General features: G+C 38.3%; 1 long non-coding RNA gene across 1 annotated transcript; it reads left to right on the forward strand.

Moving 5' to 3' along the window:
* The first annotated feature begins 19,918 nt into the window (after positions 1 to 19,918).
* On the forward strand, positions 19,919 to 116,144 carry LOC103226573 (uncharacterized). The gene is made up of 5 exons (XR_012090368.1): positions 19,919 to 20,829; positions 21,209 to 21,325; positions 22,249 to 47,586; positions 106,183 to 106,253; positions 111,174 to 116,144. It is a non-coding gene; the product is annotated as an uncharacterized lncRNA (long non-coding RNA).
* The last annotated feature ends 28,035 nt before the right edge of the window (positions 116,145 to 144,179 follow it).

Consider the following 144,179-nt stretch of genomic DNA (forward strand, 5'->3'; position numbering starts at 1 on the left):
GCTATGGGAGTGGACTGAGAAGACCCAATCACCCCCTTTGTTCAGATTTTATGGCTGCCCATCATCATCATGAGGCTAATTTAGAGTCATTTAATTTCTGTAGAGGAGAGAATAGACAACACAGGACAAAAAGGCCCCAGTGAATTTGTTGGAACTTGTCATGCTCTAACTTTGTGACTTAGTTAAAGATTTAATGTGTATTGTTATGGGAGGAAAGTCAACAAACCAGAATTAAGGAAATTTGCAGGATCATCCACTAGTGGTTCTTAAACTTTGCTGCATATTAGAAGCACCTGGGGAAGTATAAAATACACAAGTACTCAGGCCTCTCCCCATACCAAGGAAGTCAAAATTCTGGGGGGTGTGATCCAGGCCACACTTTTTTTTTAAGTTTCCAAGGTAATTCCAACGTATCACCCAATTGGAGAATCGTTGATTTTCTAGACTGATCATATACTCTGGATCTTTTCTAGTTGTATGTTATTCCTTTTACCTGAAATGTTCCTTCATCCTTTCTTCAGGCAAAGACCTGCTAATCTTTAAAAAATTCACCACAAAGATACCTTCCATTGATAGAGTTAGTTCATTCATTCAATAAATATTTGCTGAAAGTTGGTGTTGCTTCCTTCTCCATGGCACTAGCACTTAGTAACAACACTTCATTAATTTTAGTTATTTGTTATTATTACTTTTTCTTCTACAACCTCTGACTTATTTGAAGCCAGGATTGTAAATTATTCATCTTTGACTTTTGTAGTACATTTCCTTTCTTTTCCCCCATTTTCCCACATTCCCGGCTTGGGAATCCTAGTCTTACAAACATTCATTGTTGATTAATTATGAGTTTTAAAATTTTATTATTTTTATTTGTACAACTTTATGGGGTATATGTGAAATTTTGTTGCATGTATATAATACATACTGATCAAGTCAGGGTATTTAGGGTGTTCATCACCCAAGAACAAAACATTTTTATTAAGTAGAATCACCCTACTCAGCTATCAAACATTGCTTTTATTCCTACAATCTTACTGTATTCCTACAATCTTACCCTGTACCCTTTAACCCACTTCTCTTCATCCTTCCCCTTTAGCCCCAATCACTCTTCCTAGCACCTGTTATCTATTTTTCCACTCTCTATCCCCATGTGATCAAATTTTTTAGATCCCACATATAAGCGAGAACGTGTGATATATATCTTTTTGGATAAGTATTTATGTGTATAAATATATGTGATATTTATCTATTTCATTTAAGATAATTACCATCAGTTCCATTCTTGTTACTGCAAATGACATGATTTCATTTTTTTAATGACTGAATAGTACTCCATGGTGTACCACATTTTGTTTATTCATTCACGCACTGAGGGACATTTAAATTGATTCCAGGCCTTTCTATTATGAATAGTGCTATAATAAACATGTGAGTGCAAATACCCTTTGATACCCTTTTCCTCTGTGTAGATACCTAGTAGTGGGATTGTTGGATGTAGTGGTAATTCTATTTTCGGTATTTTGAGAACTCTCCATATTGTTCTTCATAGTGGCTGGACTAGTTCACATTCCCACCAACTGTGTATAAGAGTTCCCTTTTCTCTGCATCCTCACTAACATCTGTTATTTTTTGTCTTTTTAGTAATAGCCATTCTGACTGGGATAGGATGATATCTCCTTGTAGTGTTGACTTACATTTCCCTAATGATTACTGATGTTGAGCATTTTTTCATATACCTATTGGCCATGTGGTATGTCTTCTTTTGAGAGATGTCTATTCATGTCCTTTGCCCACTTTTTAATGGGATTGTTTGTTTTTTCCTGTTGTTTGAGTTCCTTGTATATTTTGGGTATTAGTCTCCTGTCTGATAGTTTGCAAATATTTTCTCTCATTCAACAGGTTGTCTGTTCACTCTGTTGATTATTTCTTTATCTGTGCAGAAGCATTTTAGTTTAATTAAGTCCCATTTGTCATTTTTGTTTTTGTTGCCTGTGCTTTAATGTCTTAGTCATAAATTTTTTGCCTAGATCAATGTCCAGGAGAGTTTTCCCCTAGGTTTTTCTGCTAGCAGTTTTATAGTTTGGGGTCTTATATTTAAGCCTAAAGGCTTAAACAATCCATTTTGAGTTTTTTTTTTTTTTTTTTTTTGTATGTAGTGAGAGATATAGTGGTTCAGTTTTATTCTTCTGCATGTGGCTATCAAACTTTCTCAACACCATTTATTGAACAAGATTTCTTTTCCCCAGTGTAATTTCTTGTCAGCTTTGTCAAAGATCAGTTGTTTATAAATATGTGGCTTTATTTCTAAGTTCTTTATTCTGCTCCATTTGTTCATATGTCTAATTTTATACCAATACCAGGCTGTTTTAGTTACCATAGTCTTATAATATATTTTGAAGTCAGGTAATGTGATGCCTTCAGATTTATTCTTTTTGCTTAGGATTGCTTTGGCTATTCAGGCTTTTTTTTTCCTTTGGTTCCACATGAATCTTAGGAGTCTAGTCACATTCTAATTCTGTGAAGAATGGCATTGGTATTTTGTTAGGGATTGCACTGAATCTGTAGATTGCTTTGGGCAATATGGTTATTTTAAATAATATTAATTCTTTCAATTCATGAACATGGGATATTTTTTGTTTGTTTTTTGGTGTCCTTTTTTATTTCTTTTTTTTTTTCTCCTTTTTCTTCTTTTTTTTTAACTCCTGCTTTGTCACCCAGGCTGGAGTGCAGTGGCACAATCACAGCTCACTGCAGCTTTGACTTCCTGGGTTTAGGCAATCTTTCTGCCCAAGCCTCCCAAGTAGCTTGTATGCCACCATGCTCAGCTGATTAAGAATTTTTTTTGTAGAGGCAGGGTCTTACTATGTTGCCCAGGCTAGTCTTGAACTCCTGGGCTCAAATGATCCTCCTTCCTCAGCCTCTCAAACTGCTGGGATTACAGGCATGAGCCACTGTGCCTCGTCTTCAATTTCTTTCATCATTGTTTTGTAGTTTTCCTTGTAGAGATCAGTCACCGCCTTGGTTAAATTTATTACTAGGTTTTTTTTTTTTTTGTAGCTATTGTAAATGGAATTGCCTTCTTGATTTTCTTCTCAGCTAGATCACTATTGCTGTATAGAAATGCTACTGATTTTTGTACATTAATCTTGTATACTGCAACTTAATGAATTCATTTACCAAATCTGAGTTTTTTTGTGGAGTTTTAAGGTTTTTCTAAGTATAAGATCATATCATCAGCACAGAGGGATAATTTGATTTCCTATTTTCTAATTTGGATGCCTTTTATTCACTTATCTTGCCTGATTGCTCTGGCTATGGCTTCCAATACTATCATGAATAAGAATAATGAAAGTGGACATCCTTGTCTTGTTCCTTTCTCTCTCTCTCTTGCCTGTCTTTCTTTCTTCTCTTTCTTTCCCTCCCTTCCTTCCCTCCCTCCCTCCCTCCCTCCCTCCCTCCCTCCCTCCCTCCCTCCCTCCTTCCTTCCTTCCTTCCTTCCTTCCTTCCTTCCTTCCTTCCTTCCTTCCTTCCTTCTTTCCTTCCTTCTTTCCTTTTTTTTTCTCTCTCTTTTCTTTTTTCCTTTTGTTGCTTTTTTCTCCTTGTCCATTTTAGGTATTAGTGTGATGCTAGCCTCATAGAATAAATTAGGGAGAATTCCCTCCTCTTTGGCTTTTCGGAATAGATTCAGGGGGATTGGTATTAGTTCTTCTTTGCACATTTGGGTGAATTTGACTGGGGATCCATCCTGTCTTGGGATTTTCTCTATTGGGAGCCTTTTGTTACTGATTCAATAATAATACTCATTATTGGTCTGTTTAGATTTTACATGTCTTCCTGATTCAATCTTGGTAGATTGTATGTTTCTAGGAATTTATTCATTTTTTTTCTAGGTTTTTCAGTTTGTCAGTGGATAGTTGTTTTTCATAGTTGGTGATGATTTTTTAAAATTTCTGTCACATCAATTGTACTGCCCCTTTTTTCGTGTCTTATTTTATTTATTTGGGTCTTCTTTCACTTTTCTTGATTAATCTAGCTAGTGGTTTATCGATTGTTTTTATCTTTTTGAAGAATCAATTTTTCATTTCATTGATCTTTTATTTTTAAGTCTCTATTTCATTTAGTTCTTCTCTGGTCTTAATTATTTTGAGTTTGGTTTGGTTTTACTTTTCCAGTTTCTTGAGGTGTCTTGTTAGATTGTTAATTTGTCATCTTTCTACTCTTTTGATGTAGGCATTTATTACTATAAACTTTCCTTTTAGCACTGCTTTTGCTGTATTCTTCAGGTTTCAGTATGTTGTATTTGTATTTTCATTTGTTTCAAGAATTTTTTAAAATTTGCATCTTAATTTATTCTTTGACCCAGTGGTTATTCAGAAGCATGTTGTTTAATTTCCATGTATTCATATAGTTTCAAAAGTTCCTCTTGGGGTTAATTTCTAGTTTTACTCCATTGTGACCTGGGAAGATACTTGATATGAGTTTGATTTTTAAAAATATGTTGAGACTTGTTTTGTGGCCTAACATATGGTCTATTTTGGTAAAGTTCCATGTGCTGATGAGAAGAATGTGTATTCTGCAGTTGTTGGATAGAATGCTCTGAAAATGTCTGTTAGGTTCACTTGTTCTAAAGTCTAGTTTAAATTCAATTTTTTTTTTTATTGATTTTCTGTCTAGATGATCTGTCTAATGCTGAAAATGGGGTGTTGAAGTCCCTCACTATTATATTGCAGTCTATCTCTGTGTATAGATCTAGTAATATTTGTTTTATGAATCTAATTCTCCAGTGTTGAGCACATATATATTTAGAATTGTTATATATTCTTGCTGCATTGATTCTTTTATCTTCATATAATTCCCTTCTTTTTTGTTTTCTCCTGTTCTTGACTTAAAGTCAGCTTTGCTTGATATAAGTACAGATATCCCTGCTTGCTTTTGGTTTTTGTTTGCGTGGAACATCTTTTCCCATTCCTTTACTTTCTCAGTCTATATGTGTCTTTACTGGTAAGGTGGGCTTTTTCAGTCTGTATGCTGATAGGTGTATATGCTGCTAAGCAGAATATGGTTGCATCATTTAAAAAAGTCTATTCTATGTCTTTTATGTGGATACTTTAATCTGCTTATGTTCAAGGATATGTGCGGCTTTGTTCCTGTCATATTGTTAGCTGTTTTCTGGTTGTTTTTTGTATTCTTTGCTCTTTTGTTTTTCTCTTATTGTTTGTCATTGTGGTTTGGTGAATTTCTATAGTGATACCATTCGAGTCCTTTCTCTTTCCCTTCTTTGTGTGATTGCTTTACTAGTGAGTTTTATAATTTTGTGTATTTTCATGATGGTAAATGTCATCCTTTCACTTCCAGGTTTAGGATTCCCTTGAGCATTTCTCATAGAACCAGTTTAGTGATAATGAATTCCCTCAGCATTTGCTTGTCTGATAAATATTTTATTTCTCCTTCACTTATGAAGGATTACTTGGTGGATATGGTATTCTTGGCTGCCAGTTTTTCTTCTCTTTCAGCACTTTGAATATACTATCCCATTCTCTTCTGGTCTGTAAGGTTTCTGCTGAGAAATTTGCTGTTAGTCTCATAGGGATTCTCTTATAACTGTCTAGGTGTTTTCTCTTCCTGTTTTAAGATTTGCTCTTTATTTTGACAGTCTGATTATAATATGCATTGGAGAAGGCCTTTTTGCATTGTATCTTCCTTGGGATCATTTAGCCTCCTTTATCTGAATGTCTAAATTTCTTTCTAGACTTGGAAAGTTTTCATCTATTCTTTTGGTAAATGTATTTTCTAATCCTTTCATTGTGCCTATTTATTCTTGGGATACTAATAATTCATATATTTGGTCACTTTATGTTGTACCGAATGTCATAAAGGCCTTGCTCAGTTTTTCAATGTTTGTTTCTTTATTTTTGTCCAACTGGGTTATTTTAAAAAAAACCTGTGCTCAAGTTCTAAGATTCTTTCTTCTGCCTAATCTAGTCTGTTGTTTAAGCTTTCAAATGTATTTTATATTTCTTCTTGAATTTCTATTAGGTTCTGTTTAAAAACAGTCAATACCTATCTTTTTGATAATTTTTTGTATACAGTGAGAGATAACAATCCTGAATTGTTTTCCTGATTTGTTTGTATTGTTTTTCCAAATTATCTTTCATTTCACTGACTTCTTGAAAATTAATATTTTGAATTCTTTATCTAGAATTTTGAAGTTTTATTTTTAATTAAAATCAATTTCTGGACAATTATTATGTTCCTTTTCAGGTATCATATTTCCTTGCTTTTTCATGTTTCCTGTATCCTTACATTGATATTTGCACATCTGCTGTAACAGTCACTTCTTTCTGTTTTTCTATTTGCTTTCATAGTGGAAGGCTTTTTCCTGAAGATGAATCTGTGGTGTTGGTTAGGCAAGGTGCATTGGCTTTGATTCTGGGTATGTGCAATACTGTATTCTCTGTATGATTTCTTTGACTATAAACAGTGTTAGTGCTTTCTTGCATTTACACAGAGGGTTAGGGTACATTTATTAGTGGAGGCTTTGATGAAGTTGTGCTGGAGACTGGTAAGCCATGTGGGCCAGGCTTTAGGCTTCAGTAATAGTAGTAGTAGGCTGAACATGCCTGTCTTTTTGCCCAGGGTGGTGCATGCTGGCATCTGTGTTGGCAGTTCCCAGTAGTCCTATGGTGGGCCTTCAGGTGGCTTGCATGGATTCCAGTAGTGGCAGTGGCGGGCTGGGGGGGTTAACAGATTCTTTGGTGCCTGGGAAACCAGGGTGTCATGCGCTATCATGGTGGCAGTGGTGGGCTGACCCTCTGTGTCCTGAGCAGTGCAAGCTGATGTTGGTGCTGGCTACAGTGCAGGGCTGCTCCCAACATCCCCAGACATGCCACTCTCAAGCTCTTCTCTTTGTTGCAGCAGTTGTGTAGTGCCACACAGAGGGAGGGAGGGGCACTGCCTCATGCACAAGCCCAGGCATGAGAGCCAAGCTGCCATGGGGGGTTGGGGTGAGAGTCACCACTCACCATCCTAGAGAGGTAACCTTCCAGCTCTCCCTTGGACAAGCCTCCAGCAGCAGTAGGAGTGGGTGTGTGGAGGGAGAGGAGCATTCCTGTTCTCTGTGCAAGAGCCTGAGCCCAGAGGCTACTCCACTGGTAAAGAGGATGTCACTTTTTGGAGATGTGACTACTAGATGTCACAGCTAGCAGTTTGTGCCACTGCTAGGGGCAGGGTCTCTTCACACAGCCCAAGGTAGGGAGTTTTCAGGCTCTGGAAAGTACATTCTTTGGTTTCCTTTGTCCCAGGGGCTGCCTTTTGCTACATGACACCGTCTTTTTCCCTGGGGAGCACTACTCCTTGTGAGCTAGAGTACTAGAGACCCTGCAGTACCTTTGGGTCCAGCCAGTGCTGTGCTGTTATAGCCTTCTGAGTGGATCCTGGGGAATGTCGGTGGGAGCTCCCAGGATGTGGAGATATAGGGGCTGTCTTCCCAGAGCAAGATGCCGTTCTATGATAGCTACTCCCCAAATGGGTCCCTGCCACAGCTGATCATGTCTCAGCAGGGTTTGAATGACACAGGGTGAGTTCTCTGTTGGGTGCAATGCTCTTGCAGGGTCTCCAGATCACTGTTCATGCTAGTGTCAGGGTTCATGTGGGTAGAGAAACTCTCCTGTGGTTCAGATAACAACAGTCTGTGGCAGGGATGTGGACAACTGAAGCTTTCTCACTTACCTTTTCTCCACAATACCAATCCCCTTGCTTTTGGTTGATCTTGGTTGAGCAAGCTGCTTGCTTCCTTCCCCTTCTGTGCCTGAAGTATTTTCCTTGAGCTCTATGTTGGATTCTAGTGTTCTCTCTTAGATGTCCTATTTGAGATGTGATTATCTATTCACAATTTTTATTCTTTCTGAAGAGGACAGGTGTCTGATGTCTATAGTTAGCCATCTTGTGGCCTCTTGATTTTAGCCCGGTGAGATCCATATAGGACTTCTATCTACAGAGCTATTATTTTTTCTTAAAGTCTACCAAATTGTACAAGCTTCAGGCACCATAAAACTTAGATCTTCCTTGGATAGGCCAAAAACCTGAGTACCACTCCCAGCCCTGTGCCTCATTCCCCCAAACTCCTCTGAGATAAGGGGCTGCCCAGGCTGCCTGCTCACTCCTGTCCTCTTCCTGGATCAGCTGGACAACTGGGTCCTTGCCTCCTTCAGAAGCTGGCTAGGGATCTGGCATCTCTCCCTGGGAATGGGAGTGTCCATGGTGGGAACCTCAGATTGGTAGTGGCTGGAGGAAGGAGCAGGTCATATGATGGGCTGACAGGTAGCAGGGTCTGCAAAAATGACTTTTTTTAGAGGTGTAGTTACTACATTCAATGAATGCAACATTGCTATAATTTGATTTTTTAAAAACTTTTTACTTTAAGTTCCAGAGTACATGTGCAGAACATGCAGGTTTGTTACATAGGTATACATGTGCCATGGTGGTTTGCTGCATCTAACAACCTGTCACCTAGGTTTTGAGCCCTGCGTGCATTAGCTATTTGTCCTGATGGTCTCCCTCCCCTTGCCCCAGGCTGAAAGGTCTTGGTGTGTGCTGTTACCCTCCCTGTGTCCATATGTTCTCATTGTTCAACTCCCACTATGAGTGAAAATATGTGGTGTTTGGTTTTCTGTTTCCGTGTTAGTTTGCTAAGGATGATGGCTTTCAGCTTCACCCATGTCTCTGCAAAGGACATGATCACATTCCTTTTTATGGCTGCACAATATTCCATTGTGTGTATATGTACCACATTTTCTTTATTTAGTCTATCATTGATAGGCATTTGGGTTGCTTCCATGTCTTTGCTATTGTGAATAGTGCTACAATAAACGTGTGTGTGTGTATCTTCATAAGATAATGATTTATATTCCTTTGGGTATATACCTAGTAATGGGATTGCTGGGTCAAATGGTATTTCCAGGTCTAGATCCTCAAGGAATCACCACACTGTCTTCCACAATGGTTGAACTAATTTACATTCCCACCAACAGGGTAAAAGCATTCCTATTTCTCCACAGCCTCAACAGCATCTGTTGTTTCTTGACTTTTTAGTAATTGCCATTCTGACTGGCATGAGATGGTATCTCATTGTAGTTTTGATTTGCATTTTTTTTTTTTTTTATTATTATTAAACTTCAAGTTGTAGGGTACATGTGCACAACGTGCAGGTTTGCTACATATGTATACTTGTGCCATGTTGGTGTGCTGCACCCATCAACTCGTCATTTACATCAGGTATAACTCCCAATGCAATCCCTCCCCCCTCCCCCCTCCCCATGATAGGCCCCGGTGTGTGATGTTCCCCTTCCCGAGTCCAAGTGATCTCATTGTTCAGTTCCCACCTACGAGTGAGAACATGCGGTGTTTGGTTTTCTGTTCTTGTGATAGTTTGCTAAGAATGATGGTTTCCAGCTGCATCCATGTCCCTACAAAGGACACAAACTCATCCTTTTTTATGGCTGCATAGTATTCCATGGTGTATATGTGCCACATTTTCTTAATCCAATCTGTCACTGATGGACATTTGGGTTGATTCCAAGTCTTTGCTATTGTGAATAGTGCTGCAATAAACATACGTGTGCATGTGTCCTTATAGCAGCATAATTTATAATCCTTTGGGTAGATACCCAGTAATGTGATGGCTGGGTCATATGGTACATCTAGTTCTAGATCCTTGAGGAATCGCCATACTGTGTTCCATAATGGTTGAACTAGTTTACAATCCCACCAACAGTGTAAAAGTGTTCCTATTTCTCCACATCCTCTCCAGCACCTGTTGTTTCCTGACTTTTTAATGATCGCCATTCTAACTGGTGTGAGATGGTATCTCATTGTGGTTTTGATTTGCATTTCTCTGATGGCCAGTGATGATGAGCATTTTTTCATGTGTCTGTTGGCTGTATGAATGTCTTCTTTTGAGAAATGTCTGTTCATATCCTTTGCCCACTTTTGGATGGGGTTGTTTGTTTTTTTCTTGTAAATTTGTTTGAGTTCTTTGTAGGTTCTGGATATTAGCCCTTTGTCAGATGAGTAGATTGCAAAAATTTTCTCCCATTCTGTAGGTTGCCTGCTCACTCTGATGGTAGTTTCTTTTGCTGTGCAGAAGCTCTTTAGTTTGATGAGATCCCATTTGTCAATTTTGGCTTTTGTTGCCGTTGCTTTTGGTGTTTTAGACATGAAGTCTTTGCCCATGCCTATGTCCTGAATGGTACTACCTAGGTTTTCCTCTAGGATTTTTATGGTATTAGGTCTAACATTTAAGTCTCTAATCCATCTTGAATTAATTTTCGTATAAGGAGTAAGGAAAGGATCCAGTTTCAGCTTTCTACTTATGGCTAGCCAATTTTCCCAGCACCATTTATTCAATAGGGAATCCTTTCCCCATTTCTTGTTTCTCTCAGGTTTGTCAAAGATCAGATGGCTGTAGATGTGTGGTATTATTTCTGAGGACTCTGTTCTGTTCCATTGGTCTATATCTCTGTTTTGGTACCAGTACCATGCTGTTTTGGTTACTGTAGCCTTGTAGTATAGTTTGAAGTCAGGTAGCGTGATGCCTCCAGCTTTGTTCTTTTGACTTAGGATTGTCTTGGAGATGCGGGCTCTTTTTTGGTTCCATATGAACTTTAAAGCAGTTTTTTCCAATTCTGTGAAGAAGCTCATTGGTAGCTTGATGGGGATGGCATTGAATCTATAAATTACCTTGGGCAGTATGGCCATTTTCACGATATTGATTCTTCCTATCCATGAGCATGGTATGTTCTTCCATTTGTTTGTGTCCTCTTTGATTTCACTGAGCAGTGGTTTGTAGTTCTCCTTGAAGAGGTCCTTTACATCCCTTGTAAGTTGGATTCCTAGGTATTTTATTCTCTTTGAAGCAATTGTGAATGGAAGTTCATTCCTGATTTGGCTCTCTGTTTGACTGTCACTGGTGTATAAGAATGCTTGTGATTTTTGCACATTAATTTTGTATCCTGAGACTTTGCTGAAGTTGCTGATCAGCTTAAGGAGATTTTGGGCTGAGACAATGGGGTTTTCTAAATATACAATCATGTCATCTGCAAACAGGGACAATTTGACTTCTTCTTTTCCTAACTGAATCCCCTTGATTTCTTTCTCTTGCCTGATTGCCCTAGCCAGAACTTCCAACACTATGTTGAATAGGAGTGGTGAGAGAGGGCATCCCTGTCTTGTGCCAGTTTTCAAAGGGAATTTTTCCAGTTTTTGCCCATTCAGTATGATATTGGCTGTGGGTTTGTCATAAATAGCTCTTATGATTTTGAGGTACGTTCCATCAATACCGAATTTATTGAGCGTTTTTAGCATGAAGGGCTGTTGAATTTTGTCAAAAGCCTTTTCTGCATCTATTGAGATAATGATGTGGTTCTTGTCATTGGTTCTGTTTATATGCTGGATTATGTTTATTGATTTGCGAATGTTGAACCAGCCTTGCATCCCAGGGATGAAGCCCACTTGATCATGGTGGATAAGCTTTTTGATGTGCTGCTGAATCCGGTTTGCCAGTATTTTATTGAGGATTTTTGCATCGATGTTCATCAGGGATATTGGTCTAAAATTCTCTTTTTTTGTTGTGTCTCTGCCAGGCTTTGGTATCAGGATGATGTTGGCCTCATAAAATGAGTTAGGGAGGATTCCCTCTTTTTCTATTGATTGGAATAGTTTCAGAAGGAATGGTACCAGCTCCTCCTTGTACCTCTGGTAGAATTCAGCTGTGAGTCCATCTGGTCCTGGACTTTTTTTGGTTGGTAGGCTATTAATTATTGCCTCAATTTCAGAGCCTACTATTGGTCTATTCAGGGATTCCACTTCTTCCTGGTTTAGTCTTGGAAGAGTGTAAGTGTCCAGGAAATTATCCATTTCTTCTAGATTTTCCAGTTTATTTGCGTAGAGGTGTTTATAGTATTCTCTGATGGTAGTTTGTATTTCTGTGGGGTCGGTGGTGATATCCCCTTTATCATTTTTAATTGCGTCGATTTGATTCTTCTCTCTTTTCTTCTTTATTAGTCTTGCTAGTGGTCTGTCAATTTTGTTGATCTTTTCAAAAAACCAACTCCTGGATTCATTGATTTTTTGGAGGGTTTTTTGTGTCTCTATCTCCTTCAGTTCTGCTCTGATCTTAGTTATTTCTTGCCTTCTGCTAGCTTTGGAATGTGTTTGCTCTTGCTTCTCTAGTTCTTTTAATTGCGATGTTAGAGTGTCAATTTTAGATCTTTCCTGCTTTCTCTTGTGGGCATTTAGTGCTATAAATTTCCCTCTACACACTGCTTTAAATGTGTCCCAGAGATTCTGGTATGTTGTATCTTTGTTCTCATTGGTTTCAAAGAACATCTTTATTTCTGCCTTCATTTCGTTATGTACCCAGTAGTCATTCAGGAGCAGGTTGTTCAGTTTCCATGTAGTTGAGCGGTTTTGATTGAGTTTCTTAGTCCTGAGTTCTAATTTGATTGCACTGTGGTCTGAGAGACAGTTTGTTATAATTTCTGTTCTTGTACATTTGCTGAGGAGTGCTTTACTTCCAATTACGTGGTCAATTTTGGAGTAAGTACGATGTGGTGCTGAGAAGAATGTATATTCTGTTGATTTGGGGTGGAGAGTTCTATAGATGTCTATTAGGTCTGCTTGCTGCAGAGATGAGTTCAATTCCTGGATATCCTTGTTAACTTTCTGTCTCGTTGATCTGTCTAATGTTGACAGTGGAGTGTTGAAGTCTCCCATTATTATTGTATGGGAGTCTAAGTCTCTTTGTAAGTCTCTAAGGACTTGCTTTATGAATCTGGGTGCTCCTGTATTGGGTGCATATATATTTAGGATAGTTAGCTCTTCCTGTTGAATTGATCCCTTTACCATTATGTAATGGCCTTCTTTGTCTCTTTTGATCTTTGATGGTTTAAAGTCTGTTTTATCAGAGACTAGTATTGCAACCCCCGCTTTTTTGTGTTCTCCATTTGCTTGGTAAATCTTCCTCCATCCCTTTATTTTGAGCCTATGTATGTCTCTGCGTGTGAGATGGGTCTCCTGAATACAGCAGACTGATGGGTCTTGACTCTTTATCCAGTTTGCCAGTCTGTGTCTTTTAATTGGAGCATTTAGTCCATTTACATTTAAGGTTAAGATTGTTATGTGTGAACTTGATCCTGCCATTATGATATTAACTGGTTATTTTGCTCGTTAGTTGATGCAGTTTCTTCCTAGCCTTGATGGTCTTTACATTTTGGCATGTTTTTGCAATGGCTGGTACCGGTTGTTCCTTTCCATGTTTAGTGCTTCCTTCAGGGTCTCTTGTAAGGCAGGCCTAGTGGTGACAAAATCTCTAAGCATTTGCTTATCTGTAAAGGATTTTATTTCTCCTTCACTTATGAAACTTAGTTTGGCTGGATATAAAATTCTGGGTTTAAAATTCTTTTCTTGAAGAATGTTGACTATTGGCCCCCACTCTCTTCTGGCTTGAAGAGTTTCTGCCGAGAGATCTGCTGTTAGTCTGATGGGCTTCCCTTTGTGGGTAACACGACCTTTCTCTCTGGCTGCCCTTAAGATTTTTTCCTTCATTTCAACTTTGGTGAATCTGGCAATTATGTGTCTTGGAGTTGCTCTTCTCGAGGAGTATCTTTGTGGCGTTCTCTGTATTTCCTGGATTTGAATGTTGGCCTGCCCTACTAGGTTGGGGAAGTTCTCCTGGATGATATCCTGAAGAGTGTTTTCCAACTTGGTTCCATTTTCCCCGTCACTTTCAGGCACCCCAATCAGACGTAGATTTGGTCTTTTTACATAATCCCATACTTCTTGCAGGCTTTGTTCATTTCTTTTTCTTCTTTTTTCTTTTGGTTTCTCTTCTCGCTTCATTTCATTCATTTGATCCTCCATCGCTGACATTCTTTCTTCCAGTTGATCGAGACGGTTACTGAAGCTTGTGCATTTGTCACGTATTTCTCGTGCCATGGTTTTCGTCTCTTTCATTTCGTTTGTGAGCTTCTCTGCATTAATTACTCTAGCCATCAATTCTTCCACTTTTTTTTCAAGATTTTTAGTTTCTTTGCGCTGGGTACGTAATTCCTCCTTTAGCTCTGAGAAATTTGATGGACTGAAGCCTTCTTCTCTCATCTCGTCGAAGTCATTCTCCGTCCAGCTTTGATCCGTTGCTGGCGATGAGCTGCGCTCCTTTGCCGGGGGAGATGCGCTCTTATTTTTTGAATTTCCAGCTTTTCTGCCCTGCTTTTTCCCCATCTTTGTGGTTTTATCTGCCTCTGGTCTTTGATGATGGTGATGTACTGATGGGGTTTTGGTGTAGGTGTCCTTCCTGTTTGATAGCTTTCCTTCTAACAGTCAGGATCCTCAGCTGTAGGTTGTAGCTGTAGGAGATTGCTTGAGGTCCACTCCAGACCCTGTTTGCCTTGGTATCAGCAGCAGAGGCTCAGTTGAAAATGCAGAAATCGCCGGTCTTCTGTGTCGCTCGCGCTGGGAGTTGGAGACTGGAGCTGTTCCTATTCGGCCATCTTGCTCCGCCCTCTGATTTGCATTTTTCTAATGATCAGTGATGTTGAGCTTTTTTTCATGTTTGTTAGCCACATTAATGTCTTTTTCTGAGAAGTGTCTGTTCATGTCATTTGCCCACTTTTTGATGAGGTTGTTTGTTTATTTCTTGTAAACTTGTTTAAGTTCCTTGTAAATTCTGGATATTAGCCCTTTGTCAGACGAGTAGATTGCAAAAATTTTCTCCCAATCTGTAGGTTGTCTGTTCACTCTGATGATAGTTTATTTTGCTGTGCAGAAGCTCTTTAGTTTAGTTAGATCCTACTTGTCAGTTTTCGCCTTCGTTGCAATTGTTTTTGGTGTTTTCGTCATGAAGTCTTTGCCCATACCTATGTCATGAATGGTATTGCCTAGTTTTCTTGTAGGGTTTTTATGGTTTTAGGTTTTATATTTAAGTCTTTAATTCATCTTGAGTTAATTTTTATATAAAGTGTAAGGAAGGGTTCCAACTTCAGTTTTCTGCATATAGCTAGCTAGTTTTCCTAGCACCATTTATTAAATAGGGAATCCTTTCCCCATTCCTTGTTTTGGTCAGGTTTGTCAAAGACAAGATAATTGTAGGTATGTGGTCTTATTTCTGAGGACTCTATTCTGTTCCATTGATCTATATGTCTGTTTTGGTATCAGTCCCATGCTGTTTTGGTTACTGGAGCCTTGTAGTATAGTCTGAAGTCAGGTAGTGTGATGCCTCCAGCTTTGTTCTTTTTACTTAGGATTTTCTGGGCTATACAGGCTCTTTTTTGGTTTCATATGAATTTTTAAGTAATTTTTTCTAATTCTCTGAAGAATGTCAATGGTAGTTTGATGGGAGTAGCATTGAATCTATAAATTACCTTGGGCAGTAGGGCCATTTTCATGATACTGATTCTTCCTATCCAAGAGCATGGATTGCTTTTCCATTTGTTTGTATCCTCTCTTATTTCTTTGAGCAATGGTTTGTAGTTCTTGAAGAGGTCCTTCATATTCCTTGTTAGCTGAATTCCTAGGTATTTTTATTCTTTGTAGCAATTGTGAATGGGAGTTCATTCATGATTTGGCTCTCTGTTTGTATATTATTGGTGTGTAGAAATGATTGTGACTTTTGCATATTGATTTTGTATCCTGAGACTTTGCTGATGCTGCTTATCAACTTAAGGAGCTTTTGAGTTGAGACGATGGGGTTTTCCAAACATAGGATCATCTTGTTTGCAAACAGAGACAGTCTGACATCCTCTCTTCTGATTTGAATATGCTTTATTTCTTTCTCTTGCCTGATTGCCCTGGCCAGAACTTTCAATACTATGTTGAATAGGAGTGGTGAGAGAGGGCATCCTTGTCTTGTGCTGGTTTTCAAAGGGAATGCTTCCAGCTTTTTCCCATTCTACATGATATTGGCTGTGGGTTTGTCATAAATATTTCTTATTATTTTGAGATATGTCCCATTAATACCTAGTTTATCGAGAGTTTTTAACCTGAAGAGATGTTAAATTTTATTGAAGACCTTTTCTGCTTCTATTGAGATAATCATGTGGCTTTTGTCATTGGTTCTGTTTATGTGATGGATTACTTTTATTGATTTACATATGTTGAACCAGCCTTGCATCCCAGGGATGAAGCTCAGTTGATCTTGGTAGATAAGCTTTTTGATGCACTGCTGGATTCAGTTTGCCAGTATTTTATTGGGGATTTTAGCATGATGCTTATCAGGGATATTGGCCTGAAGTTTTCTTTTTTGTTGTTGTGTCTCTGGTTTTGGTATCAGGATGATGCTGTCCTCATAAAATGAGTGACTCATAAAAGAGTCGCTCCTTTTCAATTGTTTGGAATAGTTTCAGACGAAATGGTACTAGCTCTTCTTTGTATCTCTGGTAGAATTCAGCTGTGAATCCATCTGGTCATGGGCTTTTTCTGGTTGGTAGGTTGTTTATTAGTGCCTCAACTTCAGAACTTGTTATTGGTCTACTCAGGGCTTTGACTTCTTCCTGGTTTAGTCTTGGGAGGGTGTATGTGTCCAGGAATTTATCCATTTCTTCTAGATTTTCTAGTTTATTTGCATAGAGGGGTTTTACAGTATTCTCTGATGGTAGTTTGTATTTCTCTGGGGTCAATGGTGATATCCCATTATCATATTTTATCGTGTCTATTTGATTCTTCTCTTTTCTTCTCTATTAGTCTAGCGAGTGGCCTATTTTATTAATTTTTTCAAGAAACAAGCTCCTGGATTTATTGATTTTTTGAAGCATTTTTCATGTCTCTATCTCCTTCAGTTCTGCTCTGATCTTAGTTATCTCTTGTCTTCTGCTACCTTTTGGATTTGTTTGCTTTTGCTTCTCTAGTTCTTTTAATTGTGATGTCAGGGTGTCAGTTTGTGATCTTTCTAGCTTTCTGATATGGGCATTTAGTGCTATAAATTTTCTTCTTTTCTTTTTTTTTTTTTTTTTTTTTTGAGACAGAGTCTTGCTTTGTCATCCAGGCTGGAGTGCAGTAGCACAATCTCAACTCACTGCACCTCTGCCTCCCAGGTTCATGGGATTCTCTTGCCTCAGCCTCCCGAGTAGCTGGGTTACAGGCACGTGCCACCATGCCTAGCTAATTTTTTTATTTTTAGTACAGACAAGGTTTCACTATCTTGGCCAGGCTGGTCTTGACCCCCTGACCTCCTGATCCACCCACCTCAGCCTCCCAAAGTGCTGGGATTATAGGTGCTAGGTGCGAGCCACTGTACCTGGCCTAAATTCCCCTCTTAACACTGCTTTAGCTGTATCCCAGAGATTCTGGCATGTTGTCTCTTTGTTCTTGTTGATTTTGAAGAAATTCTTGATTTCTGCCTTAATTTCATTATTTACCCGGGAGTCATTCAGGAGCAGGTTGTTCAATTTCCATGTAGTTGTGTGGTTTTGAGTGAGTTTCTTAATCTTGAGTTCTAATTGGATTGCACTGTGGCCTGAGAGACTGTTATGATTTCCATTCTCTTTTCATTTGCTGAGGAGTGTTTTACTTCCAATTATGCAGTCAATTTTAGAGTAAGTGCCATGTGGCACTGAGAAGAATGTATAGTCTTTTGTTTTGGGGTGGACAGTTCTGTAGATATTTGTTAGGTCCACTTGATCCTGAGCTGAGTTCAATTTCTGAATATCCTTGTTAATTTTCTGCCTCATTGATTTGTCTAATATTGACAGTGGGGTGTTAAAGTCTCCCCCTATTATTGTGTGGGAGTCTAAGTCTCTTTGTAGGTATCTATGAACTTGTTTTATTAATCTGGATGCTCCTGTATTGGGTGCATATATACTAAGGATAGTTAGCTCCTCTTGTTGAATTGATCCCTTTACTATTATGTAATGCTTTTGTCTTTTTTGGTCTTTGTTGGTTTAAAATCTGTTTTATCAGAAACTAGGATTGCAGCCCCTTCTTTTTTCTACTTTCCATTTGCTTAGTAAATTTTCCTCCATCTCTTTATTTTGAGCCTATTTGTGTCTTTGTATGGGTTATGGGTCTCTTGAATACAGTACACTGATGGGTCTTGACTCTTTATCCAATTTGCCATTCTGTGTCTTTTAATTGGGGCATTTAGCCCATTTTCATTTAAAGTTAATATTGTTACTTGTGAATTTGATCCTGTCATCATAATGCTAGCTGGTTATTTTTGCACACTAGTTGATGCAGTTTCTTCATAGTGTCATTGGCCTTTATATTTTGGTGTTTTTGCAGTGGTTGGTACAGGTTTTTCCTTTTCATATTTAGTGCTTCCTTCAGGAGCTCTACAAGGCAGGCCTAGTGGTGATGAATTCCCTCCGCATTTGCTTGTCTGAAAAGGATTTTATTTCTCCTTCACTTATGAAGTTTAGTTTGGCTGGATATGATATTCTGAGTTGAAAATTATTTTCTTTAAGAATCTTGTATATTGGCCCCCAATCTCCTCTGGCTTATAGAGTTTCTACTGAGAGGTCTGCGGTTAGTCTGATGGGCTTCCCTTTGTAGGTGACCTGGCCTTTTTCTCTAGCTGCTCTTAACATTTTCGCCTTCACCTCCACTTGGATAATCTGATGATTATGTGTCTTGGGGTTGATCTTCATAGAGTATCTTAGTAGGGTTCTCTGTATTTCCTGAATTTGAATGTTGGCCTGTCTTGCTAGGTTGAAGTTCTCCTGGATAATATTCTTAAGTGTGTTTTCCAACTTGCTTCCATTCTCCGCATCTCTTTCAGGTACTCCAGTCAGTCATAGGTTCAGTCTTTTTACATAGCCCCATAGTTCTCAGAAGTTTTGTTCATTCCTTTTCATTCTTTTTTCTCTAATCTTGTTTGCCTGCCTTATTTTAGCAAGATAATCTTCAATCTCTGATATTCTTTCTTCTGCTTGATTGATTCAGCTATCTTGTGTGTGCTTCATGAAGTTCTCATGCTGTGTTTTTTAGTTCCATTAAGTCATTTATGTGCCTTTCTAAACTAGTTTTTCTAGTTAGCAGCTCCTGTAACATTTTATCATGGTTCTTACCTTCTTTGCATTGGGTTAGAACATGCTCCTTTAGCTCAGTGAATTTTGTTATTTCCCACCTTCTGTAGCATGCTTCTGTCAATTTGTCCATCTCATCCTCTGTCTAGTTCTGTGTCCTTACTGGAAAGGTGTCACAATCATTTGGAGGAGAAGAGTCACTCTGGCCTTTGGGTTTTTCAGTGGTGGTTTTTTTTTTTTATTCTTTCTCATGTTCATGAGTTTTTCTAGTTTCAATCTTTGAGGCTGCCGACCCTTGGATGAGGTTTTTGTGGGGACGTTTTTTGTTGATGCTGTTGTGTTGCTCTCTGCTTTTTTGTTTTTCTTTCTATAGTTAGGCCCCTCTTCTGTAGGGCTACTGTGGTTTGCTGGGGGTTCACTTCAGGCCCTATTAATCTGCTCCCATGCCTAGAAATGTCATTTGAGGAGGTTGGAGAACAGCAAGGATGGATGTCTGCTCTTTCCTCTGGTATCTCTGACCTTGAGGGGCACCAACCTAATGCCAGTAGGAATGCTCCTGTATAGGGTGTCTGACCACCCTGTTTTGTAAGGGGAGGTCTCACCCAGTTGGCATGGGAAGCAGGACCCATTTAATGAAGTACTTTGGCTGTCCTTTGGTGGAGGGGGCGTGCTGCTCTCGGGGGAAACCCACTCATCTGGATGCCAAGATTCTCCAGAGCTAGGAGGAGGAAAGACTAAGTCTGTTGGTCCATGGATACTATGGCCACCCTCCCCATAGGGGCTCAGGCCCAGGGAGATCAGAGTTCTACCCCTGAGCCCCTGGCTGGAGTTCCTGCAGGGAGGCCCCACCTAGTCAGGAGGGATGGATCAGGGTCCGTACTGAAGAGGCAGTCTGACTGTGGTCTGCCACAGCTGGTGTGCTGGGCTTGGAGGAATACCTCTTGAGACCAAGCTATCCAGCCTCCCTGGCTCCAGCAGGGGAAAACACAGCCTGGAGCTATAGTGATGGGTACTGCCCTTACCGCTTCTGGAGCTTAGTGTGTTAGGTGGCTAGCAGCTGCAGTGATGGCTGCCATGCTTCCCCCATGGAGCTCAGGTGGCTTAGACAACAGGCAGCCGCAGCTGTGGTGATGTCTGCGCCTCCCTCCAGGAACTCGCCAGGCTTAGCCAGATTCCAGCCAAGTGGGTGCTGAGAATCTGTATGACTCCATGACTGGGATCCAAGGCCCTGGTGACGGGCTTACGAGTGGGATTTTCCAATATGTGGGTTGCACGGTTCCATGGAAAAAGCATGGTTTCCTAGGCTGGGTAACATGCTCACTCATTGCTTCCTTTGGCTGGGGATGGGGGCTCCCCTGCCCTGTGTGGCTCTAAGGTGGGCTACTGCACCACACTGCCCTTCCTTCCTCTCCGTGGGTCACGCCAGCTGCCTAGTCAGTTCTGATGACAGAACCTGGATACCTCAGTTGCTGTGCAGGATTCACATGCTGTTTTGGTTCTTTTTGATGGGAGCCTTGGATCACCACTGCTCCTAGTTGGCCATCTTGGCCCTGCCCTATAGTTTGATTTTGAAAAGTCAAATTATGTTCTCAGATTTGTTTGTAATGCTCTTCTCAGAGGTGACCTTTATTTTGTGTCTTTTGTTTGCACTGCATTGAAAGTGAGGATAAAATTGAGAAGAAGAGGTTTCTCTTTCTCTCCCTTTACCTGCCCTGACAAACTCAAGCTTTCTTCTCTGCAATGGGAACCTGCCTGGAAGCTTTTGTGTTTCGTTAGTCCTGAACTTCAGTCACTTTTAAAATGATGAAGTTGGGTACAGGTAAGGTTCTCAAGCTTCTAAAATTAGTTTTCCTTTCTTTAAAACTCTTTGTTTTATTGTGGAGAAGCACAGTGGGTTAATTCATATTTGAGATAATTCTTACTGAAAAAAGATGTCTTAGTTTGGATTCTCTCTGAATCAGATCCTGAAACAAGGATTTGGGGGCAAGTAGTTTATTTTTGAAGGGGTCCCTGGAAGCACCATGAAGGAGTAGGATTATGGGATGGAGACCTGTGAAAAGTCAAAAGAGAGTGCATTCAGGAGTGGTTACCACCGTGGGTACCTGGGACTCAATCCTGCTGGAGACCCTCTAAAACTGTAGTTGCTACAAGGGGTAAGGAAGCTGGGACATTTATTTACCGTTTTCCATCTTTTACAGGTTGAAGTTTATGTCTGGAGAAATTAACTCCCCACTATTTCTGGCCTACCTGGATATGGGCAGCACATGCTCTTCAGGCAGAGGAAGTCCAGAGTCAAAGAGAAACAAATGCTTGAGGTAGGAACTCATTGGTTTGTGAAGTGAACTGTCTGCCAAAGCAGTAGGCAACCAATGCTACAGGAGTGGGTCAGGGAATATGGGTGAGGCACCAACTGTCTGTGTCAGAAGACTGTTGTTTTCAGATATGAGGAAGTTAGACTTACACTCCCTAAACTTATACTCTGTTAGTGGCCATAAAAATAGATCGGTAATGCTTTGTGTTTTTTGTGGATAATTCCTGTTCATCCACCAAATCTCCATTTAGAGCCAATCTGCCTGAACTTAATTTATCTTTGTAATTCTACACAGGCTGTTCTTGTATTGACCCTAATCATTGTCTCTTGGTGGTCTACCTACCCAGAAAGTATGCTGTATCCTGACTGCCCACCAGAGCTCCCAAATAAGCCATATCAGAATGCAAGGATAATTTAATGTCATCTTTAGCACCCCCTTTCGCCCTCAAAGTGTTTGTTTCTTAGTAAGGGATATATGTGTTGGGGAGTGGGTGTTTGAACACAGCAATAAACCTACACAGTGGCTCCCACTGATGTTCAGCCATGTTCTGAACATGTTATAATTACTGGTGGGCACAGCCTGTCAGAAGTCTGTTTGTACAAGGATTTAAGATCATCCTGGGAGATAATTATTATAAGGGGTGAGGAAGTTAGGGGTGACAGCTTGATCCAGTAATAAGTCTTAGTCATCAGAGGAGGGGGGCTGTTCTGAGAATGGTGTGGTGTCTATGACTCAGATTTGTCTGCATTTCTGGCCTCCCTTTAGAGCATGTCTCAGTCTTTCAGAGAGTTGAGGGTAAAGTTATAAATGAATACTAAATGAGTTGTTTTGCTAAAACTGTTGGATACTGGAAGTACCAGTAAGATTACTTGAGATCTCTCTAACAGAATGTAGTACAATCTAAAGAGAAAGGGCTTATCTTCCAGTTTCAACAATGTCCTTGGAGAGGGCCAGAAAAGGGCAAGAGGAATTGGAAGCCACATGGTATCTGACAAGGCTTGTTCATTATCACAGGTGAGATGCACCCAGGGATTTACCAGAACTACTTGGGCAGTGCTTGATTGATGGCTGCATCCCAGGGAAAGCCATGAAATCTGGGTTAGCTGATTAATGCAACCTTATTTGTTCCCATAGGCTGATGAGAACTGGGCAAACTCAAGCTGCAGATGGAACATTCTGGTAGATATGGACAAATCCTTTCATTTCTTTTCCACAATCAAGTTTAGGATAGACATATACTGCCTGGTCCATAGTAGGTACTTATACTAGATATCCATTGAATGAATTAACTTTTCTCATATTTGATACACATCAGGAGTGAGCAAGAATTGAACTGATACCTGAAAAATTTCTAGTCCCCTTGAGGTAAGGGAACCATTACTTCTTTCTTATTTGCTATGCCTTACAGAAATAAAGTCACGTGTTTTTTTGTTTTTGTTTTTAAAAAACATTAACAGATATCTAAGTGACTGTGTCAGCCAGGTATGGTTGCTTACTCCTGCAATCCAAGCACTTTGGGAGGCTGAAGAGAGAGGATTGCTTGAGTCCAGGAGTTTGTGACCAGCTTGGGCAATACAGGGAGACATCATTTTTACAAAAAAAATAAAATATTTGCCAGGTACGGTGGTGTGCACCTGTTGTCCCAGCTACTAGGGACGCTGAGGTGGGAGGATTGCTTGTGTGGGAGTTTGAGGCTGCAATGAGCCGTGATTGTGCCAATACACTCCAGCCTGGATGACAGAGTGAGACCCTGTCTCATAGATAAGTAAATAAATGACTTCATCATTGTAAAAACTTCAGAAAAATGAATTCACTGGTGGATTAGTGTAATTGATTACTCTCAGTTTGGCATCACTTGCTAACAGTGTGTCTTTGGACAAGTTACCTAACATCTCAGAACCTCAGATTCTTCTGTAAAATTGAGATAACATTACCTACCTAATAATTATGTACATAAAGTGCTTGGTATAGCATATAGGACATGAAATAATTATAATAAGTAATTATAATGGTAACGACAATCATCGTTGTCATCTATTAGATAATCTATGGCGATGCTAAATAAGATCCACCTACGGAACTGCCTCTACTTTGTTCTTTGTTTTTTAGTTGGTTTTCTGCCTAAGAATAAATATGTAATGTAACCTTCATAACAACTTTTTAATTAAGCCTTTGGTAGAGAGGCTTATAAAAAGTTTCTGGAAATTTAGATATATTGACTATGTCCAGTGGTTTTGTTTTATCTGTTTTTGATCCCCTCAAAAAGTATCAACAGATTAGAGATTTCATTTCCTCTTATATCACCTGGGTTGGCTTTTCTGTATCAGCTTTTGCTTGTTTGCATCTTTTGGCTAAACCAGTACTTAAAACTTGGGCCTACTGTGTACTTCTCCTGATATATCCTTTGTAGGCTGCTTGAAGCAATGTTTGCTGGAGCCGTGTGAAAGTGTATATTGTCTAGAAGACAGAACTATTTTTAGCTTGAAAGTAGAGCTGTGTTTTTCCTTCTTGGCAAATTCCTTTTCTTTTGATGAAAGCCAAAACTTGAAGGTAGTGGTGACAGATTAGGGCCCTAATTGCTGTGTTGTTGGAAATAAAGAGAGATGTTTATTGCTAATCAGGTAAATAACAGACTAAATTTCATCAGTGTAGTAAGATGAGCCCACTCAGTGGGCTGGTCTTGTAGAATACTTTTTCTAGTGAGCCTGGGAAAACTTGTGAAGTGGCAATAATAAAAACAGCATATGGTCTTTGCTGGAACTTTGTCATATATTAGCAATGTGCTGTGGGTGTGGTAATGAACATCAGGTGTATTTGGCTCAAGACTTCTAAACTTGGGGAAGTGGAATTTTGCTTTTATCCACATACTGGAATGTGTTTTTACATTTCTGGTATTAAAAAAAAACCTTAAGAACTACGTTATTTTTTTATTCATTATTTGGAAGCTATACTGGTCAGCATAAGAAAATACTTAAGATCTTCAAAGGCATACTGTAGAGGTTTGGAAAGCATTTGGTTTGGCTTGAAGTGAGTTTGGCGAGTGAAGTGACAAGCACATAAGAAAGAACAACAGGTGAAAAAATGTGGAGTGTCTTTCATCTTTCAAAGGATTTTCTTGATGAATTGAAACAGCCATGAAAATAAGCACTGGCCTTCATGCCCAGTGGCCTAAAAGGACTTATAGTGGGCCAAATCAGAGTCAGGCAGGGGCCTAATGAAAATCAGGCAACAGGCCTAGGCCTAATTAAATATGTTCTGCCTCTCTCCACTTTTTATTCCTTTTGGGATTTGTGGTAGAGAGATATTTCTCTTCTTTGACTCAGATAGAGCTGGTAACGACTAGCAAAGGCAAACAGTGGCATTAGTAAGTACCTCAAGTAGAACCGGGAAAATTTTTGTTGGCTAAATAAATTTTCTTCAAGCCTATTTCTTTTAAAAACTGCTTATAAAAATTAACTAATATATTTCTGGACTAAAGTAAATATCTCTTGAAGTGGTTGAATGGGAGAGACAAAAACTTTTTATTTTGTTTGGGAAAATATACTGCGTTTCCTCGTAACTATGTTTTAGAACTGCTTTTAAAGATGTTGATTGAGCTACAGCAGCTTCCCAAACTTGTTTAAAGGAGTCTTTGGGATCTATGAGTCATAAATAATTTTCTGATTAAGATCACAAGAAAGATGTCTCCATAGAATTCTGCAAAACTCTAAAGCATATTTGAACAATGTGAATTTGACATAAGAGTAGAACATTTTCTCCAAGGTCCTAATTCATATTTTGTTCATACATGTTCAAACTATGGCAAAGTTTCCATACTTTCCCATAGTTTATAGAATGCGTACACAGAAGACCTGAGACTGCACCACATATTCCCAGGCCCTCAGTCGAGGACTTCTTTCTTGCCAGTACCCCCCATGAAGAATCTGTTGCTTAGTTTAGCATTTGAATACAACTAAAACTTCTGTGTAACTCAGGGAGATAACAAAGTTAATTTATTACAGCACATTTGTAAAGTCCTAGGAGTTGCCTGAATAATAATAATTGGTGAGTCTGTTTTGTGTTTTTCCAGCCTTTGCTTAGGGAGTGATTTTCAAAGTAAATGACGATGCCAGATTTGAAAGAATTTTAGAGGCACGTGTTTTGGGAGCAGCATGGATGAGAATCAGAGTGAATCTGCAGACTGCAGGACATTACAAGTATATATTGAGCACAAGAAATATAAAAGGTCAGAAAGACAGTCAAATCCTGTGACATATTCCTTTTTTAAAAGAGAAATATAAATACACGACTTAGCCACTGTCAAAGGGTAGTCATAAACAACAACAAACCATACATTTTCAAAAGAGGTCCATTCCCCTGTTTTCCTTTTGAAATGCTTAATGAAAAGCTGCACAAAAAAATTTCTGTGGATTAAGGATTCTGGAATAAGCAAGAGACAGGAACGAAGTCCACGTGCTCTGTCTTTACTGGCTTTAGTTGTTTTGGTTTCAAGCTAAGCAGCAAAATGTTCCTGCCAAGTAAATATGCATGTGCATGGGATGTTTTCTTTGTTTCACTCAGGCGTTTGAAGAAATTTCCTGGTTTGTATCAGTCATACATCATTTTAGTGTAAGAAAAAACACCCCTTGGAACAATTAAGAACTTGCAACTTATCATTAGAATGAGTAATAAGCTCTAATGTCTATTTAGAATTGGTTTTTAGAAATTAATTACTGGGGTAAGTCACAAAATGCTTCACTGTTTTCTAACAATTAAAAACTACAGTTCCACAATTCGTCAGTGAGAAACTTGTTAGGGCAATATATTTATCATTTATCACTTTAGAAAGGGTCTACAACTTTTTCTATAAAGAGCCAGATAGTAAATATTTTAGACTGTGAGCCTTTGTAGCGTGCAAGCAGCCAGAGACAATAAGTAAATGAATGAGTGTGTCTATGTTCCAATAAAACATTATGTATTACATGCATTATGTATTACATTTCATAGAATTTTAACATGTCTTAATATCTCATTCTTCCTTTGTTTTTTTGAAACCATGTAAAAATGCAAAAATCATGTTTAGCTTTGAGTTGCAAGCCAGATTTGGTGCAAGTTATAGTTTCCTGACTCTGTTTTAGAATATAAGGCGATTATTATTTTTACTAAGATGCCTGAGTATTATTTTAAAGAGCAATGCATTTTTTTTCTAACTCAAAATTATTGTATAATTCTGGTCCAATGATTCCTATTTTTCAAATGCATTGTTTGGGCTGTTGGAAGACTGCAGGATGTGGGCTAGCTGAGTGGCATGAGGTTGGACAAATTAAACTCTGACTGTGTTCCTCTCATTATGTTTTAATTCTGTTCATCAGTAAAAGAAACTCATGCCATTGCCTCACTTGTTGCAATGAATAAATTGGTATAATTTTACAATGGAACAACTGCGTGGATTCTTTTGCTGCTCGAAGACCAGAGGGTTGGGCTCCTCTTCATAAAAGTTTCCATGACAATCTGGCCTGAGAGAATGACAGGTTTGCCATCATGGGGAATTTCTCATTAAGGAAGCTTTTCTTTTACTAGGAAGCTTTATGGAGGCTTAATAGTGGGTCAAACAGAAAGGACCAAATGGGACCTTTTCATAAACCATACCTTATACCCACCATGGCCTGAAAGAGAGCTTGTTTCCTCCTGTGTGTGGTGATGGGATGATGTTCAGAAGCTGAGAGGTTAGGGAGGACCACCATGCTACCCTGGGGTCTTTGCTTCCTTGGGTAACTAAGAGACCCAGACACAGGCATGTGTTATTAATACATGGGCTAAGGCAAGAATTGTAGGTCCCTAGCTTTGCTTGTTGAAAGGCAGTGTGTGAAGTCATCAAGAAAGTGGGCTCTGAGCACAACTAACTGAGTCTTTAGCTGGTTCCGCTATTTACTAGCTGTGTGACCTTCACTTCTCTGTGCCTCAGTTTCCTCATCTGTAGAAGGGGTATGATCATAACGATTTTTCTTTCATAGGGTTGTTGTGGGGACAAAGTACTTTAATATATGTAATGCATCTTAGAAAAGCACCTGGCACATGGCAGTGATAAATGGTAGCTATTGGGATAATTTTTGTTCTTTTTGGCCTTGAAAGTAACACTTGAAAACTCTTATTTAAAAGAAGATTTTCTTTCAGGTATAATCACTATGATGATATCCTTTGATCTCTTCTTTCTCATCCATATCACTCCTTTATTCTACTGGTGTATATCTTCCAGTCACCTCAGCCACCCTGTCCTAATATTCATTTTGGATTCTGACCGTTGTTTTCTGCCCACTCACTACATTTTGTTATACACTCAGCAATCTCCTGGACCTAAATCGAGAAACACTTAGGTCGTATATAAAAGGGAATCCCTGTTCATTAGGTGTAACCTAATATGTTGTCATATAGCTATGGTATAACACAGCCTGGATTTGGTTACAAATCTATAGGTAATTCGAGGCAGATTTGTAGTAAGCTGCTCACCCACCTGCCCAGAGCTGAGAAGCCGAAAAGATAGAGCCCAGTGGGGAAAACTAGTAATGTTCTGAGCATAGGCTTTATGGCTCATCATGCTTTAATAGGGGTTTCCAGGGGCATAGTGGAATGTTCTGAGGACCTTCAATAAATACGTTTGTGCTTGACTATGTATGTTGGATTTGTTTCCCTTTCCTGCCAACTGGTTTCTGGCTGGAGAGAGAAAAAGCCTTAAATGTTGCTGCACACTATTTTAAATCCGGCTTAAGCTGTTTTTTCCTCTTGGGCCTGTTCTGCCTGTGCTCTCTAGAACAGGGCAGGGGTGTGAACAGCTGTTGAGGGAAGCTTTTGTTTTTGTTAATTACTAATCTGCATTTGTCTACTCCTATTTTCTTGGAATGAAAGTGAGATGCTATTTTTTGTCTACTCACTGTAGGATTTTTTTTTTTTTCTGAGAGGATATATTATATAAGTTATGGACAAAAGCAATTCTAAAACAGTTTAATATGCTTGAATAAAGTAAGGCCACGTTGAGGAAGACCACCTGCAGATAAAGGGGCATTGCATAATACTTATGTGAAGTCTTTGGGTTTTGCTCTTTGGGGTAACTATAAAACCCAGTTCTCAGCCCTGTAAGAAACAATGTATGCATGAAATACCTGCTAATTCTTTAAAACAAAACAAAACACACACAGGTCTAACATTTAATCTCATAATTCTTCACTCCTTAGGTATCCTATCCTATAAGACATCTGTATGAGGCACCCTCTTTGACTTCAAAAGGTATTTTGTGTAGGCAAGAAACACCCAGAGCATAAAGAAGAATGAGACTTTGCTCCAGATATATTTTTATTTGATTGAAACAATTCATCTGAACTACACTTGCTGTGTATTAATCACTTATGCTTTGGACTTATGTAGAGTGTACATTTCTTTAGTGATGCATTTTTGTCCAGCATGCGAGATTCCTATTGTGTGCAAAGGGCAAAACTAAGCCACATGCTTAGGCAACAAGGCATGCAAATGCCTGATTCTGTCATTCAGTCCAAAGGTGAAGTACTTCTATCTCTGCAGTTTTTTTTACTGTAGATTTTCTGGTGTATAACTAGTAATGCCCATCATAAATCTATGTTTATTTTTCTAAGTGAAAAATAAAAAAGAAAACTAGCATTTTTAGTCCTTTATGGATGCCAGGCATTGAATATACATAACTTTATTTATTCCTCACATTGGGCCTTGAGCATAGGTATTATTCCCATATTATAGAGTGAAAACTGAGGTTGGGAATAAAATAGTGTATTAGTTCATTCTCATGCTGCTAATAAAGACACACCCAAGACTGGGTAATTTAAAAAGAAAAAGAGGTTTAATGGACTCAGTTTCACATGGCTGGGGAGGCCTCACAATCATGATGGAAGGTAAAGGAGGAACAAAGCCACATCTTACATGGTGGTAGGCAAGAGAGCTTGTGTAAGGTAACTCCCGTTTATAAAACCATCAGATCTCATGAGACTTATTCACTCTCATAAGAACAGCACAGGAAAAACCTGCCCCCATGAGGTTACCTCCCACCTGGTCCCTCCCACAACATGTGGGAATTATGGGGGCTACAATTCAAGATGAGATTTGGGTGGGGACACAACCAAACCATATTAAATAGCTTGCCTAAAGACCACGCAGCTGGTAGGTTGCAAAGAGACAGGATTTGTAACAAGGTCTGTCTCTTTTCACTAACCCAAATCACCTCCCTTCAAGCAGAGATGATCTTTGTTGACCATCTAGCAGAAAATGCTCACTTGGGAAAAAGAAAAGTGTTTTCTAAATGAATTTAACTGTTTTTTGGTTATAGAAACAGGTAGAAAAAGTATGCTACATTTCAGATTTTAAAAAAGCAAGAATTTGAAGTTTAAATTACTGAGAAATAGGCACAATTACTTGATTAAACTGTGTATATAAGTCTACAGCCAGAGAATTAAACATTTAAAATGATTGCCCCACATAACTAATCAAATCCACAATCTGTGTCAAAGTAAGGTATAGTTTAATAAGCACAATGTGACTGAAAAATGAATAGCTAACTGTTCGGTTGCTAATATTAGTGTAATAATTAAAGTTTAAAGTGTATTGCCAGTGATGGAATAAGAACTCAGGTTTTTGCAAATGCTTAAGAGCAACCTCAAATTACTGCTTCAAAGCAGAGACAAAATAGTCTTCATTTTTTTGCCAGAATCTCCTTTCAGCTCAGATGACCAAATCTAGAAAGGAGAAAATGGGGAGATTTTGCTGTTCTAAAAAGGCTTCCTGATATCCTTGTGAGGAAAGTTGTAAAAGACATATAAATTCTTCTAAAATAGGTTATCTGTGGGCTATCTTAATATTGCACAAAAGTCATTTTTCTTAGTCTTGGCTTCTGTTTTTGTCTACAAATGGTAACAACTTTATATAGGTTTTTGAAAGAGTCAAATGGTACATAACGTGCTTTGGAAAGGTTAAAGTGTTATTCATATATGATATGATTTCAATCTATGTCCCCACCAAATCTCATGTTGACACATAATCCCCAGTGTTGCAGATGGGGCATGTGGGAGGTGATTGGATCATAGGGTGGTCCTTCATGAATGGTTTAGCACCATCTCCTGGTGCTGTCCTCATGATAGTGAGTGAGTTCTCATGAGATCTGGTTGTTTAAAAGTGTGCAGCACCTCCCCTTTGGCTCTCTCTCTTGCTCTTGCTTGGGCCATGTAAGATGTGCCTGCTTCCTCTTCACTTTCCACAATGATTGTATTTTCCTGAGGTCTCCTCAGAAGCAAAAGGTGCTATGCTTCCTTTATAGCCTGCAGAACTGTGAGCCAATTACACCTCTTTTCTTTATAAATTACCTAGTCTCAGATATTTCTTTATAGCAGTGTGAGAACAAACTAATACAATATCGAATGTTAAGTACATGCAGACAGTATTTTCCAGTATACTTTCCCCTTATAATTCAGTCTGCCCCTAACCTCCCACCTTTCTTTTGTTATTGCCCTAGGGAAAAACAGGAAGAATGCCACCTACCAGAGGGGAAGGATAAAGAAGGGAGACAGGTCTTGTCAATCAAAAGGGAGAAGTTGAAAAAACTTCAAATTTTAGGTGGCAAAGGGGAAGGAGAAAAAGGGAGGAAGGAAAGAAGAGAGAGAGGGAGGGAGAAGGGCAAGAACTCAGGACTAGTGTATTGACTCCATGCATTGTGATGAAAATTCCCATAGATTAAGTAGAAACATCCAGAAAGGTTTTAGGAGAACTTGGAATTCCCCTCTCATCTGAAATGGACAATGAAAGCCTATAAGACCACATGACTCTACACTAAATGGAAACACTAGGGCAGTTTTTGAGGGAAGAATCTTTGCAGATGGTTCTAAGATAACATTTCTAGTTGCCCAGGGCCTGTGCAAAGCATGCATAGAATCTAGAAATCTTTCTGAACAAAAGGGAGGAGTTTCAAACATTTCAGAGAACTGGTGAACTAGAATAGGACCAATAACACTCTAACACCCATTAGATGAACATCAGAAAGTCAGATAATACCAACTGTTGGTGAGGACGTTGGGAAGCTCTCTTGCACTGTTAGTGGAAGTCTGAGCTAGAACAGCAATTGTGGGGAGTAATCTGGCAGTCGTTAGAGAAATCAGGTCATATACATGGACACTCCATATTCCCACTGCTGGGGGTACACCCTAGAGCCACTCTGACACAAGACTATAAGAAACATGTATTAGTTTATTTATTGGTGCTCTATTTGGGAAGACAGAAAGTTGGAAGAAATTAAGTGTCCATCACTGGTGGAAAGGATTAGTTAATTGTGGGACATACACACACACACATACTGTCTCTATATCTATCTCTCTCCTCTCTCTACCTATCGATCAAACAATATATATCTCCAAAATCTAGCTATGTTGCTTTGTGTACATCTAGATAATTAATTCAGAATGGTACATAGGTATATATACATATATATAAAATAAATGTTTCATCTTGCAGGCATTTGAAATGAAAGAAATCTATGAATGGTACATAGATTTCTATATATCTACATAGTATATATATAATAGATATAAATATATATAAAATCTTTATACCATTCAGAATTAATTATCTAGATGTGCCTAAAGTGACATGGATAGATCTTCCTTAGTCCACTGATTCAAATCTCAATCACTTATGGAAAACCCTCACAGACATATCTAGAAATAATGCTTTACTACCTGTCTGAATTAATCCAGTCAAGCTGACACCTAAAATGAACAATCACTATACCTAAATACACTTATGTTTATAAACATTAGAGTGGATGCCTGGTAACGGTTAAGGGGAGGGGAGATGTGAGCAGGGGGAGGGGAGATGTGAGTGGGCAGTGGGAGTTAGGATGAGAAGAGGGGAAAGCAATAAAGTTAATAAAACATAGTATATCTTATGAAATTGGATGATAATGTACCATGAGCTAAGAGACATAATCCACTCAACTCTGAACCTTAGGTTAAAAAAAAGAGAAAGCAATGGTTTGTATATCTGAATCATGGCGAATGCATAGGTGTTGTATTGTGATGACTATCTTCAGGAGAGCCTCTACCTTATAAGGGTGACCCTTCAGGAGTGACAGTAAGCTACTAATCCGCATGACATAGACAGATTTCAGGACCAGGATGGAATTTAGTAAATTGCTTGTTATTTAGTTCTCCAATACCCTGAAAGATAAAACATTTACCCCTTGAGATTAACTTTTCACCGGCTGATCAAATTCAATGTACTGTTTGTGTTCTCCGTAACAGAAATTTTAAAGTACATAAATTTTTAAGCAAGAGTCTGATATCCAAAAAGATACATTACTTTGATCTGAAGTAATTTGAAGTTCAACTGGGTGAAATATTGCTACTATTTAACCTACTTATTTATAAAATATGAATCCTGTTAATCAAATTGATAGTGTGAAGTTGGAACTCTCTCGGATGATTAGAGATGGAAGGCAAATGTTCTTAAAATACTATTCTCCACGGTCTTCATTATTCACCAGCTGCTTGTTGACCAGCTACTTTACCTTTCTAAACTGGGTTTCCTCGTCTACGAAATGATTGGGTTAGGTTATCACTCCCTTCAAGCTCTAAAAATGATATGATTTTGCAGTAACAAAATCAAAAAGGGTGAGCATGTTCCAGTAAATAGAAAGTCCTCTCTGCTCTACAGTCTATCAACATTGTCTCAGAGCCAGGAGAGAAGTTGACTAGCACTGACTTCAAAGATATGGGTGAATCAAATTCTATTTCCATACTGTTATATTTGAGTAATCTAGTGCTTGTCAGAATTAGTCATTTTTTAAAATTCCAGTGTACAAAAATATCTACTTCTAATTATTTTTAAGGATAGAATTTGAGCAATGGATCTGATGCTGTTACCTCAGTATTATCCCATCATTAGAGTCAGTGATTCTGGGTAGCATTAGAAGTAAAATTAGTAGCACAAGTTTCTTTGGGTGCTTCCAGTACAAAAGTATCTTGGATGGTGTGCAAGATGGCCCTGTAATATAATGATAATAGCTAATAATTTACAACACTGGTACAGACACTGTGCTAGATGCTTTCCAAATATTAACTTGATTCATTTTCACAACCACCTCATGAAATAGGTATTATGATTATCCCCTTTTACAGAGGAGATAAATGAGGAATGGAGATGTTAGGCAACTTGCTTAAAGTTACATTGCCAGAAACTGGGAGAGATGGGATTTGAATCCACACTTTCTAACTCAAGAGTCCTTGCTTTTGACCACTAGGCCTATTATCTCTCTAATATGTGGTGAAGCTCAATTTTATATCAAAATTTTAATATTATACTACATATTTTTCTGGACTGTATGTTTTGAATAATGTTCTCATTACTCCACTCATAGCCGATTCTTGGAGAAAATAATCAAAAAAGAACCTACTGACTTTTCCCCCTTATTCTAGTTCTTCCTTCAACCCTGCCTCTTATAGTAATAGTGGAATCTAATATTTATTTGGCTTCTATTCTGTACCAGGCTTAGTGTTTTATGTTTGTTAGCTTGTTCATTCCTTATGACCCACGTGAGATGTGCATGATGATCGGCCCATCCTGCTGATGAGGAGGCCGAGGCTTACAGAGGTTCTGCATTTTGCTCATGGTCATATATGTCTAGTATATGTCTAGTACACCCAAAGGAGCAGCATCTGGCACCAGAGCCTGCTTCTCCCTTGCAGGATTGCTTCTAAGATGCTTTACATCTCCATCCCTAAAGCAAGAGGGTTGTTAGGATGTCTTCTTATGTAATGTCTAGTTCTAATTCTTTATGAGTCTATTATTCATATGAGTCATGGCTCTCCACTTAATACTGGCTGAAGTAGAATTGCAAACCAGGCTCAAAATTTGGTGCCTTTGTCTCTTGTTAGCTTTGGCAAATCCCAAATCTTGAGCATATTAAGGAATAAAATATAATACATAGGAAACTTGATTTTTATTAATTTTTCTGGAAACTATTTTAAATCAAGCATTGCTATTATTTATATTATGCAGGCTTTAATTTCGTTAATAAAGTATTTTTCTAAGTAAAATTTTCTTTTAAAAAGACACTGTTTTATGTTAGGGGAGGTTTTGTAGGGTTAAACCAGATGAAGTTTTGCTGGTATTCAAATTTTTTTAAAAAAAATTCTAAAAATTGACCCTGAATTTCTAAAGCCCTTAAAGCAAACTCTCTTAGTGTAAAGTATCAGGAGAGAGACTGAGGTAGAAGAAAAGGCATGACTAATTGTTGGGAAACATTTCTTCACCTCTGAAAAGAAGCAGAAGAGTGGGAGAGGAAGTAGGGCGATGTGACCCAGATGTATTGTTTATGTTTCCTTATCATGAGTCTTCTTGCTAAAAGTGAAGTGTTGGTAAAGTGGTTTTAGTCTGCCAGAGAGATTCCTGGCCTTGGTCCAAACTTAACTAAAATATTATCAGAAATACATTCTTTACTATGTATAGCACTGGCAAGTTCTTCTAATGAGATCCACACATTGTAGCCAATTAGGCAGGATAATCCTGTGCTCCCTTGGGTGGGGAGGAACATGCCCTTTCACTATCTGTCATGTAGGGGTTATCCACCAAATGTGACCTTGTGTGGCATGTCCAGAAGACTGATGCCAAAGTTTTATTTTGTGAGACAGAAAGAAGTACCATTATGTGTTGGTGAGCCTCAAAAAGACCATCTAGCTTTTGAACTCTTATTTGGGGAACAAAGAAAGAGATTTAAATCTCATTTATTCTGGTGCAAAACTATAATATATTTAAAATTATGTATCTAAATTATTTAAAATAACTGAGTGTTCAGCATGGCTACAGAAAAACCTTGATGGAATATGCCTCTGGAAGGAGGCTGTACAGGCAATTTTAGGAAAGATGAGACAATGGACGATTAATAGGACAAAAAGAAAACTTGATGGAAGTGTCTGTGTAGAGGAGGTAACAAGCTGATAACAAGTTCACAATGGGCACAAATTCATAGAATGTCTTGAATCGATGTGGTGAAATACTCAGAGTCCTAGGTATACTTTAAAATGTCAGGTGTGTGATGTCTTTTATTTATATAGTGCTTATTTCTAAGCAACCTTAAGAATTTATTAAGAATTAAGATTAGTCTTTACAAAAGTCAAATTGATTAGGAAAGCAACACTTCTGTTTAGAAGTGAGAAAGCTGGTACATGGAGTGTTTGCATAATTTCTCAAAATCACATTCTTGGAATATGCTAAAATAGGAAGAAAGAAACTGTTTTCTCCTACTTTCTCTTTTCTCACTATTCTCAATACTTCACTTTTGACCCTGGATGTGTGGCTTTTTCCCACACCAAGCAATTTTCTAACAGCAGCTGGTTGTCCTACAGTTCAATTTAATTCTATCACTAACTGAAGTTAGCACAGATCTCACAGGTTAAGGGCTCAGTCTCACAAGACTGCCCCCCACTTCAGACGTCAACTGAAAGTCTAGGTTGTTAACCTGTGCTTCTATTGAAAGTCTCACAACTACCTCCTTGGGTTCAATCATTTGCTAGAGTGGCTCACAGAACTCAGGAAAGTGTATTACTTACTATCTCTAATTTATTATAAAAGGCTACAACTCAGGAACAGCCTGATGGGAGAGATGCATAGAGCAACATATGGAGGAAGAGGCACAAAGCTTCCATGCCCTCCCCAGGCTTGCCACTCTCCATGTGCAAACTCTCCCTTTTTTTTAATGGAGGCTTCATTATGTAGGCCAATGATTAAATCATTGGCCATTAGTGATAAATTTATCTTGCAGCCCCTGAGGCAGAACTGAAAATTCCAATTCTCTAATCACAAGGTTGGTTCCTGTGGTAACCAGCTCCCATCCTGAGGCTATCCCAAAGTCCCAACCACTAGTCTTCTCATTAGCATACCAAACGATACTTTTGACATAAGAGATTCCAAGGGTTTTAAGAACTATGTGCCAGGAAACTGGAAGAAGATATATATATATATCTATATATATCTATATCTACACACACACACACACACACACACACACACAGAGATATATATATATATATACACCACAATTTCACAGACTATAATCCAGGACTTCTTCAGCTTACTGATTAAGAAGGTGATGTTTCTCGTCTTTACCACATTCCAGCTGCCCACTTCTTTTTGGCTGGAATCATAAAACTTTGTGTTCTGAAAGGATATCATCTTGTTGAGCCTTAATATGGTTGGGCTCTGTGTCCCCACCCAAATCCCACCTTGAATTGCAATCCCCATAATTGCCATATATCAAGGGAGAGACCAGGTGGAGGTAATTGGATCATGGGGGCAGTTTCCCACATACTGTACTTATGATAATGAGTGAGTCTCATGAGAGCTGATGGTTTCACAAGTGTCTGGCATTTCCCCTGCTTGCACTCACTCCATCCTGCTGCCTGTGAAGAAGGTGCCTGCTTTTCTTTTGCTTTCCACCATGATTCTAAGGTTCCTGAGTCCTCCCTAGTCATGCAGAACTGTGACTCAATTAAACCTCTTTCCTTCATAAATTACCCAGTCTCTGGCATTTCTTCATAGCAATGTGAGAATGGACTAATACAGTAAATTGGTACCAGAAGTGGGGTGCTGCTATACAGATACCAAAAAATGTGGAAGCAACTTTGCAGCTGGGTAACAGGCAGAGGTTGGTACAGTTTGGAGGGCTCAGAAGAAGGCAGGAAAATGTGGGAAAGTTTGGAACTTCCTAGAGACTTGCTGAATGGCTTTGACCAAAATGCTGATAGTGATATGGACAATGAAGTCCAACCTGAGGTGGTCTCAGATGGAGATGAGGAACTTGTTGGGAACTGGAGTAAAGGTGATTCTTGCTGTGTTTTAGCAAAGAGACTGGTAGCATTTTGCCTCTGTCCTAGATATCTGTGGTGAACTTGAGAGAAATAATTTAGGGTATCTGGTGGAAGAAATCTAAGCAGCAAAGCATTCAAGAAGTGACATGGGTGCTCTTAAGAGCATTCAGTTTTATGCATTCAAAAAGAGATGGTTTAGAATTGGAACCTATGTTTAAAAGGGATGCAGAACATAAAAGTTTAGAAAATTTGCAGGTTTACAATGGAATAGAAAAGAAAAATCAATTTTCTGAGAAGAAAGTCAAGTCAGCTGCAGAAATTTGCATAATGAGGAGTCAAATGTTAATCACTAAGATGATGGGGAAAATATCTCTAGGGCATGTCAGAGGTCTTCATTGCAGCCCCTCCCATCACAGGCCTGGAGGCCTAGGAAGAAAAAAATGGTTTTGTGGACGAGGCCCAGGGCCTTGCTGCTTTGTGTAGTCTCAGGACTTGGTGCCCTGCATCCCAGCCATGGCTACAAGTGGCCAGCGTACAATTCAGGCCGTTGCTTCAGAGGGTACAAACCCCAAGCTTTGACAGCTTACACATGGTGTTGTGCCTGCAGGTACAAAGAAGTCAAGAATTGAGGTTTGAGAACCTCTGCCTAGATTTCAGAGGATGTATGGACATGCCTGGATGTCCAGGTAGAAGTTTGCTTCAGGGGTGGAGCACTCATGGAGAACCTCTGATAGGGCACTACAGAAGGGAAATGTGGGGTCGGAGCCTCCACGTGGTGTCCCCACTGGGACACTGGCTAATGGAGCTGTGAGAAGAGGGCCATAGTCCCCCAGATGCCAGAATGGTAGATCCACCAACAGCTTGCACCATGCACCTGGAAAAGCTGCAGACACTCAATAACACCCTGTGAAAGCAGCCTGGAGTGGGGCTGTACCCTGCAAAGCAACAGGGGCAGAGATGTCCAAGACCATGGGAAACCACCTCTTGCATCAGCATGACCTGCATGTGAGACATAGAGTCAAAGGAGATCATTTGGAGCTTTTAAGATTTAATGACTGCCCCGCCTGGTTGCAGACTTGCATGGGGCCTGTAGCCCCTTTGTTTTGGCCAAATTCTCTGATTTGGAAAGGGAAAATTTATCCAATGCCTGTACTGTCATTGCATCTTGGAAGTAAATAACTTGTTTTTGATTTTACAGGCTCATGGGCAGAAGGGACTTGCCTTGTCTCAGATGGGACTTTGGACTGTGGACTTCTGAGTTAATACTGAAATGAGTTAAGGCTTTGGGGGACTATTGGGTAGGGCATGATTGTGTTCTGAAATGTGAGGACATAAGATCTTGGAGGGACCAGGGGAAGGATGATATGGTTTGGCTGTGTCTTCACCCAATCTCACCTTGAATTGTAATCCCCATAATCCCCACATGTCAAGGGTGGGACCAGGTAGAGGTAATTGGATCATAGGGGCAGTTTCCCCCATGTTGTTCTCATGACAATGAGTGAGTCTCATCAGATCTGATGGTTTTTTAAGTGTCTGGCATTTATTCCTGCTTATACTCACTCCATCCTTCCACCCTGTGAAGAAGGTGCCTACTTCCCCTTTGCTTTCAACCACGATTGTAGGTTTCCTGAGGCCTACTGAGCCATGTGGCACTGTGAGTCAATTAAACCTCTTTCCTTTATAAATTACCCAGTATCAGGTATTTTGTCATAGCAGTGTGAGAATGGACTAATACAAGCCTTTTGCTTGAATCCTCTCTATTTACCCTTTTCCATATTTTGAGTATCTCCAATGATGACACAATTGAGTAGTAGTGCTTTGTCTTAGTCTGTTTTGTGTTGTGATATGATTTGGATTTTTGTCCCCTCTGAATCTCGTGTTGAAATATCATCCTCAATGTTGGAGGTGGGGCCTGGGGGAGGTATTTGGGTCATGGGGCAGATCCCTCATGAATAGTTTGGTGCCCTCCCCACAGTAGTTAACACAAGAGCTAGTTGTTTAAAAGAGCCTGGCATCTCCCTTGCTTCCTCTCTCACTATGTGACACACTGACTCCCCTTCAACTTCTGCCATGAGTAAAAGCTTCCTGAGGCATCACCAGAAGCTGAGCAGATGCCAGTGCTGTGCTTATACAGCCTGCAGAACCATAAGACAAGTAAACCTCTTCTTAAAATAAATTACCTAGTCTCAGGTATTGCTTTATAGCCATGCAAAATGGACTAACACATGTTGCTATAAAGGAATACCTAAGACTGGATAATTTCTAAAGAAGAGGTTTATTTGGCTTACAGTTCTGCAGGCTACACTAGAAACATGGCAACATCTGCTTCTGGTGAGAGCGTCAGGCTGCTTCCACTAATGGTGGAAGGGGTGCGTGAACCTGTATGTGCAGTGATCACATGGCAAGAGAGAGGAAGCAAGATAGACAGGAAGGAGGTGTTGGGCTCTTTTTAAAAATTGACTCTCTTGGGAACTAATAAAGCAAGAACTCACTCATTACTCTGAGGAGGACACTGAGCTATTCATGAGGGATCTGCCCCTGTGACAGGAACCCCTCCCATGAAGCCCCTCCTCCAACACTGGGTATCAGATTTCAGCATGAGATTTGGAGGAGACTAACACCCAAACTATAGCACACTTCATTACCCACCCCCTGCAAAAAAAGGAACTGGGGAGAAAACCCAAGGATTGTCTCAAAGTAATTCTCCAAAAGATAATGGCAGCAAAATTCTTCCCTCACATTAGCCATATCTAATGTTCAGACAGTGTGACTTTTGACTAAGGCTAAGAGGCTCTTAGACACTTACAGCACTCATTTATTAAGTACTTTATATGCATATACTACCCCATTTGATAAAAGGCATGGCTAGGATGTCCTTCTTTACCTATTGTTATCCTTGTAGGTATCATGATCATCTTGTACCACTGGAAATGTACTTTGGTTTTCCTTTGGCCTCAAGCAGCTCAGTTTTTAAGAAGATTGAGATGGTGCCCTTGGAGTCTTGAAGGCTTTGGGCTCCTTTCAGACAGGAAATAACTGCTTCCATTCCTGGCATGATCTCATGTTAAGAAGCCCAGTTCACTTGACATTTTCTGAAGATTGTTTCTATCATGACAAATTTAGGTCTGTTCCACAATGTAAAAACAGTCAAACTTGAAGGGCATGTAGTAGAACCTGCCTTGACCCAGAACATTTTGAAATGCAGTGGGCAGTCACTGAGTCCAGAAAACTCACTGAGTTGCTTCTTTGTGAGTCTTTGGAGACACTGGAGCTGCACTGCTCGATGGTGCCCTTCCTGTGCTCTCTGGCATTCCTGGAATCCAGTACAGGAGAACATTGTAAAATGGCAGGAGGCTTGCATCTTACTCCTTGAAAAGGACCCAACACTAATTGACTGTCTGAAAAAACAGACCAGGTGGAGGATTTCCAAAGTGTCAGATGTAGGTGAAACTTACTTCCTGCAAGGATAAAATTGTGAACCCTGGTGATATCTTTCCAGAGTTGCTGGAGCTTTTGGGGGAGGAAAATAATATTTATCCTTTCAAAGTCACTCTCTATCACAGGAGAACCAATAGGAAATCTATCATTGGCATGGGACTTTTTAAAATGGATCTGCCAGGGATGCACATAAATGGAGTTCTAAAGTCTTATTTATTTTTGGAGATCACTCCACTTCCTACTTTTAGCTCTCCAAAGTACAGAAGATTCTGATACATTAACATGTTGCCCCTTGTGAGTCGTATGTTTGCATTTTAACATGGTTATCCTAGAGATAGTATCTTCACCCAAACAAGTGAATCCTGATGAGAATTTCAGCTAATGGGACAGATCAGTGGGGAAGACCTTTTGAGGGTGAGTGTGCTTTGTGGAAAGGCTCAAATCAATACAAATGGATGGGTAATTATAATTTATAGTGTGCCATCACTTGCCAAAGTTACTTCTGGGAGTCTCTCTGTTGTGGAGTCCATAGAGTCCTGTGAATCAGAAAAAATCAGCAAAAGGCCTTAGCTCCAGTGGGGATTGCCTACCTCCATCTATGCCAGGGTATGGATGACAGGGAGTACATGTAAACCCTGATCCGCAGGTGTCATTCCTTCCTGGGAGGCTGGCCTTCCATACAGGAGGAACCTAGGCCTAAAAAGACCCTCACACCATAAAGTATCACATGGGAAGGGGGATAGCAGATCTGTGAAAAGGGAGAAGGCCATCCACTCACCCCCCTCCCCAGAAAGAGCTTGTAGAGTATAGGAAAGAGTACTCATTTATCCTAGCCCTGGATATGCTGCAACTTGGCCAAGTGGCCTTGCTGAATCCCAGTCAGTAGCTGAAGGATCAAAGTGCTTCTTGGAGTCCTACTCAAGATCAGACATTTCCTCAGAACAATATTGGCAATTTCTTTTACTGTGGTGGGTAACTCCAGCTTTGAAAACAACTAAAACTAAATAATTTTGGAGATCATATAAGGTAAAGAACATTAAGGCTATTGTTTAAGGCTACTATTTATTCATGTCTAGTTTAGATCTAAGAACACTTGCAGAAAACCTAGGCTCTGAATGGCTGAGTTAAATGTGCTCTTCAGCACAAGTCAGTATTAGGATCTTAAATTTTATAATCTCAAACTGGTGATTCTTTAAAAAGAATTTTTTAAATTATAAAAGTAATTTGCACCAATTATTTAAAACATAAAAGAAAAAAACACTCAGTTCTAGGATTCAGAGATCCTCTTTCTTAATTCTGTGTATTAGTAACTTATTTATTTGATAATGGTAGAGATTATGCTCATGTTATATATACTTAGAAATTCTGTTTCTTTTACTTATTACTAAATCAGAAATGTTCTCTTATGTTATTAAACATGACTTGAGATTACACCATTTACAGATTGCATAGTATTTCATTGCATAGATATATTATAATTTATTTAAGCAATCCTTTATGGTGGCAGCTCAAATTACCTTGACTTCTCATGCAACTGCTTTCTGCTGGTGTGCCCTCAAATTTTATGAGATGCTGTTAGAAGCTATATAGGCCTATTGTGATAGTTAATTTTTTGTGTCAACTTGTCTAGCCTCTGGTGCCCCGTTGTTTGGTCAAATACTAGTGTAGCTGTTTCTGTGAAGGTATTTTGTAGATGTGATTAACATTGACAATCAGTTGAACGTAAGTACAGGAGATTACTCTGGATAATGTGGGTGGGCCTCTTTCAATCAGTTGAAGGCCTTAAAAGTAAAAAACTGAGATTTCCTGGAGAAAAAGGAAATCTTCCCCAAGACTATAACACAGAAATTCTGCCTGAGTTTCCAGCCTTCTGGTCTGCCTTACAAATTACAGCTACATCATCAACTCTTACTCGAATTTCCAGTCTGCAGTACTGCCTTGCAAATTTTGACTCCACAATGGCATGAACCAGTTCCTTGAAACATATCTCCCGATGGATTTATTTCTCTGGAGAACCATGATTGATATACGTATAAAATCTATCTATTGTCACATTTGCCTTGAGGATGTCATCAGAAACCTTTTCTATCACCTCAGAGTACTCACAAGAAGTCTCACATACAATTTTCTTAAAGATTAGTGGCAGGGAAATATTTGCTTCCACTGAAGTACAAGTATATTTCCTATTCACTGATATTGAGAATTACTTAACTATCTTACACCTCTTTTAATTCAGTTGGGAAGAAACATGGTACTTAGTCACAGTGGCTATGTGGGTTGAATTATATTCTTTATTCCTGGTACAACTTGTCACTTCATTAAAAATTTCCTCTACAGTTTTCTCTACTCTTATCTGTAAAATGTCTCAATTCTTTGTGGAAAAGGATAAGGTATAAAGGCTACATTCCACCTTCTGTTTTTCTTTCCTTGGTTTTAGGGTAAATGTTTCCCTTTCCTGTATGACTGAATAAAAACTATATTTACTTTTTGCCCTCTTCCTAAAAACTTGGGGAAAATTATTAAACAAAATCTGTTCTCTTTTCTTCTGCTTTTATGTGAAAATATTATATGCTGCTATAGTAATGGCTTCCTACTGAGTCATACCCAGCAAGGCCTAGTCTTGGCTTACATCCTGGGAATGGCCATCGGACTAGGCTTTTGAAGTTGGCTGGACCTGGTAGGGGGATAAACCTAGAGACTAAAAAGCAGGATATTGGGGGGGCTTAATTGACTCAAGTAACTGTATGTATTAGAAAGCTTTGCTCAATAATTTTTCCTGGTACTATCCCCATTTTTCTATGTGAATGCCTGTTTCAATAAAAGTCATTTCATTGTTAGCGTCAGAATTTTCTGCATAAAAATCTAGTCCTATGGTGGCCATTGGCAGTTTAGTAAGATTCAGATGACGTATAAGCCACCTTGAAGATGTAAAATTTTTAGACATGCAATAACGGTCCCCAAATCTAGCACCACAAAATATCAGCAAACCCCAGGTCCACTTTTTGCTTCCAGTAGATGCTTTTGATTTATAGATACATTAAAATTACATAGGAAATACAAATATCTAAGGTAAAAGGCATGCGACAGAGACTATTTTACCTCTCCAGGAATGTTTTATACTTTGATGAGAAGAAGATGCTGCAGCCTGGCACATTTGGAATTCCAGAAGGGAAAGAGCCAGGCAGTCCCTAAAGAAATATATAGTGAATAGAATAATCTCCAATGATTGATGAATTTGGCTAGTGTGGTATGTCAGGAAACAGAATGCTCTTATTTTCTTCTTCTGGGCGTACAAAGTGTAGAGAAATGTAATATCCTTTGTAAAAATATTTCTGTATTTATTGTTCATTCTCCCAAATGGCTATTCTCCCACAAGGTAAAGATAGTTTGAGTCCCAGAACTTGGATTTAGCTGTAGAGTTCCTCTAAATACTACTTGTCTGATGTTTCTTTAATATAGAGATTAAACACAAACATGAAATTAGCTTCCTTGGAACATTCACTTTGAACTTAGCTTTTCTGCGACCGAGGAGATGATCTTTTGAACTGATGATGCCTTGCCACATCGACAGTGCGTTCAGTGCTTTGAAACGGGCCAGCCTTGCTTAGCCCTTTTTCTTTATTTGGCTTGCTCAATATTATTGGCAGGTTGCTTCCACCAAAACCCGTATTTTTCTAAAGGAGTTTAGACAACTTCAAGTAGGTTCAGTATCTTTCATGGGAAGATGTGCTAACTGGGCGGAAAGACTAAAGAGCCAATTATAATAGCAGCAGCAGAAGCTGGGTTGTTTTTGTTTCATTGGGCGTATAAGGGAATCCTGTGCAGGCCAATATATAGAGCCTATGATGTAACTTTTAAAGTAAAATGTGACTGAGTAATTGTTCAAATAGTGTCCCTTTTCTGAATGTTCCTGGAGGACCTCTTTAGATCATTTCAAATCTTCTAATAAGTTTTATAAGCTGGTGACTAATGTTATCATCCTCCCCTTAAAAGGGAGAATTTAGTTTTAGGGTGAGCATGGCCCTTCCCCTGTGTTTGAGCAAGTATATAAAAATAATTGAATTTTCATAGTTTTTTTTATTATTTTGGGGAACTCAGGCTAATTGCTGGAATAGCCCTCTAAGTTAAACCACCTATTTGATGCATTTACTAAAATGTAAGGACTGAAAATTTCAAGGATCTTAACTTGTCATTTTAGTAGCATCACTCGCTGAAAAACAAAGAATTATTTGCTAATGAGGAACATTTATTTTGGTTGATTGTTTTTAGTGCAGACTTTTTTTAAGGGCTGGCAGAGATTGGGAATACCACTGACTAGACATAGGAAATGCTCTTTCATTTGCACATCACAAATACATTTTATGATGATCTGACTGTATAAGAAAAGATTTATGAATTCAAAAAGGGTTTTATACAACATTTTTGAGTGTTATATATAGTATGTATAGTCCTCTTTTTAAGTGACCACAGCATACAATACTGTAAGCCTGATAAATTATAGGAATACTTTATGTTAGCTATTCTCTATCCTCAAAATTAAAGTGCCATGTGTTAGACTGTGAGGAATCAAAGTGCTATCCAGCCTTATTAGGCAATGAAAGAGGGACAAAGCCACAAAGATAGAAGCAGTGGGTGTAAAGTTGGGGACTATGGGAAAAATTCCATGGCTCAGGAAGGGTAGAAGAAAACTAGGGTAACCAATAGCAGAGAAAAGTTGCTTGGTTGCTGCTACACGGAAAATGTGAACTGTTAAGAGATGCTGTGTCATCAGTTAGTGTTCAATTGTTTGATTTCAATGACTGGTATTTTAATTGACTTAGATAAAAAATGTACAGACTATCATTTAAAAATATTCATTCATTCGTTCATTCTTTAGAAACAAGGTCTTGCTCTGTCACCTAGGCTGGAGTAGAGTGGCACAATCATAACTCACTGTAGCCTCAAACTCTTAGATCCTCCAGCCCCAGCTGCCCAAGTAGCTTAGGACTACAGGCATGCACTACCACACCCAGCTAATCTTTAAATTTTTTGTAGAGATGGGTCTTACTCTGTTGCCCAGGCTGGTCTTCAACTCCTGGCCTCAAGCAGTTCTCCTGCCTCAGCCTCCCAAAGTGCTGGGATTACAAGTGTGAGCCACCATGCCTATCCCAGACTGGCATATTGTTTCTCCTATCCCCTGACATTTATGATAAAAACAATGGTAAATTAGCAAGAAAATAATTTTAGAGATAACTTTATGAAAAATTTAACTTTTTATAAGATTCACCTGCATAGTCTTTAGAATACTCATTTAAGCATCAGGTTTTATTTTGAATCTCTATATAATTTTATTACTCAAAATTTTTTTATGTTTGACTAATTTTCTTGAATAAATGCTTGATCAGTGAATCAAAATATCCTATTTTGGCAGATTGGGCAGAATAAATGATAACAAATCTTCATTTGGCAAGGATAACATTATATGGCTTGTGGACAAGACAGCTGTCTTCTAACAATCATTGTTTTATATTGATCGTCTTATGGGTAACTATCATTTATTAGGTGTTTGCTACATGCATAGCATACTATAAACATTATTTTATGAAATGATAATAACTCACAGAGGCTCACAGAGTTTAGGTAAATGCCACAGTTATATTGTAAGTAAGAGGTAGAGTGGATTGTGACCAGGTAGGCCTGGCACCATATTCTATGTTCATTATCACTATAGTACTCTCTGTCTACCAATTTTCATTGCAGACGTATTCTTGAAATCTTCTACTACTTTTCTTTATGATGCTTTGGCTACATGTCAGGTGCTAATGTTGAAACAAGCAGCACGTTTTCTTCTTGTCTTCCTTGAAAGTACCTTTGGCTGTTCTGTGTTTGGCAGGACCAACTGTTTGTTCTTGGAGTCCCTGAGGAGGCTGTGATCTGAGAACTCTGTTGGAAGGTCTTGGGTATATTCTCAGCCTCTGCCTTCTGACTTTGTAATAGTGTCTAGAAGGGGTAGTAACATCTCAGGGTCATCCCTGCTGGGGAGAGGTATTCTGAACGGAGTAGAATTGAAGAGCCTTCTCTCCCACATCCTGCACCTTGCTGCCTGGCATAGTTTTCTCTGAGCTTTAGAAATCCCAGAACAATTTTGTTTAGCTGGCTCCCAGAAGCATTCCAGATGAAGGAATATGCAGGATGTTTGAATTACGTAGTGGAGATGGGAGAAAGAGAGAAATCCCTGCTCTAACCTTGAATCATGGGGACAGTTACACACCATAAGAATTGCCCACAAAGTAAAGGAAGAGAAAAAAAAAAAACAAAACTTTGAGGGTTTTTCCATTTTGTGGAGACATACACCCTATCCCTTGTTTCTTTTTATAAGGAGATATTAAGTTTGGTTAGAGGCTTGTAAAAAAAATCCTTGGCAATGTGGCTGGCATATGCTTTGAAATCTGGAGAAATCTTGCATAACAAAGTTAATTTTTATGGCATAGTGAATTTTCTATTGGTCTGGATAGAGGCAAACAGTGGGAATCAGCAAAAGGGAAATTCTTCATGCAATACATTAGCAATAGTGTTTGACATAGTCCCTCCTCCCTTCCTTTCTCTCCTTCATTTCTCTCTGCCACCTTTCTTTTTCTTTTTCTTTTCTTTTTTTTTTTTTTTGAGACAGAGTCTCCCTTGCTGGAGTGCAGTGGCGCGATCTCGGCTCACTGCAAGCTCCGCCTCCCAGGTTTTCCCCATTCTCCTGCCTCAGCCTCCCGAGTAGCTGGGACTACAGGCGCCCGCCACCATGCCCGGCTAATTTTTTGTGTTGTTTAGTAGAGGCAGGATTTCACCGTGTTAGCCAGGATGGGCTCAAGCTCCTGACCTCGAGATCCACTTCCCTCGGCCTCCCAAAGTGCTGGGATTACAAGCGTGAGCCACCGCACCCAGCCTTGCCACCTTTCTTTTAAGTTAAGCACTATATATGAGTTAGTGCTGGTCACCAGAAATATAAAGGTAAGTCAGATATGGATCTTACCCTGATTAATATAATATGTTAATAATCTCTCTCTCTCTCTATACATACACCCTAGTTAATATAATAAGAGAAAATGAACATGAAGTATGTGCAATTATGATGCTAGAGGAATTAAACTTTATTTATTTATTCATTAATGGGCATGTATTTAGGGATGCTAGGGACTGATGCTTATTGGGCCAGTGCTGGAGGTACAGCTGTGTCTGACCTCACAGAGCTTAAAGTTCAGTCCAGGAGAAAGACCTGTAATCTGACATTTACCCTACAAAATGGTCAGTGCTAAATCATATTCTTTAACAAATCATTTTCATTGCCTATTAACATGCCAGGCATTGCTTAAGAGCAATTGAGATGAATTCATGGAAAAGGTCTCATTTCAGCTGGATTTTGAAGAGTGGATTTGAACACAGAGATAGGAGAAGAAAAACATTCACATTTGAGAGTGAAGGGGGAGTGAGGGTAAGCATTTGAGATTTTAGGAGGAAAACAGTAATAGCAGCAATGACAGCAAACCTCATATGTTTACACTCAGCCTATGCTTTATTAACTCAAGTGTTCCTCCTAACACTCCCATAAGATGGGTATGGTCACTGTTTTGCATATGAGAAAATTGATGCACAGAGAGTTTAAATGACTTGCCCAAAGCCACACAGCTACCAAGAAGTCAATCTGGGATTCAAACATGCCAGTCTAGCTCTCAGGTCTGTGCTCTATATCAACCTTACTGTCAGCAAAGTCATGAAAGGAAAAAGTTGTGAGGTGGCAAATAGCAAAGATTCAGTTTGACCTGCAATTAAGGTTTGCATGTAGAAACCAGGGGAAATAAATTGGAAAGGTAGTTGGGACCATATCATAAAAGGCCCTGAGAGTTAGATTGCATGAATTTCCTTTCGCAGATTAAGGGGAGCCACTGAAAGTTTTTGAGCAGGGGAGTACTGTGATCTGAGCTGTGCTTCAGAAGATTCAGCCTGAAACACTGTGTAAAATGAGGGGGGACAAGACAGGAAGAGAAGTTGGGAGCTGATTGCGACAGTATGCAGGAAGGAGGTTCAGTGATAGTATTGAGAGTTATTAAAAAGAGGGGGAGGGTGACAGGGCCTGGAAACTAAGAACACCAAGAACTTGTGTTAACCTTCGACCTATGACAGGCCGTGGTCATAAAGGGTTAAATGAATATGCCTGCAATGGAAATTTCTTGGGCATTAACATTTTCCACTTTTCTTTAGTTGCATCGAATGCCCTTGTGATGGGAGAAAAAGAACAAACATCAAAAGTACCTTTTAACTTCACAATTCTTTCTAAATTTCTTTAAACTTATAGGCTATACTGCTGATTTGCAGACTTCAAAGTATACAGAAGGATCAGGGTCAGATTGAAAAATTATTTCTTACAGTGTAATAAAATATGCATGTGAATCCTATGACTTGCCACTGAAATTATTTATGTGCTAATGTAACTTTGTAACATTAATTGCACAGTTTAGTGCCTTTTCTTTCCCTCTCTGTAGCGTTTTCACTGTAAGTTCTGGTAAATAATTTTGGCCTGTTATTTATGTTCTACTTTACAGATTCCATGTGTTATTTGTGGATTCAAAAATGTCAAGTTTTTTTTGGGGGAAATTATGGCAAGAAGACTAACTGGGGTGTGTTCCCATGGGCAGTGGTTGGGACTTCTGTATCCAACTTACTGTCAGTTTTATTATTATTATTTTTTTAGTCTTTATTACCTAATGAGAACACTATCTCAATGTATTATATTTGTAATAATTTTTCTTGGAAGTAACATTAGGTTTTAAAATTCTTTTTCAAATATGTGTGACTCCTTGCCTTCCTCCGATCTGGAGGGACAAAATTGAGATAGAGAATTGAGAATGGAAGTGTCTCACAAGAACTTGCTAGTTTTCCTGGTTTTCACATATTTGTGAGATTTCCATTAATAACAATACCAGAATCTTTATGTGTTTGTGGATTAAAGTTTTGCTCTTGTTGGAATTGATGTAAATATGACCTTTGGTAGTACTAAACATAAAACTATTCTGCAGTTTTGGGATATTGGTTGTTTGCAGTTTTCCTTCTAGAGTTGAATGTTGATCTTTAAAAGTTCTTAAGGCAGTGGGCTGTATTTAATTCTTAGTTAATAGAATTTAATAGTATCTTTGACTTTTTAATAGTATCTTTGACTTTTCCAGAAGTTACAGCAGTACTGTGAAATGGTTAAAAAACAAACAAACAAAAAAAACAGGCTTTGGGTTTTCCAGTGCTGCTCAAATTTGAATGTGTGTGTGAATCACTGGGGAATCTTTTTAAAGGGAAGACTGTGATCATTAGGTCTGGGATGGGGCCTGAAATTTGGCATTTCTAATCAGGTAGTCTATGGACTTTGAGTAGCACAGTCTAGGTCCCAGTCCTTGTGTATATTACTTCCTGTGTGACCTTGAGCAAGTCACCTAATGATCGCTGTCCTCTGTTGCCACATGCTATGAGGAAGCTGTAAAGACAAAGTGGGAATGCCTATGCAAAGAGCCTGGCACATTGAAAGTGTTTATATTAATAAAGTAAATGATACCAACTGTTATTTACTATTTGCCTTTATAGGTAGACTATCATTTTAAGAGCTTGCTGAGAAGTCAAAATTGATGCATGGTGACTAAATCTGACTGTGGAGCAAAAGCCCTTGGTTGATATTCTTTCTCTTCCATATGTTACTGTGGGGCATATCATCTCCTTTTTATGGATTTTATTTGCAAAATAAGAAGGTTGGGCTAGAAATTTGTGAGGCTTCTTTTAACTTGAATCTTTGATTCTATAACAATTTAATAGAGTGCAGTATACTATATGTCATAGTGTGTACTTGCATATATATTTCATTCTTACCAGAAAAATGGAAATACTACATAAAAAATAAATAAGTAAAAACTCAAAAAAAAAAGGTTGAGGTAGGATGAGTCATTATCTTGTATTTGTTTCTTCTGCCTGAGTCATTATCTTGTATTTGTTTCTTCTGCCTATACATTTGTTTGATGTGAGTCCAACTTAAAATATCATTAATAATTTCTCTCCCTGCCCCCCATAAGTAGGTTATTGTTTTGATAAAGAGTCCTGGAGGTCTGCTGGGGCGGTGGAGTGAAGCTATAGACAATTCTGAAGTATCAAAGGAAAGCTGAATCAGGATATTGGAGAAACTCCTATGTAGCTAAAGACAAAAATGGCCTCAGGCTGCTTTGTAAAGTATCATATCTGAACCAATATGATAGCTTATAAAATCATTGAGAATGCTCTCCAGTTGCTTACATAATTGTTTAGAGCTTGCCTCCAAAATTCAATCTTAGAGAAAAATCATCCCCCAAACATTCCAATTCCAACTACCAGCACATTTTAAAAATTCTATTCAATTATTTAACATGCTAGAGGCATCAAATATAAGTAGTATCACCAAAGGGAAAAGATCTTTATTAAGAACAGAAATTTGGGAAAACATCTATTATTATATAAGATTTGTTAGTCATCAAAATTTTCTATAGCTTCATTATCAGCTTTAGGTTATGAACACAACTAGCTGTATGACTAAATAGAAATTTGAAAGTGGGAGATAGGAGAGCTGATTTTTATTAATATGGAAATATTCCTGCTCATTTCCAAAAATGTTTTGAAGTACCTGGAAGCTTTGTTAAAAATGCAGCATTGAGAAAGAAATGGTGAGATGGCTACTGTCACACACTGCCAACAGAAATGCAAATTTGCATGACTTTTTGAGAAGCTGCTTGGCAATATTTCTTTTTTTTCCCTCATGCTTCACTGAGGTATAATTGACAGATAAGAATTATATATATTTATAGGGTGCATGATGATTTGACATCCATATACGTCATGGAAATGTTATCATAACCAAACTATTTGATACATCTATCACCTTACATAGTGTGTGTGTGTGTGTGTGTGTGTGTGTGTGTCGGGAGGGTGGGAGGGTGGGTGGTGAGAACACTCAAGATCTACTGTCTTAACAAATTTAAAGTATACAATAAATATTATTAACAATAGTCAACATACTATACATTAGATCCCCAGATCTTACTCATCTTACAGCTGAAAATTTGTACCTTTTGACAAACATCCCTCCATTCTACCCCAATCCCTACTCTCTGGCAACTACCATTCTACTCTGCTTCTATGAGTTCAACTTTTTTAGATTCCACATGTAAGTCAGATCATACAGTGTTTGTCTGTGTCTGGTTTATTTTACTTAACATAATGTTCTGCAGGTTTATCTATGTTGTTGAAAATGGCAAGATTTCCTTTTGAATGGCTGAATAATATTCTATTGTGTATACACATACACACACACACACACACACCCCACATTTTCTTTATCCATTCATCCATGGACGGACACTTACATTGTTTCAGTATCTTAGCTTTGTGAATAATGCTGTAGTGAACATGGGAATGCAGAGATCTCTCTGAGATACTGATTTTATTTCCTTTGGACATATTCCCAGAACTGGGATTACTGGATCATATGGTAGCTCAGTTTTCAATTTTTTGAGGAACTTCCGTACTATTTTCCATAATGGCTATACCAATTTATATTCCCACCAGCAGTGTACTATAGTTCCCTTTCCTCCAAACCCTCACCAACACTTGTTATATTTTGTCTCTTTGATAATAATCATCCTATTACGTATGAAATGGTATCTCATTGGTGGTTATCTCATTGTAGTTTTGATTTGTATTTCCCTGATAGTTAGTGATGCTGAGTACCTTTTCATATACTTATTGGGCATTTCTGTGTCTTCTTTGGAAAAAATGTCTATTCAGGTTATTTTCCCACTTTTTAATTGGGTTATATTTTTTGCTAATGAATTGTATGAGTTCTTTATATATTTTGGATATTAACTCCTGATTAGATATATGGTTTTCAAATATTTTCTCCCATTCCATAGGTTGCCTTTTCATTTTGTTGATTTTTTTTTTTCCCTTTTCTGTGCAGAAGCTTTTTAGTTTGATGTAGTCTCACTTGTTTTCTTTGCTTTTGTTGCCTGTGCTTTTTGGGTCATATTCCAAAGATCATTGCCCAGACCAACATCAAAGAGCTTTTCTCCATGTTTTATTCTAGGAATTTTATGGTTTCAGGTCTTACATTTAAGTCTTTTAATCAAAATCCATTTCGATTTAATTTTGGTGTATGGTATAAAACAGGAGTCCAGTTTCATTTTTTTGCATTTGGATATACAGTTTCCCCAGTACCATCTATTTAAAAAACTATCCTTTCTCCATTATATATCCTCAGTGTCCTTGTCAAAGATTAGTTGACCATAAATGCATGGATTTATTTTTGGGCGCTCTGTTCTATTGAAAAGAGACACATTGGTCTATTTATCTCTTTTTACCCCAGTATAATACTGTTTTGATTACTATAGCTTTGTAATACAATTTAAATCAGGAAATGTGATGACTCTAGCTTTGTTTTTAAATTCAAGATTGTTTTTTCTATTTGAGATATTTTGTGGTTCCATGAAAATTTTGGGATTTTTTTTTCTACATCTGGGGCTGGAGAGGATGTGGAGAAATAGGAACACTTTTATACTGTTAGTGGGACTGTAAACTAGTTCAACCATTGTGGAAGACAGTGTTGCGATTCCTCAAGGATCTAGAACTAGAAATACCATTTGACCCAGCCATCCCATTACTGGGTATATACCCAAAGGATTATAAATCATGCTGCTATAAAGACACATGCACACGCACGTTTATTGTGGCACTATTCACAATAGCAAAGACTTGGAACCAACCCAAATGTCCATCAATGATAGAGTGGACTAAGAAAATGTGGTACATATTCACCATGGAATAGTATGCAGCCATAAAAAAGGATAAGTTCATGTCCTTTGTAGGGACATGGATGAAGCTGGAAACCATCATTCTCAGCAAACTATCGCCAAGGACAAAAAACCGAACACTGCATGTTCTCACTTACAGGTGGGAATTGAACAATGAGAACACTTGGACACAGGAAGGGGAACATCACGCACCAGGGCCTGTTGTGGGGTGGGGGGAGGGGGAGGGATAGCATTAGGAGATATACCTAATGTAAATGATGAGTTAATGGGTGCAGCGCACCAACATGGCACATGTATGCATATATAACAAACCTGCACGTTGTGCATATGTACCCTAGAACTTAAAGTATAATAATAATAATAATAAAAATGGAAAATGCAAAACTCCAGATTACAGTAAATCTCATCCAAAGAAACTTGGCACTGAGTGTCAAGGAACATTTAACAGTTATAGATTAAAAGACTTGAAAGACAAAATACTTTAAAATATAATAATAATAAGTCACATGCTATTATATTCATTTAGTAGTTGTAAACAATACCACAAATCATTTTTCCAAACAATAAAAATTTTATGTTTCAAAAAAAATGTGATCCTAAGTATTTTAGTCTTTTCGATGCTATTGTAAATGAGAGTTTGTGTATTTGGATATTTGGTTTCATTTAATGTGAAATTCCTGCATTGCCACACATGTGAGAGAAATTTCAGTATTTAATATTAGTCCTGTTGTAAGTTTCCTGTTCTAGTTGAGACACTCCTGGGTTTAGATTTGGGAAGGAGCTTCATTTGATCAGGATTGAATTTCCCAACAGTTTTCAGGCCATGTGACTCTTTCAATGAAAATTCGCCCCTGGGAAGTGGTTTTCCTGAAGTCTAACAACTCTCCTTGTTCAGTAGTTCTTTAGTTTAGTTTACAGTGAAGTCAGTAGTTTAGAAAAAAAAGCCTATTGAGTTGTTAGCTTGTTTATTGATGGGACAAGTTGTCCTTGCTTCTGTTGGTGAAACGGAAGTAACAATAGCTGAGTACTCAGGTGGAGGACAGATGGGATGAGAAAAAGCAGACCAGGTGTTCTTTCTCCATGGCTCTATTGGGGATTTGAGTTACCCAAGGTGGAGCTCTCCCTCCATTCATGTCTTCCTGTTACAATAATGCCCAAATAGAGGATTTCATCTGCTCTACAAACATTGGTGTTTTCCCCACTGTTGCATTGAATGCTACACTGCAGTGTAATAGGAGATTCCAATTTGAATAGCAAAGATTGATTTTATTTTATTATATATATAATATATGGGGTTTTTTTTGGTGGTCAACTACCAAGCATAAGATATTTTTATAGTGAATCTGCTGTTCCAAATTCTAAGTAACCCACTTCCTCGTTAATTTAATAGCCGTACTTTGCTGCCTGCATTATTTTAATAATATTTTTGAGAAAAAATCTCTGCCTTCCCAGAAGCATTAGAATTAATATAAAATATGGACAAGACTAGAAACCAGTCATATTTAGACTGGTAAAAAATTGTAATTCTTACTTTTAAGAAATAATATAGACAATTCTCAGATTATCTGAAACAGAAACCTAATTAGAATTTTCAGATCATTTATGCTCTTGTATTTTTTTTCTTCATTCTACAGTCATTATTATACACCCATTAGAAACCATGAGCTAGCCTGGGCTCTGTGAATATAAAAATAAAGGACATATATGGTGCCCATTCTTGTGATCCCTCGTTTGGTAGGAAAGCTGACAGACAATTATAGTAAGAGTGAGATAAGTGGTAGGGTAGACAAAGAAGCACAGACGCTCTGAGAGCTTAGAGTAGGGGCTTGTGTCCCAGAGAAGGTGATGTTGGAACTATGTCCTAAGGATATAGGGAATTATCCAGGCCAGAGGCATTGTGAGTATAGCATGTGCAGACAGAGGTGGGAGAAAACATAGACCCTGAATTTTCTCTCAACACCTGTTTTCCCCTCTTTCATTTTGGAACTAAACTCTCCAAGTTTTAGCTGAACACAGGGATATCCAACTAGAGATTACAGTTTCCAGTCTAGTTTTAAGATTAGTTATGGCTTATGAGATATGAGCAAAAGTGATGTGGGCTGCCAGTCTCCTTCGGGAATGTTAGGTGAAAAACATCTGTCTGCTAGGAATCACAGTATTTTGGCTTCTTTGTTATAGCAGCATATTTAACAGTGCCATGCTAGGATGGTTGGATCATCATCCTGAAACCTTTGGGGACCCTTTGAAAAATTCAGATGTGTTTGCTGGAGTTCACAGCTGACGATGACTTTTTTCTGAGATAAGTATTTTATAGGACTTAAGAATCTCAGATAGTCCTCAACAAAATACTAGCAAACCAAAGTCAACCACATATTAAAAGGATCATTCACCATGATTTTCCCCAGAGATGCAAGGATGATTCACCATATACACATCTAGAAATGTGATACATCACAATAATAGAATGAAGGATCATATGGTTTTTGATCATATGATCATCTCATTAGATGGGAAAACACATTCGACAAATTCAACATTTTTTTCATGATAAAAACTCAACAATTAGGTACGAAGGAATACATCTCAATATAATAAAGGTCATATGTGACAAGTACACGACTAACATCACACTTAATGGTGAAAAGTTTACAGTTTTTCTTCTAAGATCAGGAACAAGACGATACCCATTCTCATCACATCTATTCAACATAATATTGGAAGTCCTTGCCAGAACAATTAGGCAAGAAAAAAAAGGCATCCAAATTGGAAAGGAAGAATTGAAATAATTGCAATTTGCTGATGACATGATCTTATATGTAGGAAATCCTAACAACTCCACAAAAAAGTTAGAACTAATAAATGAATAGAGTTAAGTTGCAGCATATAAAATAAAGCAAAAATCAGTAGCATTTCTATGCATTAACAACAAACTATCCGAAAAAGAAATCAAGAAAGCAATAGCTGCAAAAGATACTTAGGAATAAATTCAACCAAGGAGATGAAAGATCTGTAAACTGAAAAATACAAAACTTTGAAAAAATTGAAGATTATACAAATAAAAGGAGAGATATTTTGTGTTCATGGATTGAAAGAATTAAAAATATCCATACTAGCCAAAGTGATCTACAGATTCAATGAAATCCCTATCAAAATTCCAATGCTACTTTTCACGGATATAGAAACAACAATCCTAAAATTCATATGAAACTATAAAAGCCCCCAAATATCTAAGGCAATCTTGAGCAAAAAGAACAAAGCTGGAGGCATTAGACTACCTGACTTCAAACTATATTACAAAGGTATAGTAATTTAAAAGCAAGATATAGGCGTGAAAATAGACACACTGACCAATGTAACAGAAGAGAGCGCCCAAAATGAACCCATGCATTTATGGTCAACTTATTTTTGCCAATGGTGTCAAGAATAAACTATGAGACAAGGACAGTCACTTCAATGAAGGGTGCTGGGAAAACTGGATATCTACAGGCAGAGAAATGAAATAAGACCCTTATCTCATACCATATACAAAAATCAACTCAAAATATATTAAAGAGTTGAACATCAGACTTGAAACTGTAAAAGTATTAGAAGACAGCATAAGGGAAAATATATACAACATTGGTCTAGGCAATGATTTTTTGGGTTTGACCACAAAAGCTCAGGCAAGAAAAACAAAAATAGACAAATAGAATTACATCAAACTAAAAAGCTTCTGCACAGGAAAGGAAACAATTAGTAGAGTCAAGAGGCAACCTGTGGATTTGGAGAAAATATTTGCAAAGCATACATCTGATAAGGGGTTAATATCCAAAATATATAAGGAGCTCAAACAACTCAATAGCAATAAAACAAATAACCTGATTAAAAAAAAAAAAAAGCGCTGAATAGGCATTTCTTAAAAGATGTCATACAAATGGCCAACAGATATATGAAAAAATTCTCAACATCATTAATCATTGGAGAAATGCAAATTAAAACCACAATAAGATATCACCTCACACCTTTCAGGGTCACTATTATCAAGAAGTGAAATGTAACAAGTGTTGGCAAGGATATGGAAAAAAGAGAACCCTTGTACATTGTGGATGCGAATGTAAGTTAGACATGGGAAAACTGTATGGAGGTTTCTCAAAAAACTAAAAATAGAATTACCATATTATTCAGCAATCTCACTTCTGTGTATATATTCAAATGATTTGAAATCAGTATGTCAAAGAGGTATCTGCACGCCTGTGTTCACTGTAACATTATTCACAATAGCTAAGTTGTGAAATCAACCTAAATGTCTATCATCAGATGAATGGATAAAGAAAATCTGGTATATAACACAAGGGAGTGCTATTTAGCCTTTAAAAAAAGTGGGAACTTCTGTCATTCACAACAACATAAATGAACTTAGAGGATATTATGGTAAGTACAATAAGCCAGATACAGAAAGACAAATACCACATGTTCTCACTTATATTTTGAATCTAAAACAATAGAACTTATAGAAACAGAGAGCAGATTGGTGCTTACCAGAGACTGGGTGGAGGGAATGAGGAGATGTTGGTCAGAGGGTACAGTGTTTCAGGTAGACAGAAGGAATACATGATAAGTATTTGAAGTAATGGGTGGTAAAAACAAAAGAATCTCAGGTAGGTTTTTAGTATTGCTTACCTTGCAGTTTCAGGGTTGGTGTACCTCAGAACCCATATGATTCCTGCTGTAGTTTGAATGTGTCCCCCAAAAGTTCGTGTGTTGGAAACATGATTGCTAATATAACAGTATTAAGAGGTGTGGCCTATAAGAGGGGATTGAGTCATGAGGGCGGAGCTCTCATGAACAGATTAATGTTTTTATCATGGGAGTTAGTTCTTGAAGGAGTGAGTTGTAAAAGTGAGGTTGGCTCTCTCTTGTGCTCTCTTTGGCACTCGCTTGCCCTTTCATTTTCTGCTATGTTATGACACAGCATGAATACCCTTGCAAGAGGCCAGTATCATGCTGTTGGACTTCCCAGCTTACAGAATCATGAGCTAAATAAACTCCTTTTCTTTATAAATTACTCATTCTGTGATATTCTGTTATAGCAATAGAAAATGGACAAGTTGGTCACTCATTGGCCTATGAGGAGGGTACAATTTTCTGGAGTAAACAAATGGGGAAGGGTAGGGAAGGAGGGACACAGGGAGAAACGAAGTGAGATGGCTCTTGGGTAACCTTTTTCCTCCTGTTGCTCACATTTTCCTCACAGTATTTCCAGCTTTGAAAGTCCCAATGCTGGCAGTTCTTCCCAGTGTTCTGAGAAAATGGGAATATGCCTGGTGTGCCAGACTAGTATTATTTGACCCTGTGTGGGAAATACCAGCAATCACACTAGGCCCAGGGCCCGCTTCCTCACTGCTCCTACTCTGTCAGGGTTTCCCAGCCCTCCAGAGATTCAGCGGCTGCCACCACTACAAATGGAATATCCTATTCCCCTTGCCAATTCAAACTGGGGATGCTCGGAAGGAACATTATTTAAAACCAATGTTTTTAAACCCACAAAATCCTAGGGATAGATGAGCCTACAAGGCATGGATTTCTTATCACAAGATAATTTATTTACATGAGTTTGTTTGATTGGCACCATTTTAAATAATCATGCCTGGATCCTGTCTCCCTTCCCTCAGCTTGGCCTCAGCTGAAAGAATAGTTCTCTTGCTTGTGCTTTAACATGGTTGATCTGGGCAGGTCTGGAGGAGCTCTGGAAGTCTGTAAAGGAGGTAAGCTCTCCAGGAGGCTGAAGTTCAGAAAAACTGGAACTAATACTCCTTTTACTTAGGATTGTCTCTTATCAGAGTCAATCAATAACGGGACTGAAATTTCTTACCAGGGAATGATGTAAAATCAGTAAAAGGTTCAGGAATGGTGGCCTGGGATTTACATTAAGTGGGACTGGTCTTAGCCTCATTGTACATGCCAGAAAAAAAGCATACATTTTATTTCTAATTGAGTTAAAATACATATAGTTCAGTAATGTTATATGTCCTCACATTGTTGTACAACCGATCTCAAGAACTTTTTCATCTTGCCAAACTGCAACTCTATATCCATAAAACAACAACTCTCCTGTGAAATATATGCGTATATTTTAACTGAAATATTTTTCCCCATCTCTTCACTTGGCTACCTCATCTTTCAGGCCTTAATTTAGATGCCACCTTTTCCAGGAAGTCTGCCATGATCACTTATGTTCAGTGCCCTGAATGCCCTCTTTTGTATGATTTGTTCTGTTTGACTGTAATTATATGTTTAATTTAGACTGTGAGCTCTTCAATGGTTAGCGAGGGGTCAGTCTTATCGATTGTTGTCTCCTCAGAGCTTAGTGCCTGAAAAGGAGGTGCTTCATAAGTAATTGTTAAATTAACAACCATCCGTAACATTACCAAGACTTACTTTAGACCCAAGTGAAATGAGTTGGGATGGAGTTTAGACAGATCACATCTGCCCACAGGGTGTATTTCCCAAATCTTCTGTCAACTACTTGTACTTGAGAGGAAAGGGAGGCACCAGGAAAACAAAACCTTCTGAGAATGACTCTGCTTTCAGGAAATGATAGGATAGGAACACATGTAGTATGGAGAAAGGAAAATAGGATTGGAAATTAGAAGTCCTGAGGTAGAGCCCTAGCTTCTCTACTAATTACCTTTGTGATCTTAGACAATTCATGGAACCTCTCTGAATGAAAGTTTCCTCATCTGTAAACTATGGCTAACATAAAACCTGCCACCTTCTGTCACAGAGCTCTTGTGAAGTAATGAAAATGCTTTGTGAACTATAAAACAGCATAGAGGCATTAATTATTAGAACTGTAATATTACAGTGAGGGTTGTTACTGAGGGAAGGGCAAGCAGGATTCCTGGATGCCTCCAGGAGTCTGGAGGCTCCAAGTTCAACTTCACAGATAATTTTTCTTTGGAGACTGAGATGAGGCTTTAAAACCTGATTCTCTTATAGAGAATGGCCAGCTTCATTTTCCTTGACTGCATTGCTTGGTCTTCAGGGAGGCCAAGAAATATGCAAAAGGGATAATATGAGAACAATAAAAAGAATTCCTGTGTAGAAAATCGAGATTTAGAGAAAGCAAGATTGGAGGTCAGGAGAAAAATCACAGGGTGAGTACTGGGGACATGGCTGAGACTTTCTTTTTCAGCCATGTGAACCCAGGCAAGTTTGTTCTCCTAGAAACTTTACCAGGCTGGTGTCTTGCTCTAGATGAGCCTCTGTTTCAAAATGCAATTGTAGTTCAAAACCGTTTCAAAACGCCAGAAAACTGGAATAAAAATCTTTTTTTTTTTTTTTTTTTTTTTTTAAATAAGAGTCATCCCATCGGCCTGGATTCTCTGAAGTTTCCAGACTGCTTTCTCCCTTGTTATAAGAGATTAAGAGATATCCACTTAAGGGGTACCATGAAGTTGCTCTAACTTTAAGTTTAGACTTGGAGAAGTTAAAAGCTGTACGACCTGATCTGAATAGAAATGTGGTCACAAAGCATAAAGAAAGTCAATGAAAACAGGATTTTAATATTTTAGAAGCCATTTCCTCTGCTGCATTGGAAATTCAGATAGAACAGCACGGGGGCATGGGAATTGGAAGCAGAATATAAAACTTACCAGGACAGAAAAGCAAAACAGATATGCCTCATTTCATTGTCCATCATAAATAATTGTTAATAAACAGCTCAAATATGGGAAACTTTCCTTGTCCTATTTAATCTCAAAGAATAAAAAGCAAACTTAGGAACGCAGGTGAAGTTTTGCAATTGGGCAATTTTGGCCCAGTTATTGTGCTGTTAAATGTTTATGTATATGAAACATATTCTTGGAAGATGTCTGGAGCCTGTCGGTTACTTCAAATCACTTTCACGTCCACATCTGTTTCCCATTATAAATCTCTTCAGATTTGATTTTTTCCCTATTGCTCACTTTCTCATTGTAAAACAACTAATATATTTATTTAATTTTACTTCTCCCATGCTTTTTGTTCCCTTTGATGTGTATAAATTGTGGCTACTACCCAGAAACACCCAAATGGAGAAGAGTAATTCTTAATGCTAAAAGACTGGTAAAATCACTTTTCCTTTGATTCAGTAAATAGGGCTGTCAGTTTGGTAGGTGAAAATGTATATTTGAAATCTGACAAAATGCCAACATATGACATCAAATTGTGGGCCAGGAACACTTCCATTGAGTGGATCCTCCAGTGACACGTTAGGAATGCATTTGCTGGGAAGGCATTCCACCCAACTCATATCCCTCAAGGTGATTAATTGCCTGGTGTGTCTGCTTTGTGCTTTGAACTTGAAAAGCCCAATATAAATACAAAGTATCTCAGGATGGGGATGGTGGTGAGGATGCTAATGACAGGATGATAGATAAGAACCTTAGTGAAATGTGACTTTAAACACTTAAACAGAATTCAATATTTTTTTTTCTCTCTTTTTTTTTCTTTTTGACACAAGGAAATAGCATTTGAATCCATGCAGGAATTCACTGGGTTTGCTGCCAAGATGGCATATTGCTTTACTTCCATTCATAATGATTTTCAGGTTTTCACACACATGGTACATGAATTACTAGTTCTGTGTTCCCATCACTTCGGCTGCTATTAACAACTGGAGAAAAGAATCTATAAAACTGTATAGCCTATACTTATCTCTGAACAGATTTAATTGGCCACACCTTAAAAGGAATTCCTTCCTTTGAATATATTGTGCAACCAAATGCTTCCCCCCCAACCCCACCCCACTGCCTCCTCCTGACTTCCAATCAATTTGGGGCCTAAGGCTGGTGTAATCCATCGTTGACAGATATGTTTAATGAGCCTGGCTTTGAGCATTTGTAGCTGAGGGACTGCGGATTAGGTTTTATCTTATTTCACATCTTGATTAATAATCTGGGAGGAAGCTTCGACATGCTAATGGAATGAAATTTGCAGTGTGAATGAAGCTGGGAGACCTTGCAAAGCAAGAGGGAGCTTAGAAAAGCCAGTGTGGGGTGGGCAGGTGGGAAGGCCTATGTGAGGTGGCCCCATGGCGCTGTTCTGCAGAGGGACTGTGGTGGGAGCCAGAAGGCCCGACCCTTTCCTAGTGTTGCCACACGGGATTTGAAGGGCCGCAGCTTGTGTGGCTGCCCAGCACAGAGCTCTTTTGCAATGTGTTACTCACTGCTAGTTCATGCCAATTTTGGGAGAATAATCAGAAACACAGGTTTTCCACATTAAGGAGGAATCCGGACAGCAGCCATGCTCAAACAGATCTGGAGGCAGTACTTCCTTACGGGGTGGGCTGTTGGGAAGTGTTTCATGAATGGGCTTCACCACCTGCACATGTGGAAGCCTCTTGCTCTGGTCACCTGAATTAATTCTCTTGGCCTATCAAAGTGCTTCTAGAACAGCTCCTCTACTAGGGGAGAAATGCCACCTAAATCTTCCTCCAATCGGAAGCATTCTCTAATGATTGAAAGAGCTGGATCTCTGTGTTAGAAAAATCTTAACTTGAAGTTCTCTCTGGTCTATGTACCCATTTTAATGAATCTAGTAGAGGCTGAATACTCTGACTCGCCTTCCTGTGGTGATATAAATGCTTTCCCCACAAGGTTCGAATTAACCCAGCTGTCTTGATTTGTGTGAGGAGTACTGGTGGGCCAGTTTAAAGTGAAAATGGGGCTAGACAGCTCACAGTGTGGCTTATTTATTCTCGATTACTTTGCCTGTTGCTTTCCAGTGGTGACTTTCAAGAAATGAATAAATTATACTTTTGAAACAAGAAAGGAAATTAGAGTCAAAAGTCTTTATTTCACTCCATCTCTGCCTGAACCTAAGGCCTGTAGAGGAGACTTGCCTTGCCCAGAGTTGCCAGGATGGATATGAATGGAGCTGGGATGTGAATAGTTCTTTGCTTCTCCTTCCATCCTCTCTCTCTCCACAGAATGCCTGAGCTGCTCAGTATTTAGATTGTAGGCCACATGGATATCTCTCATGTCCTGGGGAGACTCACTAGATGACATATGACTTTTGATTAATTTATCGGTCATAGGATCAGGAATTTTGAAAATTTAGGAAGAGTCTTATGACATACTTTATGGAATTTTTAAAATGTACCAGAAGTGAAGAACATGTTAACTTTTGAGCACTTTGCTCATAGGAAATGTTGCTCCTGAAATTTTTAGAGAAGGCATGGAGAAGAAATCAGGGAAAGAATTTGATTTTTGTAAACTATTTTGAAATTACTGTCAATTTCAAAGCTATTTATGTGTCCCAGTTCTTTGGCTTGGTGAATAAAGGAAACTTCTGTAACATCTGGAAAGATGAAAATGTCAAACAAATTATACTTCCCAATGAACACATTCTGTTGTAGTTTTAATATCGAGCGACATACTGGTTAACAATCTCAGTGCAATGTCATTGAAATGATTGGAAGAGAGAAGGCTTTCATATAAAAATTAGCCACTTAAGAGCAAATTGAAAGATAGGGCAGGGGAGGACTCTTGGAAGAAGAAGGAGGAGAAAATATAATAGAAATAATTCATGGAGACCTGTTATTTTAGTTTTAGCACAGTTTTTACTGTGTGTCTGGCAGATTAACATATTGCTACTTATTCATCATAATATTTATCTGTGAAAAAAGTGAAAGTTTAATTTATTTGAAGGTTGTTATTATGTCTTGGAATGAAGATATTGGACAAGTATAAATATAAGTGTGATTATTTTTACTATCTTTGGTTTAAACTCCTAACTTCAAAGTCAGTGGTGAAGGAGGGGTTCCTAACACCTACGAGTTTATGACAGGTCTCTGAAGTATAAATTTTGATTCACCCTAAATATGAAAAACATGTATTTCCCAGAATAATGGATTTGACCTTTTAAAAAGTTTTATTTTCTAATAAAATAATGCTGGTGTAAGGGATTTTTTCTAAATGTATAACTTGCTTGAATTGTGTGAGCTTTATAAGTTTAAGAGCATGTGGTCAAAGCAGTGTGTACACATAGAAGTACAGAAAAGCCCTACTTAAAGAAAGAAGTAAAATAGTGGGAAGGAAAGCAAAGGAAAAATAAAATCAAGTTGAAATCAAAGGAGGGGTAAAAATGTCAATGGAAAAATAGGAGAGTCCAAATCTTCTTGAATATTTTATAGCAAGCTTTAGAGCAAGCTTGATCACCCAAAGGACACACCGCAGGGATTAGTGTTCGAAAATGAACAACAGATGTTGCATGTCAACAGATAATATCCCAGTGGGTGAAGAGCATTTAGGGTGAAAGAAAGTAAAACACATTGTCAGGTGGTCTCTGGTAGTTTGGGTAAATCTTTGATGAGGAATAAGTTTCTTGTGTAACTGTCAGAGGTTTATTGGAGCAACCCAGTGATTTTTCCAGTTAATGGGATTCTAGTGAATATGCAAGGAAGATTAATCAGGTAATGGTCACTTACAGAACATCACTTATACGTCACTGAATTTTGACATGAACCCTTCTTTGAAGGAGGCTATAACTGAAAATGACTCTGATTGACAAATGTCATTGAGCAAGTTGGCTTGAGTAGGGAGGAATTATTGCTCTTTTTAGCACTGAGACCTCCTCAAAAATATTTTTCCTGGTCACTATATTTGTAAGGTGGCTGTATCCTACTTCCTCAGTGATCTTTATTCCATTTCTCCACTTTACTGTCTTGATTTATCATTCTGTGAAACTGTGTACATGTTTGTTTCTTTGGTCACTATCTGTCTTTCGTATCAGAATAAAACTCCATGAAATTAGAGATGACCTTCATTTTCTTCATCACAATATACCCAATGCCTAGAATAGTGCCTGGTACATGGTGGGAAGTTCAAAATGCATCCAGTGGTATTTCAGACACAATATTTAATTCTATAACTTGAATGAAGAATCAATATATTAAGTCATGATAAGCAGAAAGATAGAACTCAGGGAGAAGAGAAGATGGAAGAGACAGACAATTTACAATTTGCATATCTTTCGTGTTTCTTGACTATGGATTAAGAAAGTATCAAGTCTGGACTGCTGAGTGTAGACAGTCTCTGATCAATCTGATGTCTTTCAGAAACTTGCATCAAAGGACAAGACAACGTGGAAGTGATGTCTTTATTTCAAGTGAGACCACTGAGCATCAGATGTATCTATCAGCTCATTCTTATCTCATCTCTTCCTCTCTCCTGCCCCCAACTTCCCTAAACAAAAATACTGAGGATTACTGTTCTATTTTTAGAAACTAAGACACTAACTTTTCTGCCAAAATAATTAATCTATTCACTCAGTATATATTATTTGATAACATACTAAGCAATGGGGCCTCCCAAAGAGACTAAGACATTGTTTTAACTTTGCATGAACTTTATCATTAATGACTATCAGATCTCTAGCTGATATTGTGATTGGTGAGATTCCAAGGTTATTGTTCTCAAATGAGAATAATGACCCTATTAGGATCTTTTGGTCTCTAGCTTTATTGTTTTGCTTTGGGACATCAGTGGGAAAGGGAAAGATCTAGAAATGGAATTTGTATAACTTACGTTCACTGAAAATAAGACTCAATAATTAAATAACCGTTTCAAAATGATTGCCATCTTAAATTACTGACAAAATTTTAAAAATCATTAACAAAATTATTCTGCCAAACACTTCATTGAGCTCTGTTCCTCCCATTAATTTAGTGAGCTTGTTTTTCTTCTGTGAAGGGTCAGTTCTGTTCAACAGATTGAGCGCCTACTGTGTGGTACTGTGTATATCCAAAATGAGATAGACAAAATAGACAAAACCCTTGCCCTTAGGAGCTCAAAATCCAGTGGAGGAGACAGACAAACTGTAACCAAAAAATACTACAATAAGAACAGAAGTCTGCACAACATCCTGGAGTAGCTCAGAAAAGGGTCGGTTAACTCTCTGAACAATGAGTAAAAAGAATAGGGAGGTGATGTAAGCCAAGGAGGCCTACTTTTTTGTGAAGAGGAACTACTTCAAATCTTTCCCAAATCTGGAGGGGGGAAGTGCAGACATCAGTCTCGCAGAATGGTTGGCACTGGAGAGCCTGTGAGCTGTTCCAGGTTTGTTTCTCAATCTAAGCATTGAGATCGTGGTAGGCTACATGGCTTTAGTATTGGGAGATGAGTCTAGCCTATATTTTTTTGTAAAGGTAAATTTATTTTGCTTAAGAAATGTCTCTTAATCTGAGACTATGTCTAGTTTGGTGTTTAAAATATTGTTTCTTTTGCAAAATTATAACAATGAGAGGTTATTGTTGTTTTAATGCATTTATTTGGCAGAGATATACCCGGGATCAGGAATCAAGGGGGGTCAACAGAAAAGACAACAGGAGTTAAGCAGAAGTGACATGTTGATTGTGCAGGAAAAGTATCTCTTCAGAGCTGTTTTTAAAACCTTGGTGGTGCATACTTGTGCTCTGTGTGTGTGTGTGTACACGTGTGTTTTATGACACTACTGTGTACTGGGCAGTCCAGCCATAAAAATGGAGGGAAGAACCACTGCCTGCTTGGCTCCCTCCTGGCAAAGAGAAAAGGTAGAGAAAGTGGAGAGACAGCAACAATCTCATTAACAGTCCTTTCAATCAGTGGTCCATCAGGGAGGCAGGTGGTGAGGTGAGAAGATGGGGAGGGGAACCTCTGATCAGGTAGAGGAACTGAGATGGAATTTCTCACCTTTTTTCTTCACAAGCCCTGCTAGAGAGCTGCTGCTTTATTCTGTAATCAGATGGGTGTGGGTTTGAATTTGAGCTCTTTCACTCACTAGCTCTCATAGCAGTGCTATGAAAATGAACTATGACAATCTGTATGATAGTTGTTTAGCAGAGTATCTGGCACATAGCAAATGTTCAGTAAATATTACTACTGCCACCACTGTTGTTATTAAGTAGTTCCATTCATACTAAACCACCACTACCAATCCAGAAGCAGAAACCACCATTAATCAGCTTTGGGGAAATATAAGAAGCAGGACCTGAGTACTGGAGGTTGGAGTCGTCCCAGTAAGGTCTGGGGATTGCAGCAAAGGAGAAAGAGCAATCCTAAGGACCAAAGCAGCGAGGGCAAAGGAGTCCTGCAACTGTTCAGCCAACGGTGTCAGTAAATTGGATTTTTGTTAGTCAGGGATGGGGAGAAACAAACAAAAAGCAGATGCCATTGGAAAAATAAAAATAACTAGGTTGACAGAGATATGTAAAAACGAATCAGTCCGTAAATTTGTATGGCAGGATTATGAACAGAATCCAAATATCAAACAAGTTTATGGTCTAACTATAACCTTCCCTTTGAAATGAAGATATCATTGCCAGTCCTTGAGGGTTCAGCACATTTTGGATTAAAATTAAATGTATAAATCTCCTTCTTCAGTCTGGAATAACCAGATTTTGAACATTTTAAGCTAGCTTCTCTGTCTTGCAGCTTTAAAAATGATAACACAATGTTATTTGTAGTATTGACAATAATATGTAATTATCTTGCTATCTTAATTTGATTTAGAAACAGATCCAGCAGAGAAAGTAATGAGGTTTCCTTTAAAGGAGAGAGTAGGTAAGATAGGCTAGAGCTGGCTATGTCCATAGTCCCAGCATTCTAGAATCCAATGACTCATGCATTTATCAAACATGGAGTGAGCAGTGGAAATACAGGTAAAGAGAGTCTCAAGGCGCCTCCCTGTGAAGAGTTTATAATCTGGAGAGTAATGAGACATGAAGAAACAATATAATGTAATGTGGGAAATCGTAAAATAGGGACTCAAATAATATGCTATGGGAGTCTAGGGGAAAAAAATCCCCTAACTTGCACTGGGTTGTCATCAAAGACTTCCACAAAAAGAATGTAGGCTGAATCACCTGAACAGGAATTTTCAGAGTAGAATTAAGGACTGAAAGGGTAGGGGGTAAGGTGGGGACAGGTTTTCAGGGTAGAAAGCTGTTTATAGAGAACATGTTACTTTCAGAGAACAAGTATTTCACTGTGGCTGGAATAAACGATACCTTTGGGAAAATGTCAGAAGATGTGATGGGAAAGGTAGGCAGGGGATAGATCACAAGTGGATTTTTATGACTCAATAACAAATTTGAATTAATCCTGTAGGTGGGGGAGCACTTTGACCAGATGGAATTTTAGAAAGATACTCAGTGTTGATATGGAGACTAGATTCGATTGTTTAGAGACCAAAGATCTGACTCAAGGTAGGAGGCTACCACATGGTATAGGTGGGATGTCACAAGGTAGTGGTTAAACTGAGGCAGTGGTTGTGAGAATGGAGAGGAGGGTGATAATCTGGGTATGTGGGGAGTGGTGATGGTGTGGGTTAGGAATGGAGATGGGGTGTTGGATTATATTCTGAATTCTCCCTTAGGAGCTAGGTAGATGAAGATGCCAATCACCAATGTAAAGGATAAAAGATAAGTTAAGGTTTGAAGAGCTTTCTTTAAAATACACTCCATTCTCTGAATTAAAATCAGTAAAAGGATTTTGGGTGATACACTTGCCATGTGATTCACAAGTCCCCATCTCCCAGACTTTGTGTTTTTTTTCCCTCTACTTGGAATGTTCTCCCTCAACCTTCTACAAATTCAAGAGCTATCTATTCTTCTAGATCCAGCACAAATACTAACTTTCCCAGGAGGCCCTCTTGTATCCTGCAGCAGTCAAAAGTAATTTGCTCAGTGGCTCACTGTCATGTACCAGTTGTGTGACCTAACCACCCTCTCTTTCCATTTTGTCACCTGTAAAAAGGGGTTAGTATTAGTATCCACCTCACAAGCTTACTTATTAAATAAATTCACTTGGGTAAAGCAATTCGAGCAGTACCAAGCACACAGAAAGTGCGGTAATGCTGGCTGTTATTGTCATCCTCCCTTCTGGTACTAAACCATTCCTACATTGTATTATAGTAGTTAATTATGTAAGTGTCTGTCTCCCTGACCGGACTACTCCTTGAGGGTAGGAATCATCTTTTGAATTTCTTTCAGTACCAAGCATAATGCCTTACACAGCAAATATTGATTGATCCACTGAGCCTTCCATACTGTTGTTTTGGGCTACAGAGTTTTCTTGTTTAGGGCAAACAATACATTTCAACTTATTTTTTTCCCCTCAGGCTTGAAGAATCAGCCCAGTGTTGTAAACAATTTAAGAGGTATAGTTGATGGTTAAGATATGTTGTCATTCATATTTATAGTTTCCTTAATACTGAATACTTGGGCAGGAAAGCAACCACTGATTATTTCATTTTTCAAGTGGGAAACCTGGCCTTCTTTATTACTTGGTTTCCAGGAATGGTGAAAACTGAGGACCATTTGTGATTTTCCAAAGAATATCTATATTATCTCAGAATTCATAACTTCCTAGTTTTTCTACCTATTTCACTGATGCTAAGCTAAGAAAGTGACTTACTATCCAATTGTCCACCCACACAATAATTGTGTGGTCTAATAATTCAAAGACATATTTTCCCAATTTAATGATAAGTATGTCTTAAAGTCTTGTTTCTAGTAAGGCTAGTCCATAGCAAATAAAACCCATTGTCATCTGAGTCTAGTCGTGGCATGTCTTTTTTATAGGTGGTTCCACATAAGTGAGTTTTTCAGGTAACCAAAACTTATAATTCAGATGCCCAAATGGTTTTCATTTTAATTACATGGATTAGAAATTATTTAAAATAACGTCTCCCTTTATTTGCTTTCTTAAGCATAGTATCTCAAACATAAGATTACCTTTTATTGATAAGTTATTAATGTACGATTTAATTAAATAAGCTTTTATTTAGTACTGTACCACATACTAAATGCTGGGGACCCAAACCTAAAGATTTGAATTCCACCTGCTATGCAGTGCTTTTATTATTGTGGGAGTGACTCTGGGAGATATTGAGCTATATAGGACTGTTTGTCTCTGCACTAATATCTCTTAACTGCTCCGCCCTTTTAGATTTTTTTTTTTTTTTTTTTTTTTTTTTTTTTTTGAGACGGAGTCTTGCTCAGTATCCCAGGCTGGAGTGCGGTGGCGCGATTTCGGCTCACTGCAAGCTCCGCCTCCCGGGTTCTCGCCATTCTCCTGCCTCAGCCTCCCAAGTAGCTGGGACTACAGGCGCCCGCCACTACGCCCGGCTAGTTTTTCGTATTTTTAGTAGAGACGGGGTTAGATTTTTAGATATACTTTTTTGGAATTTTCCCAGCTTCTCCTCCTCTGTTGTGCTGTGTCAACCACCAAGTTGTGCCAGCTGAGAATTGTGGTCTCAGGTCTCCATCCAGATCTTTGGTTGTGTGGCCACATGGATTCAGGCAGCTGAACACAAGCATGGAGGCACAGGCTTTCCCTCTAAGGGTCTCAGGAAGACCACCAAACATCAAAGGAAACCGAGGCTGAGGTCTACATGCAACAGTCTTTGAAGAGCACGAGAACACACTGAGACCAGCAGAAAGGTATATAAAGTTTGTTAAGTTGAGGAACTCAGATAATCTGTCCAGCTGTGCCTAGCTCCTCTGGATTTAAGGGACCTTCTTTTTCATGGAAAGGAGTTTTTCTGGAGATCAGCCTCTGAAGGTGGAGCCAAGGCCATGATCACAAGTCTCCTGTGTGAGAAATCATTTCCTGATGCTCCCGGCATTCTTCCAGAAACCCCTGTTTCCACTTTCTAATGCTGCCATAATTACCTATAGGTAACAAAATATTTTCTGCCTGTTCTTGCTAGAAAAATGTGTGAAGAGAGGGTACATAGGTTCTAACCCTTGGTCTATGATGTAGGCCATTATTGCATTGCTATAAAGAAATATCTGAGACTGGGTAATTTATAAAGAAAAGAGGCTTAATTGGCCATGATTCTGTAGGCTGTACAGGAAGCATGGTGCTGGCATCTACTCAGCTTTGGGAGGCCTCAAGGAGTTTTCACTCATGGCAGAGGGTAAAGCGGGAGCTTGCCTGTCACATGGTGAAAGCAGGAGCAAGAAAGAGAGGAGGGAGCTACCACATATGTTTAAACAACCAGCTCTTGTGTGAACTCACTATCATGAGGACAGCATCAAGCCATGAGGGATCCACCCCCACGACCCAAACACCTCTCACTAGGCCCCAACTCCAATATTGGGGATTACATTTCCACATGAGATTTGGAGGGGATAAATGTCCAAACTATATCTGTCCATTTGTAAACTACATGAAATTTAGTCTATTGACTTTATAGTGTCTCTTTGTCTTTCTGTATTGCTTGGTTCTTGACTATTTGTGGGGATAGTTGATGTCATAAAACAAATGAGTTATCACAGTCTCTGGAACTGTTATTGAAATGATTTTTGCCAGTATTTTTCTAGGAATATATGTCAAGTTTTTATGCTTTCATTTTAAAGACATTTTCTTTGTTTTCTAAAGATAAATATTACTTAACACTATCAGCAACTTCATTTTCCACTTCACTTCTTTAGGAGTTTTAAAAAAACACTGATTAGTGGCACTAAAATACATTACATTAAATGCTCTGAAATGTAGCTCACCAGAGAATGTAGATGAATAATATTTTTCTTAGTAAAATATGCTCTTTAAACTCCTCTTCCTCTCTCATTTTTCTTAATCCTTCTCTTTCCATTTCCTCTCTATTAGTACTTGGACTCATTAGACTCAGCTACCTCCTTCCCTTCTGTTCTTTATCTGGTATTTAGTTAACACTATATTCTAGGTGCTCACTGTAGGAATTTATACTCTAGAAGGGAGGGCAATGTACAGAAATTCCATAATAAAGCAGAATATGTGCTTAGATGCTATAAGAGTTATAAAATGTATTAGGAGAGATTCTTCATTAAGGAGAGATGATTCTTGATTGAGTGATCATAATGGTGATTAATTAGCAGAGAACAAGTTTTTAGAAATGTACACTCTATGTAAATTTGTTTAAGTTTTTCTAGATTCTGGATATTAGTCCGTTGTCAGATGGATAGATTGCAAAAATTTTCTCCCATTCTGTAGGTTGCCTGTTCATTCTGATGACAGTTTCTTTTGCTGTGCAGAAGCTCTTTAGTTTAATTAGATCCCATTTGTCAATTTTGGCTTTTGTTGCCATTGCTTTTGGTGTGTTAGTCATGAAGTCTTTGCCCATGCCTATGTCCTGAATGGTATTGCCTAAGTTTTCTTCTAGGGTTTTTATGGTTTTCAATTTTACATTTAAGTCTTTAATCCATCTTGAGTTAATTTTCGTATAAGGTGTAAGGAAGGGATGCAGTTTCAGTTTTGTGCATATGGCTACCTAGTTTTCCCCATTAAAAAGGGGGCAAAGGATATGAACAGACACTTCTCAAAAGAAGACATTTATGTGGCCAACAAACATGAAAAAAGCTCATCATCACTGGCCATTAGAGAAATGAAAATCAAAACCACAATGAGATGCCATCTCATGACAGTTAAAATGGCAATCATTAAAAAGTCAGGAAACAACAGATGCTGGAGAGGATGCGGAGAAATAGGAACACTTTTACACTGTTGGTGAGAATGTAAATTAGTTCAACCATTGTGGAAGACAGTGTGGTGATTCCTCAAGGATCTAGAACCAGAAATACCATTTGACCCCACAATCCCATTGCTGGGTATATACCCAAAGGATTATAAATCATTCTACTATAAAGACACATGCACACATATGTTTATTGTAGCACTGTTCACAATAGCAAAGACTTGGAACCAACCCAAATGGCCAACAATGATAGACTGGATAAAGAAAATGTGGCACATATACATGATGGAATACTATGCAGCCATAAAAAAAGGATGAGTTCATGTCCTTTGCAGGGACATGGATGAGGCTGGAAACTATCATTCTCAGCAAACTATCACAAGAACAGAAAACCAAGCACTGCATGTTTTCACTCATAAGTGGGAGTTGAACAAGGAGAACACATGGACCCAGGGAGGAGAACATCACACGCTGGGACCTGTCAGGGGGTAGGGGGCTAGGGGAGGGATAGCATTAGGAGAAATACCTAATGTAGATGACAGGTTGATGGGTGCAGCAAACCACCATGGTACATGTATACCTATGTAACAAACCTGCATGTTCTGCACATGTATCTCAGAACTTAAAGTATTTAAAAAAAAAAAACACTCTCTGATTAACTTGTGAAAATCTAAATTTTCATGCTTGTAATAAAAAAGAAATGTGCACTCCAAGTTTCTAAAAAGTACAGTTGGAAAATATCAGAATGAGAATGGACAAGTTTGGAAAGAAGGCAAAGGCAGAGTCTGGAGGCCTTTGAAGGTTGGACTAAGGACTGGATACCATCAGTACATCCATTCTATGCTTCAAATGAGCCTAATATGGTGTTGCTACATGGCTATCATTGGGAACCAGGAGCCATTGAGTTTACTAGATTTGATTGGGGAAATGATAGAATCTGGGTCCAGGCATGGGCAGAGCAATAGATGCTGTCCCTCTTGACCAGCTGGCCCCTGACTACATGACTCCATGGACAGAGCAGCCTGTGAAAAAGCAGATCCAGTTCATTGAGGCCGCACCAGTGGTAGAAAGAAGGCAGTTACAGGGTGGGGAGGCTAGTGTGGAGCTTCCCGTGGGCTGACACTTGACCCAGATAAACTTGGAAGTCAGGCGTTATCTTTACACCTGTAGGCTTTGCCCCCATTTCTTTCCTCTATGTTTACTATGAATTTTGCTTCTTTTCTGTCCTTCCTTCTCTCATCTTTTCTCCATTTTTCTTGCTGTTTTGTTTGTGGTATATTATATTGCCCTGTGCTCTTTACTCTTCAGCTGCCCTCTACTTGACATGAAAGCTGTCTCCCTTCCCTGTCACCTCTTCCCTTTGGTCAGCTCTATCCTGGATATTTTTCTCTCTTTCTTCTCTTCTGGCCCCTGGAGTGGGGAAGTATTCTTCACTATTAGGTGGATGTACCCACGCAGTTCTACGGACTCATTCTGAGCTGCTTTCCTATCTCCCCTAATCTTACTCAAAAGTTGCTGTCGATGGTCTCAGTCTCATTCTTGACTTTAGTGGCCGCTATTAGCCTTCAGTCCTGGTTAATATCTCTGTCATACAAATTGTAATATGTTCTTAGGGTGTGTCACTGGCTTGTATAGCTTTCACCAGTTCAAGTGCTCTTGCTGTTCTACATGTACAGTAAATGCAACCAAAGACAACACCAGCTAGATAAACTCTGAAGCAGTGGTACTCTACTGGGTTATTTTGTTCCCCAGGGGACATTTGGCAAAGGCTGGACACACTTTTGGTTGTTACAACTGTGGAGATTGGGGAGGGATGCTGATACCTAACAGGCAGAGGTCAAGGATTTCATGAAAAGTCCTGTAATGCACAGGACAGTCCCTACCCTGAAAGAATTGTCCAGCTCAAGATGTCAATATTGCAGAGGTTGAGAAACCCGGATCCAAAGGTATTTGTCTTGGAGCTTGCAACTTGGGTGAATATGTAAATAATGAGGGCTAATTAAAAACAAATTAAATTGCAATCACTTAGGAAAAACAATGAATGGGAGAATCTTGAGGTGGCAAATAGTAAAATGTGCCTGGTTTAATAACAACAAAAAGTATTATTTGTGCTTTATTGAGTACTCATTTTCACTTATAAAAATTATATTCATTAGATCTCACATCCTTCCCAATAACCTGTGAATTTGGTATTGGATATATCTTGCATATAAGGAAACTGAGGCATAGAGAATAAGATGACTCTCATAAGGACCCCAAACAAACATCGATTTTATCCAATGGAAAAAAAAACCCCAAAAAACCCACAGGGCTGTTCTCACAGCTTAACTGGAGCTACTATGGCAGAAAATAAGGGCAGGAACCAAAGCTGCTGTCACAAAGAAAGGACTCTCCCAGTTCTCTATTTGGTATTTAAAAATAGGAGAGAAAACGGCATAGCTTGAATCTGAGATAATGCTTGCCGCTTTGTGAATGCTCTTACAGTGCATCGCCTTCGAAACAAATTGGCCCTCGTCTACAAAGGTTTCTTTTTTGTACTCTCGCAAACTCATTTTTAATGGCTTGTGCGGCATCAGTTGTGCCCCTGAGCTGTAATGAAGCGCTCTGCAAGTCACCACAAGCGAGTCAGAAATGAATCTCACAGAGAGGAAAACGCTGGAACGTTAATAGGTTTTAATCCAAGGTAAGCAAACCTATTGAGCCACCAGCATATGCTTTATAAAAATCTAAATGTCATGAAATTTTCAGCAGTCTTCCCTTGCCTGCAAATCAGTTTTGGTCCACAGACAGCCAAGTAGGGATCAGAAGGGAAAATTCTCAAATGCGCATAACTGCCCAGGAGCACACCTTGAAGAGTTTACAAGCACCATCCGGGCAAAACAAAGAAATAATTGATAGAGCACAGGAAAAACTGGCAGCTGTGTCAGGCAGGCATCTGAACAGCCTGTGAGTGTGGCAGACATCTTGCAATATATTTGATCCTATCTTCAATATCTTGAGTGGAGAAGGGTGTTGAAATCTGATGGTCTCTGTTACACGGGGTTTCCCCTTAGGTTTTTATTTAAGTGGAAAAGCAGTGTTTGTATATTCTAATTTATTACATGGATCCTAGCCAATTTATGGAGTGAGATTTAATTGCTCAACACCCAATTTTAAAGTTCATTTTCTGCAGTACCTTGGCAGCTTTTGATAGATGTTTGTTCAGAAAATAACAATCTGTGAATATTAAAGTAAAATAAATTGGTTTTTAAACTGGTGAGCCTTTCTGCTTATGTGGGAACTTGAAGGTGTACTTTGAATTTTCCTCCTCTGCCAGGTGGATGACAATGAAATACAGAGATAGACTCAGGGCCACACCTTCAGGGTCTTGGGACCAAGGGTCCCCCTTTCAAGGGTCCTTGCGGCCTGCAAGTCCTCCTTTCAAGCGTCTTGTTAGATGTGTTAATTGCTGCGTTAAATACAAGGATGTCCCTGATACTTGAGATAGGATCTCTTCTCTCTTATGGAATGCAAAATGTGTCCTCAATTATAATGCAACATATTCAATTAAGCAAAGTTATAGAAATGTTGAAGTCCTGAAAATGAACGTTTAAAATTTAGCTGTATTTCCAAGTTTGCATTAAGACATCTTTGCAAAGCTTACTACTTTATGCAAGCCATGATTCCAAGAATCTTATGACTTTGATATTCATAAAACCTTATGAAGTAGGTACTGTTATCACATGTGTTTTAAAGGAGGAAATAGAGGCAAAGAGAGTTTAAGTAATTGGTCCAGAGACACACAGCTTGTAGGGGCATGAGTACTATTTGAATCCAGGCAGTCTGTCTCTGGAGCCTCTGTGTGTTCCTAACCACTCTGCCATAAAACTTCTCAGAGCAAGTAGCATAAATATACCCACTTAATACTGTGTTGCAGAAACTGTAGACCTCTTCTGTTGAACTTTTCTTATTCTCTCAGCCTATGAATAACTTGCAACTATTCACAGTCCAATGGATAAGTGCACTCTATGATTCCCTATAGATACCTCCTGTCCAGATTGAGCCTCCTCTATATAATGAGAACGTTGGTCCTGCTAGTATTTTATAAAAATTGAAGCTACAGATGAGTCTTAGGTCACTGCCAGAAGTTCTCCTATCCCGGGACGTGGTGGAAGAGTCAGGATAAAGAATAAAACAACATTGAATGTGTCTTTCCTAAAACCTACCAGATTATAAATTTGGGACAGTCACCAGCAGTCTCAGTGACAGATGCCCATCTTGTGGCTTTGGAAAGCAGAAGAAATGGGAGGAGAAAGATATTCAGAAGGCTTAGGGTAATGCTTCTGCTTTAGTGTGCTTTTGAATCTCCCAGATACCTTATTAAAATGCAGATTCTTTTTTGTAGGTCTGGGTTGGGGCCAGAAATTCTAAATTTCTAACAAACTCCTAGGGATTGCTGATGCTACTGGTCCGTAGACCATATCTGGAGGACAAGGATCTAGAATAGACGAGCAGCATCACCATCACCTGGAAGCTTGTTAGAAATGCAGATTCCTGGGTTTTACTCCAGGTCTACTGAATCAGAGTCTACATTTCCAAGTGGTTTATATGCACTTTAATTGTTTGAGAAACACGAGTCTAGAGTAGTCCTCAAACCATGAAGATGCACATAAATAATTAGACACACTTGTAGATGAATTGGCTATGGTGGGAGAGAAGACAGAGAGAATATAAAGTTCCTGTTAAAAGCTTCATTCAAGACTTTCAAATGCCTCTTTTCTTTGTGATCACTTGAATAGCTGGAAAAGTCCCGGAAATACCTCATTCAAAGCTTATTTGCAAAAGTCTGGAGAATCTTTTCATTTTAGAGGTGTTATTCAACTCAAATTGTTTCTCCTTTAGGAGTCTGTAACTCAACCACTTGAATATTTTAAAATTCAGAAGAAGGACAGGTCTTTCCCACCAACATCTCTGTCTCTGAATGGCATAGTCCTAGGTTTGAGTTGCCAGCAGAATGCACTGTGGCACTGTCAGCCCAGACTAGGGATGATTATAGATACCTTACCCCACGGGAGAAGCCACTGGGACTTGCACCCAACCCTGACCCTTCCTGCATCAGTGCCCAGGCCCCTTTGATGGGGGAGGGGCAGTGGAATGTGGTGGAAGTGGTGGTGGGGCAGGTTTGTGGTTGTCTGGGGCACCAGGAGACAGGGAACAGTAAGGACTGAGAACCATCCTTGCGGGGTGGAGAGGTAGCAGGAGACAGGGCCACACCAAGGCTTCAAGCCCACCAACCATGCTCCACTGTCCTGTTGAATTTCACTTACAAAACACAAATTCAAAGATGAAATCAGAGTATTAAACCCCTAGGGCAGGGCTCTTCTGAGCACAGGGCCCTGTGCAACTGCCGTGGTCAGGCTCATGAAGCGAGCCCTGACTCTGGACATTGCCTGCTATCTTTGTGTTTTGAGAATTTATTCACACTTGCTTTTGCTTGGTCTGTATGACAAACTAAATAATGTTTATGCTAATCATATAGTCTAATGCAGAGATCCTCCAACCCTGGGCCTGGACTAGCAGCATATGCATCCCTGGAAAACTTATTAGAAACGCAGATTTGGGGGCATTTCAAAGCATGGAAACAGAATCTCTAGGGAATGGGGTCTAATAACCTGTGGCTTTGACAAACCCTCCTGATGATGCTGAAGCATGCCAAAGTTTGACAGTTTGTTTTTTGTTTTTGCCCTTATAAAAACACAAATTATTTCTGCAGAATTCCCAACAATATTTGGAGGTGACAGTAGCATCAATTTATGGGCCACAAAGGTATTCCCTACTCTTGCTAGTTTTCTTCCAGTGGGGAAAAAATTTGTTGCCGCACCCGCTGCATGGGCCACTTGAGTTGAAGTGTTCCTAACAGCTGCCAGGAGATGGTGGGAGAGCTTACATATTAAAGGAAATTCAGGTATGGGTTAGAGAGACAGAGAACCCTTAGCATGGTGGCTTTGTGTTGGGCTCCAGAGACACCCAACACAAAGAAATCCCAGTTCTCTTTCTAACCAGTGGAGAGACCTTAAGGGAATTATTTACTTTTTTCTGATCCCACTGGGAACAGTATCTTCAGCCATAAAATGGAAATAATGATGGTGATATCTACTTCATGGGGTTCTTGTGAGGTTTGACTGAGCTCATGAGTGAAAGTCTTTATCATACTGCCTGGCACAACAAATGGAAACTTGTTCAGGGCATACAATTATTGTGCACTGATCTGATCATATGATGCAGTTATGTATCTATGAATTGTATTGATAATAATGATTATTTGATATAAATTGAAGCATCTTATTTCCATAAAGGTCACTGGAATATATATGTCTTTGTGTATATATGTGTGTGTGTGTGTGTGTGTATATACACACATACAAATGTGAATCATAACAATTCTGTTATGGGATTTTTTTCTTTTCTTTTTTTGTATCTTTAATTGATATATCATAGTTGTAGATATTTTGGAATATATATATAATATTTTGATGCATGTATACAATGTGCCATGATCAAATCAGGGTAATTGAGATATCCATCACCTCAAACATTGATCTTTGTGTTGAGAACATTACAAATTTTTCTCTTCTAGCTATTTTGAAACATACAATAAATTATTGTTAACCATAATTTTCCTACTGTACTGTCAAATATAAGAACTTACTCCTTCTATCAAACTGTTTTGTATACATTAATCAACTTCTCCTCATCATTCCTCCCCCTTCTCTTCCCAGCCTCTGGAATCGATCATTCGACTCTCAACCTCCATGAGATGCACTTTTTTTAGCTCCCACATATGAGTGCGAATAGCGATTTTGTCTTTCTCTGCCTGGCTTATTTTACTTCTTTTTTTTTTCTTAGAGGGCTTCCATAGATTCTACCTGGCTTGCTGGAGGCTTAAACTTTCTTCTTTCCAGGACTAGAAACTCAGTTGTTCCCAGCATTAGCTTTGCTTCTGTGCTAAGCATAAATCGTTGGAATTTCATAAGCTTTCTTTCTCTTAGCACTCATACACTTTGTAAATCAATGATTTGCAAAGTAAAAAGGACTCCCTTCAGTAAATATTTGCAAGGCAAGTCTATCTTCCCCTGCTTTCCGAACAGAGGCAAAGACTCCCTCTAATCCTGGCGTTGAGAAGGATGGTAGAATATCGATTTGCTGCCTGCTCCTTCCTCCATCATCACATCAGTTATAGGGAGAGTGGAATTATTCCTCCTCGGATATGTGGGCCTTTCTTTGTGTTTGGGTCTAAAAACCAACTCCAGGCTAATTGTATTCTTCTTATTGAATAATAAATGAAGATCAAGGTCTGTTCGTCTCTGAATACAGCAAGTCAACTGGACTGTGAGTTGAATATCGAGGCCAAGAGGCTTTTTCTGCAAACACACACTGCTTTTTGATTAGTTAAAAACCAACCAAATAAAAGCAACAAAAAAATAACCTGAACCCCAAATGATTCAATAGGAAAAGAATACTCTCTTTAGGGACTTTGGATCCCAGGTGGCATGCATCTGGATGCTTTTAGCATTGCGGGACTTTAATGCTAAGGGCTGAAAACATTTATACCCAGCTCTTCCTGGTATTGATTTCTCTCACACTGATTTAGTGTGGGGCCTCTTGGCATCTCTCTACTGCTTCTAGCAGCTGACTTTTGGCCCCAAAGGGCTTTATTTAATGAAAACTTGGGGCTTATACTGTGAGAAAGATGCCCCAGGAATTGAAGTTGTAGACATCCCAATGGAGAAAACATCAAGACAAGAGTCATGTGCTGTGCAGTGGATGAGATGATGATAGGAAGCCTCCACCAAAGTATGTTTTAAAGAGAAGAGGGAGCAGCAACCTTCAAATGACTGTTGAGAGTTAAAAGAAGCTCTTATTACTGAAAGATAAAGTGCTTACATGAAATATGTGCAGAAGTTGCACTGGGAGAGGGATCAGAAGAGGAGGGGAGTCACATATTAGAATCTTGGAGAAGACTGGCTACATATTAGAGCCACTTACAGACAACCATGGCCATTGGGGAGAGTTAAAACAGGGTACGCTTTAAAAATAAACCTTTTATTTTAGAACAGTTTTAGATTTACAGAAAAATAGTAAAGATAGTATATAGACTTCCCATACACCCCACAGCCAATCTCCCTTATTGATAACATCATAATGACTATTTGTTACAATTAATAGACCATGTGTATTTGTTACAATTAGTAAATCAGTATTGACAAATTATTATGAACTAAAGTTCATATGTTATTCAAATTTCCTTCATTTTTATCTAATGTTCTTTTTCCGTTCCAGGATTTGATTCATATTCCATTTAGTTCTCTTATCTCCTTAGTATCCTCCAGGCTGTGACTGTTTCCTAAACCCTCCTTGTTTTTGATGACCTTCACAACTTTGAGAAGTATTGGTCAGGCATTTAGTCAAATTTCTCTCACATGGTGACACAGGATTTGTCTCACACTTTTCTCATTAGTAGACTGGAGTTATGTGTTTTTCTGAAGAAGACCATATAGGTAAAGCACCATTTCCATCATGTCATATCAAGGATCCATATTATCCACATGACTTATAACTGTTGATGGAACAGGAACATTTTTAATGGGAGACTGAATTGCAACAGACATTGAGTGTTGGGGATTAAGAACATTTTACTCCTCAAATGTGGTATATTTCAGTTAGTGTTGCTTCTCACAAAATAAGAAATGGGTCAAAACAAAACAAAAGAAACAAACAAGCAAAAAGCAAGTGAAGCAGTGGTAAAACCTATTTGACTGCAGTTGCAGTTGCAAACTGAAAGGCTTCCGGTTTTTCAAACTGGTTTTCACTGAGACAGCTTACAAAAAAACACCCATGTGTGCAAGCAAATCTTGAAACTGTAAGTCTGTAACTGAGAAACTCCACCCATTCAGAAATAAGTCGTTAAATAAGAGAGGTTTAGGAGTTTTTCAAATGAATTGTTATGGTTCCATGGTTCATGTCTTCAGGAATTAGCTGGACAGTGGTCTGACTCTCCTTGGCTCACCTATCCAACAGGGTATTGATTTTTACAGAAATTTTGTAAAATATCAAGACAAAATTAGGATAATCATAAGTTTTTTGCTTTCATGATGTGAGTCCTTCGTCTTGTCTGTGTCAAAGACTTTATGCAGGTAGTAAAAGCATTATACTTTCAGGCGCTGATGCCTCAAACACCATGGCTATGGTTACTTTAGCAAGAGTAGACAACGTTTATCACATCATATGGGGCTCCAAAGCCACCCACCTGAGTAACTGGAGTGGAGATAAGCATGATGGACTAAAAGGCATTCCTGATGACGGCAGTGGACAGTTTTCCAGGTCGTTAAAGGTGCCAGGTAGACATCTTCTGTTGGGAATGTGTGGAGGAAAGAATCTCAATGAAAGTGTATTTTTTTGCTAGGGCTGCCAAAACAAAGTACCACAGACTGGGGGCGCTTAAACAACAGCAATTTATTTCCTCACAGACCTGGAGGCTAGAAGTCTGAGATCAAGGCATTGGCAGGGTTGATTTCATCTGAGGCCCCTCTCTTTGGCTTGTAGATGGCCATCTTCAATGTGCCCTCACATTTCTTTCCTCTGTGTGTGTCTGTGTCCTAATCACCTGTTCTCATGGGGACACCAGTTATATTCAACTAGGGCCCACACTAATGACCTCTTGTAACCTTAATTATGTTGTTCTCATTGTTTTTGTTGTTTTTATTTTTAGGTTTAAAATTTATTCAACAAATATTTATTGAGTACTATGTTTACCTTATGGGCTTTAATTTTTTTTAATTTTAATTGTTGTGGGTACATAGTAGGTGTATGTATTTTGGGGGTATGTGGTATGTGAGATATTTTGATATCTCATGCAAAGTGGAATAATAACATCAGGGAAAATGGGGTATCTATCACCTCAAGCATCCGTCCTTTCTTTGTGTTGCAAATGACACAATTATATACTCTTAGTTATTTTTAAATGTACCATAAATTATTGTTGACTGTAGTCACTCTGTTGTGCTATCAAATACTAGACCTCATTCATTTTAACTATTAACCATTTTTTTGTACCCATTAAGCATCTCCACTTTTCTCCCCAGCCCCCCACCCCCGACTACCCTTCCAGCCTGTGGTAACCATCCTTCTACTCTCTATCCCCATGAGTTCAATTGTTTTGATTTTTGCTCCCATAAAGAAGTGAGAACATGTGAAGTTTGTCTTTCTGTGCCTGGCTTATTTGACTTAATGTAATGACCTCCAGTTCCATCCATGTTGTTGCAAATGACAGGATCTCATGTTTTTATGGATGAATAGTATTCCTTTGTATATATGTACCACATTTTCTTTATCCATTCATCTGTTGATGGACACTTAGGTTGCTTCCAAACCTTGGCTATTGTGAATAGTGTTGCAATGAACATGGGAGTGCAGATCTCTCTTTGATATATCAATTACATTTTTAAAGACACTGTCTCCAAATACAGTCACATTCTGAGATAGTGGAGATTAGGGCTGCCACACACAAATTTGGGGGGACACAATTCAGTCCATAACAGGAAGGGTAAAGGATTCAGTAAAATAGATGTTTCCTTCTCTCCAGACCTGGGTTTCCAGGAGTTTCTGATGACTGACATTTGATGCTGACTTTTTGCTGGGCTATTTGAGGGGAATTTAACAATGGAGAAAAATGTGAGAGGGACCACTTCATGTGGGGAGAGCCATGCTGTGTAATATGGCTTTGACAGGAGCCCATTTCCGGACGTTACCTGTGGTATTTGCACAGCTGTTCTGTCATTGTACTCCTTGGCAGCCTGAAGGCTGATTTCCTGGTGAATTTTCACCTAATTTCCTTTGCCTCTGCCTTATAAGTGATAGTTTCATGTCTGAACTTTAAAAACGGCATCAGCCAGAATGGCTGATTTATTAATTTACAATGAGAAATGTAATCATTGAGTGGACTGGGTACTCCAGTTTCTTGTCCAGCATGTGCTTTCCCTGCAGGCAAATGTAAGTGGGAAGCCAAATTATCATCAGAAGGTGGCTTGGTGAGCATGGAATCAGGCCGGGGGAATTAGGGATGAGATTCGGCGTTCCTGTGCTTTTTATTCTTTGGGCCAAGCAGCCCTGAGCAGCACAGACTGGCAGCACGTGCTGGCTGCCTCTGCCTCTGCTACTCTCCCTGACTTGCCATTGCCTCCTCTGGCAAACTCAGCAAGCAGGACTCAGCTCAACCATCTCTGCCTCGGAAAAGCCTTTCTTCATTTCCCCAAACAGAGGAAGTCTCTTTTCTTCCTTACCCCTGTGGTGCTTTATGCTAAGTATGTATTTGGCATCCTGTGTTTTGGTTATTTACTCAACTGTCTTCTCCACTGAACTCAGAGAAACTTAAGTGAAGGGACTTAATTGTGTTTACTGTATTCAGTGCAAGTTACTGTATTCAGTGCAAGTGGTCAGTGTTCAATAACTGCTAACTGCTTAATAGAAGTTATTATGGAGTAATTCACATTACGGTGGGGGTTTATATATATATTTGTTTTTGTTTTTGCTTTATGTTTTAAAATAGTTTCCAGTAAGTTGCTCATGAGACATGATCTTACATTGCACTAATAGCTATGAGGTGAGATAGACAGGTAGGCAGCAGTATCAGATGACAACATACTTAGAGGTTAAGTGATTTGTCAATCAGTTAAAGGCACTTTCCACCAAACCTGCTTGTCTTGGGAACTGAATCTTCTCTCCCGTGAGTTCGCCCTGTTCTTGCCCTGTGGACTGATACTTATGGCTTAAGCCTCTCTCCCACATCCTTAGTTTTCCTCTTTACCCCTCCTTAGGAGCCTGGAGCTCTCTGAGTGCTTGGTGTTCTCTCTTTAAAAGGGCCTTCTCTTACTGAGGAGGATTCTGCACTTGAAAATCGTGCTCTCCCCTCTTTTGAGCACCCATTTTCTCCTCATACATTTCTCTTCTAATTTCCAGTTCAAACTCTCATTCCCTCAGACATTTAGTCTTGTGAAGAAAGCAATGTGATTAAATTTAATTTACACTAAGATGTTAATAACATCCTCAGGGTATTTGCATATTAAGATTTTAGGAGTGAATTCCTTATAGCAATGTTCTGAAAGCTGGCTACATGTTACCATGGTGGCATTTCTCTCTCCCTCTCTCTCTGTCTCCCCCCCCCACACACACATACAAACATACAAGGGCATGCACACACACATACACACACATTTCATTGTGTTTACTCCGTATATGGTAAAATTTCCTGGGCCTTTAGAAACTTTTTTTTTTATGTTTTAAAAATAAATTTCTATACCTTGCAGTCCAGATGCTACCATGAATTTCTTCAGACCATCAGCAACTAGTCATTATAACCTTTGGGGAGATACAGCGCTTCACCGGTGAGTCATTAGCTTTTGGGCCTAGAGAACAAATCTGAAGGACCTTTTCATATCTTATAATTAAATACATTCTGCAGCTTGCAGATAAACATGCTGATCTGACAGCGAGTTAAGGAGGTTTATCAGCATTTGTGCACCTGCAGCGTTACACTAAAAGACATGACTTCATTAAAACTCACTGTGCTTGTGAGAACAATGAGGACTGGTGGTAGGTGTTAAAAAGAAAGACACTACTAGATGGCGGCTTTAAGCTCATCTTTGAAGGGATGAACTCATTCTATCCGACATGTCCAGCTGTGCAAACAGCAGCACCGAGTGAGCTGCAGTTAGCTGTACTAATACATAGGATTAGAACAGAGGCTGGGCCACATACAAATGATGTGAATGCTTAATGTACTTGAACACTATGAATGCTGCACAGAGGGGGAATAAGAGCCCCAGAAGTGACAGAAGATATTTTGCTAACTGTCATAAAAAAGATAGTATGTTAGGGCCTTCTAGGAACATTTCTCTTGCTGGTGACTTTTGCCTTTTGAGGCCAATGTTTTCTTAGATGAAAAAACAATACAAAACATCGATCTCTCAAAAAACTCCACAGGGAAATAACAAGGGTTGCCACAGTTACCATTGTTCTCTCATAAAATCCTAGAATGAGAAAACCATGGTGTGTGTGGGGGTGTGTGTGTGTGTGTGTGTGTGTGTATGCATCTGTGTGTGTATGTAAATGTGTATTTGGGCTTCATCTGCGATAGCATCTCAAGCTACAAAATCGGTGAATGGGTGGTCTAGGTGGGCATTAGCAGTGAGAGACAGAGAGTCTGGGCAACAGGGATCAGTGATTGGGCTTGAAGGCCCAGTCATGAAGGTATTAGAAAGTGGGTCAAAGGAAGCACAACTCAGGTTCTAGAAACCTTGGCAACTTCTAGGATAGAAGCAACAGAGGCCTAGGAGCAACACAGACCTTGATACTGATGCTAATCTCCTCTGAGGAAGTGTTAATGGGAGTGGATTCTTTATATGATTCCTGTCCTCAGTGAGAGCTGTGGGTAGACTGAGTAGAGCTGAACTAAGCTCCTTCATGGGCAGATGAAAAGGAGGTTGTAGTGGGAGGAAAAACAGCAAGTCCTGAACATTTGGAGACCCATCCCCAACCCTCACAGCACTGCTGTAAAAACTGAAGAATGAAGGATTTCATAACATCTTCTTCCTTATTTCCCTAAGATTTGAAAATGCTAGTTATCCTTGAAAGTTTTCTGAGTAGTGCAAAACATATATAGGTTGGTTTCTCTACTAGTATTAGGAGCTGAATATCATAAGTTCCTATGTTCCAGGACCTTAAATGAATGGATCTCTTCAGGAGGTGTCCTGAAACATTATTCTACCACATTTGGCTCATGCAGTCAGAAGAGCCTTTAATATAATATACGTAAGTGATCCCAGGAGACCAGGAGTACTTCTGACAATGTCATTGTAGTCCATAATTACACTTGTCCTTATTTTAGTCATGTTTCATGAAACTTATACTATCTCTTTGTCCTTTGCCAGAATGTATGGCAAGAGCTGAAACAATCTGTTTTTTAAGAAAGTTTACTTAGGTAAGATGTGATCATGAGTCAGAGCCAGAGATGAAGTAAAAGACATAACTCCATGTTGTAAATAATCACAGTATTAGTTCACAGAGGTCTTTTTGGAAACATGAGTAAATTATCTTGTGTAACAACATATTTGCATATTTAGCATCTCTAGATAAACTATAAACTCCTTTAAGAATTTTATTTGCTTCTTTTATATCTCCTATCAGTGTAACACAATGCTCAATGTGGTAAATGTTCACATTCAGTTACAACTGGTAAATGTAAATGAGAAACACACATAACTAACACATTATATAAATATGCTCATGAATTTATCTAAATCATATCACACTTAGTCAACTCCTTTGGCAATATATCTAGACCTGCCTATTTCATGCATTGCAAGCAATAGAGGTCAGGAATTATTGGCACGTTGGTCAATAAGTTGCTGAAGTTAATCTTCATTTAATGAATCATCAGCAAGGGAGCTACACAGATGACAAGTGTTCAATTTTCAGAAATCTCTTGCCCAATCTGTCTCTCTTCCTTCTGTCTTCCTAATTATTGATTTGATGTATGAGCCCCTCCTCCCAATCCTTTAACCAGCACCCTTGAGAGTTCAGCCTTTTAAAGATGTTCTCATTAGAGTCAATAATTCACCATGGCATATTATATAGTACCCTGAATATCTATAAAGCCGTTCTTTCATGTTGTACATCCTGGGGTGCTCAAATAATTAATTTCTCTAGCTATAAAGAACAATACCTTCTATTGTGAGTGGTAAAATGCACTATACACTGAACCGATGATATGGACATAGCTTGGAGACAAGCTCTGCTGGAGAGTTTCTCAAGAGGATTTTAATGTTGAAGACAGGTAGTTCTGTTCTTAGGCTGATATGAAATCATAAAATAAAGTGTAAATGTTCTTTGGAATTAATCAATTACCAATTGGTCCAAATACTTTCTTTGGGCATTTTTTTTCTTTCCTCTAATTTTTAAGAGTAAAAGAACTCTTAAAAATAGTTTATTTAGTATAATTGAAAACTCTTGCTTGGCATAAAGCATTCCAAAGACATAATACCAAGACCCAGGAGAAAATGCCAGTGTCTGTCTCTCACATTGATTCAGAAATGTTTAGATTTTAAAACAGGTATTTGTATGAATGCTAAAGACTTTTTGTTAATTAATGTTAATGAAGGCTAGTCATATACCAATTTAGCTACCTAAAGAGGAGAATAACAATATGCACATTAACATTTTAATTACTGCTAAGTAAAATAGAGACTTCAATTTAGTTTGTGGCAAATCAGTAACAATTTAGACACATTTAAAATTACCTTTTAAACTTTTGTAGTATAATTAAGAGTCGGGGGTCTCAGATTCAAATACCAGCTCTGCCAAAAACTAACTAGGTGGCCTTGAGTTAAGTCATTTAAGTTCATCTGGCCTTGGTTTCCTCAGTCCTATAAAATAGATTAGTTCCTTCCAGTTCTAGTACTCTATGTTTCTTTCTATGATCATCACTTAGACCGCCAATGAATAAATCACTCACTCCACTGGAATAGAAACATTAAGTAGCCATCTTTTTTTTTTCCTTGAATAAATCCTGGGCAAAAGGTATTTATGGGAGCAAAGAAATGGGTGAATTATTGCCAAAACATGTATGTTCCCTTAGATGGAAGAGTTCCTGGGATGAAATTTTTGTTTTATAGGAGACTGGCTTAGGAAACCCAAGACAGAATGTATATCTATTCATTCCTAGGTCGTAGTGTGAAAACTTCCATCAGAAATCTGTGAGCAGTTCTTAAGTCAAAAAACAGACCTGGAATCACAGTATCCATACATACCAGTTGGAGGACAAAAGACATTGCCCCAGAGACCAGAGGCACCAAAATATGCTACACCTAGCTACCTGAGAATGCCTCTAGCTGGCAACTCCAGCAAAGGCCCTTTTCCCCATCCTTGGCCATCATGAGTGAAAGCAAAGAACTGAAAGACTGAAAAATCTGAGACTGAGCGTTCCTTCCTGGAGAGACTAGTACCATATCAACCAGATTGGATATGTGTTTATTTTTCTTTTCTGCCATTCAGCACGTGGCAAAGACCCAGTTAGTTATAAACAAAATGAAAGAGGTTGTATTTCTAAAATTTTGCATGTCTAAGTTGTAGTATGTATTAAGTTTGTATCCTTGTTATATGTGATTCCCTGCTGTGGCCCAGCAGATAATATAAACACTGTATTTTATAGACCCCAAATTTAATACTGGAATCTTAAGCAAAGAAACAGTCTTTCTCACACATTTTATCATATTTGTCACTAAAAATCCTTTGTCTCCAGGAATATCAATCTGGGTACTGTTCCTAAGAACCCAATTGGTACAACTTTTTGGAGTTAATAAAATTGTGTTCCCACTGGTTTCCATTGCTGTTTTGTGCACAATTCCCCACTGAGTATTTGATGAATTTCTACTCCTTGGGGGCCCCATTTTTTGTGTGAGTATGCTGAGGATCCATGCGTCTTGTCACAGGGAGGAAGATGATTTCCTCTGATAACATTCGACTGGTACCTGAGGAGCTTATCACAGCCCTTTATTTGTCTGTTTCTGTTATGTTGGCATGCGTCCAGAGCAATGGGAAAGAAAAGGTTGTGCTTTTACAGGGAACATTTTATTCCCTCTTGGGAAAAGTGAACATGACTCAATGTCAGGAAAGGAAATTTTTCATACAGATAAAGAGAATGAACATCCGCCTACCTCTTTTAATAGTTAAAACACATTTACGGTCCTTTTGTATTTTGCTTTCTTGAAGAGCTCAAATTATTTTAGAAAATCTGATTTCTTGAAACCAGACCTGCCCCAGCTTGTTTTGTGTGTGAAGAGGGACTATTTTTCATTTCTCAAAAGACCTGTGTGGTGAGGGGGTGCCAAGATGGTGAGGTCAGGTTGGATATGGGTAGGTGGGGGAAGATTTATGAAATAAAGAACCAAAAGCTGGGTGCAAGCTGAACTTTCTCCCTAATGAGAGAAACCAAGAGGGTAATTAAAATTATTAAAGATAGATTAGGTAAGGCATTTGAACTTATCAATAGGTTTTAATGTATTGGATTGCTATTAAATAGTCACAAAAACTGCATCCTGATTTTGAAGATGGTGGATATTGGAAGGGACTTGGGCAAATCCAAGCCTCAATTTACCTTTGTAAATTTATCATTTGTCATTTATTTGAAAATCTCAACTCCTTAATAGAACTGTAAGTCTCCAGAGAGCATAGAGTCTGTGTTTCCTTTTATTAAAAATGACTTCTTGTTCTACTTCTCAGAGTACCCAGCTTAGCTCTGAGTATGTGCTCAGTAATGTTGTAGGTGTCTCAATATGTGTATTTTAAATTGACTGCTGTATTATCTAAAGATAGAGACTCACTGGCTCTAATTCAGCAGTTCCTATGGGCACCAGTGAGGCACCTACCCACTGGATTAAGGACAGTATAATATTTTGCTTTAACTTCTCTGTAATGAAAATGTATGTTTGCTGATGATCAAGACAGAGAAAATTTTTTTGTTCCTTGTTTTCTCCAGACTCTAGTTTTTGTGTTAGTCCAGAATCAAGGATGCCTCTTTTTGCAGAGACTACTACTCGACCTCCAATATCTACTTTTTACATCTGCCTTCCTTAGTAATTCAGCTCCCCCCGATTTTTTTTTCCCAGGGCTCATGCTAACCTGGAATACATATTATACTCCCCAGCCTCCCTTACAGTTAGATGTGGCTACACGACTCAGTTCTGGCCAATGGAGTGTATGTGGAAGTGCAACTTTTGCATATAGGATACTTTCCTTTATGGAAAGGGGAAAGCCATTCTTCTCTTCTTTCTTCCACCTGGCTGCCTGGAGTGTGGATGTAGTGGCTGGAGCTCCCAGGTCTATAAAGGACCGTGTTCTTCGGTAGGGAAGCTGTGCATACAGAACAAGATAGAAGAAGCTTTACATTTTGATACCGTGGAGCTTCCATATAACCAGTCTCTGGACTGCTCACCTCTTGAATTCCATCTGAGGAAGCAATAAGCAACTGTATTGTTTAATTAAGTTTTCTTTTGGCTTTTAATTGTAGTTAGAATCTAATTTGAACTAATATGGTCCCCTGAGCCAATAATCTGTATTCTGTTATCAACTGCAATTCTGTTGTTTAAAACTTTTTTATAAAACAGATAAGTTCCTGAACTTTTTTTTGTAAGTTTGAAGATATTTTAAATATAATAATAAGGGTTACACTTTAAAGAAACCATATAGCAAATTCTTTTATAAAGGATTTACATTTTTTTTATTACAAAAATGTTTTAAGTGCCAAATCCTGGAATGGGGACAAAAAAAGACATTAGTGGAAGTATTGATGAGACCTAAATAAAGTCTGTAGTCTGGTTAACAGTGTTGTACTAATGTTCTTTTCTAGTTTTGATAATTGTACAATGGTTATGTAAGATGGTAATGTTAGAATAAGCTATCAGGTGGGTTCAAAAGTAATTGCAGTTTTTGCCATTGAAAGTGATGGGAAAAAATGCAGTTACTTTTGTGCCAAATCCAATAGTCACAGGGTATGTGGAAATTCAACTCAGTACTTCTTTTAAAATTATGGTAAAATATTCATAATACAATTTACCATGTAAACAAATTTAAATGTACATTTCAGTGGCATTAGTACATTCGCATTGTTCTGTAACCATTACCACTATCCATTCCTAGAACTTTTTCATCTTCCTAAACCGAAACTCTGTGTCCATCAGACACTAAATCACCATATTAACCCTTCCCCCAGTCTTTGGCAACCACCACTTAATTTCTGTATCTATAAATTTGACTACTCTAGGTGCCTCATAGAAGTGGAATTATACATTATTTGTCCTTTTGTTACTAGCTTATTTCACTTAGCGTAATGTCTGTAAGATTCATCCATGTTGTAGCCTGTGTTGGAATTTTCTTTTTTCTTTCTTCCTTTTTTGTTTTTTTGAGACAGAGTCTTGCTCTGTCGCCCCGGCTGGAGTGCAGTGGTGCCATCTCGGCTCACTGCAAGCTCCGCCTCCCGGATTCACGCCATTCTCCTGCCTCAGCCTCCGGAGTAGCTGGGACTGCAGGTGCCCGCCACCTCACCCATCTAATTTTATGTATTTTTAGTAGAGACGTGGGTTCACCCGGTTAGCCAGGATGGTCTCGATCTCCTGACCTCGAGATCTGCCCACCTCGGCCTCCCAAAGTGCTGGGATTACAGGCGTGAGCCACCAAGCCCGACCTGTGTTGGAATTTTCTATTTAAGATTGAATCATACTGTTGTGTGTATATACTATATTTTGTTTGTTCATTCATCTGTTGATATGAATTTTGAGGGACAAAAACATTTGGTTGATAGTAGCTTCCAAAAGATATTCACATCCTAGTGCCCAGAACCTATGAATGTTTCCTTATGATGGCAAAGAAGGATTCTGTAGGTCTTGAGATGGGGAGATTATCCTGGATTATCTGGGTGGGGCCTAAATACATTCACACAAATCCTCAGAAGAGGGAGGCAGAAGGAGATTTCAGCAGAAAAGAAGGCAATGTCAGCAGGGAGACAGAGAGCAGAGTGACAGTGATGCAGACCAAAACCAAGAAATGCCCAGAGCCATCAGAAGTTGGAAGAGACAAGGAGTGGATTCTCTCTTAGAGCATGCTAAGGGAGTGTAGCACCTTGATTTTGGCCCAGAGATACTGATTTCAGACTTCTGGCCTTTAGAACTGTGAGGGAATACATTTCCGTTGTTTTAAGCGCCAAGTTTGTGATGATTTGTTACTGAAGCCACAGGAAATTAATACATCATATAAAAATTAGCTGATGATTTATTAACAGGATGCCAAATGTTCAGCTGGTGAGATATAATTTATATAGACAAGTTATGGAAATGACCTAATTTTTCTTTATCTGTCTCATTTGGCGTCATGTTATATGACTCAGAATTTCTACATTTGTTATAATATTCTTAAAAATGTTTTTTTCCTGACTGGCAAAATAACAATATATGTTAGTTGCAGAAAAATTAGAAAATATAGAAAAGTGGGCTAAGCACGGTGGCTCACTCCTGTAATCCCAGCATTTTGGGAGGCTGAGGTGGGCAGATTGCTTGAGCTCAGGAGTTTGCGACCAGCTTGGGAGACATGGCAAAACCCCATCTGTCCAAAAAATGCAAAAATTAGCCAGGTGTGGTGGCATGCGCCTGTAGTCTCAGCTACCCAGGAGGCTGAGGGATGATCGCTTGAGCCTGGAGGGTAGAGGTGGCAGTGAGCTGTGATCTCGCCGCTGCACTCCAGCCTGGGCAACAGAGTGAGACCCTGTCTCAAAAACCAAACAAACAAACAGAAAAATATGGAAAAGCATAAAGAATTAAATATAATCTTATCTGCAATCCCAACACTCAGTTTTGATGACATTTAGATATATTTCCTTCAAGTCCTCTCTTTAGATTTACAAACTGCATTTATAATAACATCTCACATTTATTTCACATAGAATCAGTTTGTGTATGATATGCATTTATTAATGAAATAATATTTTATATAAAACATTATTGTCCATAAACTAATCTGGATGTAGTAAACTGGATTGGCTGAACTATCGTGTTAGTTTAGTACTAACTAAAAAGTTTAATAATCTCTCTTTTAAAATATGCATTTGTTTTACATCTATTTGTGACAGACTTTTGATCTCATTGTATATAATTACATATTATATACATTTTCTTCTTCTTTTTTTACATAACAAAATTGTTTCCCCAAATTATTAATAATTTATCCTATATGTGATTTTAAATGTCCATATAATACTCCATAGAATATCATGTATATTTCTATACCTATAAAATATGGAAATAGCCATTTCTCACATTTATAATTTTTATTTATATCATTTATCATTTTTATTATTTTCTGAGACCTAATAGATGTACACATTTGTGGGGTACATGTGATAATTTAATACATTCATATATTTGTAAAGATCAAATTAGTGTAATTGGGATCTTTGTCTTTTCTTTATGCTGGAAACATTCAAATTATTCTCTTCTAGCTATTTTGAAATATATAGTAGGTTAATGTAAACTTATAATCAACACTCTGGAGAGCATCTTTGCACATAATAATTGGGTCCATTCTTGGTTATTTGTAAATTGTTCATTCCATGTACTTTATCCTTTTATTCATTTATCTCTTGTGGGCCCTAGTTTTTTCCTTAGTAATTTATATAAAAAAGATGTAAACGCTTTCAGATAACAAAACAGATTTTTATTATTTGTGCTTATTTAATTATAGATATACTTGTATTCTGAACCAAAATGACAATTATATTATAATAAATCCAATCCTTTGGTTATCTCAATGAAAAATTATTTCTGCTTTATATGTGTAGGATATACCCTATTAGTAAATGCACTGATTTTTAAACTTAAAACAAAACAAAACAGTAGTTGATAATCTTGGATATCACAACTTTACTGTTTTAGAAAGTTTTTCTCTAGATCTGCCCCGGTTATCTATTACAATCACCCTTCTTAGCTAATACCAATTTCTTTTACTAAGGTGAATATTTAGGGAAAATTAGAAATGGAAAATTAGAATTAGAAATTAGAAAATACCACTTAGGCAGTAATTCTGAAATCTTAAATATTATTGGTTTTCAAAATGATTGTATTTGCAATTGAAGCAAGAGGTCTAAAGAAAGAGGGGAAAAAAAGCATAAAATCCTTTGTTCCTGAGCCTTTGGAACTGACAATTTCTATTGAAAAAATTTTTTAAAGATGTGTGTACCGCAGATAAACAAAGAAGCATTTTTAGGGTGGAATCAGATTTTTCAAAGGCAATGAAATGTTCAAGGGTTCACACAACTGTTAGATATTTTCCCAAATGGAGGCCAAGGAGAATAATTGTGGAACTGGAAGGGAAATAGGAATTAATGAGATGCGTCCTTGGAAGGCAGGTTACAATACAGCTCCAGACAAGTGTGTCCATTGGGAACTATGCCTCCAGCTGCTGGAATACACTTAACTAGATAAAGACTCTTCATTTCATCCTGGTAACTTTTTATTTTGTTTGCATATTTAATTTAAGGGTTTTAATTGTGTGTATTGCTTCAAGAATCTCTTGTTGCTAGAGCATATATCATTTTTCTTCCTTTTTCAAAATAAAAAGCTCAAGAGAGAATACCTTTTCCCCAATATTTGAACTTTAATCCCTGGAATAGTATCTAAATCTAAATATACCACTTTGGAACTTCAAGAAGATATTATAAATAATCTTATCTTATTGAAAATAATCTTATCTTATTGAAAATGTACAATAAACAATTTTGTAAACTTATGACACTAGTAGTTCAGAAGAGACCACTGGTAGAAAAATTTATTTAATACAAAAATTTTTTGGCAGAAGGCTTTGAGAATACCAGAATGGCAATTCACTTAATATTAATAAAGCCCTTTTAGAAGCTTTAGATGAATGGACTAATAGCTTCGTTGAACTGACTATATAGCAAATCCTTATGCAACATAATTAGAAATTTCCCAAATATATTGGGGTGACTTTCCTGGAAATATGTATGTCTTCATCCCTCTTAAAACTCTTAATAAAGCTATTATTAAAGGCAAATTTGAAAAATATGAAGTTACTTAAAATGATAAATAATGTTATTTTTTAAATATTAAAATATATTGAATAAATATGAGTCACAAAAATCAGCTCTTAATTATTCAACACCTGTTTGTTGGGCATTTATTCAATAAAATATATTGAACATCTTTATGTGACATTCAGTGCTGCAATTAAGGAATACCAACTAGTGGAAGAAAGAGGCACTAATACAGATAATTAAAAAATAATATGGTAAATGCAATTAATTTATTCACTTATATGTTGCCTATTGTAGGTACTAGTTATACAGAGGCTAGAAATCAAACAAAACCCTGGCCTGATTCTGCTTCTCATATAGTTTAGAGTGTACATTTTGTAAATAAACATAATTAAGAACTGATCATTTTTGTGAATGAACATGGCTGGTGCTATGAGTGAGTTTAGGAGGATATAAGTGAAATTAGGGACAAGAAAAGCTTCTCTGAGAAAATATTTCAGCTGAGGTCTGATGAATGGGTGTTAGACAAAGAGTAAAGGAACCAATAATCTGGGCAGGGGGAAGAGCTTGTTTGTCTTGAAGGTCCTGGCCTGGGAATAAGCTTGTCTAAATTGAGAATCCTAAAGAGTGTAAGTGTGGCTGGAGCTTGGTGAGTGAAGGTGAGATGTAAGAAGCTGAGACTGGAGAGGTGGGAGGGGCCAGAGCATGGAGGGCCTGGGAGACCACATAACTTCCATATGGGGAAGTCATTCAAGAAGTTTCTACAGAGGACTCACATGATCTAGAAGTATGACTTTGACTTTGAAAAGATCCAGGAAGAGGGGACACCTGGGAAGGGCGCTCTCTCTCTCTCTCTCTCTCTCTCTCTCTCTCTCTCTCTCTCTCTCTGTGTGTGTGTGTGTGTGTGTATGTGTGTGACAGAGAGAGAGAGAAAGAGGTTTTGTTGAATTATAACCTGTGACACAGGGAGTGGTGGGAAATGAGTTGGAGGGTAGGCCACAGACAGGTCTCAGTGGGTCTTGGTGGGACACATCAGGAGCTTGCATGCTGTGGGAAGGCATTGCATGGTTTTAAGCAGGAGAGTGACCTTGTTCAATTTGTAATTAACAGAGCGAATTGTAGCCATCTTGAAGGATATTGCAATATACCCACCTTTAACTGGCATAATGATACTAAAGGTGGCCTGGAGCAGATACACTCAAGAAATATAAAAGTAAAAGGTAAAATTGGCAAACTTCAGTGACTGCCATATATGACAGGCGAGGAAGAAAAAGAAACCAAGGTTGAAGTGAGGTTTCTAGCTTGAGTGCCTGTATGGAGAACACAGGTCAGGAGTGTGTGTGGGTGGGCAGGGGAGGATGATGGCTTTAGCATTGATGTGCCCAGCACAGTGCTAGAAACTGTACTTGATACAAAAGGTCAAGAAAGCAACCGATCATTAAAAATCTAATCTATTCAAGGTACTCTTTCAAACACCTTACTTATTCAGTTCTCCCGACAACAATGTGAATAGGAATTCAAATCTCCTTTACAGATGAAGCAATGAGGTGCACAGAGACTTAGACTCTCTATGACGAAGGCCCCTATACTCATAAAGTTGTAGAAGTGAAAGTCACTGAACTTAGAAGGAGTTTATCATGTGGGAGAGGTTAAGATGCACACACAAATATACGACCTTATAGGATTAAATGCTAAGCTATATGGTTATAACAATAGATGGTGAAGACCCCCAAAAGGGTAAAAACAGAGTGGATGGCAGTATTTGGGAAGTCTGATAGGATGTATGGTACCATGCTGAGAACCTCAGGGATATTGCAAAAGGCAAAGATGGAGTCTCTGGATTATCTGTCAGGGATGTATAGTGTTTAACCCCTTTCAAATGTGTTATATCCCATCAAGATGAGTAAGCAAAACCAGTGGATTTATTCTTGTTTTTTTATATTTGCACATGTTCTTGGCAAATACTTAATTGTGCCATTTCATTTGAGAGAAAATCCCATTTCTTTAGTGTGCCTAGCCTGATTGTTTTAACAGTTTCCATTGTTTTCAGGAATCGAACATTTCTTGGAAATGGAAAGTGATAAGAGGATGGTTACATAGGAAAATCCTCATATAGTTGAGCTATGCAGTTCCCTGGGCTAGAAAAGTTCATATAGTGATGTCAAAGCTTAGCAATAATTTATATAAACACTGGCCCAAAGCCACTGACCATGGGAAAAGTTTCTGTATAACTACTCTTCTGATGGGGTCTGACCCAAAAATGAGGGAGAGAGATAACCTATCTGAACTGGATAAAAACAAGAATTTCATCTGGTTCAACCTAACAGTACTGAAATCATTGCAGAAAAGCAACGGTCGATACTTTTCTGACCAGATTCAGGAAAACTCTTCCACAACTTCCTTTGGCAGCCCCTTCTATTGTCTTGGAATTCATTCATTCAGGGAGTTCTTAGTATTGACCTAAATCCCTCTTGAATTAATTAAAGCCATTTTACTTCTCTTGTCCAGAACAAGCATTGAAAAGGACAGCTTGTCATTACTTGTTTAAACCCCCTTCATCATTTTGAAGACAGCAATGAAATGTCCAGTCAGCCCCTTTTCTCTAACTTAAAGTTCTTTTAGCTTTCCCTCAAGGACCTATTCCCTTTCAATTTTTAGATGCTGTTCGGAAAGACCAGGTAAGTGAACTTGGACAAACACTTAATCTTTCTAAGACTCAGCTTCTTTGTTTGCAAAACGAGGATTTGGAATAAAATCAAATGTTTTCCATCTGCTCTGAAGCTCTTTCTTAGGGGTTTCTGGGAGGGGGTATGGCATATGTGTGTGTGTGTGTGTGTGTGTGTGTGTGTATGTGTGTGTGTGTGTGTATGAGAGAGAGAGAGAGAAGGCTGATTTCTACTCTACTGTATTTGTATGCAGTACTTAATTTTTTCAAAGTTATAGATGCTAAATTATCCTTTTGTATCTATTCTTCCCCCCTTTCCCCTCTCTTTCACTTGAGTTCACACACACATACATATACACTCAAAAGGAAAAATTAAAACCAAACTGTTATAAATAGCATTTTTAAAAATCCTAAATAAATTAACAAACAAAACCCAGGAGCATATTTAAAGACTAATATACTATGATCAATTTAAATATAAAAATTAAAAAATTATCTAATTATAATTTATTAATATAGTATAATTTTTATACTCTTGTAATACTCTCCAAAGATACTGAAAGTGAATGTAATAATTTTAACATTCCTTCTTTATTTTAAAAACCTCTTAAATAGGACTAGATAGATGGATATTTTCTTATTATGATATATATTTATATATCTCAACCAACAAATCTGCCATATGACTAATGAAGGAGAACTAGAAGCAGTCCCAATAAAGTGATGAACAAGTTGAAAATGTCGAGTTTTACTATTAGTATCTAACATAGGACTGGAGGTATCAATCAACAAATATGAAAAATCAGGTTGGGAACTTGAGTAGCCCGATGGCAAGTCCTATGTAAAGCTATTATAATTAAGAAAGATATAGACATTGGAACAGAATAGAGAATATAGAAGCGTCCACAGATACATGGAAATCTGGAAAATGACAAAAGTCACATTACAGATCAGCAAAGAATGGATTATTTAATAAATGGTACCTGGTCAGGTTGCCAGACAAAATGCAGGATGTCAGTTAAATTTGATTTGCAGATAAACAACAAATAATTTTTTGGCATAAGTGTGTTCAAAATATTGCAAAGGACATGCTTATACTAAAATATTCATTTTTATCTGAAATTCAAATTAAACTGGGTGTCCTGTGTTTTTGTTTGCTAAGTCTGGCAACTCTAGTACCAGGCCAATATGTTATTCACATGGACTAAAGGAAAGACGGACTCCTACCTCATTTTCTATACAAAAATACATTTTAAATGAATCAAGGTCTTAAATGGAAAAGGCAAAAACTTAAAATGCAAGGAAAAATTTCATGACCTCAGAATAGGGAAGAATTTCCTAAATAAGACTCAGAATGTAACCCATTTTTTGGAGGAGAAGATATATAAATTTGACCACCTTAAAATGACATATTTCTTTTTTCTCAAAAAATACTCCAAAAAAATGAAAAGAGAGCTATAAACTGAGAGGAGATTTTTTTTGTAAGACATAATCAAAAAGCATTACTATTCAGAATATATGAAAAATTTCTAAAAATCAGAAATATTTCAATGATAAAAAGACAACAAAAAAGAAAAATGCAAAGGACAGAAAGAGGCAATTTTTTAGAATAAGAAGCACACAAGGCCAATAATTGTGAAGATATGCCAAACGTCATTAATAATCAGGAAAATGCCAATTAGAGAGATCATTTTACAGCATCAGATGGCAAATATTAAAAAATAATCTGATTGTGATATTACACAATGTATATATATATTTAAATGATCATGTTCTAGATCTTCAATGTATATAATCTTTATTTGTTAATTAAATATTTTAAAATTTAAGAAAGGAAAACATTGGACAATATTACATTTTGGCAAGAATGTGCAGCAATGGGAACATAAACACATTTCTGGTGGTTGTGTGCTTTAGCAAAATCACTTTGGAAAACATTTGATTCTACCTGGACAAGCTGAACAAGTGCATATACCCTACTTAAAGCAATTCCACTCTCATGTGTATGTATTCCAGAGGAACTCCTGAACATGTTTATCTGGATATGTACACAAGAATGTTCAAGGTAGTCTTATTTGTAACAGGAAAACAAAAACAAAAAGAAAATAAATCTAGATATCTACAAAGAGTATATTGAATACATAAATTGTGATGTATTTTTACAGAAGAATACAGTACAGTGGAGAAAATGGTCAAAATACAACTACTTCCTTCAAAATGGGTAAATCTCAAAAGTATAGTGATGGGAATAAATAAGCAAGTCACATACTGATTTCCATTCCTTTGGACATATATGCAGAAGTAGGATTGCTGACATATAGTAGTTCTATTTTTAGTTTTTTGAGTAACCTCCGTACTGTTTTCCAAAATGGCTGCACTAATTTGCATTCCCACCAGCCATGTGCAAGGGTTCCCTTTTCTCCACGTGCTCACTAATATTTGTCATCTGTCTTTTTGATAATAACCATTCTAACAGGCACAAGGCGCTATCTCGTAGTTTTAATTTGCATTTCTCTGATGATTAGAGATGTTGACCTTTTTTTATATATCTGTTGGCCATTGATTTATTTTCTTTTGAGAAATATCTGTTTATATCTTTTGCTCATTGCCAAACAGGTATCTGCATTCCTATGTTTATTTCGGCATAATTCACAGTAGCCAAAATATGGAAGCAACCTAAACGCTTGTCAATGCATGAATGGATAAAGAAAATGTGGTATGTACACACAATGGATTATGATACAGCCTTAAAAAAGAAGGACAATCTGTCATTTGCAACAACATGGATGGAACTGGAGGGCATTATGTTAACTGAAATGAGCCAGGCACAGAAAGCCAAATGCTTTATTTCACTTACATGTGGAATCTAAAGTCAATCTCATAGAAAGGTGGTTACCAGAAGCTGGGGGAGGGGAAAGGATAAGGAATGGGAAGATGTTGATTAAAGGGTACAAAGTTTCAGTTAGACTGGAGGAATAAGTTTTAGTGATCTATTGAACTGCATGGTGACCACAGTTAATAATAATGTATATTCCAAAATTGCTGCAATAGATTTTTCATGTTCTCATTACAAAAAAATGATACATTGGTGAGGTGATGGATATGTTAATTAGCCTGATTGAATCTTTCCATAATGAATATATAGATTAAAACATTACATTGTACCCTATAAACATACACAATTATTTGTTATTTAAAAGTGTTTTAAAAAGCAAGACATACAATATATACAGTATGATTCAATTTACATAAAGCTGAAAATAGGAAAAAACAAAATCACACACACACATGCACTAAAATGCAAGGGCATTAGTATTACTACAAAATTCAAGGCAGTAGTTACTTCTGGAAGGGACACACAAGAGCTACAAATGAATTGGTGGTGTGCTATTTGCTTGGGGAGTACATAGGAATATATTTTATTTTTAAAATATTATTATTTAAAATGTACAGGTGTGTTATAATGTGCTTTTGTATGGGCATAATGTATTTTGGAATAAATGAAAAGAAAGAAAGTGATCAAGTTACTATTTTATTTTCTAGAGAGTGATTGTATTCTTAGAAGATTCCAGGCCGGGTGTGGTGGCTCACGCCTGTAATCCCAGCACTTTGGGAGGCTGAGGCGGGCAGATCATAAGGTCAGGAGATTGAGACCATCCTGGCTAACACAGTGACACCCCGTCTGTACTAAAAATACAAAAAATGAGCCAGGCATGGTGGTGGGCGCCCATAGTCCCAGCTACTCGGGAGGCTGAGGCAGGAGAATGGCGTGAACCCGGGAGGCAGATCTTGCAGTGAGCTGAGATTGTGCCACTGCACTCCAGCCTGGGCAACAGAGCGAGACTCCATCTCGGAAAAAAAAAAAAAGAAGATTCCAGAGGATTAAAATACTGAGAGTTCAATGGGGTTGGATAAAAATAAACATGCAAAATATAATTACTTTTTTTGTTAATAATTAACCTGTTTAGAAAGCATCTTTAAAAAATTTAATTTCTTATAAGAATGAAATCATTAATATTCCCAGGAATAAACCTGACAAAGGATGTGTGACACTTACATGAAAAACAGTGTAAGGGTTCACTAAAGGGTTTAAAGTTCTGAATGTATGTAATTTATGACAAGTAAAAAAATACTTGTCAACTTCTAATAGGAGCCCTCTCTGAACCGCTTCATTACATCTGTACCTGAAACCTAACGAAGAGGAATGCTGATCCAGTTGGTGGGACTCACGTGGACTGATTAAGTCACTTTTTCTGAGGGTGGAGCTTTGAGAGAACTGGAAATTTTTTATTTGTCTGCATGTGCAGTGAGAACATAAAGTGGCCCCAATTTTCTTTTTTTCCATCAAGCTTGGCCACTTCTCTTTCTTTCACTGGGTCTCTCTCTTCTATCTTAGCTGGTTTTACTTCAGATATTACTTTCAACGACTGGAAAATATGTCTTCTCTTTCCATGTATCTCTCCAGATCCTCTTTCTGTAGCGCTGATGGGAGTGACATATCCCACTGGCATAGCAAGGTTTGGTATTAATATTTGGGGTTTATTATCAGTTGGTGGTGGGAGCTGGGAATGGTGGTGCAACAAAGAGCAAGAGGACTGGTGACACGTGGCATGAGCAGAGCAGATTCTTCTTTGATGCTAGGCCATTCACACTGATGTAGCTTTAAAGAGGATATCCCCACTTGGTCCAGATGAGCTTACCAGAAGTCTGAATATGGTGCAGGGCCAAAGTGTCAGCTAATAATAAAGTATTATTTTTCCTTATTTGGGAAAAAAGGGTTGATTCTGCCAAGGCAGAATTCAATTCTTTTCCACCAATATCTCATCTTATTTTCTAATGATATGTTCCTGAATAGGAAGATGCAGAATTACAAAGATTCTCTCCAAGTAAAACCATAAGTTTAATAAAATTTTAATAATGTTCCCAACCAGTTGTTTTTTATCTTGCAAATCTGATCAAATTGTTTATCTTGAAAAATAAATGTAAAAGAATACCCAGAAACTATACAGGAAAAAAAGAATAATAAGAGAATAGTGTTAAAAATTATAAGCACATACCCTAAATATACTGTAATTAAAATTGTAGTATTGCCTAGAAACAGACAAATAGATCAATGGGTGGAATAAAAGACGGAGAAACTACACATATATAGGGGCCATATACTATAACAGATGGCAAATGAAATTAATGAGAAATTTAAATAACAAATATCACCATTACAATTGGATAACAGTTTAGATAGGTTAGATAACTACCACTATAGTAAAAAATAAATTATAAGTAGTTTAAGGATTTAGACATACGTATCATGTAAATTGCAGGAGGAAAAGAGAGAACATTTTTACAATCTTGAAGCAAGGATCATTTTCCTTAGCATGTTGCCAAGGCCTGAATATATAAAAGGAATGACTTATTAAAAACATATGAATGGAAAAAGAGGCCATAAATAAAGATGAAAGTCAAGAGATAAGTCAGAAAATATATTTATAAAAGGGGTTAATGCCCATAATATAGCAAAAAGATTAAAACAAAAAAACAACAACAAAAAAGAAAAAAATCCCAGTAGAAAAAAGGGCAAAGTATTACACAGGCAAATCACAGTGTGGGGTAAAGCGGGGAAGGTTAAGCCACAGGTCAAGTGTTTCATGTGAGCTCCCCAGTCTTCACCAAGTGAGACTTAAGAGGGAAGAAATAAATTATTCCCTTCATTGACAAATGCTTCTTATTTACATTCAAAGTCTTCCAAGACAGTTGACATATTGTCACGACTTTCTTTATAACCTTGATGCTGAGGATTTATTGTTCTCTCTTCCCTAGGCTCCAGGTCTGTTATTACCAAATATCATGTGGACATTCTCTTTTGAATATCTTGTAATCATTTTTAAATGTCCAAAATTCAATTCAGCATTCATAGGATCATTTACATGAGTTTTCTACAAGAAAATTAATGTCTCATGCTGTCTTAGTTTTATTTATTGCAGCTGAAGAATTTACCCCCCAAACTTAATAGCTTAAAACACTCAGCTCCTGTCAGTTTGGAATCTGGAGGCAGTTTATGTAGATGCCTCTTCCTCAAGGGAGTTCACTCACAAGGCTGCAATCAGTGTGTTGAGCGGAGCTGAAGTCTCATCTGAAGGCTTGACTGGAGGAGAGCACATGATTGCTTCCACATTCACTCATGTGGTTGTTGGCAGAACTCAGATCCTTGGGGATTGTTGGGCTGAGACCTCCCTCAGTTTTTTGCCATGTGAGTATCTCCATAGGGTAGACAGCATCATTGCTGCTAGCCTCCCTCAGAATAAGTGAGTGAGAGAGTGAGAAAAGGTGCCCAAGAAAAAAGCCACAGTACTTGGTATCTAACATCAGAAATTAAGTCCTATCATGTTTGCTGTATTCAGTTGGCTAGAAATGAGCCGCTAGGTCCAGCTGACAGTCAAGAGAAAGGATTACACAGGGTATGGATCCCAGGAGGCAGTTCTTTGGGGCCATCTTAGAGGTTGCCTACCTCAGATGCTAGGGTATCCAGGAGAACTAGTGATACAGGTGTGATCTGAAGTCCAAGTAGATGGACTGGGCTGGATATTACAAGGCTCCAAGGCATACATTGGAGCAGGGGCAGAGACAGAGCTCACAGTCAAGGGTGGCAGGAGGGCACCAGTAAAAGTAGAGTACACACAAGTTAAAACTTAGGGTTCAGAGAAGCTATGAGAGAACAGGTATGTGTAAAAATTCAGACCAACATCTTAAGATTCACGGCTCAGGCTAACAGAACCACAGCACAGCTGAGTTTTGACTCTGATTTTTGAACAGATAGGACAGGTTTATGGGCAGTCATTGAATGGTGTGGGCCAAAAGATACAGGCTGTTCTGATGGAAAATTCTGTAGGTGCTATTATCACAGGGAGCTTTGTTTCTCAAGGGAGGGAACTTTCAGAGCTCTGATGTTTATTATCTTCCCTCCTGAACCAAGGTTTTTTTTGTTTTTTGTTTTTTTTGTTTTTGTTTGTTTTTTCAGCGTCACTGATTCTATCAAGGGTGCCTTAATTCTCCTTATGATTTGGTCCCAAACCCTTTGGCTCCTCTTTTCATTTTCCTCTCCCATATTCAATTCCTCTCAAGTAATTATTTAAGGAAAAGTATGAAAGTGGCAGCCAGTAATCTGTGGAATTTGGGCAGATTATGCAATCATTAATTTCAATAAACATTAATTGGGCACCTTGCTACTATCAGGTGGGACCTATACTGTCTAGCCACTGGCCACATGTGGCAACTGAGGACTTCAAATGTGATTAATGTGACTAAGGAACTGAAATTCTAATTGTTTTAAATTTAGAAACAGAAGTAGTGTAACATTTTTCTATTAAGATAAATTTATTGTTTTGGTAGGACTACATTTTACTATGACCAATGAAAATTTAGTATCCACATTGAGATATACTATAAATGTAAAACACACATGGGTTTTGAAGACTTGGTATGAGAAAATCATTTTTTATACTGATTACATGTTAGAATATAAATATTTTGAATATATGGTATTAAATAAAATATATTATTAAAATAAATTTCACCTGTTTTACTTTTTACATGTGGACACTAGAAAATTTTAAATTACATATGTAACTTGTATTATATTTCTATTGGATATGTCAGGTTGGACTATATGACTTCTTTACCTTTGTTTTCCTTAAAATTCCTAGATGTTAAAAAGTCTTTGGAGTTTTTAATCTCAAAATATTTGCATAACCTTCCCTATACATGTGTTTTTGCAACCACTGATCTCACTGACCTCCAGGATGAAGAAATTTGTACAACACAAAAAAATTAGAAGTAAAATCTTTGTTTTACTTCTGAATACTTCCTAAGAAACTCTCAGTTTACAGCTGAACACCAAGAGGAATTTCAAGTAAATATTGAGAAGTTGTAATGGTATTTGTCACAGTGTATGAATTGTGTTTGATGCTTTCTTCTTAAATTGTCAGCAGACTTTAAGAATCATATTCATTGAAATTTGAGCAAATTACCAGTAGATGATGGCCTTGCGACTTTTCCACAGGTAGGACTTTTAGACTAGCTTCATTTTTTTAAGATGGTAAACTTTATGCTGCCAAATACTGAATAACTATACGTTGAGTGATTATAAAATTAAACTTACTGTGCTCTCAGATGCAAATATCATGAGTGTTTTTCGTGTGTCCACTAAGAAATCTGTGTCTTATAAACACACACATGCTCCTTTCTTCTTATTTCCCAGCTTGGGCAGGGCCAAGTGGCTGTTCTCTGCTGCCTTGTCCCCACTTTGGTTCTTTGTGAAGACTTTACTGAGTGTCCGTATCCTCTGTCTAGTTCCTGGGCCTTGGTAGTTTACCCTGCAAGTTCTTTGCAGGTTCCCCTCATCTCTTACCATGATAAGGCCCTATGGCAGCCTTTCTGGATCTCAGCTCATCCATTTTCCCTCCTCCCCACCCCTCCCTCCATAGAAGAATGTAGAATCTTCTCTGGGTTGCCCACCTGAGAGCTAGAGAGGTGGCTCTCTCCTTTGGCCAGACTTGTGTGGCCTCTTTACACGGCTAGGCCTGCCCCATGTTGTCACAGATTCGCACCATGCTCAGTGGATTCCTCCCAGGGAACCAAACAGGAAGCAGAGCAGGTGCACCTCTGTCTTCAGCCTTCCCGCCCACTCATCTAATATTCCCTCTCTAACATCCTCTAGATCAAATGCTGGAGAAAGGACGCTAGGACTCATGTGTCCCACCTCCTTTTTCCTCTCCTGACTTTCTCCTCCTAACTGCCGCTGCCGCCAATCACTCTGCCTGCCCTCTCCCACTGACTGGATGGATGGGGCTTTTGTTTCATGCACCTTTCACTCTAGTTTTATGTTCTTTATATCATATGTTCCTACTTCACAATCTCAAGATGACATCTGAGCCTTAAGGCAGATGCAGATGGGAAGGAGATCAACTTACTCCTAAGAGTAGTTGTATCAATAAAGACTTAAAAATATTGTACATGAACCAGATGTATTTTCATACAGTTTTCTAAAATGTTCTAGAAACAGAAAGGGCCATTTTGAACATTTTTTTTTGAGAGAAGAAAAGGTAAGAATTATGTCCAAAATAGGATTAAACAGACTTTTAAATATCTCTTCAGTATTCTCAGAGATGTGGTAGCTCATATAAAAATTGCTCCTCTTGGTCAGTAGTATTTTGTAGCCTCTCCACTGCATGAGGTCACAGCTTGCCCAAAGAATCAAAACCTTTCTTTTCAGTTTAGAAAACTAGGTATTCAGCCTTATCTAAATGGGCTGTCTCTGTCCCCTACAGATATAATTATAATAAGATTTCATTCTCTGCTTTTCCTACGTTAAAACTAAAATCACAGGCCAAATATATGTCTATTTCTCCTTTATTCTTTGTTCCCAGAACTTTTATTTTTCTGTGAAAAGGATTCTGGGGCAGAGATGAGATATACATGATGGTTTATGATTTAGGCTCTGATCTCCCCTATCAGATTCTATTTTCTCTGATCCTCTCCTAGTTTATAAACACACATAAACATGTCTGAGTTTGGCTGGAATATTTTATTCAAAAAGGAAGTTAATTTTATCCTTTGGTATCTACTAAAAATATCATACTTTACAAAAAAAAACTTTCTTGTTTCTCATAACATTGAAATTTATTTTAAAGGAACAGATTTTTATAGTTAAATCAGCTGAACTCCAGTATTACAAATTGAAATGGGGCAATAGCTAATATTCGAACAGTATCTAGAATCTGTTATACTGAAAAGTGCTCCTGATTGGGAATCAGGAGAAAAGGGTTGTAGTGCAGCCCTGCTATCATCACATATGTATCTGTGAACAGCTCATTTCATTTTGCTGGGCTCCAAATTACTCCCTCTATAAAATATAAAGTTACAGTAACTTTTCTTCTAAGGTCTATATTTTGATAAAAATCTGTGATTCTAATATATAGAGAAGGAAAGTGACCAAATCTACTGAAAAAATAGACAAGGTAACATTTCCACCAGCAACTCCCACTTCTAATTATGCCCTTGTATGTTTTCTGCCAAATCAACAAGGGATATGAACTGTCTGGCAGAGTCACTAGGACAAAGGATTAAAGGAAGAAAAAAGGATCCAGATGTTTCCATTGGGGTAATTGAATTTTCAGATACATCTAATTCAGATGAGCTGTATCCATGGACAATTGAGCCAAAGACATAAAAGTGAATCTTAAAATTCAACTGGGTTTTCATGATACCACTTCCCATTTAGCACTCTAATCAATATTATTCCCTCACATGTCTGTGATGACATGGTAGGAGTCAAGGGGAAGGACACCCTTAATCAAAAAGCAAATTAAAATCTCCATGCCCCCAGTGATTTCACACAAGAATTTGTTGCGTGCTCACTGAGTACAGAGTACTGTTTTAAGTGAGATGAGGAAGGGATACAAAAGTAAGACTAATGGTACTGCAAAAAGTTCTCAATCTAGTTGAAGAAAATGTGTACAGTAACAATAAACTTTATGACCTACTTCTAAAAAAATCACATAAATGGCAACTGTCTTTATCTGTGCATTGAATGTTTCCTTTAATTCTTTGAGGTTAGGCTATCATAAAAATTTAGTTAATTAAACCAAGAAAAGAGGTTTAATTAACAACGCATAATTAACAACCCTAAACTCATATCATACTTAGAAAATTTGATCTTCATCTACCAAGTCTGTTAAATTCTGTGGTAGATTTTAGGCCTAGGAAATAAATAAGGAACCAGAGCCAGCAATAAAGAGGATGAGAATATAATTTATCATCTGAAACTTTTGGGAGTGAAGGGGCACTTTTAATAATTACACAGTTATGGTAATGATTATGGCAAGCTTAAACTGAGCCTGCTTTGATTAAACTGGAATATATGGATGCCTTTTTGATAAATAAAATAGACTTGTCTCAGGAGTTGACATCATTGGAATAAGATTTATATAGGATCAGAATGCTGAGGCAAGCAGTAAAACGGAACTCCAGAACCTGCCTGGCTGAATGCTTCTGCCAAGCACATTTCCAGGCTGGAAAATCTGAGGTGACCTTTGTCACTTACCTTCCCTTCTATTCATTTTAAAAATAAGCCTTCATTTATTGTTTATTGAACACCTATTTGAAGGAATGGAGTGAATACAAAAGTTAAAGGTACACTCCTGTTAAGGAGTTGGTTGCTGGTGTGGACAGATGGGACTTGCATGTAATTGACAATTCTTAGGTATGTCATCGGGCACTATGGGATAAATTGCCAAACAAATTGTACAGACAATGAGTTGAAAGGTAGGCAGAGGGAGAAATCACATTAGGATGGCAAAGGAGGTAAGGCTTTAGGAGAAGCTGTGGGATTGAAGTTGGGTCTTGAGAGAGAAGGTGAAAATTTACAGAGTGAGTAGCACATTATGCTTTCCATCTTCTTTTCCAATCAGCAAATAACAAGCTATTAAATACAACAAACAAACAACAGCAATAACAACAAGGACAACAAAAACCCTTGCAATTTTTATGGCACTCAAAGTGTTGTCAGCTCTACTCTGTAGATGTTTTATAAATAATTAAGAGAAGGATGAATTTCTCTATAGAAAAATAGACTAAGGACATGAAAAGGCAATTAATACAAAAAGAAATGTGAAAGGCCAGTCTACATTTGAAAATTTATTCACTTATTAGTATGAAAGAGGTGAAAAAAACTTGACAAACTAACTGGTGGGAGTAGGTAGAGAGAATGGTCACTCTCAGGACTTTTAGTAGAACAGCGTACATTGGGATAATGTTTTTGAGTCAGTTTAGCCATATGTATCAATAGGTATATATTCTTTGGTTCAGGAATACTACTTTTAGAAATTTGTGATAAGGATATAATTATATAATTGTACAAAGATGTTCGTGCAAATGTGTTTAACATAGCACCATTTATGTTAATGTGAAAAATTATAACCAACTAATAGTACATTGATAGGATATTTGCTTAATAAATTTTGGTACAAATAGTAGAGCACATAGTAGAGCTCATGACTATATGAGGTGATGGATATATTCATTAGCTTAGCTGTGGTCATCATTTGACAGTGTATGCATATATCAAAACACCATATTGTACCCTATGTACAATTTTTATTTGTCAATTATACCTCAATAAAGTTAAAAATAAATTTTGGCACATTCATACAATAGAGTAATGCATAGTCACTGAGAAGGTTAATGTGCAAAATATTCATTAAGATATTTTAAGTGAAAAAAATTAGACTGAAAATAACATGTGAAATAAAGGTCACGTTTATGTCTCAGGATTTTTGTCCAAATATTAACAATAATTATCTCTAAGTGGTAATTGTAGCAGCAGTACTAGTAGTCTTTTTTTTTGAAGGGGTGATTTAGGTGTGTTTTAATTTTATTTTTATAGTTTATATTATATTGTTTGAATTTTACTCAATGAGCATGTGTTGTCTTTATTACTAGATTATGCTATTAAAACAATTAAAAGTATTTTGAGGAAACTGTCTTGCTGATTTGATAAGCAATGTCCATATAATAGGCACAGAAACACATTTTCAAAGGTTGTTCCTTCTAGAAATCCTCAACAAACTATTGGTATTCCCTTAAATCATGATTTAACACAAAGAATTCTGAGAAGATTTATGTCTCTAGATGTCTGTCTTGATCCAGGGATCTATTTTTGGCTGTCTAGATGTGTGAACGTTTAAGCCATTTCATCCAATATTGTTTCTGTAACTGAACTTTTGGAGAAAATATTGAATTGCAGTGAACTTGAGATTCTATTTCGTGACAGCTCCCTGCAGTGCATCTCAGTCTATATAGGAGGGATCTTTAAAAAGTTCATGGAAAATGCATATTATTTAAGAAAAAAACTATGTGTGGATTTCAAACTTCTTTGCGCCAAAATAAACGTGTGCTAACTTGTTATAACATGTCTGAACAGGATCTAGTTTGAAGGATTAAGAAGGATAAGACATCAGTTTGAAAAGAACCCCATCAGAACAACATGAATTCTGCTAAAATTGAAGCAAGAACAAACATCAAATTTATGGTGAAGCTTCAGTGGAAGAATAGTAAATCACTGATGCTTAACAAAAAGTTTATAGGACAATATCCCAGAGAAATCAGTAGTTTACAAACAACTCATTTTAAGAAGGGGTGAGATAATGTTGAAGATGAAGTCTGCAGTGGCAAAACATATCCATTTGTGAGGAAAAAATTAATCTTTTCTGTACCCTAATTGAAAACAACTAATAACTGCAGAAACAATAGCCAATACCACAGACATCTCAATTGGTTCTGTTTCCACTATTCTGACTAAAAAATTAAAATTGAGCAAACTTTCCACTTAATAGGTGTCAAAACCATTGTGCCTAGATAACCTGAAGACAAGAGCAGAGCTTTCAATGGACATTTTTAACAAGTGGAATCAAGATCTGGAAGTATTTATTTAAAGGACTGTAACAGAAGATGAAGCATGGCTTTACCAGGATGATCTTGAAGACAAAGCACAGTCAAAGCAATGGCTACCAAGAGAGGAAAATGGTCCAAAGTAAAAGCAGACTGGTTAAGAGCAAAGGTCATGGAAAGTTTTTTGGGATGCTCAAGGCATTTTCTAGTTTGCTTTCTGGAGGGTCAAATAACGATAACATCTGCTTATTATGAGAGTGTTTGGAGAAAGCCAAAGCTGTAGCAGAAAAACACCCAGGAAAGCTTCACCAGAGTGCTTCTTTACCACAACAGTGCTCCTACTCATTCCCCTCATCAAACAAAGGCAATTTTGTGAGCATTTCCATGGGAGATTAATAGGCACCCACCTTATGGTACTAATTTGGCTCCTTCTTACTTCTTTTGGTTTACTCATCTTAAAAAATCTTTAAAGGGCACCCATTTTTGTTTCAGCTAATAATATAAAAAAGACTGCATTGATGTGTTTAAATTCCAAGGATCCTTGGTTCTCTAAGGGTGGACTAACTGGCTGGTATCATTGCTTACAAAAGTATCTTGACCTTCATGGAGCTTATTTTGAGAAATAAAATTTATATTTTTAACTTTATCTTTTCATTCCATTTTTCCATGAACTTTTTGAAGTCCGTTTATATAGTTGGTTGTCTATGAAGCCTTATGTCTTAGTTATCATTCCTAAGGATAGGATTAATATTCTTTTGTTGAAGCTAAGGACTATTACTGTCAGGAGAACATGGCTAGGTAGAAGGTCATCCCACCTCCTCTCTTAAATAAGGACTCCTTAGCAAGGCTGAGCTTTTCTGCAGAAAAGAGTTCTGGATGTTATTCAGGGTGCCAATAAATTTACAGTAAAGGTTCTACTGTTTCAATCATGTAATAGCGTAAAAATAGCTTTGGTTTAAAATGTTCTAAGGCAGTTATAAACATGCTCACCTTGGCCAAACCACTGTAAACTCTTGGTTAAGTATACATATAAAATGAAAGGTTCCCAATGAGCAATGCTAATTCTGTATTTATCCTCCCAAATACATTGTATGGTTAGATAACTAAATGTATAGATGGGTTGTTATAGTTATTTATGAAACAGAAGAAAAAATCTTCAAAGAAGAATAATTATATTTTAGAATAATGAATATATCTGCAATCCTATTTTCTGGTGACAATTACCTACAGAAGTCAGTAATCTGCTAAACCCATTCCTAATTTAAGATAGTAAAATACATTGTTTGCCTTTTTAAAGCAGTTTTACCTGGTCTTTGTAGTGGGAGTTACAATCTGGTTGGGCCAACTAAAGTTGTACAAATGAGCAACTCAAATAAAACAAAATAAAACAAAATAAAACTGTTTAAAAATTAAAACCTAAGGCCTATGGTACAACACAAATTTTAGGAAAATCTCAAATGACAATGAATTTTAGAAAAATATCACACACACACACACACACACACCAGATTATCAAGTTCTATTTATTCTAAAGTTGCAGAAAAAGGATCTCCAGGTGGTAAAGCCTGAGCATGCGTATTTTTAAAGCACCAAGGCAATTCCAATAGGTAGCCAGGTTGAGAACAATTGTCCCAGCAGGCAAGCCATCTGGCCTCACTTGGTGTCCTTGGCAAATAAAAGGTGAGCCTTCCATTGCAGGACTTGTAAACTAATAAGCAGTTGAAAATAGTATTGGGTTTGGAAGCAAATAACACTCGGAACAAACTGCTCAAAAAAACCCCAAGGTCTCTGAGGCTAGTCATTTTTGTGTATATGTGAAAAAAATATGTTTTTGTTTTCTGGAAAATTTCTTGCTACTTCTTACAAAAGCAATGCGTGTTTACTATTGAAAATTTGAAAATAAACTATAAAAGAGCACAAGGGAGATTTTAAAATTACCTGTAATTCCATTAGCCAGATATTACCACAACTTTGTTTATATCCTTTCATACTTTTTATATAAATGGAAATATATTGTATAATCGATTTTGTAATATGCTTTTTAAAATTAGCAATGTACCACGAGCTCTTTCCCTTATTTATATTCTCCAATAAAATGATATTCAAGGGCTACAGAACATTTCATTCCAATAATTAGCTTTATTGTTTTTCTATTTTAGCTTTTCAATTTATGACCAAAATAATCCTGCAATGATCCTCCTTGACCAAAACTCCATATGCACCTTTTGAATACAGATCCTCTTTGACTTATGATGGGTTTACATCCCAATAAACCCATTGCAGGTTGAAAATATTGTAAGTCAAATATGCATTTAATTGACCTAACCTACTGAACATCCTAGCTTAGCCTCGCCTACCTTAAACATGCTCAGAACACTTACATTAACAGTTGGGCAAAATCATCTAATGCAAAGCCTATTTTATACAAAAGTGTTGTATATCTCAAGAACTTTATTGAATACTGTGCTGAAAGTGAAAAACAGAATGATTATATGGGTACTCTCTAGGTACAGTTTCTACTGAATGTATATTGCTTTCACATCATGATAAAGTTGAAACAAGTTGAACCATAAGGTGGGAACCATCTGTACTTCCTCAGGAGTGCTAGAGTTGGGGTCATTGGATTAAAAAATAAATGTTTACAAGGCATTTCATACATATTGTTCAACTATCCTTTGGGAAGGATATATCAATTTTACATTTTTTGACCGCAGTTTCCAGTCCATAAATTCTTACCAGTATTAAATATGTTATAATTGTTGTTAATCTGATAGGTGACAATATGTCTTAATTTGCATTTCTCTGAAATAACTTCCAAAGATATTTAATATTTCGTTCATTGTTACTGGTCACATATTTCTTGAGAGAACTGCCTGATCATGTTCTACATTTGTTTTTCAGTTAGGGTATTTGTCTTTTCCTTATAGATGTAAACTCTTAGTGTTTCAGAAGTGTAGAATGTATTTTTTCATACTTTATTTACTTAAAAAATTTTCTTATGATGTTTTGGGATGTATACAAGTTGATAACTATTTTTTGAGAAGAATTTACAATTCAATTATGTCACTGTAGAAGAGTTAGCTTTGGAAAGATTACCATCTTGGTAAGAATGATGCACTCCCATCCTACACTGCATCACTCCAAGCCTGAAATCTAATAATTGTTCTTGCCTAACGATACATTGTTTAGCAAAAGGTCCCTAACCCTTGGTATGAATTTAACTCAATGTTTTATATCTTCAGGGGCTACTTAGATTTTAAGCTTTGTCCCTAGTTAAACACTGTACCCTGTTAAAAAATGTTGGTCATTGAAGAATAGCTGCAATTCTGTAGTTATTTATTGAACAAGTCTGATGTAAAAGTCCCTAAATAAATATTAATCTGCCTATGTGTAAGTGTGAACATACTGTACTGCAAATCATCTTTTAAAAAAAACTTATGAATGAAAATGTATACCTTACTTATTTGAGTATGAAATAAGATTTTATGTTTATGTAGAGCATTACAATGAAAAAACCCCACATTCACATATTATTTCTTTTGATCCTCAAAAACTGATGAAGTAAACAGAGCAGTAATGCTCACCACAATTAAACTGATGAGGCAACTGATATTAAAATGCAGGTTGACCCATCACAAATTCAGTGCTTAGTGAAGGAATTGGTATTTTTTAAAAGCTTCTGAACATCAGAAAAGACAAAGAAGGCTGGGTGCGGTGGCTCAGGCCTGTAATCCCAGCACTTTGGAAAGCCGAGGCAGGCAGATCACAAGGTCAGGAGTTCGAGACCAGGCTGACCAACATGGTGAAACCCTGTCTCTACTACAAATACAAAAACTAGCAGCTGGGAGTGGTGGCGTGCACCTGTAATCCCAGTTACTCAGGAGGCTGAGGCAGGAGAATAGCTTGAACCCCAGAGGCGGAGGTTGCAGTGAGCCTAGATTGCACCACTGCACTTCAGCCTGGATGACAGAGCCAGACTCCTTCTGAAGAGAAAAAAAAAGAGAAAAAAAGAAAAGAAAAGAAAAGAAAGAGGCAAAGAAGCCAAAGCAAAGTTGAAAGAAGTGAGAGAATTTCCCAAACTCTAAGCGAAGCATGGGTGTGGTTGCGTTTGAATGCAGCTGCAGATTTAATGGAATTCTTGGTTTTCTTTTATTATCTAAATTTTAGGGCCTGTCCATTTGTTTGCAATGTTTTAAACACGGAGATTGAGATGGCTTCTTGGAGGGGTCAGTGAGGCTTGGACAAGACTCATATTTGACATACGGCAGTGAAAGGGTATGCTCTGTTAAAACGAACCAGATCTAATAGCAGCACTAGGCAAGATGCTGTATGTGGGGATCAGAAGGTATTACATCCATAGAAATCGTACCTGAGAGTGGAACAAGGTAGAGAATGAAAGGCAAGGGAGAGAGAAGAATGCTGTTTGGTGACACCATTGCATACAGACTGATTGGTGAGTGACATGGATAGTTTTTTTCCTCACATAGACCAAAAAAAAAAAAAAAACAAACAACAACAAAAAAAAAAACGCATAGGGACAAGGTTTAGTAGATTTTAGTAGATAAGGGAAAGATGACTGTTTGCCTGTGGCCTCTCTGCTAATCAGCTACTGTAATCATATTCATTCTCTTCTGGGACCCTTACATTTCAATAGCAATTTTAGGATCAAATGCCAAATAGTGAAATTTTGATAGAGATTACATTAAATCTGTAGATTAGTTTGGGGAGTATTGCCATTTTAACAATATTAAATCTTCTGTGAACATGTGATGTTTTTCCATTTATTTATGTTTCCTTCATTCCTTTTAGTAGTGTTTTAGAGTTCTCAGAGTGTAAGTTTTGTACTTTTTTTGTTGAATTTATTCCTAAATATTTTATTCTTTGTGATGTTACTATAAATAAAATTACTGTCTTAATTTTACTTTTAGATTTTTCATTGCAAGTAAACAAAAATGGAACTGATTTTTGTATGTTAATCTTGTATTCTGAAACCTTGATGAACTCACTTAATAGTTCTAATAGTATTTTTAGTGGATTCCTTAGGATTTTCTATATATATAAGATCATGTCATCTGCAAATAGAGATACTTTTACTTCTTGCTTTTCAATCTAGTTACCCTTTATTTCATTTACTTGCCCAAATGCCCTGGCTAGAACCTTTGGTACAATGTTGAAAAAAAGTGAGAACAGACATTCTTATCTTGTTCTGGATCTATGGCATTCTTTACGCTTGATGAAGTCCCAGCTCAGTGTCCCCTCAGGTGACCCAACCACACCTTGATGAAATGCTCATTTCAGTCAGATGCAATGATATTCTAGACAAAGGATCCTTATTCTTATAGCTGGCATTGCTGACCAGAATGCTCAGAACCAACGGTTGGACACTGCACCATTAAGGGATTAAGACTCAGGCCCTAGTCACAAACATAGGCTACAATAGATGCTAAAGTATTCTATACTGTTCATGAAAGGGTAGTGTCTCTAAAGTATTTGAATCAATACATATATCTTTATTTTCATCAATTTAATCTACTTCCACTAGTTTCACTGATTAAAATCCATTTGTAACATTCATTATGCTAATTAGTCAGAGATTTGGGGTTGGTTAAAAATAATAATAGCTGAAGTACCTGTAGTAGTGACATGTGGAGGGTAGATTTTCTGATATAATGGTATCCAACCACCTTTGAAAGTTGAATTCTGAATTAGAACAATTAGCTGTCCCTAGGGTATTGCCTAAATTAACAGAAAACACACATGCACATACACACCCCTTATACTCTCAATGCAGAAATATTTTACAGACATTATAGCAATGTTACAGACATTATAACAATGTCAAATAGGCATTCTTTACTTGGTGTGGCTGAAACAGAACTCCTATTTCCTTCTCAAAGATGTTCTCCTCAGGAATTTTCCATCTTATTAAATTATGCCATCAGCATCACCATCCAGGCATGTGCCTAAGCTAAAATCTAGGTGTCAGTCTTGATTTCTTGATTCTCACCTTCTGTAATCAATCCAGTAGAAAGCCCTTTTGATTATGTATCTAACTCATATCCTAAAGCCATCTCCTTGTTTTCTCCACTATCACCACCTTAGTCCAAATCACCAGATTTACATCTGTTAAAAAAAAAAACATGAAGTGATGTGCAAGAAGCCTATGCCAGCTCCTGTTGCCACACTCTTACCTCTTTTCTGAATGTCTGACTTAGCCTCCTCACAGGTGTTCTGGCTTTTTCTCCACCATCCCTTCTTCCCACCTGACTCCATTCTCAGAAAAGCAGCCAGAAGGATCCTGTAAACATGTAAATTAGGTTACATCACTTCCCTTATTGAAACCATCCAATGACTTCCAATCATACTTGGAATGAATTCCAGATTCCTTACTCTAGCTGTGAAGTCCCCATGGTCTGGCTCCTGATTATTTCTTTGACCTAATTTCAAACAACCTCCATTCTGCCTGCTATGTTTTGGCCATGGTAGCCAACTTTTTGGTCCTTGAAAATGCCTAACTCATTCTTGCCTTGGGGCCTCTGCACCAGCTGTCTGGCTGGCTATTCTGGCCACAAAGCTCTTGCCTGGATCTTGTAATAGCTGCCTGTTTCTTGTGATTCAGAACTCAGCCTAAATGTAAATTACACATTCTAACTTGGATCCAGCCTGTCATGCTCTACTATATCTGCCCATTTTAATTGTCTGCATGGTTAGATGTGTGTGTCATTTCACCGTAGCCAGGATGTAAGCCCCATGACAGCAAATATTGTGCCTGTGTTATTCACCTCTGTATCTCCATCATGGAGAACCATGCTTGGTTCCTGGAGATGCTCAGTAAGTGTTTGTTGAATGAACAAGTGGAAATTTCAGAATGGAGCCTGATATTGTGGTAAAAGGACCATCGCAATTATTCTGCTTGACTGGATTTTTTTGGTATCAAATATTGTTCAAATAATGAGTTGTAATCCAGGGCTCAAAACTTCTTTAGGGACAAGAACTAATTGTATGCTATTTGTTGTAATAGAATATAATCAAGATCAATTTTTAAAACATTGTGTACATTATTTGTTTAATTTGTACATCACTAAATGATTTATATCCTAATTGCACTGGGTAATCCTGGAACTTATCTATTTAACTTTCCTACAGTGTCTGCTCCATCAATTAACCACCCTCTGCACATAAAGCTCTTGGCCAGGATTCCAACAGAATCGGAATCCCCTGTGATACTCCAATAAGGAAACTCATCAGTATTCCTGATTTTAAAAAGAAAAAAATTCACATTGCCTCAAACAAGAATTCTCAGGTGCTAGACTCTTTAATGATATTTTTGGTATTAAATTTTCTCTTAAAAAGGAAAATGTGCCTTAGATTGCAATTACAGGGAGGTGAGGGACTGGAGTAGAGCAGAGTCAGGGAACATAGTACAATTGCACCTGTGTGGGGTGCGCTTTGAATAATAATAACTTGAAATATGAACTCGTCCTGTGCTTTTTTCTTCTTCCTCACTTCTCTCAATACTATATCCTTTATGACCATGAGATGAGTCTGCCATTGACCCCAGGAGAAATGTATCAGTTCATATCCTGGAATCAAAGTGATGGTGGATTGGTGAATGTTTGACAAATGAATGTCCAGGAAAAGAGCCCTGGTTTGTGGTCTTTGCTGGTTTCTGCAGGGTAAATGCCTCTTCAAGCTACCAGTGAGGCACCAGTGAATGTGGAGTTAGGAAGCGATGCTAACAATTGTCCCTCATAAGCTAATATGAGCTGGCTCTAACACACCAGTGGATCAATGATACAAATTCTTAGAGTTCTTAGCTTCGAGTTCAGCATGTCTGATCCAGGTACAAGACAGAAAAGATTTGACAACAGATGCAATGAGGCTGAACTAATTTCATACCCCATCCCAAGACATAAAACAAACAAAACACAAACCAAAACAAACAGCCAAAGAAACTTTAAGCAGGAGAGACAGAAGAGGGAGATGTTTAGAGAGAAGTGATATTCTTTAACAGCAGGTCAGGGTGAGCCTTAGAGGGTAGGGTTTAAAGACATGATGAAAGTTGGAGATGGTAAAGTAGAAGAAATTTGTCCTGCCCAGTAAGAGGGCACTAATTATATTAAAGTTTCCTCCAAGAGGAAGAGGCCCTGGGTCCTGTTAGCCCCCCCTATAACTCTGGGGGTAGGCAGTCTTGCTTATGCTCATCTTGGCACACAGGCAGAATGAGAGAGCCAGGAGAGCCATGGCTATCCATGAGCAGACAGAGTGCTGCCTATAGCCCAGAGTCTACCTGAGGCCTCAAAAGGTGCCAACCTTCCCTTTGCTTTTCAGTTTCTGTGTGGCTGTAAGAACAGGAAAGGGCTAAAGGGCAGGGGTCAGGATTTGATGATCTTGGGGTCCTAATGCGAATGCTGCAGAGGGCATAACTGTATAGATCCAGAAGATTTTCCAGGACAGCAGACATCTGATGGAAAAAAGAGAGACGCTACTTTTGTTGTTGTTGTTGTTGTTGTTGTTGTTGAGACGGTGTCTGACTCTGTCGCCCAGACTGGAGTGCAGGGCGCAATCTCGGCTCACTGCAAGCTCCGTCTCCCGGGTTCATGCCATTCTCGTGGAGAGGCTACATTTTAATTTTCATTTTGCACAGGGCCCTGCAAATTATGTAGCTGGTCCCAGACCTGGGTCTCCCCAAAACTAGCTTATCCTCATTTCCTTAGGATTCTCCCTCACTAGAAGAGCAGGGTAGGAAAGCAGAGAGCAGGCCAGCAGTATCTTTAGAACAACTGTCAGAGTGGCCCTGGGTCTACATTTCTAAACCTCATTCCCTACTATCCTAGCTTCCCAAGACATTTACGCATTCTTGAAGAGCAAAGAGATCAGCAGATGCAAAAACTCAGGAAACAGTATCCTAAAACCCCATCTGCAGATTTAAAGGCCATATAAGTGCAATAAAGCTCCTGGGAAGTCTCCTCAGTAAATAAGATACCTATTTAATTGTGCTTAATGCTTCGATAAACAACTGCATTTGTGCAGATTTTTTTTTTCTTGACCCACGTGTAAACATCCTGAAACAATTTCCCTTAACACTCATTTGAGAAGTGGTGCCCCAGAAACTTGAGAATAATTGGCCACACCTCCCCGGTCTTGGGTGTAGGGATCTAGCAGCCTAGCACTGACTTCCTCTCTGCACTCCTTTTGGAAGTGATGAGCAATGAATTATTAGGTTGCCATGGTATTTAGGAACTAAAAGAGAGCTCACACAGCCTATTTCAGATGTAAACAAGAAAAGAGAGGTCCTTCAAGGTTAAATCATTGTTATAAAGTAACAGGAGCTTGAAGTTGCCCAGTCAAGAGTTAAGTATAAGCAATAATGATAACAGTTAACATTTACTGAACATTACTGTTCCAGGGGTGTGTTATTTTACCTTCACACAAACTATAGAGTAAATACCAATGCAGATATATGAAGTAAACACCTGTGGTGGTTCGTATTGTGTGCCAACTTGGTTAAGTTATGGTGTCCAGTTATTTGGTTAAGCACCAGTCTAGAGGTTGTTATGAAAGTATTCTTATTTTTAGACAGGGTCTTGCTCTGTCATCCAGGCTGGAGTGCAGTGGTGCAATCACAGCTCACTGTGGCCTTGACATCCAGGTTACAACTTGTTCTCCCACCTCGGGCTCCCAAGTAGCTGGGACAACAGGTGTGCATCACCATGCCCAGCTAACAAAGTATTTTTTAAAATATGAAATTAACTTTTAAATCAGTAGACTTTGAATAAAGCATATTACCCTCCATAATGTGGGTGGGCCTCATCCAATCAGTTGAAGGCCCTAAAAGCAAAGACTGAAATTTCCTAAAGAAGAAGGAATTCTCCTGAAGACTGCAATGTAAAAACCCTGCCTGAGTTTCCAGCCTGCTGCTCTGGAATTTGGACTCAAGACTGCAAAATCAACTCTTTCCTGAATTCCCAGCCTGGTAGCCCAGCCTACCCTGCAAGTTTTGGACTTGACAGCCTCAAGATCACATGACGATTTCTTAAAGTAAGTATCTCTATCTCTCTCTTTGTGTGTGTATATGTATTTCAGTAGTGGTTCTGTTTATCTGAAGAACCTGACTAATACAACACCCATGACTGATGCTGAGTATTGTTTGCCCCCTCCAGATCTACCCTCTACTTCCTTCCACCCCGTCTGTGACTGTTAAAATGTACATCAGTTTGCTTCATTTGCTTCATTGCTCTCTGCTCCCAGGTGGGTTAGGCCAATGAGAGTTAGTGGCAGGAGATCAGAAGTTAGGAGGAGAGTGAGATTAGGATGTTGATTCTCTTGGCTCTCTGCTGATCAGGCTGCAGGATGGCAGTGGCTGTGTTCCTTTACCTAAGGCTGGAGCTCCTGCTCAATTGCCTCTCCTACAGTAGCAGCTACAGTCTCAGTACTCATTGAGTTCCTGTGGCCACTCCCCTCCTTTGCCCTTCAGATCTAGGATGGGAGGGGCTCTCTCCTGCTGCTAGTCCTTCCCCTTTCATCCTTGCCCCCATGTACTTTACCATTTTATATAGCTTTCTCTTAATCCTGCCCATAGCTCTGTAAATCATCCTCAATTTCTCTGGTGGAGTATGCCATCTGTTTCCTGCCAGGACCCTCAGTATCCATTGGGAACTGGTTCCAGGACCCCTGCAGATACCCAAATCCATGAATGTTCAAGCTCCTTATATAAAATGGTATAGTATTTACATACAACGTATTCACATCATCCTCCTGTATACTTTAAATAATCTCTAGATTATTTATAATGCCTAATACAATGTAAATGCTATGTAAATAGCTGTTACACTTTATTGTTAGGGAATAATGCCAAGGAAAAAGTCTGTACATGTTCAGTACAGATACAACTTTCTGAAATTATTTTTAGTAATATTTTCAATCTGTGATTGGTTAAATACATGAATGCAGAACATGTGGATGCAGCGGGCCTAATGTAGTTCAGTACCATTTTAATTCTCATTTATGCATGAGGAAACTGAGGCCTAAAGAGGTTTGGTAACTTCTCCACAGCTGGGAGTTAAGCCAAGGTCTCTGATTCCCATGGCAATATTCACAGCTTGTACACTCTATATCGTTGTTTATTCTTTCTGAATTAGTTTCCCGATTTGTAAATGGAGTCAGCACAAAAATTTCTGTGATGGTTAATTTCATGCGTTAATCTAACTGGGCCATAGAATGCCCAGCTATTTGATTAAACATTATTTCTGAGTGTGTCTCTGAAGGTATTTATTAGCATTTGAATTGGTGGACTGAATAAAGCCCATAGCTTACACCAGGGAAGGTGGGGCATCATCCACTCAGTAGAGGGCCTGAAAAGAACAAAAAGAAGGAGGATGATTAGATTTGGCTTCTCTCTGCCTGGTTGCTTGAACTGGGACATTGATCTTCTCTTGCCCTCTGTGCTCCTGGTTCTTAGGCCTTCAAACTCAGATGGGGATATACACCATTGCTCTCTAGCTCCCAGGCCTTTGAATGATCCCACCAGCTTTCCTGGGTTTGCAGCTTGCAGATGCAGATCATGAGATTCTCGGCCTCCATAATCACATGAGCCAATACCTCCTAACGGATCTCTTTCTATATATATTCCTATGAGTTCTGTTACTCTGAAGATCACTAACTAAACAACTCCTTATAGGGTTTTGGTTAGCTCTTAATAAATATTAGCTTTTGTTATTATTTGTCACTAAAAAGGACGTTAATGAGATGGAAATTCCCACTTTATAGGGTTACTGTGGAATTCCTCAGCTAAGAGGCCTACAGCACCAGCACAGGGCTCCACACACACTGGCTGCTCAATTAAACTGTAATCATGCCTATTGTTCTTTTCCAAATCCACACTCTCCAGGAACGTGCTCTTGAATTCTCTTTGAGCAGATTTTTGAGTTGAGAAGCAGATGGGGGGTGGTGAGAGGTGCTTTACATATGTTATTTTACTATATTTACATATAGTTACAAGAGACTTTATTTACACTATATTTACATATAGTTACAAGAGAACTAAGGTAAGTCATTCCAGTTTTACAGATGAGGAAGCTGAGGGTTTAGAAGTTAAATAACTTATCTAAGGCAACTACCACATCTGGTAGTGAAAGATTGAGGATTCCAACCCGGATATGTTTGATTCCATATTTATCTGAGCCAAAAAAGATTATTAATAGAGCTCAGATGATAGGTCCTGCTGTTAAAATATTAGTCTTTTCCATTAGTAAATGGCTGCTGCCTTATGTCTTTTGTATATGTCTTATACACCCACTCCTTTCCTCCCAGCTCCAAAGAGAGGGCCTGTTCTGTTGGGTCTGTGCCCATAACTTATCAGTTATTAATTTTCATAATATCACTCCTACATACAAGCCCAGTAGAGGAACTGGAGAATTACGTCTCAGAAAAGTACAGAGTAAGCTATGTGCAAACTTACAGAAGTCCAAGAACAAGGATGACCGGGGCATTTTGAGCATTGCAGAACATTTTCATTATTTCTGTATCTCTGTCCTGTGGCTGACTTCCTTGGAAGAGTGAGCTTCAGAGGGAGCTTCAGAGTGAATGTATGGAGGGGTGGGATTACCTGTCCCCATAGTCCAGAAAGCCTGGCCTTGTTTCTGAGCCATCCCCATTTTAGCTTTTATTATACCTCAAACCTGAACCCCAAATATCTGTGGTTTTTTTAAAATAACTCCACAGAGAGAAAATATATATGAACTCTGTTTTAGGTGGTGAGATGGAAGGCCAGCTTCTTCCCAGGCTTCCAGGTTTCAAGTCCATCAGCCTGGAACTTCATGTTTACCTGAAAGAGGTAGCATGGCAGCTTATGAACATAAGCTACCCAGTCAATGATATTTTGTTTTAGCAGCCTGAACAGACTAAGACAACAGTGAATTAAGAAACTCAAAACTTGAGTTCATGGATCAAACAGCTGGGTCTGGTGGGAGGTGGTGGCTAAGGGAAACGTAGTCATTGGGGAAGTTTATGCTGAGGGCAATTTTGCCCTGTGTTTCCTTGCAGACACCTCTGCAGAGTATCAGGCTCTGTTCCTGCTGTGAGGATCTGCAAGGCTAGCCCTTGCCCTTTACAAATCTCCTTTCTCTTTCTTTCTTTAAAAATAGACTTGCCTTGGATTAATAACGATGTGCTGGAGAGCTTCTTATCTCTGTCTGGAATTATGCTTTCATAATAATATTACCCTTAAACTTTAATCTAAAAAGTAGCGGGGAATTAAAAATAATTCACAAAGGAAAAAGCAAACCTCCACAATCGAAAGAGATAGAGTTAGGGGCAGAAGAAATGGCAAGAAGACATTAGGCTGGAAATGGTGGCATTTAATCGGGGATTAGGCATGAAGTGGGTGAGGCAATTCCAGATGACAAGAACCAACCCGAACCATCTAATGGAACCTTTGTCAAGGTTTTCAAATACCCTAGTGCCCTTTAAAAATCATTTTCTCCTCTGCCCTTATGTTTTTGTCCAGGCTTAGAGGTGAAAATGAAATATTCGAGGGTGAGATGCTGGCTCTATTGACTTTTTCTCAAAGCGATGCGGGCTACAAATTTCATGGGAAATCCTCTTGCGGAGTAAAAGCCCTTAAGAACAGGATTGGCTCCATAATTTGCAGAGGCCAGTGCAAAATGAAAACATGGAGTTTCTTGTTCAAATTATTAAAAGGGTCAAGGAGACAGGCAAGCGTGAAACCAAATGTAGAGCCCTTCTGAGCCTGGGGACCCTGTGTGACTGCATAGATCACACACCCATCAAGCTGGCCCTGCTTGGGGTCTCTGAAGTTTCACACTATTCTCATTTTCTGGCTTAATAATGTTTCTTCTTCCATTTTCAAAGCTTCAGGGATGTGGTAATTGTGTGTGTGTGTGTGTGTGTGTGTGTGTGTCTGTGCCCTATTTTTAAGCACTTAAGTTGATTTTCAAAATGGTTCTTTAAAAACTCAAACATTTCTAAAATCCAATTGATCCTGCCATTGTCACCTTTAGGTATAAATCTGAGCGAGAGAGACCGCTGACCAAGGCCCTGTACTTTAGAGGGCTCTGCTTTGGCTACTTTCCAGCTCAACTTGAATCTGAGCAGGCAAGGAGACATGCCTACCTAGACATATGCTTAGGTGGCCTAGACCCCAGAATTCCTTGCCCAGATTGCCCTGATCTGCTCCAGGTATAGGCAGATATCTTTCCTGGATTCTGTCTTCCAAGGGTAGGACTCACTACTAGCATGGCCACCCTGGGGCCTAAGAGTAGGCCAAGAAACAGCTGTTTGGGAGTGGAGAGAGCAGTCATCATGACAGAGCTTGGACATGTGGGCTTGTCTGTGATATCTTCATATGTTTGGAGGAGGCCACCTGCTGTGCCAGATGAAGCTGGGGGGAGGATGAGCTAGGGAGGGGCTGGAGGGTGTGTTTTCCCCACACAGTGATTCACAGGACTCTGAAAAGTCTAACTTATAACTTGGCTTTTCAGGCCATTAGGAAAGTATATTTGTTATGGTAGAATCAAATATATTTTATTTAACAGTTTGCTGGCTTGATTTATAACTTATAAATCCTTTGACTCACAATATGTGGGCTTTCTTTTATATTCTTGTGATGGGTTCTGCAAACATTAGGGACTGACCTGGATGGCGGGCAGCAAAGAAAGTGTATATTTCATCATGACGTTGTATACCATCTTCCCCATAGAAAGTTTTGTAGTTTGGTTACTCTGATTTTGCATGTACATGAGCTCGTATGTGTATAATATTTATATACATTTTAACAAGTACAATTTCTATTTTGATCAGTGGAAAATAACAGCTTTTAAAGATGTGATTATTAATTATATATGTACTATAGCCAATTTCAAATACCTTTCTGCTCCCAAAATTTCTTAATTTAGTAAGAATATTCAGTTTCTATTACAACACTCCACTCTGCCAAAATTCGTATTGATATACCACACAACAAATAATTTTATCTTTAATGTTGAACTCTTTACATACATGAGCCTCTAATCGCATTCACAATAATGTCAAATATTTTATTTTAACAGAATGAATATTCAAAAGATGTATTCTGATTTCGTGAATTTTATAAATAAAAACAAGCCTTTATTGCAACTGATTTTCTCTTTGAAGTATCTAGGGCACTGGTAAAAACTGGCCTTATTTAACTGTTTGTGCAGTTCTTCTGCTAATGAAGCCAACACGTGAACAGTAATCACTTTACTTTTTATAGATCCAAAAGGAAACTTGGAATTCAAAGTGGATGACAGTAACTTAGAAGAACATTCATTTTAGCTAAATGGGAAGTTGTGCTCCACTGAGTAATGTAAACACATGTTCTGTACACACACATGTTCAACAGTCTAGTTATTGGACATGGTCTTAAAGTAACTTCTAACTTTTCAATAGTTGCTGGTGCTTTTTCAGAAGATTTGTGTCTTCTGGTTTTCATATAGTCAGTGTGTCACTCAGCCTTCATGGTTGATGTTAAACTGTGTTTATAAATATTCTTTGTAAGTTCCACATTCGTCAACTTCATTGTGAAATCAAAATTTCGAGCTTGGTCTTTCACTAAACATGTACTTTTCCTTTTTTGATTGCTGCTGAAATATTTTTTTTTGCAGGACAAAACAGCATAACTTAATAATAAGAGTTAGAGATATGTATATTAAACCATACAGTAAATTACACATGTAATGAAGATATTAAGGCTACTTTCTCTAAGTTCTATGGCAAGATAGCTTAGCCTCTAGTTCTCATTCATGTTTCACAACTAACTGATGAAGTCCCACATTTCTACTGACTGCCAACTGATGGCTCAGTGGTTTCGTGCATTTTGAAGGGTGTGGCATAGGCCACAGCACAATTGGCTGGCCCAACAATGGCCAGCAAAGGCAATGGTTTTGAGTCCTCTCAAGACCACTTAAACTTTGGTAAATAAGCTTCATGAGCTCTCTCTTGTCTGACTGCATTGCATTTATCAGAAAGTGCCATGCATACTATCTTTGAAAGAGAAGTGCTTAGGGATGCAGGGATGGTTTAATATACGCATGTCAATAAATGCGATACACTACATAAACAAAATTTAAAACAAAACTCACATGATCATCTCAACAGATGCAGAAAGAGCATTTGAAAAAATCCAGCATCTCTTTATGATTAAAACTCTCAGCAAAATCAGCATACAAGGGACATATAATAAAAGCCATCGATGACAAACCCACAGCCAACATAATGCTGAATGGGGAAAAGTTGAAAGCATTCCCCCTGAGAACCAGAACAAGACAAGGATGCCCACTCTCACCACTCCTCTTCAGCATAGTACTGGAAGTCCTAGTCAGAGCAATCAGACAAGAGAAGGAAATAAAGGGCATCCAAATCAGTAAAGAGGAAGTCAAACTGTCACTGTTTGCTGATGATATGATTGTTTACCTCAAAAGCCCCAAAGACTCCCCTGGAAATCTCCTAGAACTGATAAAAGAATTCAGCAAAGTTTCTGGATACAAGATTCATACACAAAAATCAGTAACTCTTCTATACACCAACAGCAACCAAACAGAGAATCAAATCAAGAACTCAACCCCTTTTACAATAGGTGCAAAAATAAATAAATAAATAAATAAATAAATAAAACAATTAAGAATATACCTAACCAAGGAGGTGAAAGACCTCTACAAGGAAAACTCAAAACACTGCTGAAATAAATCGTAAATGACACAAACGAATGGAAATGCATCCCATGTTCATGGATGGGTAGAATCAATATTGTGAAAATGACCATACTGCCAAAAGCAATCTACCAATTCAATGCAATCTCCATCAAAATACCACCATCATTCTTCACAGAATTAGAGAAAAAAAAAAAATTCTAAAATTTGTATGGCACTAAAAAAGAGCCTGCATAGCCAAAGCAAGACTAAGCAAAAAGAACATGTCTGGAGCCATCACACTACCTGATTTCAAACAATACCATAAGGCCATAGTCACCAAAACAGCATGGTATTGGTATAAAAATAGGCACATAGACCAATGGAACAGAATAGATAACCCAGAAATGAACCCAAATACTTACAGCCTACTGATCTTTGATAAAGCAAACAAAAACATAAAGTGGGGAAAGGACACCCTTTTCTGTTGTGGGAAATCAGGGACCCTGAATGGAGGGACAAGCTGAAGCCGTGGCAGAAGAACATAAATTGCGAAGATTTCATGGACATTTATTAGTTCCCAAAATTAATACTTTTGTAATTTCTTATGCCTGTCTTTACTGCAATCTCTGAACATAAATTGTGAAGATTTCATGGACACTTATCACTTCCCCAATCAATACCCTCGTGATTTCCTATGCCTGTCTTTACTTTAATCTCTTAATCCCGTCATCTTCTTTATAAGCTAAGGAGGATATATGTTGCAGGACCCTGTGATGATTGCGTTAACTGCACAAATTATTTTTAGAGCATGTGTGTTTGAACAATATGGAATCTGGGCATCTTGAAAAAAGAACAGGATAACAGCAATGCTCAGGGAACAAGAGAGATAAGACTTCTGGCCACCAGTGAGCTAGACGGAACAGAGCCATATTTCTCTTCTTTCAAACGCAAATAGGAGAAATAATACTGAATTCTTTTTCTCAGCAAGGAACATCCCTGAGAAAGAGAATGCGCCCTGAGGGTAGGTCTATAGACGACCCCCTTGAGGCAGCCACCTTTTACGGTTGAACCTGCCAACATGTGATGTCTCCCTTGGACACCCAGCTTTAAAATTTCTCTCTCTTGTACTCGTTCCTTTTATTTCTTAAACCAGCCAAGACACTTAGGGAAATAGAAAAGAATCCACGATAAATATTGGGGGTTGGGATTTCACCTGATACTTTTCAACAAATGGTGCTGGGATAATTGGCTAGCCACATATACGAGAATGAAACGGGATCCTCATTTCTTACCTTATACAAAAATAAACTCAAGATGAATTAGGGACTTAAATCTAAGACCTGAAACTATAAAAATTCTAGAATGTAGCATTGGAAATAAACCTTCTAGACATTGGCTTAGGCAAGGATTTCATGACCAAGAACCCAAAAGCAAATGCAATGAAAACAAAGATAAGTAATTGGGACTTAATTAAACTAAAGAGCTTTTGCATGGCAAAAGGAACGGTCAGCAGAGTAAAGAGACAACCCATAGAGTGGGAGAAAATCTTTACAATCTATACATCTGACAAAGGACTAATATCCAGAATCTACAACGAACTCAAACAAATCAGTAAGAAAAAACAAACAATCCCATCAAAAAGTAGGCTAAGGACATGAATAGAAAATTCTCAAAAGAAGATGTACAAATGAAAACAAACATATGAAGAAATGCTCAACATCACTAATGATCAGAGAAATGCAAATCAAAACCACAATTCGATACCACCTTGTTCCTGCAAGAATGGCCATAATCAAAAAAATAAAAAAACAGTAGATGCTGGCATGGATGTGGTGATCAGGGAACACTTCTACACTGTTGGTAGGAATGTAAACTAGCACACTGTGGAAAACAGTATGGCGATTCCTTAAAGAACTGAAAGTAGAACTACCATCTGATCCAGCAATCCCACTACTGGGTATCTACCCAGAGGAAAAGAAGTCATTATATGAAAAAGATACTTGCACACGCATATTTATAGCAGCACAATTCACAACTGCAAAATCATGGAACCAACCAAATGCCCATCAGTCAACGAGTGGATAAAGAAACTATGAGATACACACACACACACACACACACACACACACACACATATATATTCTAGTATTGTCCTTGTGACAGTTTGCTGAGGATGATTGTTTCCAGCTGCATCCATGTCCCTACAAAGGACACAAACTCATCCTTTTTTATGGCTGCATAGTATTCCATGGGGTATATGTGCCACATTTTCTTAATCCAGTCTGTCACTGATGGACATTTGGGTTGATTCCAAGTCTTTGCTATTGTGAATAGTGCTGCAATAAACATACGTGTGCGTGTGTCTTTATAGCAGCATGATTTATAATCCTTTGGGTATATACCCAGTAATGTGATGGCTGGGTCATATGGTATTTCTAGTTCTAGATCCTTGAGGAATCGCCATACTGTTTTCCACAATGGTTGAACTAGTTTACAATCCCACCAACAGTGTAAAAGTGTTCCTATTTCTCCACATCCTCTCCAGCACCTGTTGTTTCCTGACTTTTTAATGATTGCCATTCTAACTGGTGTAAGATGGTATCTCATTGTGGTTTAGATTTGCATTTCTCTGATGGCCAGTGATGACGAGCATTTTTTCATGTGTCTGTTGGCTGTATGAATGTCTTCTTTTGAGAAATGTCTGTTCATATCCTTTGCCCACTTTTTGATGGGGTTGTTTTTTTTTTTCTTGTAAATTTGATTGAGTTCTTTATAGGTTCTGGATATTAGCCCTTTGTCAGATGAGTAGATTGCAAAAATTTTCTCCCATTCTGTAGGTTGCCTGTTCACTCTGATGGTAGTTTCTTTTGCTGTGCAGAAGCTCTTTAGTTTAATGAGATCCCATTTGTCAATTTTGGCTTTTGTTGCCATTGCTTTTGGTGTTTTAGACATGAAGTCCTTGCCCATGCCTATGTCCTGAATGGTATTGCCTAGGTTTTCTTCTAGGGTTTTTTATGGTTTTAGGTCTAACATTTAAGTCTCTAATCTGTCTTGAATTAATTTTCATATAAGGAGTAAAGAAAGGATCCAATTTCAGCTTTCTACTTATGGCTAGCCAGTTTTCCCAGCATCATTTATTACATAGAGAATTCTTTCCCCATTTTTGTTTTTCTCAGGTTTTTCAAAGATCAGATGGTTGTAAGTGTGTGGTATTATTTCTGAGGGCTCTGCTCTGTTCCATTGGTCTATATCTCTGTTTTGGTACCAGTACCATGCTGTTTTGGTTACTGTAGCCTTGTTGTATATTTGAAGTCAGGTGGTGTGATGCCTCCAGCTTTGTTCTTTTGACTTAGGATTGTCTTGGCAATGCGGGCTCTTTTTTGGTTCCATATGAACCTTAAAGTAGTTTTTTACAGTTCTATGAAGAAAGTCATTGGTAGCTTGATGGGGATGGCATTGAATCTATAAATTATCTCGGGCAGTGTGGCCATTTTCTTATTGATTCTTCCTATCCATGAGCATGGCATGTTCTTCCATTTGTTTGTGTCCTCTTTTATTTCATTGAGCAATGGTTTGTAGTTCTCCTTGAAGAGGTTCTTTACATCTCTTGTAAGTTGGATTCCTAGGTATTTTATTCTCTTTGAAGCAATTATGAATGGAAGTTCATTCATGGTTTGGCTCTCTGTTTGTCTCCTATTGGTGTATAAGAATGCTTGTGATTTTTGCACATTGATTTTGTATCCTGAGATTTTGCTGAAGTTGCTTATCAGCTTGAGGAGATTTTGGGCTGAGTTGATGGGGTTTTCTAAATATACAATCATGTCATCTGCAAATAGGGACAATTTGACTTCTTCTTTTCCTAACTGAATACCCTTTACTTCTTTCCCTTGCCTGATTGCCCTGGCCAGAACTTCCAACATTTTGTTGAATAGGAGTGGTGAGAGAGGGCATCCCTGTCTTGTGCCAGTTTTTAAGGGGAATGCTTCCAGTTTTTGCCCATTCAGTATGATATTGGCTGTGGGTTTGTCATAAATAGCTCTTATTATTTTGAGATATGTCACATCAATACTTAATTTATTGAGTGTTTTTTAGCATGAAGGGCTGTTGAATTTTGTCAAAGGCCTTTTCTGCATCTATTGAGATAATCATGTGGTTTTTGTCTTTGTTTCTGTTTATATGCTGGATTATGTTTATTGATTTGCATATGTTGAACCAACCTTGCATCCCAGGGATGAAGCCCACTTGATCGTGGTGGATAAGCTTTTTGATGTGATGCTGGATTCAGTTTGCCAATATTTTATTGAGGATTTTTGCATCAATGTTCATCAGGGATATTGGTCTAAAATTCTCTTTTTTTGTTGTGTCTCTGCCAGGCTTTGGTATCAGGATGATTTTGGCCTCATAAAATGAGTTAGGGAGAATTCCCTCTTTTTCTATTGATTGGAATAGTTTCAGAAGGAATGGTACCAGCTCCTCCTTGTACCTCTGGTAGAATTCGGCTGTGAATCCATCTGGTCCTGGACTTTTTTTGGTTGGTAGGCTATTAATTATTGCCTCAATTTCAGAGCCTGCTATTGGTCTATTCAGGGATTCAATTTCTTCCTGGTTTAGTCTTGGGAGAGTGTATGAGTCCAGGAATTTATCCATTTCTTCTAGGTTTTCTAGTTTATTTGCATAGAGGTGTTTATAGTATTCTCTGATGGGAGTTTTTATTTCTGTGGGGTCAGTGGTGATATCCCCTTTATCATTTTTTATTGCATCTATTTGATTCTTCTCTCTTTTCTTCTTTATTAGTCTTGCTAGTGCTCTATCAATTTTGTTGATCTTTTCAAAAAACCAGCTCCTGGATTCATTGATTTTTTGGAGGGTTTTTTGTGTCTCTATCTCCTTCAGTTCTGCTCTGATCTTAGTCATTTCTTGCCTTCTGCTAGCTCTTGAATGTGTTTGCTCTTGCTTCTCTAGGTCTTTTAATTGTGATGTTAGGGTGTCAATTTTAGATCTTTCCTGCTTTCTCTTGTGGGTATTTAGTGCTATAAATTTCTCTCTACACACTGCTTTAAATGTGTCCCAGAGATTCTGGTATGTTATATCTTTGTTCTCATTGGTTTCAAAGAACATCTTTATTTCTTCCTTAATTTTTTGATGTATCCAGTAGTCATTCAGGAGCAAGTTGTTCAGTTTCCATGTAGTTGAGCAGTTTTGATTGAGTTTCTTAGTCCTGAGTTCTAGTTTGATTACACTGTGGTCTGAGAGACAGTTTGTTATAATTTCTGTTCTTTTACATTTGCTGAGGAGTGCTGTACTTCCAACTATGTGGTCAGTTTTGGAATAAGTGTGATATGGTGCTGAGAAGAACGTATATTCTCTTGATTTGGGGTGGAGAGTTCTGTAGATGTCTATTAGGTCTGCTTGGTGCAGAGCTGAGTTCAATTCCTGGATATCCTTGTTAACTTTCTGTCTCATTGATCTGTCTGATGTTGACAGTGGAGTGTTAACATCTCCCGTTATTATTGTGTGGGAGTCTAAGTCTCTTTGTAAGTCTCTAAGGACTTTCTTTATGAATCTGGTTGCTCCTGTCTTGGGTGCATATATATTTAGGATAGTTAGCTCTTCTTGTTGAATTGATCTCTTTACCATTATGTAATGGCCTTGTCTCTTTTGATCTTTGTTGGTTTAAAGTCTGTTTTATCAGAGACTAGGATTGAAACCCCTGCCTTTTTTTGTTTTCCATTTGCTTGGTAGATCTTCCTCAATCCCTTTATTTTGAGCCTATGTGTGTCTCTGCATGTGAGATGGGTCTCCTCAATACAGCACACTGATGGGTCTTGACTCTTTATCCAATTTGCCATTTTAATTGGATCATTTAGCCCATTTACATGTAAGGTTAATATTATTATGTGTGAACTTGATCCTGTCATTATGATGTTAGCTGGTTATTTTGCTTGTTAGTTGGTGCAGTTTCTTCCTAGCATCAATGGTCTTTACATTTTGGCATGTTTTTGCAATGGCTGGTACTAGTTGTTCCTTTCCATGTTTAGTGCTTCCTTCAGGAGCTCCTGTAAGACAGGCCTGGTGGTGACAAAATCTCTCAGCATTTGCTTTTCTGTAAAGGATTTTATTTTTCCTTCACTTGTGAAATTTAGTTTGACTGGATATGAAATTCTGGGTTGAAAACTATTTTCTTTAAGAACGTTGAATATTGGCCTTTGCTCTCTTCTGGCTTGTAGAGTTTCTGCCAAGAGATCCACTGTTAGTCTGGTGGGCTTCCCTTTGTGGGTAACCCGACCTTTCTCTCTGGCTGCCCTTAAGATTTTTTCCTTCATTTCAACTTTGGTGAATCTGACAATTATGTGTCTTGGAGTTGCTCTTCTCAAGGAGTATCTTTGTGGTATTCTCTGTATTTCCTGAATTTGAATGTTGGCCTGCCTTGCTAGGTTGGGGAAGTTCTCTTGGATAATATCCTGCAGAGTGTTTTCCAGCTTGCTTCCATTCTCCTCATCACTTTCAGGTACACCAATCAGACGTAGATTTGGTCTTTTCACATAGTCCCATATTTCTTGGAAACTTTGTTTCTTTTTACTCTTTTTTTCTTTAAACTTCTCTTCTCACTTCATTTCATTCATTTGATCTTCAATCTCTGATACTCTTTCTTCCAGTTGATTGAGTTGGTTACTGAAGCTTGTGCATTTGTCAGGTAGTTGTCGTGTCATGGTTTTCATCTCTATCAGGTCGTTTATAGACTTCTCTGCATTGGTTATTCTAGTTACCCATTTGTCAAATCTTTTTTCAAGGTTTTTAGTTTCTGTGTGCTCGGTTTGTAGTTCCTCCTTTAGCTCTGAGAAGTTTGATCATCTGAAGCCTTCTTCTCTCAACTCGTCAAAGTCATTCTCCATCCAGCTTTGTTCAGTTGCTGGCAAGGAGCAGTCTATTCCTTTTGCCATTGAAAGTAGTTTAAAGACTGCCTCGTTGACTAGGCCATCTTGGTCATTTAGTTATAAAGATAGAGCTAAGCAGACCAGGGGACTAAAGAGCTGGCATATGCTATGTACTCAATGAATACTTCAATAAAAAAAAGCCATTGTTGGAACTGTTACTGAAAGTCACCAACTTCTAGCCTGTTTTCCTTGTAACATCAGTGATCTCATAGCAGCTTTCATGGCAATGTCTTTATGACTCAATAGATATTTAAAGGAAGTTTAAATAATCAAAAAGTAATGTCAGTAGTTCCTTGAAGGTCCTATAAAATGACCTTACAGCGTTCAAAATATCAATGAATAACTTCTGCATTACGGCATCAGAATCACAAGATCCTGCAAGGAGGTTTCCAGAAAAAAAAGACTGATTACTTGTCACAGAATCACTGAGTGAATCGCTAGGTGAAGACCTGCCTATCACAGTTTTGTGTTCCTGAAATGTTGACTGCAGATTTTGCTTCTGCTTGACATATCAAGCTAAGTAACTAAATGTTGATATTTCATATTATTTGATGTCATGATCAGATGCTCATTCAATAAAAGTCACTGCCAAATTTTGCAAAGACTTGCAGAAATTGAAATTCTAGTTAATGTTATCCTTCACTTGCTGCGTTGGTTCCAGACTAAGTTAATTCTTTTCTAGTCTTTTAATTAAGTAGATGATGAGAGTGGGATGGGACAGGGGTCAACATTCAGTTTGGAGTATTGTTTTCTCATCATTCACCACAGCCTGCTTCAAATCTGTTTTATTTTTGTTTTTGAGTTTATTTTTCAGCACTGAGGAAAGCTGATAACATCACATATATTTGGTCTGCCCCAAGAAAGTCATAGAGAGACCAGATAGATGCATTCTCTCAAAAGACATAGATGCCTGTAGTATACATAAGAATTTTCTAGTTATTGCCTAAGAGGTATGTGTTATATATTTTGGAACATAGTTGTCTAGATTCTCTGACAGAATAAAATAACTTTTGTTACTACAAAAATAACAGGTGGAGAAAAATGTTAGGTTATCATAGGCTTTATTAAAGAGTGTGCCATGGAAAATGAATTATATAAGCCGCTCCAAGAAAGAAGTGTTCTCTGGTCAAGACCTTCACATCACACCTTCCTCTTGGTGGTTCCTAACACACGTGAACATAGTAAAGAATCTAATTGGTCTTGTGATGAATAAATCATTTAGAATTGCTTAACCTGGAATTTTCTAAAGCTATTTATCATGAAACTCCCATCCTGTGGTACTTCCCATGGAAACACTACACTGGTTATAATATAATATAATTTTTAAAGTCTGTTTTCTTGCGTTAATTAGACTAATGATTTACTTCCTACAGTCCAAGACATTGTTTACTATTTATTTTATCTATACTATTTATTTAATCTAGATACATTTTCTTTCAGTTATTTTCTGCTAACAAGCTATGATAGTCCCTCCAAATGCTTAGTGCCACATGATCTTTTAAAATCAGTGACTCTCACTCTTCCCAAAGTCCTTGAGCTTCTGTTATTCAGTCTCATGTTTTTCTTTCCCTTTATTTTTGATTTTTGAAGCTTCGTTGTCTTCTACTATACAGTAGAACTGTTGCAACGTAGCTGGCATTTGGCCAGTTTCTGTTTTTCTCATTCCCATTTCTCTTACCCCCAATTATTACTTTGCTCTCAAGATTCGATCAGTATGATATCTGTCATTTCAATAAAATGAAAACATTCCAGATTATGGATATAATTTCTTAACAGACCAATATTGACCTGACTTATATTTTTTTGTTTTTTTTTTTTTTCTGGATAGGAGATTTACTACAGTCTTTCCCCACTGCAGTGGAGCCCTCAATATCTACTGAAAGTGTTGTAGAACCCAGGCCTGTAGTTTCTGCCCTGGCCTGGGCCAGTGGTTTGGCCCAACAGGGCCACCTTTCTGCCCTGCTGTAGGGTTGAAAGTATGGATTGATTCCATTTATTCAAGAAAATGTGGGGAGTGCCTTCAACATACTAGCATTGGGATAGAGTGATAAGGAGAACAATCTAGGCAGGAACCTGTTTTTATGAAACAAATATTCTACTAGCTAAGAGTTTTGTCAGTGACTGCTGTTATAGTTTAAAGTATAGTTTTTTAAAAAAAGAATGCTGTCTTCACCCAGTTTTGAGGCACTGGTTGGAGGCTGGTCAGTTTCCCTCTTTGAGCTGCAGATTAAGTCCATACCCTCAAGGACTTCCCTTATCAGGCTCACACATTCTGAAACTCTATGCAACATCTCTAAATGCCTCAGGGCCAGGTAACCAGACAGACAACTAAGAACAGCCCTTATGAGCCAGAGAAATTATTCAAATAAGCCAGTTCCCAGGGAGCTCAGGAAACCTAGCTAACCCCACCCAACTTGCCATGCACAAACTGCCTGCTATAGCTCAAGCTTGCTGTTGCCCTGCCTCAGGTGCAGTCCCTGTGTGGCCCTGGGTGGAATCATTCTGTTCTTTTATTTGGAGCTGGAAGCAGAAAAAAGTTTTGTTATTCATCTACTTGAGAGTGTTGGTGCATTGTGCCTCACCATCAAAATAACTTCCTTATAAAATTTAGCTGCAAGCGGCAAAATTTTGGTTTTTCCCTTCATTGTTATGGAAATTGCAAAGGATTTAGAGGTACTAGGTGGTGGTGAAGAGGTGGTGGAATCATGATTTTAAAGAGAGGAGAATTCTTTTCTAAAAAATTAACTTGAGTAACTTAATTTCCCCATCAAGGACTCTAGCAGGTTAATATACCCCATTTATTCACATATTTATTGTGTGTTTACTGTTTACTGTGGCCCTGGTATTATAATGCCAGGAGGTATGCAAGAAACAGAAAATGTGTATCTTTCTCTTGAGAAGCCTATAGATTAATAAAGGAGACATCGACATGCACTTAAAATGATTAGAGAGCCAAAATCAAGCATGTGGTAGTGTAATCAAACCATCCCTAAGACAATAAATAAATAAATAAATAAATAAATAAATAAATAAATTTGCTTGCAATTTTCAATAATAACTAACTTAAAACCCCTTTTTTAGACTTTCCTAGTTATTTTGCTGGAGAAATATTTGTGTAATTGCTCTGTCCCTTAGTTCATTCTTCCCAGCTCTGAAAACCTTTCTCTGAGGCACACAGGGCCTGGCTGTTTCCAGTCTTGCTATGAGAAGCTAAGATGTTTTGGAGTCATGTGGATTTGAGCTGAAGCAGCTAACAAGGTTCTCTCAAGGGATGGATTTGGAGGAATGTGTTGGCAGTTCAGATCAAATGAAGCTATTTATTTTAAAACTTGGGTGCGTTTCAAAAAGGAAAATGGTTTCAGCACAAATCCATTTGCAATACCAACCTTCCTCGTTGGAGAATTGAATGTTTAGCTAATTTATTTTTGATGGGCAGGCTTCTGTGTGTTTTAAATGATGGCTGACTGGCCTGGAATTTGGACTCCTCTAGAAGGCAATGGGTATTGCTCTATGGCTTTCAAGGGAACTCACGCTTTTCCTGGAGGAGATGAGGAAGCTATAGTGGATCAAACCTCTGCCCTTTCTGTGGACCTACTCTCCAGTGACTTTCAATCATTCTTCCTACCAATACTTTATTATTAAATATCTACCTTGAGTAAAGGATTGTGGCAGCCTCTGCAAGGAATGCCAAACTTGTCAACACGGAGAGGAGGCAAGGACTCTGTGCAAGGCAGAATATGCACATTGCCATAAAAGAGGCATAAAGTGCATGGAGTGAGGAAGGAGTCACTTAAACTGGATGAATCAGAGGGAGCTTTACAGAGAGAGAGGTACTTGAGCTGGGACTTGGAGAACAGGTTTGATTTGGTAGCTAGGAAAGGGAACTGTAAACTACAGTGGGCCAACTGTCCTCTCCACTTGTTTTGATAAATAAAATTGTGTTGGAATACAGCCATGCCCATTCATTGATGTATTGTCTATAACTGTTTTCACACACCAACAGAGTTGAGTAATTGTGACAGAGACTTGTATGGCCCTCAAAGTCTAAAAAATTTACTATCTGGCTCTTTAGAGAAAAAGTTTGTGACCCCTGTTTAAAGTCAGTTGCTTGAAGGAATGATATATGGCCTTGCTGTTTGGACTTGATGTAGGCCAAAATATATGACTTCATTTGGCAGGCATTCTGGAGACAAAGTGCCTCTGAGTGCTGGGAGTGTTTGGATGATATGATGGTTCTGAACTTCAGGACAGTGAGTGTGGTAAATGGACTGTGGAAGAGAGATGCTATAGGCAGGAAGAAAAAATTCAGAAGTTCATGTTGTCACCTAAGTGAAAAATAATGAGTCTGGATTAGAAGCATAGCTGTGATGAAAGAGAGAAGATACAAAAGACATTGTGAATAAAGCACTGTAAGGGTAGACCAAAGGAAAGGGAGAATTGAGGATGGCTCTGGAGTCTTGAGCCCAAATGACTGGGGATGTCAATGACCCCTTCTCTGAACATCTATCCATCTGAACAGGATGAATTGGGTACTCCTCCCACCCTACCCCAATTAGGAGAAGGGATAAAGCTGGAGTGGCTCCATCCCTCCAGGGCAGCTAGTGTTGGGAGGGGAGGTGGCCAGAAGCTTTTGTTATAGAAGGAGCAAAACCCAAAGCCTTGCCTATGGAAAAATATCTGTTACTAGACAGAAAATCAGGCTATGTTATCTCTGAGACAAAAATATTGCATGAGTTGGAGGGGTGTCCTTGTAATTTGGGTCACCTTGGAGGATTGCCAGATGAAATACAAAATGTCCAGTTAAATTTGAATTTCAGATTAACAAGGATTTTTTTGTAAGTATGTCCCAAATATTGAATGAGAGATATTTATACTAAAAATTATTTGTGGTTGATCTGGAATTCAAATTTAATGGAATAAATTTCAGATCAATAGTGAATAATTTTTTAGTGCAAGTATTTCCCAAGTATGGAATATATTTATAATAAAAATTATCTGTTGTCAAGTTTATTTGGGCTTTTTATTTTTCTCTAAATCTGACAGCCTTACTGTGCTGGGGTAAGCAGCCATAGCTCTCACTTTTGGGGAGACTGAGCACAGATTGGGACACCTGTATTTGCTTTCCTATGTAGGAGTAGAGTTGACATGCCCAGGGTTTCTGGAGCCCACAGCTGAGTGGAGGATAGCTCAGTGAACATCAGGCACTTTTCTGGAGTGTGGACAAAAGATGGATGCAGGTGTGTGATAGGGCGAAGTTTCCAATGGTGGTGGTCTGATCATCTAGCTGAGACTTTAAAGAGGGTCTGGACTAAACAGGAAAAGTGAATTTAGGGTGGAGATAAATTCCTTAGAGGAGTCGCCCTTCAAAGACCTAATTCTGGAAGGAATTATCTTGTGACAGAACAAAGCAACAACTATGCTAGATGAAGGTTCCAGCTTCTATCACACTGGCTCCAATGTACAGATATGCCTACCTCAGACCTTTGGAACTTTGACAGGTTAGCTCAGTAAATAGATGAACATTATCCACCCACAGTCATGGAGCTATGTGGTAGTTAATTTTCTGTGTCAAGTTGGGTAGACTATGGTATTCAGTTGTTTAGTTTAACACCAGTCTAGATATTGCTGTGAAAGTATTTTCCTAGAGGTGACTAAAATTAAAGTCAGTAGACTTCAGATAAAGCTGATCACTTTCCGTAGTGTGGGTGGGCCTTACCCAATCAGTTGAAAGCCTTAAGAGAAAAGACAGTTTGCTGGAAGGGGAAGGAAGCTGCCCCTGAATTCAAGACTGCAACATCAACCCCTCCCGGAATTTTCCAGGCTGCTAGCCTGCCCTGTTGTCAGTTCCTTAAATTATTAGTCAATTACTTAAAATCTCTTTCTTTTGGTTTCCTTCTTGCTGTCTCTGTTTTGTTTCTCTAGAGAACCCTGACTCATATAGGCTGCCATGCAGGTGATCCTGGAGGGGCAATGACTTCCATCCCACTTCCCACCAATCTTATCCAGAGCTATTGCTGATTTCTGGCAGCCATAGATTCCTCTTCCCAACTCCAGGCCTGTGCAACAATAAGAACAAGCTCCCTGGTTACACAAATAGGTCACCACGATACAGTCCTTTAGTCAGGGGAAAGCAGGACCCACCTGGCCTGGGTCACACATCCAAGAGCTGTCATATAGGAGAGTGGGTTGTTCCCCACAGCTTGATGAGTACAGTCTTGGCCTTGCAACTTTGGGGTGTTGGGCTGTGCCCTTTGACCTCAGACATGCTCCCAACACAGCAACTCAAATTCACTCTGCACAGAGTGTGCTATAGAGCAGTCTGTGTCTAAGAAGGCCGTTTAGTCAAAAGTCTTTTCCTCTTTCTCCAGCCCCCTCGCCGGGGAGATGATGCAAACAGAGACATGCAGGTAGATACGGAAAATCAGGTGGAGGGTGTGTCTGCTCTTCTCCCAGCTCCCTAGCAACAGCTAGATCATCCTTTTATAAACCTTTTTGTGGAAATTCTAGCTTTTCTGTGCAGCTGTCTTCTCTGGTTTTTGTCTCTCAGTATCTTTCTCCCTGCCTGTCTGTCTCTATTTCTCTTTACCCTTTCCTCCCTCCCCACAACACCCTGTCTCTGTCTCTCTCTGCATGTTTCTTTCTCTCCGGTGTGATTTCCCACATCAACCACCGTCCATTTCTTTGATTCCTTCTTGGCAATGAGAGCTAGAGCACTATTATGCAACAAGCAGTCCTGCTTCCCTGCTACCTTAAAATAATAATGTTTCATGGTGACAAATGGATATGGTTAACAATGAAAGTAAAATGCTTAGCAGGCAGGGGTGTGACTGTGTCAGATTTCTCTGCTGGCAAAAACAGACAGTGGCCTGAGAATCTCTAAAGAAAGGAAGCGGTATATGGTGATAGTTGGTGATGTTTGCCAGGTGGACTACTCTGCCTTTTTATTTTTAATTTAGCTTCTGTGAATCTCAAGACTAAGCTCTCAAAGGTGAAACAATAGTCATTCTTAATTTACTAAGTTTTTGTCTTGTCCTAAGAAACTTAAAATGTGTTAGTGGATGTTAAAATCTGGCCTTTCAGATTCACATCTGTTATTTTTCTTTGATAAAATAAAAACGGACAAAAAAATCCTCCATTTGAATTAATGAAGAAACATAATGCTTTTTGTGCTGTGGTGACTGAAGTTTCTACGTTGTGTCAGAAAAGCCTCAATTAGAAGAAAGAAAGCAAGAAAGAAAGAAAAAAGAAGAAAGAAACGAAAGGAGTTTTTCTAGACTTCTTTTCCCTCCTCACTACTAAGAAGGATACAAGATGAATATTAAGAAATCTTCCACCCAAATGCTGTCTGCATGCACATGTGTGCATGTCTGTGTTCTGCACGCTGCATGTGTGCCTTTCTCCTAGGTGCAGATGGCTACTCCAGGAGCAGCACATGTGGGCTGTATATGTCTGAAAGTCAGCTTGGTTGTGCACATGGAAAGATGAAAACAAGGGAGTGAGGTGGAAACCACACAAACCTAAATCAAAAGCAACTGTTCTACCATGAGGAAAGCAGGCGAACCTTGCTTTGTGCACACTGCACTCTTTCTTTGCCGCCCAGACTGATCTTTGAAATAAAATAAAGAAGCATGGCAAACTAACTGACACATAGGTAGAAATAATATATTTGGGTTTCAGAAAGAAAAAAAATAACCTGGCATAGCTTAAAAGGCACCCATTTCATAACAACACATGTGCAAAGAATTACAATAATTGCAGTGCACACATCAGGAACAGACAGAGTGAACAATGAATATTAAAAACACATTCCTAGAGCTGGCCCTGTGGCTTGGCAGCCATGCACAGCACGGAGACCTGCAAGGGAGTCAAAGGAAGCCTCTCTGCTTTTCCAGAGCTGTCAGGACTTGGCAGGAGCTGAGCTGGGAACCTTCGGTGTATGAGGAAAGTGGAAGGAGGAAGGTGGAAGGAGGAAGGTGGTGGTGACAATGCCCAGCGGTGTGACTCCTGTCTCCTCCTGGCAGAGCCTAGGGTGGCTTCAGGAGGGTTTCATAGAAGAAGTCAGTCTCAGCCGTTGGGGCTCCAGTTCAGAGCTGAAGTGGAGCCAGACTGAGAAGGAGGAGGGATGGGGATAGAAAAACAAACACCAGAGAACAAACAGACAGAGGTAGTGCTGGGAACAGCCAGCCTGCGTTCTGCATGAAAATTCCAAGTCTCTCTCTCTCTCTTCAGGCCGCCTACAGAATGATCTAGCATGAGGGCCTTCACCGCTGCCGAGACATAGACTGGGAAAGTGTTTATCTCCATGAACTAAATACATTGACCTGCCTTTTTTCTTTCAATATTTGCTGTGCAGTGGGGGATGAATTACTCTAGTGGTGTGCTCCAGAACCTTCAAAGGCACATTAACCAAACATTAAAGGTACGTAATGATCTTTTCAATGAATCCCTTCCATTGTCAGCAAAGACAAAGGCCCTTCTCTTAAGTACAGCTTTGGTTTTGAGTGTTCAGATTTTGCCTCTTGCCATTGGCAGGGAATTGACTCTGGAATCCTTGCATCTTTGGCGATGAGAGAGGTCAGAGCGTGGGAATCTCTAACTGGAGAGTTTGGTTCACATGCTGAGAGTCGAGGTCTTAGGATTCTTAAGCTGCCAGCCATGAGCCTCTAAGGAATCATGGAGATAGAATTCAGGGAGCTCCATGAAGGTGGATGAAAAAAAAGAGACATCTTTAATCTTTATTTTTGCTAATCTCTGAAATTTAGTATTCCTTCTATCACAAATGTAAGAAACAAACTATAGTCATGTCAGTAATACTTATGACTTTGTCACTAGTAAAAATTATAGATATTTAAATGCTATTTTGTTGTTTTTCCAGATGTCTTCAAATTATTATTTCCATTCCTCACAATTTTGGAATTATAGTAATTATTAGAC

This window comes from Chlorocebus sabaeus, chromosome 21, assembly GCF_047675955.1.
Source record: "Chlorocebus sabaeus isolate Y175 chromosome 21, mChlSab1.0.hap1, whole genome shotgun sequence".
Classification (NCBI taxonomy): Eukaryota; Metazoa; Chordata; class Mammalia; order Primates; family Cercopithecidae; genus Chlorocebus; species Chlorocebus sabaeus.